This window comes from Oncorhynchus masou, chromosome 10 (genome assembly GCF_036934945.1).
Source record: "Oncorhynchus masou masou isolate Uvic2021 chromosome 10, UVic_Omas_1.1, whole genome shotgun sequence".
Classification (NCBI taxonomy): domain Eukaryota; kingdom Metazoa; phylum Chordata; class Actinopteri; order Salmoniformes; family Salmonidae; genus Oncorhynchus; species Oncorhynchus masou.
In genome coordinates, this window is record NC_088221.1 from 23,900,821 (window position 1) to 24,044,999 (window position 144,179).

At 44.2% G+C, this 144,179-nt stretch overlaps 3 protein-coding genes and 2 long non-coding RNA genes across 12 annotated transcripts in view; 3 read left to right on the forward strand and 2 right to left on the reverse strand.

The window, feature by feature from the left end:
• Window positions 1-2,291: 2,291 nt before the first annotated feature.
• Window positions 2,292-70,634, forward strand: LOC135547369 (uncharacterized). 5 transcript variants are annotated; one of them, XR_010456699.1, is made up of 8 exons: window positions 2,292-2,424; window positions 26,356-26,538; window positions 65,054-65,163; window positions 65,254-66,045; window positions 66,538-66,600; window positions 68,917-68,995; window positions 69,067-69,191; window positions 69,334-70,634. It is a non-coding gene; the product is annotated as an uncharacterized LOC135547369 (long non-coding RNA). The 5 variants fall into 5 exon arrangements; XR_010456696.1 differs by having other exon boundaries at window positions 69,093-69,191; XR_010456700.1 differs by having other exon boundaries at window positions 69,121-69,191.
• Window positions 13,504-63,279, reverse strand: LOC135547368 (filamin A-interacting protein 1-like). Of its 2 annotated transcripts, XM_064976345.1 has the most exons (5): window positions 62,990-63,279; window positions 41,321-41,530; window positions 40,658-40,843; window positions 40,274-40,452; window positions 13,504-16,664 (listed from the first exon to the last, which is right to left on the reverse strand). In XM_064976345.1, exons 2-5 carry the CDS (start codon window positions 41,489-41,491, stop codon window positions 13,859-13,861), a joined length of 3,342 nt encoding a protein of 1,113 aa, XP_064832417.1. In that variant the 5' UTR covers window positions 41,492-41,530; window positions 62,990-63,279; the 3' UTR covers window positions 13,504-13,858. The 2 variants fall into 2 exon arrangements, 1 of the variants encoding a protein (XP_064832417.1); XR_010456695.1 differs by lacking the exons at window positions 40,274-40,452; window positions 40,658-40,843; window positions 41,321-41,530; window positions 62,990-63,279 and adding an exon at window positions 18,969-19,445 and having other exon boundaries at window positions 16,576-16,664.
• Window positions 70,635-70,647: 13 nt separating the features above from the next.
• Window positions 70,648-75,183, forward strand: LOC135547370 (uncharacterized). 3 transcript variants are annotated; one of them, XR_010456704.1, is made up of 5 exons: window positions 70,648-72,304; window positions 72,638-72,845; window positions 73,160-73,604; window positions 73,789-73,943; window positions 74,095-75,183. It is a non-coding gene; the product is annotated as an uncharacterized LOC135547370 (long non-coding RNA). The 3 variants fall into 3 exon arrangements; XR_010456703.1 differs by having other exon boundaries at window positions 73,160-73,374; window positions 73,522-73,943; XR_010456702.1 differs by having other exon boundaries at window positions 73,160-73,943.
• Window positions 75,041-98,381, reverse strand: LOC135547367 (discoidin, CUB and LCCL domain-containing protein 2-like). Its single transcript, XM_064976344.1, has 13 exons — window positions 98,065-98,381; window positions 96,356-96,580; window positions 96,057-96,194; window positions 86,981-87,105; window positions 80,920-81,053; window positions 80,792-80,832; window positions 80,308-80,648; window positions 79,515-79,662; window positions 79,258-79,383; window positions 79,066-79,159; window positions 78,696-78,745; window positions 78,470-78,604; window positions 75,041-78,399 (listed from the first exon to the last, which is right to left on the reverse strand). The coding sequence occupies exons 1-13, from the start codon at window positions 98,165-98,167 to the stop codon at window positions 77,981-77,983; spliced, it is 2,079 nt and encodes a 692-aa protein (XP_064832416.1). The 5' UTR covers window positions 98,168-98,381; the 3' UTR covers window positions 75,041-77,980.
• Window positions 98,382-144,156: 45,775 nt separating this feature from the next.
• LOC135547381 (collagen alpha-1(VIII) chain-like) overlaps window positions 144,157-144,179 on the forward strand; it is a 37,788-nt gene continuing 37,765 nt past the window's right edge. Inside the window, exon 1 of the mRNA XM_064976365.1 lies at window positions 144,157-144,179. This exon is cut by the window's right edge and continues 65 nt beyond it. The gene's annotated coding sequence lies outside the window, so the exon portion shown is untranslated.

Consider the following 144,179-nt stretch of genomic DNA (forward strand, 5'->3'; position numbering starts at 1 on the left):
TCTTGCCTAGGCTACTGTTGACTATTTGAAATAAGGGGCTGCTATAGGCTACCTTCATCTATCTAAGCAAACCATGGCAAGGTTAATTTACCCAGATTCTTGTCTGTAGACTATGCCTATTGAAATGACAAGTCAGTCTCACAAATGGGCCATTTATACCTGTTTGTAGTCTTAATATCTGGCACACAGCCCTGAGTAGTGGGTTATTGGCCATATACAACAAACACCTGAGATGCCTTATTGCTATTATGAACTGGTTACCAACGTAATTAGAGCAGTACAAATACAACATTTTGTCATACTGGTGATATACCACGGCGGTCAGACAATCAGCATTCAGGGCTCGAACCACCCAGTTTATAAAACTAAACAATAAGGCACAAGGGGTTGTGGTATATGGCCAAGACACCATGGCTAAGGGCTGTTCTTAGGCAATGACGCATCGCCTGGACACAACCTTTAGCCGTGGTATATTATCCATGTACCATAAACCCACGAGGTGTCTTATTGTTATTATAAACTGGTTACCAACATAATTAGAGCAGTAAAAATACATGTTTTGTCATACCCGTGGCATATGGTCTGATACACCACAGCTGTCATCCAATCAGCATTCAGGGTTCGAACCGCCCAGTTTATAATTACAATTATAAACTGGGTTGGAGCCCTGAATCTTATACCATGGGTATGATCATTTAAAAAATACTGTTCTAATTACGTTGGTAACCTGTTTATAATAGTAAAAAGGCACCCCGGAGGTTTGTAGTATATGGCCAATATACTATGGCTGACGACTGTATCCAGGCACTCCATGTTGTGTCATGCATAAGAACAGCCCGTAGCTGTGGTATATTGGCCATATACCATACCCCCAAAATGTATAAAAGAAAACAGCTTGGATTGTTTTAAAAGCTAATGATGCTTATATTGTATTTTCAAAGAAATATTGCACGTGTTTTATAGGATATGGTACAACAGTTGATGAAACTAACACTGTTAAAGTGTGAAAAATGTGATCAATGTTATTTCCTGATAGTTGCTGGTTGAACATACAAATACATTCTAGCATTAGAATGTACAGTGTCTTCGGAAAGTACTCAGACCCCTTGACTTTTTCCACATTTTGTTACGTTACAGCCTTATTCTAAAATTGCTTAAATTGTTTTTTTCCCTCATCAATCTACACACAAAACCCCATAATGACAAAGCAAAAACTGGTTTGAAGAAATTCTTGCTAATTTAATAAGGATTTAAAAAAAACTGAAATATCATATTGACATAAGTATTCTGACCCTTTACTCAGCACTTGGTTGAAGCACCTTTGACAGCGATTACAGCCTCGAGTCTTCTTGGGTATGACGCTATGAGCTTGGCACACCTGTATTTGAGTAGTTTCTCCAATTCTTCTTTGCAGATCCTCTCAAGCTCTGTTCAGGTTGGATGGGGAGCATTGCTGCACAGCTATTTTCAGATCTCTCCAAAGATGTTCGATTGGGTTTAAGTCTGGGCTCTGGCTGGGCCACTCAAGGACATTCTGAGACTTGTCCCGAAGCCACTCCTGCGTTGTCTTGGCTCTATGCTTAGGGTCATTGTCCAGTTGAAAGGTGAACCTTCGCCCCAGTCTGAGGTCTTGAGTGCTCTGGAGCAGGTTTTCATCAAGGATCTCTCTGTACTTTGGTCCCTTCATCTTTGCCAAGATCCTGACTAGTCTCCAAGTCCCTGCCGCTGAAAAACATCCCCACAGCATGATGCTGCCACTATTATGCTTCACCATAGGGATGGTGCCAGGTTTCCTCCAGACGTGACGCTTGGCATTCAAGACAAAGAGATCAATCTCGGTTTCATCAGACCAGAGAATCTTGTTTCTCATGGTCTGAGAGTCTTTAGGTGCCTTTTGACAAAATCCAAGTGGGCTGTCAAAGGTTAAATATATATATATATATATTTAACCTTTATTTCATTAGGCAGAACAAATTCTTATCTACAATGACTGCCTAGGAACAGTGGGTCACCTCCCTGTCCAAGGCCCTTCTCCCCCAATTGCTCAGTTTGGACAGCTCTAGGAAGAGTCTTGGTGGTTCCAAACTTCTTCCATTTAAGAATGATGAAGGCCACTGTGTTCTTGGGGACCTTCAATGCTGAAGAAATGTTTTGGTACCATTCCCAGATCTGTTCCTCGACACATCCTGTCTCTGAGCTCTATGGACAATTCCTTCGACCTCATGGCTTGGTTTTTGCTCTGACATGCCCTGTCAACTGTGGGACCTTATATAGACAAGATGTGTGCCTTCCCAAACCATGTACAATCAATTGAATTTACCACAGGTGGAATCCAATCAAATTGTAGAAACATCTCAAGGATGACCAATGGAAACAGGATGCACCTGAACTCAATTTCGAGGGGCTGATACTTATGTGAATAAGGTATTTCTGTTTTTTTATTTTTTTTATACATTTGCAAAAATGTTGAAAAACTTGTTTTAGCTTTGTCGTTATGGGGTATTGTGTGCAGATTGCTGAGGAAAAACATTTATTTCATCCACTTTAGAAAGAGACTGTAACTTAACAAATAGTGGAAAAAGTCAAGGGGTCTGAATACTTTCTGAAGGCACTGTACTAGAGGCCACCAAAATAGAGCTTGTTCGGCATACATTTATTAATCCACGTTCGGGGGAGCCTGGCTGGCTACTTTCCTATTAGGCTGGCTACTCCATGTGCTTGTGGAAAATACTGTCTTTCCCTCACAATTTTTCCATTGCTTGCCTTTGATGGTCTGTTGTCAGTAGGGGTGCTGCTGAACTATTCTGGCTGCCATAGCTCTGACATCATACACTAAGTGCCACCATTGTAGGGCTTTGCATCATCACACACTGCCAGAGTAGAGTTCAGTTAGGCCTGGCACAATTACCGTATAATATCCGATTATGGATGAATACCATCATGAAAGAAAAAAACAACATATCTTTTACTAACAGCTGATTGAAGGCGGGACAGAAGGGCATTTGTGCAGTTCAAATCAAAATCAAATTTTATTTGTCACATGCTCTGAATGCAACGGCCGTAGACCTTACCGTTAAATGCTTACTTACAAGCCCTTAACCATGCACTTTTAAGAAAATGTTTACAAAATAAACTGAAGTAAAAACATTTTTTCAATTGTAATAAGTAACACAATAAAATGACAATGAGGTTATGTACAGGGGGTACCGTTTACTGGCGAACATGTTGCTTATTTTGCAGCATTTAGCTGCGTCTGTGGCAAGGGCCTTTCTCTGTTTTATTGTCTCCCTCTCTGCTCCACCTTTCTTTTCCTGATCGTCCATTTCGCCGTGCGACTTGTCAAAAATGTTATCGGTAGAGAAGCTGGTAGACGGTTGCTATGTGCGTTGCGGAGAGACCTGAAGTAATTTTTGGCACGGGGACACTGCAGCGAGAGAGTGAGAGTCGCGCCTGATGTGTGGATTCTCTGTTCATTCAATCCTGCTTGCTATATTATTGCTGGTCAAGTTGACTATTCACGGCAGGTCAAAACGACCCTCAGGCACCCGACGGCCAGTCCCCCTCCCCCTTTGTCTTTAAACTGCTGCTACTCGCTATTTATTATCTATGCATAGTCATTTTAAGCCCTACCTACATGTACAAATAACCTCAACTAACCTGTACCCCCGTACATTGACTCGGTAACGGTACCCAGGGACCAGGTCAGTCAAAAACACTAGCTAAAACACACACACTGACACACACACACGACACCCAGCATGGCTAGCTAAGTAGCCAAGCTAATAATAGTGACACAACGGCCGGTAGACTAAACAGTTTGCACGTCTTACATCTTCGTGGAGGAATTATATCATAGCAATGAGTGCAACATAGCGAACATAATATGACATTGAAGGCAATATGTTTCAACTAGTAAAACATAGTAAACCTAGACTAAACCTAGACTATGAACAAGTAATGCAAGTTTAAGTTTAGGTTATTTACAATGTTAATCTCATTATGCAGAGCAACTAGAAGTGCAGAGAGAGAGAGAGAGGTTCAGAGCCATGTACAGGGAAGATAGTAAGGGACAGTGAAAGCACTGAAAATACATTTGATACATTTGATTATTTGATTATTTTTCCTGTCCTCAGTCCAAAGATTTTAACTTGTTTTTTCAGTACCACCCAAAACAAAGCCCCTCAAAGAGTCATTCCCAATGTATTCCACTATAAAGATGGCACAAACAGAAAATGGCCGACATACAGTGAAGTAACTCACTCCTTATTCTGCTCAGTATGCCTTGCATTCGCAAAACCTTCAGCCAGTGATAGTGCATTTGTCAAAGGAGGCATGCAGGCCTGGAAACATGCCCATCAGAGTACAGGAACATGAGAGAAGCAAGACCCATAGAGAAAGTGCAGAAGCCTTTTTCTTCAGAGCCAGCAAAACAGACATCCGTATACTTCTGAGTGATAAGCAAATATCAGTTCAAAGAGACCAGGTCAGAAAGAAGAGGCAGGTCATGGAACGTGTGATTGATGTAGTTAAAGTTATTGGTAAATGTGGGCTTAGCTACAGAGGAAACAGACACGAAGCTGCATATAACTTGGAAAACATGTCCGTCAATCATGGCAAGTTTCTTGAGCTTATATTGTTGCTCAGCAAATATGATGTCTGCCTACAAGAGCATGTTAGTGGAGCATTGAGAAGATCAAAAAGCAGATGGGAAGTAAAGGAAGAGGGTCCTTGGTAACTATGATGCCCAAAACAACAGAAAATAAAGTAATTGAAGTCATCAGAATGTGGATTTAGCAGACAATTGCTGTTGAAGTGAGAAAGGCAGGGATGATCTCAATACAAATGGACACAACACAGGATTTAACATCAAAAGACCAGTGTGCAGTAGTTCTGCGATGTGTCATTGATGTTTTCCACGAGAGACTCATTGCAGTCATTGACTGTGAGTCATCGACTGGACAGTACTTTGTGGACCTTTTGAAACAGACCCTTGAGAGGGTGGACAGAGATGTCAAACAGTGTGTTGGTAATGCAACAGACGGAGCAGCTAACATGCAGGGACAATACAGGGTCTTCTCTGCATCGCTCACAGGAGAGTCTCCTAACCAGGTGCACATATGGTGTTACTCACATGTCCTCACCTTTGTGCTAACTGACACCACTGGGGTTGTTGTGGCAAATGAATCCCTTTTCTCACAACTGAATGACATTTCAGTGTTTGTTCGAGATTCCTGCAAGTGCATGAAGCTATGGGAGGAAACCAGTGAGGACGGAAGAAACAGACGGCTTGATGTAATTGGTGAAACACGCTGGTGGGCCAAAGACGAGGCCTTGAGGAAAATATTTGGAAGCTTTGCAAAGCCTGACTGTGCACTTTACATGGATGTGGTCATCACTATGGAAAGATTTGAGAAGGTTGTGACCATAAAACCTGCCATCCGAAGCAAGGCCCAAGGGTACTAGGATGCTCTCCTAAAACATGAAACCATACTTACAGCTGAGGTTTTTGTCTAGCCTTGTACATTTGTGTGTGCTATGATTGGTGTATTCCTAGTGAGTTTATGAGGGTGCAGCCATAGCCATAGCATACCTTGAAAACTCAGTGTTCAGATATGCTACTTGTTGGTCAGTCCCAAATGTTTGTATTTTGTAATGTTGGTAACTTTCTTCCCAGATGAACATAGTGGCCAAATGTATAACTCTTTTGGTACCCGTTACATCAGCAAATAGGGTTAGCCTACAACATTTGCAGTGTGGTGGTTTGTGTGAACAAGGTGGCCTGGGATGGATCAAGTTCCCAGCCTGAATTATTGTTTCAGTCTGACTCATTGTTCAGCAGAATTATGGCTTGGGAGTAGAAGCTGTTGAGGAGCCTTTTGAACCTAGACTTGGCGCTCCGGTACCGTTGAGTCCGTTTTTGTGGTAGCAGGACTCTTTACAACATGATGAAACATTGTTGCTCCTTGCTGTGTTGTAGCAAACAAGTATGTGGTTGCCTAGGCAACACTGACCTCTCTGCAGCAGCACATTAGTGATGCGCAGGTTGACTCATAACCCGCAGTCCCGCAGTTATATCCGTGGGGTTGGCAGGTTTAGTGTCATGAAATATTGTATATTGTGTGGATGAAGGGCGGCGGTATTCTCTGTTCTGATTGTATTATACTGTTCAATCGAACTTCAACCAAAACATTTTCATACATGTCTGGATTTACTTTAATCATTTGTTATCATTTCCACACTGTACCACATGTTTTGTCTTTATATGCCTCTATTTTGTGAAAAGTAACTTTTCCATTGTCAGAATAATGATTATTCTCTATGACCATGTATTTTCAATGGATACAATAGCCTGAGTCGACATTCACATAATAATAAGACATTTTCCTCGACCACGCCTACAGAGAGTGGAAAACCAAAATGTTTTCATATTGACCCCCATTGTAAAAGAGGCAACTTCGTTGTTTATTTTTTTGATATACAGAAATAACAAAACCTGCTGGAAAGCTGCTGTGTTGTTAGCCAGGTCAAAAATCCTGACCTACATTTCGCAATGCTCCCATGTAGGGAAATGATGCCTGCGAGAAGAGCCCTGTGGCTTCAGGCTATTCAGTGTGGTAGAGTGGGAAATGGGGGGGCAGTGTCCAAGTAGGCTACACGTAGCTATGTGTGGAAAACATTTCATCACATGTAAAACATTTAACTTGTTTAATACAGTCTGTTTGTGACTCCGCTCACTACTTGTTGCTGTTTAGTCCGTTTGTTTGTGTTGTTGGTCTTGGCTACCTTAATGTTCGGTAGCTAGCTAGCAATCACTCACTCAAGTGGCTGCTAGCATCATCATGAAAACGAGCATTCGGGAAGTCCTACAATATTACATTGTTTCTAAGTAGTGCGAACACCAGGGAGCAGGCAATGGTGAAAAGGAATCTTTAGATCTGTTGTACTTTTCTCAAATGTAGTTTTGTAATTGACTTAGACAAGCAGACAACAAGAAAATTGGGTTTGAAAAAGGTGATGTTATTGGTGTGAGCCAATGGTTATCAATGGTTGTTTTCCCCCCAGGCAGGCAGGGTCTAGAATAGACATTCTAGCTAATACCATCTGGGTCTATGGCAGTTCTTAATTAGTCACAGGGGGCATTGTGCCGATTTCTAGGTTGCTTTTGTCACCAGTACTGCCTCACAGGCAAGATTAAAAAGAAAGTAGGCTAAATGTGCGCATCCAAAGCTCTTGCTAGCAGTTGTTAATTGTTAGCAGTCTCTTACTGGTAGTGTTGAGCGATTTGTGCTTTTTGAGGTCATTTCGATGTCGGTTCGATTATTTAAAAAATAATCACTGTAACAGCACAGAATAAAACAATTTATAGTCCCATGATGGTGGTAACTACCTATTACTGCTTATCAAGCATAATTTATTCACATTACTTTACTTTAATCAAATATTTGTGTCTATTTGTTACATTTGTTTTATGTTATTACTTTATTATTTAATTCCAAGTCATCTCATCTCTATAGAACTACTGCCTATTCTTTCTGACAAAATCACAATTTTAGTAGTTCAAAGTAAAGGCATGCATTTGTGACTGAATGCCAACTATCAATCACTTAGATCATGCATTTTCAGGTAGAGGTATCTTGTGAAGGTCCCTCTCGATTACGCATTCTTCTCTCTTCTTGTCTCTGTGTCTGCCCCACACAGACCGTAAACGAGCAATGGATTATGATCATTGTAGTTAATTACCACCCTTTCTGCACTAAACTATGTAGAATATTGGCCTGTTGGAAACTACAACTCCCTACTAAATCGCAGTTCAGGCTTGATCTGATTTATCTGAACGACAACGGTCACTTAGTTATTTAAAAAATGAAAAATAAGCCACATTTCGGTTAATGCTCAACACTACTTATTGGCAATACGAAAAGACAATTGCCATAATTTTTTGATTTTCCTCACTCAGTTATTACAATTTAAATTACATTTAACAAACCAAACATTGAAATACTGTTATGTAAGGTAAAGTAAAAATCCAAACCAGTCCGTGTATATAGTAAAATACACAAACGATTAGACCTATAAGGGTGACCACGTCATTTGGCTGACCAATAATGTCATCCAAAATTCCATGACCATCACAGCCCTAAATTCAATCAGTGTTTGGTCTGATGTTTCAAAGAGATCAAACAACTGTCATTTCTTTCGCATCAAAATGACTGAGTACTTGAGGAAGATGCTCTTATGCTCTTACGTCCTCTTCTTTATCCTCCCCTGCATCTCCCTGTGTCTATCTCCCTCACTTTCACTTTAAAGCACCTGACCATTACTTCATCCACCGCTGTTGAGATTACTAAACTATTACACAGTGCACTCAAGAGTAGGGCCAGGAATGATTCCTGGTTAAGTCACATGATACTGTGCTACTCAGGGTGGCTGCTTAGGCCAACTGATCTCTGTATCATCATTTTATTTAATTGAACCTTTATTTAACGAGGTAAGTCAGTTAAGAACAAATTCTTATTTACAATGACGGCCTACCCTGGGGTAATCCGGACGACGATGGGTCTATTGTACGCCACCCTATGGGACTCCCAATCACGGCCGGATGTGATACAGCCTGGATACAGCATGATAGTGATGGCCTAGCACTGAACCAGTAACTTCTCTAAAGGGTTGGCAGTGAATAAGCTGATTGTACTGTGGAGAATGTGGTTTTATGAGACGATCTGTCTTAGCATATGTTAATGAGTTCCGTGTGTGTGCTGTGTGATTGTGTCATATTGAGGGAATGTCCCTATGACCACAAGAGTATCAGTCATCATCCTTCCTTTCATCCCTTATTTTAGTGGGAGGAGAAAGGGTGGGGGAGAAGGAGAGCGATGGCTTGGTGACGGACTAGTGAGAGAAAGGGGTTTGGGAGCGGAAGCACTGCATTGTCATTCCACCTCAAAAAGCACAAGAGGATTTTGACAACCAACATCTCTCATTGTGCTGTAATTTAGTAGTAAACTGATAAGATTAGCATTCCTTCATTATGTTGTTGAAATATAATGTAATATCTGAAGAAGTAAGCTGATTGATTGCACCCAAATTGGCCCTTTTCATTTATAGGATACGCATAATATTCAATAAATATGGTATCCAACATTCGATTTGGACCATAATACTTCCTACCAATGAGTAAGACATGAGGAACACATTAAAATGATCCAAAGCAACCCACACCAATCCTAACCCAACAACCGGTAGGCCTATACAGTGTCAGTTCGCCATGTCTGACAAGTAGTATGGAGCTGCTGCTTGTTTTTTCATCCTATGTAACGTATTCCCTGTGAATCTGATCATGGTTTTCTGTGTGTGTTTTCATTGGGATGTCTTTCTGCGGCGGTGGCAAAGTTGTGCCGTTGCTAAAGACATATAGGCAAAACATTGCTGTTCCGAGAAAATTAGCCATATTGCATTATTTACCATAAATAAGTGTAACAGTAGCAGGTTTTGCCCACTAGATGCCTTTGTTCCTACTACTGCCACACCCTTTTATCCATTTTACTGGTCTCTTGTGTTCCTTAAATGGATCAAAACATTTTCTTTGGAACTTTGGTTAGAAAACCAATAGCTTTTGCTCATGATGAAAATAAATTGTCTGGTCATCCTGACAATTCAAGCCAGTCCTCCATGAAAGCAATTATGTTTGTCCTTCTCTTAGGGTTAATCTGTGTCCAGGAAACGGTCTGTGTGTGGTTTATTCCTTTCAAAAAAGGCATGGATTAGTTAGACTATTCCTGGTGAACAAGCAAATCTTTTGGCTATAGCAGATCTAATGGTTTTAATGTGAAGGTCACTAATGGTCTTCAAATGTAAAAGTTCCAAACTCACACACTGTGGAGTAGTTTCCAATGATAATGGTGTTTATTTTGATGGTAAATGTCAATAATCACACTACGTACATGTAGAGATGTTTTCTAATAATGTTATTGAAAATTATAAGACTGCCATGCAATGGTTTGTATTATTTCTCCATCAAAGTTTTGGGCTTGTAGAAAAAGTCTTCATGTTAGATTTGCACCAAAGGGATAGCCCTAGAGAGCTGCCATTTGTTGGACTATTCAAGGAGAGTTGCTTTCATGGAGGACTGGCTTGACTTGTGAGGATGACCACTATTTATTTTCATCATGAGCAAAAGCTATTGTTTTCTACCCAAAGTTGCAAAGAAAATGTTGTGATCCATTTAAATGACCAGCAAATGGATAAAAGAGTGTGGTAGTTGCAGCAACAATGGCATCTAGTGGGCAAAACCTTGTACTTTCACACTAATTTATTGCAAATGACTTCAATGGCTAATTTCTCTGAACAGGTAAAAACAAAAACATCACCAGATTCACAGGGAATACATAACATAGGATAAAGATGCAATACACCAAGCAGTAGCTCCATACTACTTGTCAGAATAATTATTTTACTGTACACTGGTTGTTGAGATGGGATTGGCATAGGGTGTGGGGGTCCGTGCATTGCTTTTGACAATTTTATTGGATTCCCTGTCTTACTCAATGGTAGGAGGAAGTTTGGTCCAAATCTAATGTTCGGCACTATATTTAGTGAATATTATGTGAATCCTGAAAATGTAAAGGACAATTAGGGTGTAATTAATTAGCTTAATTTCAAAATACATTCGAACCCCCGAAAACTGCAGGAATTCTAATCGTATCTATTTGTAACTACAGAAACGATTTCAGAACAATCCGAGATGCTGGGTGTCATGGGTTTCTGAAATGACATGGAATGACTCTGCAGGGATAGAGAGAGGAGTGTGAGTGCATTGTGTGTGAGATTTCAAGGCCGTCACACTCCCATGAGGCCTCTGTCACGCAAAAAATCTGTCCAAACTGTTTTCAGACGGTTGCCTTGGCCACAGCCACGCCAAGAGATGTCATCAGCACAGAAAACGCTCCATGTTTGTCATGTATGGTCATGGTCTGTCTGCTCCTGGTGGCTTCCAGCCAACCTTCTTCCCTTACGTCTCTGGTGTGTAATCATGATGGGATTCAGCTTGTCATCATAGGCACAGGATACTGCATTGTGAGTCTGTTTCTCTGTTCGGATATGGCTGAACTACTGCAGTAAATTCTTTGAAGCTCAAAGAGGTCCTCCAGTGATTTTTCAACTTGTCCTGTTGAAAATTGATATCCCAAGTATTACTACGGTAAAGTACACACACTAAAGAGTATAAAAATATGTTTTGAGAAAAATAGTGTTTTTAGACACAACTGCAAACTTCAAGGAGTTGGTCTGATGGGAAGTCATGATGTCATCGGCCACCACCTTGCTTGAGGAACAATAGAGGAGCAATAGAGGACAAAAGACAAAAGGCCCAGCCCCCACTTGTGCCATGTCATTCATACCTGGACTACCTATTGAGACGTGCCTTTTGTTAAGTAAATCTGTGTTAAGTTGGGTGAAAAGGAGACTGGAGTGCCACTTTAAAGACCTACTACAGTTTCCTTTTCGCCTCATTTAACACCTGATTTACTTAAGAAACTGCACATCTCAATAGCTGGCCCAGGTATGAAATGACATGCACAAGTGGGGGCTGGGCCTTTTCTCTTTTGTCCTCTATTGCTCGTCTTTTGTTCTCACAAGCAAGGGTGAGATGATGACATCGCATCAGACCAACCCCTTCAATGGTTTACACTTTGAAGTTTGCAGCACTATTTTGCTGAAGACATATGTTTTACCTTTAAGTGTGTGTACATTGCTGTATTTATACTTGAGATTTTGTTTTCAACAGGAAAATACGAAACATGAAAGCTAAAAAAAAATAGCTGGAGTGCATCTTTAAAAGTACCACTCCTTCCTTCCTTTTGTAGAGTATGGTATGCTCTGTGTCTGTGTCAGTCGCAATTGTGTGTGTGTGTGTTGCGTGTGTGTTGTGTGTGTGCTTATAAAAAGAGAGGCTGGCAGTTTACCTGACCTACTGTATATTATCTTTGACTACCTCAGCCAAGGCTATATGTTTATTTGCACTTCTGTTTTGTGCTTGAATTGCTTGCCCAAATTAGGCCACTGACTCAGTTTATTTTCGCATTGGAACACTGATCCTTGAAATGGATCTCATTTGAGGAAATGTTCTCCCATCAAGAATAGACCGAACATCACTGAGTACACTCAGTTCCCCACAGTGCTTCCCCCCTTTCCTTTGCTCTGCTACTGTACATGGTGCTTTTGATCTGAGCTGAGTTTTCCAGCGTATCATTGGATAAGGCTGGAGCCGCTACACACACACACACACGCACGCACGCACACACACACACACACACACACACACACACACTCACACACACACACACACACACACGCACGCACGCACGCACGCACGCACGCACGCACACACACACACACACACACACACACACACACACACACACACACACACACACACACATGTTTTGTTCTTCTATCCTCATGGGGACCTAAATTAATGTCCATTGAAATTCCTATTTTCCCTAACCATTACCATAACCCTAATCTTAACCCTTACCTTAAACCGTAACCCAAATCCTAAACCTAAATCTAACTCCTAACCCTGAACTAAACCACTAACCACTTACCCTTAACCTAACCCTAATTGTAACCCTAACCCTCATTTTAACCCTAACCTCAACACTTAAAATAGCATTTTAAGAGTTGGGGTTAGGGTTGGAATTAGGGTTTTTTATTTTATTTTTATTTCACCTTTATTTAACCAGGTAGGCTAGTTGAGAACAAGTTCTCATTTACAACTGCGACCTGGCCAAGATAAAGCATAGCAGTGTGAACAGACAACAACACAGAGTTACACATGGAGTAAACAATAAACAAGTCAATAACACAGTATAAAAACAGAAAGAGTCTATATACATTGTGTGCAAAAGGCATGAGGAGGTAGGCGAATAATTACAATTTAGCAGATTAACACTGGAGTGATAAATGATTAGATGGTCATGTGCAGGTAGAGATACTGGTGTGCAAAAGAGCAGAAAAGTAAATAAATAAAAACAGTATGGGGATGAGGTAGGTAAATTGGGTGGCCTATTTACCGATGGACTATGTACAGCTGTGGGGACCCCCCGACACACACACACACACACACACAGGCCTACAGAGAGTACAGGCATATGCTTATGGTGTGGTAGAGATGGAATGGGGATATCAGCCTGTAAATATCCCTGATCCAAGTACACACACGTTGGAATATGCTGCTTCTTTTCTGTCCCATTCATCTCTATTATAAACCTCTAGGTCATGGTAAAATCCTCTGTGTTAAGGTCTCAGTAAGTATTAAAAATGAGTGCATAAAACAAAAATCCAACTTCCAGCTATTTTCAACCCTTTAAAAGTTAGATTGTTTTGTCTTTTACAGTGAATGAGATTAGACAATCAAAGAAAATATAGCCTGATCAAAAAACATGTAAGTAAGCTAGGTTAATATAAAACACATGCTATTTTAGAATGATAGTCAACATATTCATCAGGAATTTATACCCTTTATTGAATGGGCAACACGGGAACAACAAAATAAATCAAATTGTTTTCCATGTTTAAAAATGTAATGCACACATTATAGTAACGTATGAAAGGCTATATATGTAAGTAGTAGTCTTAAATGCATGAAGGTGACCATATACAGTGAGTGCAGACCAAGTCCAGATAGGATTAGATATGTGTTTGATAAGTGTTTTTTCATGCACACACTTGTTATTATTAGGATGATGTGGCCGTTCAGACATAGGCTGGTTTGAGCTGATTCTCTGTTGGTTTTGTGGTGAAAGGGACTCAGGATTGGGTAAACAATCTAAGTCACTAGGGGCCGGACGGGGGGGGCATTTCAATCATAAGGGCCACTTACTGTAATGTGTGAGGGTCGTGAGACAGGGGTGTTCGCAGGGGCTATGGTGATGCTACTGGTGATCTTGCTGTTGCCTTTGATGTGGCAGCCATTGGTCAGTACTGGTGTCCTTAGCTCCAGCCCGGGGGTGTGGTATGGGCCACCAGACTGGCTCTGGGTTATACCATTAAAAGACTGGATGTAGGGGCTCCCAAGGTGGATGTGGATCTTGTTGTCCTCTGTGGTGATGATGCTCGGACCAGTGCTGTCGGACCTCTGTAGCTGCCAACCATTCTGCCTCTCCGGGCTCACCCGGAATACGGCTTGACCTATGACCTTAGCGGATTCAAGTGATCCAGTGCTGACTGTTAGCATCTGGATGGGAGAGCCAGTGGGGTCAGGCGACACTGATCTGGAGGAAGCTGGGGACATGACTGAGACGGGTGTCTTGATGAGAGGGGAGAGGACTCTGTCTGGGCTGCCAAAACCTTCTGGTAGTGGGGTGTTCTTTGTTCTGGCCACTGGTGAGATGGCAGCATTTGGGATGATGGTGATTCTCTGTTTTGGTGGGGCTCCGCTGGTGGGGATGACGGCGGTGCTGGTATAGGATAAGGCATTGTCAGTGGTGGGGCTACTGATATCCAGCATGGCTGTGTTGAGGCCATGGTTTGGCGTTACCTTGATGTGTAAGGGCTTCCCTGGGTTGTGTGCAAGCATCACATCTCCTTTCTGGAAAAAGTTACTGTTCAACACTTTGCAGTTAATGGCATGGTGATTGTCCTTGCCGTTGGGTGAAGGAATGCTGAATCGCCTCACGTTATTGTTTGGGTGGTTTAAGCTTTCAATGTTGTTCAGCGGAGGTGAGTTGCACTTATTGATGACACAATCCTTCTTTTGTTTTGGGTCCTCTCCATTGATCTCCTCATACAGTTTACCGCTGAGAGTCAACAGAGTCAGGCTCCTGTAGTCAGGTGGCAGGGTGTCTGCGGGCTCCGTCTGCACCTCCTTGGTGCACAGATGCAGGTCTGAGAAGCATCGGCCAGTCATGCCTGGCCGGAGGCTCTTGCTGAATCGCCGGTACCTTTCCAGCTCATGGGTCAGTCCCTCCATCTCCCTGGCCAGCTCCCTGTTCCTGACCTCCTGCTGGGTCAGCCTCTTCTGCAGGGTGGAGCTGTCCATCTGCACTCGACAGATGGACTCCTCTGTTCCCATCAGCCTCTGGACCTTCTCCTTGAGTGCCTCCACCTCCCTTTTGAGGAGGACAGACTTGACCTGCTCTTCCTGAAGTCGCCTGAGGAGGAGGTGTTCCTGGTTGTTCTCCTTCTTCTCAGCCAGCTGGTACTTGGAGAGCTCCCTCCTGGACTCCTCCAGCTCCACTGCCAGAGCTCTGGCTCTCTCCTGCTCCTTGGAGCACCTCCTCTCCAAAGACTCAAAGTCCTCCTCTGCCTTCATCAGCTCTCCCTCTATCACTCCCTTCTGCATGAGTCTCCTCCTCAGTCTATCTACCTCCTGGGTGAGTTCTTTGAATTTGTTGTCTTCCTGTTGGTAGCCGTGGTTAGTGTTGTCCAGCAGGGGGCTCTTGACTTCTCGACATAACTCCTCCTTTTTGACCTCCAATATCAGAATCCTTTTTTTCATGGCGCTAACTTTGCTTTGCAGATCCCCACTCCTATCCTCCTCTGCCCTCAGCCTCACCCGCAGCACGTCCCGCTCTTTCGCCACACTCTGAATCCTGTCCTCGAGATCTGCTTTAGATCTCAGTGCCTTGCGGCTCTCCTCAATGAGTTTCTCTGTGGCTGTTGACACGCTGTCACTCTCAGCCTGGAGTTTCCCATCCTTCTTCTCCTGGAGTTTCTCCTCTGTCTGCCTGAGTCGCTCAGCCATGTTCTTCCTCTCTTCAACCACTACCACTGTGAGTGTTCTCAGCTTGGCAAAGTCCTGTCTCAACATCCCCTCAGATTTTTCCAGCTGGCCCTCGATGGCTTCCAGTTCCCTTACCCGCACCCTGAGGGTATCCAGCTCTCCAGACAGCTGCTTGGTGCTGGCCCTCTCCTTCTCCAGGCTGCCCTTCAGAGAGCTGCACTCCTGCCTGCTTTTCCCAAGAGCCTCCTCCAGTCTGTCCAGCTCACTGATTCGGCCGTTCAGCTTGTCCACCTCGGCCTTCAGGCTGCGACTCTGGCTGGACTCCCTCCCAAGGTTTCGGTCCAGGTCCCGGCATTGGTCCCCCATTCGGATCAGCTCCTCATCCTTTCCTTCCATCTCCACCACCCTCATCCTCAGCTGTTCCACCTCTGAGAGCAAACCAGGGGTTGTTGCGCACCCTTCTCTCCCATGGCCGAGCCTGTCCCTCAGCTCCTTCAGTTCCTCCTCGGCCCTCTGGAAGGCGCCCTTGGTCCCCTCCAGCTCATCCAGCTTTCGACTGAGGGCAGCCAACCGCTGACGCAGCTGCCGGTTCTGGGTGTCCTCATTGGACAGTTTGGCCATCATGGCTTCCTGTTTGAGGCGGAAGTAGGAAGCTTGTTTGTGTAGCTCCGCCTCCAGACGAAGTGATTTAAGCTCCTCCTCCTTTGCCCTGGAATGGGTGGAGTTTAGCTCCTGTTGGGCGTGGTCGGCGATTTCTGTCAGTTTCTGGACACGTTTGCTCTGCTGTGAAAGTTGATTCGTCAGGCGCTGCTGCTCGTCAACGACCAACAATGCAAAAGACTTGAGTTTAGTCAGCTCTTCCTTTAAAGCAGAGACCTCTCTCTTGCTCTCCTCCTCCTTTCTTTCCCAGTAGGCTTTCTCCTGGATGAGCAGTAATTTCAGCCTTTAGAAGAGGGAGACAAACAAAAGGATGTGATTCAAAGGGAAAGGTGTGGTTTAACTTAGTGATGTAACATATCTACAACAACTTGACTTCTGTGGAATGTTTACGAGCCTTTACTTTCAATCAAATCAAGACATGAAATAACTGCCTGTATTTGTCTTTCTTCTGAATGCAATGTTATCCAGTGTGTGGAAGTCCCCCCACACTCCCTTTCCTCTGTCTACTACAGTACACTTCTGAGCTGGTGAGCTAATGTTCAGACAGGAAATGTACCATGTCCATGACGGAGACATCATTTCCTCCCTGTTCCCTGGCCCTCGGTGCTCTCTCTAGGAACAATCTCTGTTCCTACACCTGACCCGTGTGTGTGTGTGTGTGTGTGTGTGTGTGTGTGTGTGTGTGTGTGTGTGTGTGTGTGTGTGTGTGTGTGTGTGTGTGTGTGTGTGTGTGTGTGTGTGTGTGTGTGTGTGTGTGTGTGTGTGTCTGTGTGTGTGTGCACATGTGTGTGTGTGTGTGTGTGTGTGCGTTGCCCTTCTCATTTCCCTCCAGTCTCTACATCCCTGTCCTCCTGGCGTTTGCGAGGATGTTTTGACTGGCATCACAGATTGTGCCTTGGCAAGGAGTAGTTGGTTAATTATTTTCACCATACTCACCAGCATAAACATGTGTTTGAATACACACACACTTTTTACATATACACATACATAAATACACACAAACCTTATACATATACACATACATAAATACACACACAAGAACAAACACGCATGTAGCCTATGTTTGTTCACAGTGTTTTGACATTTATTTGATATTCATTGTTTTGTGTTGTAAAACATGTTTCCCATTAAGGCAAGGACATATTTACAGACTCTCAGAGATATAGTGAAGGATGCCTGGGTTTGTATAGGGCAGGGCTAGTGTGCAGATTTACAGAAAACTTCAGAAACTCTCAATGATGTAAGCTCTTGCATGGAGCTGTATTACTTTTGATGAATTTGCAATGCAATTTAGTAGTTTATTTTCTCTGTAAATATTTATGGGGTTGTTTTTATGAGAATTTTCTTGGCATGCATTATGTTTTACTATAACACCGAAATGCTAATGAGCTGGATGACTATCAGTATGCAGTTGGGAGTTTCTCTCATGCACACACACACACACACACACACACACACACACACACACACACACACACACACACACACACACACACACACACACACACACACACACACACACACACACACACACACACACACACACACACACACACACACACACACACAGGCCCAAAATACAGCCTAACTCTACAGAAATTTACAGTAGCTAGACAAACTGATCACAAAGTTTAGCCTATATTGTACACATTTACAGTATTTCTTCATTGACAAACTGAGTTTTCTGTATTTTAATATTCCTGCTTCACCTGATACATTTTAAATCTTCTCACTGAAAATTCCCAACTGATTTATAACCCACATGGTTCGGAATGCTGGAAAATCAATGCCGGGAGCTCAGCTGGGAAATCTAAACTGAGTTTCTGATTAGCTCATCTCTCTACCCGTAAATGTGATTAGTGATAGTGACCATATTCAGCATTTTGTGTTTGTGTGTGAATATTTAGGCTAATGTAGCCTATAATTTAGAGCAAAAGCAATTAAGAGGAATATTTTATAATAGTTTAGCAGCCTTATTATTTGTCCCGTTATAGGCTATCTTCTCTTTAAACTGAGAATTGCTTTTAGATATTAGGCTAACTGTTGGGTGTAGTTCGTTTTTCTAGACTTGTCTGATAAGTTGTTGAGCTTAGTTATCCAAATAAATGTATGGGTGGAATGTTAATTTGAGTGTTTTTGTAGCAAAGTGAAATACTGTAAGCATAATTTAGCATGGTATCACTATTTTGTATCATATCCCCAGGTTATGTGTAGGCTAATAAGAATAAACCTAAATCCATCCCTGTAATATAGGGGAAGGCAACTAGATTCAACCACGGGCCGATTTTTCTTGGAATGGATGGTCGGGGGGCCGGAACATAATTATAATAATTAAGCCCAATAAGAGTATTTGAAAATATCAATAATTGTATACCTTGATTACATTGAGACATGATCCATATGTCCCTTTTTATTTGTGGGAATACTTGGGACCAGATTTCCTGATTTAAACCATTTTTTTGCTGAATTCCTAGTGATTTTATTCTTTTTTTAAAACCTAAAAACCCCCCAATCCCCACCCCCCAAAAAAATCACTCAAAGGGACTATACTGAAGCATGTTCTGAGTTCATCTGGGTTTGTTCCTACCTGATCTGTATGTCCGTAAAGTCTCAGATCAAATCCTATTCCCTCTCCGCTCTCCCACCACTCCTTCCCGTAGTTCCCAGCAATGTGGACATTCCAGGCAGAAAACTAACATTATGAGAAGTGTTCTCCACACACCCCCAGCCAGACAGCACAGCTCTAGAGCCCATTACATCATCAACAGGACCTTATAAGGGGCTCTGTGATGTACAGACTCTATTGTGTGTGTGTGTGTGTGTGTGTGTGTGTGTGTGTGTGTGTGTGTGTGTGTGTGTGTGTGTGTGTGTGTGTGTGTGTGTGTGTGTGTGTGTGTGTGTGTGTGTGTGTGTGTGTGTGTTTGTGTACGCATCATGAATCATTTGTTTGTCATGTTTGCTAATCTTAATGTGTGCATGCATGCATATGTGTGTGCCTGTGTATGTGTGTCTGTGTACTGGATATAAGCCTATTCCAGATGAGGTCATGTTGCAGCCATGCTGGAGAGGCTGATGGGAAGGACAGAGGAAGAGACTTTACTCAGGGAGAGAACGAAAGAGAGAAGAGGGACCTCACACTCAATCTCAGTTCTAACAAGTTACTTGGCAACACTCACATTAGTGTACAGTACAGAGACTGGTGTGTGTGTGTGTGTGTTGTGTGGAGCCACATGTTTGTGCTAGCCCCCGTGCCTGGGGCCTGATAACCTGACTGAGGGATGACATCATCATAGGTCTGCAATCACATCCACATGTGTAGCGGTATGCTCTATCACTCCTTTTTCCCTCTCTATTGCTGGTACATGGGACCGATACATTGAGGTGTAATCCATATAGGATGTTCTATAGGTGCACAGAAATGCTTTCCCCTCAGGAACAATGGCCGAGGCACACACACACACAAAAGCACACACACACACACACACACACACACACACACACACACACACACACACACACACACACACACACACACACACACACACACACACACACACACACATTCGTGTAGGCTCTCTCAAACACACATACATATGTTCACACACACATACGCTTACATAGCATTACAAGCATTTCGCTACACCCACAATAACATCTGCTAAATATGTGTATGTGACCCATGAAATTTGATTTGATATACAATGCCTTCAGAGAGTATTCATAGCCCTTGACTTATTCCACATTTTGTTGTGTTAAAGCTATAATTCTAAATGGATTAAATATATGATTTTCTCACCCATCTACCACAATACCCCATACTGATAAGGTTTACATGTTTTTAGACATTTTTGCACATCTATTGAAAAGTAATACCTAAGTATTTACACCCCTGAGTCAATACATGTTAGAATCACTTTTGGCAGTGAATTATTCAAGCTCTGTGAATTGGTTGTTGATCATTCCTTGACAACCATTTTCAAGTCTTGCCATAGATTATCAAGCACAGTAACTCAGCCACTCAGGAACATTCACTGTCTTCTTGGTAAGCAACTCAAGTGTTTATATGGCCTTGTGTTTTAGGTTATTGTCCTGCTGACAGGTGAATTCATCTTCCAGTGTCTGGTGGAAAGCAGACTGAACCAGGAGTATTTTTACCTACCTGTCAATTATGTTAGCATTGTGGAGTAATTACAATGTTGTTGATCCATCCTCAGTTTCTCATATCACAGCCATTAAACTCTGTAACTGTTTTGAGGTTTTAAAGGAAATAAACTTTAAACCTGCAAAAATGCGAATGGGAGGTGCAGGATGTTCCCAATGTAGGAAGGGGGACATGAGTGAAAAAGTTTAGGAACCCCTGCTTTTCACCACTGGTATAAAAACATCTCAATTTAAGTCCTTTTAAATTCAAGCTGCAACACAACAAATGTGGTGTCAAGCGGTGTGAATACTTTCTGAAGGCGCTGTGCTGAGACACACACCAGTGTTTCCGCTCCAGTCATTTATGTGTGGCGTTGCGTCACAGCAAAATCATTTCATTTGAAGATGCTAGAACAGTCCACATGTACTTTTCTTCTGCAAACAAAACGTGCCATGAATAGAAAAATCAGACAACCCCATAGTCGAATAGTTTATCTATGTACCTTGTTGGCTTTTTGTTGTGTGTTCTATGTGAGATAAATATTTATCTTGAGCCACATTCAGGTTACGAATGCCAGGAGGGAAACATGCATGTTGACAAGCAGTCAACGCACAACAATTATTGCAATTTTGGGGAAAACAGCCATTTTAATGGCCTTTGTTAAAAAGGGGGGATCCCAGCTTTCCATTCCTACTTTATTTATTTAGCAGCAGCATGGTTAGGCACGTGCATAAAGGTGGCGGCCCCACATGTACTAACTACAGTTCACCGTATTGTACAGTGCTCTCCATTACTCTTTTTTTGTATTGCATTAAGACAGTATACATGATCCCAAATCGATCTCCAAGAGGGCGCAATTAAAAAAAATAAAAAGTAGATTGAGCTGATTTATAGTTACATTGAACCATTTCCTGCACCGTAGTTTAAAAAGTCTGTGGATATTTCTCATACAAAGACGTCATATCTTAATTGCTCCATCTACTGTATATGCACCTTCACCATTTACTGTGAGTGCATAAGGGAGAGTGGGGCTAAATGTTGCACGGGTCAACTGTAGAGTAACTTGTGGTAAAACATCACCCTACTTAACATTTTTTGGGGGCAGTGACTTAAATTATGATGAGAAAGATGACATGTTTAGTTTAGCAAAAGTAGTGGTAATGAATGGACAAAGCCATCGATCACGTGACACCATTCAATCCCATGTGAAGACTCAATAGCGCATTTGAAGCCAAAGAAGTTGGTTAATCGGTTAAAAGAAATACTGGTGTAATCGAAGCAGTTATTGGTACCATGATTGTCTTAAACAAAAGTTTTAATTACACTAAGATTGAACACGAAGATTGCCATTCCCATTCACTATAACGAGTACCGCGGCCGGCCTTGAAATTTGTGGCTTCAATGAGAGGGGGCTGCCGTTCTTCCCTGATCTACACACACACACACACACACACACACACACACACACACACACACACACACACACACACACACACACACACACACACACACACACACACACACACACACACACACACACACACACACACACACACACACACACAGGAAGATGCTCTTGGAGCTGTCCCTCTTTCCCATGGGAACTGATTCTCTAGAGGAACAACATTGTGGCTAAACACTGGTCAATTCACTCTGAGGAGGAAATAGAAGTTTTTTGAATGGACAAAGCCATCGATCACGTGACACCATTCAATCCCATGTGAAGACTCAATAGCGCATTTGAAGCCAAAGAAGTTGGTTAATCGGTTAAAAGAAATACTGGTGTAATCGAAGCAGTTATTGGTACCATGATTGTCTTAAACAAAAGTTTTAATTACACTAAGATTGAACACGAAGATTGCCATTCCCATTCACTATAACGAGTACCGCGGCCGGCCTTGAAATTTGTGGCTTCAATGAGAGGGGGCTGCCGTTCTTCCCTGATCTACACACACACACACACACACACACACACACACACACACACACACACACACACACACACACACACACACACACACACACACACACACACACACACACACACACACACACACACACACACACACACACACACACACACACACACAGGAAGATGCTCTTGGAGCTGTCCCTCTTTCCCATGGGAACTGATTCTCTAGAGGAACAACATTGTGGCTAAACACTGGTCAATTCACTCTGAGGAGGAAATAGAAGTTTTTCCCTCCTTTTTGCTGGAGAAAAAGCCTCAAGTCCCCAATTAAGGGTGAAATATGTCCCCTGTGACATGTCGTCATCACACAAGCATTTACAAAACAGCGCAAAGACCCACAGTTCTCTGGAAACTTCTCTATTTATAGAAGGGACTGTTGGTGAGTATATGTGTGTGTATGCATGTATGTGAATTAGTCAGCATAGGACTAAAGCTCAAGACAAACACACACACACACACACACACACACACACACACACACACACACACACACACACACACACACACACACACACACACACACACACACACACACACACACACACACACACACACACACACACAGAGAGACAAAAGAGGGAGTAGCTCATGTGACATCCATTAAACCTGGACCAAGCTGATTAGCAGCATGTGGCTCCAATTCCAAATAACAGCAACAACACTGTAATAGCCCTGATGTTTTCAGGTAGTAGTTTACAATGAAGGCAGGAACTACTGTACGTTGTGCAATTCACAAGTGTGTGATCACTTTTCTTTACCATTGAACCTGTTGAGGAAAAGCTCGGTCTGGGGTTTTATCTGGTCAGTTCCCATGGTCAGACCCATGGTCAGAGAGTGCTCTTCATTCCAGCCCATTCCACTGTCCTGGAATACTTCAGGAATTTATTCTTCCCTCTTCCCTTGAAATAGCTTAGGCCTATGGGTTGGCAGATGGCCTAGCGGTTAGAGTGTTGGATCAGTGACTGAAAGGTTACTAGTTCAAATCCCTGAGCAGAAACATCTGCTGATGCGCCCTTGAGCAAGGCACTTAACCCTAATTGCACCATGGTCATTGTTGATAATGGCAGACCCTGGCTATGATCCCACCCTCCGATGGTGTCTCAGGGGGCATTGGAATATGCAAAGAATGCATTTCCAATTCACGTATTTATACATGTGTGAAATGGTGCATGTTGTGCACCAAAATACTTCACGCCCTGACATAACTGGATAGGTGAAAGCTATGTGATGGAGGGCTTGCAGATGCAGACACCTGTAGCCTAAATTGAGGAAGAAGGATGCATTTTGAAAGTATTCAGAAGGACCACTAACTTTAAACACAGGGTTCATGGGGTCCTGTTTCGCTTCAAGGAGGGGCTGGCTGCCTCATTGCCTTTCCACAATTACATGAATGATTGAATCTCTTAAAGGCATTTCCAGGAATGCCCTTAAAATGGCTGCCATGTAATAGGCCTGTTATATGAGGAGAGCTGATGTTTGTGACAATGCTGTTGCTGGTTGCAGTTATCTGCTTGAGTTCACAATTTATTAAATTGTGCACATCTCTTATGTCCCTGCCAGTGGTAGGCCCTAATCAGCAGTGTGTGTGAATGTGTGTCGGGGGTTTTACCAAATCATGGCCAGTGTTGAGTCAAGCAGGGCCTCTCTGCTGTCCTAAGTGCCTTTACTCTGCTCTTTTATGAAGAACTGACTCCATTTCATGTCATGCCAAACTACTCAGAGGAAGGAGTTCATTTGTGATTTATAACTGATCTGTCAGGGGATTTTTTGTTGCGTAAATTAAGGTTTGGCAGCCTCCAGAGCCTGTTCTCAACACAGTACTCTGTGCAAGGCAACTGTAATCCTTTGGGCTATTGTATCCCCTTATTTTCCCCTGACCCTTCTCAATGGCACTATGGTTCAGATCATTATTGAGCCCAGTAGTTCAGACAATGGATTCACTTAGACCTATTTGGAAATTATTGGCTGTATCAAATCAATAACCAATATTTTAGAGTTCTGAATGAACCCATCAGTTTATATCGTGACAAAAGAGTTGTGACTTCTGAATGAGTTTGCAGTGCCAGATCCTCCTGTTAATGGCCCTGACACATTACTGGCTGAGTGAACGGATGTGTGAGCGTGGAGGACAGATGAAACAGCTGGTTTCCACGACGACTCAGCCAAGTTTGCACTGTCCTGTCCTGTTCCTCAGGACGACTAATTAAAACATTTTATTGACACCCTTGATAAAGATGAGCAAAAATTACTGTATAAAATAAATTGTGCAAATACTGAGCTATATTGTGTGCTCCAAAAAATTGGGAAAATATATAATTTTATACTAGTACAAAGAATGAGATTTAGTTTAAAAATGAATAATTCGTTTAAAAAGCAATCATTCAAATACTGATTCTCATTTCGACACCAATAGCTCTCTTTTTTTGTCATCTGACCAAAACACCGGTTTCAATCCAAGTGCAAATGACGTTTAGCAAACTCCATTTGTTGGATTACATCAAAATAGAGCTGTTTGACCACGCAGAAAATATGGGGGCATTTTGCTTCCATTGGTCCTGGGGCCCTTGTCAACGGCATCATGAACTTTACTCAGTATTCTGTATGGAGGAATGGTCTAAGATCCATCCCAATGTGTTCTCCAACACGCTCAGTGTCGTTATCCTCTCAAGGTTGAGGTATTGAATGGTCTTGAAAACAGGGCGTCAAAAAGTTTTTGACTCCTACCTTAATTTTTTGTTAAATAAAACTTGTTAAATTAAATCTCTTCCTCTGAGCAATTGTATCAGTATCAAATAATATAATTTCCCCAAAAAATGTAGCATACAATATAGCTCATTATTGTAGGATCTGACCTTTTTTTCAATTTTCGCCTAAAATTACATACCCAAATCTAACTGCTTGTAGCTCAAGACCTGAAGCAAGGATATGCATATTCTTGATACCATTTGAAAAGAAACACTTTGAAGTTTGTGGAAATGTGAAATGAATGTAGGAGAATATAACACATTAGATCTGGTAAAAGGTAGTATATTTTTTTATACCATCATCTTTGAAATGCAAGAGAAAGGCCATAATGTATTATTCCAGTCCAGGCGCAATTTAGATTTTGGCCACTAGATGGAAGCAGTGTATGTGCAAAGTTTTAGACTGATCCAATGAAACATTGCATATCTGTTCAAAATGTTGTATCAAGACTTCCCAAATATGCCTAATTGGTTTATTAATACATGTTCAAGTTCATAATTGTGCACTCTCCTCAAACAGTAGCATGGTATTGTTTCACTGTAATAGCTGCTGTAAATTGGACAGTGCAATTAGATTAACAAGAATTTAAGCTTTCTGTCCATATCAGATATGTCTATGTCCTGGGAAATGTTCTTGTTACTTACAAACTCATGCTAATCACATTAGCCCACGTTAGCTCAACCATCCCACGGGGGGGACCGATTCCGTAGAGGTAAATTATTTATTTTATACAGTTATTTCTGCTCCTCTTTACAAGTGTGTCAATATTTTCAGACCCCAACTGTATAGATACACTGAGTGCACAACACATTATGAACACCTGCTCTTTCCATGAGATAGACTGACCAGGTCAATCCATGGGAAAACTATGATCCCTTATTGATGTCACTTGTTAAATCTACTTCAATCAGTGTATATGAAGGGAAGGAGACAGGTTAAAGAAGGATTTTTAAGCCTTGAGACAATTGAGACATGGATTGTGTATGTGTGCCATTCAGAGGGTAAATGGGAAAAACAAAATATTTAAGTGCCTTTGAACAGGGTATGGTAGTAGGTGCCAGGCAGACCATTTTGTGTCAAGAACCTTAACACTGCAGGGTTTTTCACGCTCAACAGTTTCCCGTGTGTATCAAGAACGATCCACCACCCAAAGGACATCCAGCCAACTTGACACAACTGTAGGAAGCATTGGAGTCAACATGAGCCAGCATCCCTGTGGAACGCTTTCAACACCTTGAGTTCATGACCCGACAAATTGAATCTGTTCTGAGGCAAAGGGGGGGTGCAACTCAGTATTAGGTAAGTGTTCTAAATGTTTTGTACAGTGTAATTGCGTGATATGTATCTCTGGCTTGGAGTGGCCATCTGTTATGTGCCACAAGTCTCTCTTACATTCAGATGGTTTTGATGCGATCATTCGAACAATCCCGTCAATTTTTGGGACGCATTTGAGAAAAAATGAACAAGTCTGAAGAAGGTTGCCGGTGTGGTGCGATATTTTAAGAAGTACGGGTGAGTAAAAGATAATGCACACAGACATGTGTTCGTGTGCGCACTGAACATGTGTGTGTCGTCAACAACATGTGGGAATGGTTAACACTTAAGACCTGTCAACCTAATGACGGGGCATAGAAAACAGAGGTTCAAAGCATGGTCTGATGTCTGGGGTTTGAACAGTCAGATCACTGCATTCTGATAGACGTGTAATCATGCTGTAACACGCAATGATGGCCTAATCATACTATAACACGCAATGATTACATCATCCTTCACACAATGAATAGCCTAAAGTCTACAGTTCACCATCACAGCAGAACATCTAGGCAAATCTCTGTATACACACTATCTTGTAATTCTTCCACACAAACAAGTTTCTTCCCGAATCTCTTTCATTTACCAGAGGATGGGGAAAGAGGGAGGGAAGGGGCGATCAGATATTAAGTGGATGGCTTTAAACCTTGAGTGGGTGGATTGAGTGAAGGAGGAAAGGATGGAGAGATTGAGAAATAGATATTAAGAGGAGCAGAGTGGGAGACATTCCTTACTGAGGCACTGTATATTAGTTATTTAGAGGAGAGGAGGATGGATGAGAAATGGATTGAGAGCTGATAAACTTTAGACTCAGTCACTTGTCTTATTTACAACCTTTTGTCTCCATCAGGCTCCAAAGAATGTATGTGTAGGAGTGTGTGTGTGTATTTTTAGAAAGGGAGAGAAGTAGAGAGGATAAATAATGTTGTAACAACCGTCTAATTGAACGAGTGTGTCCGACATCAAAGATAGACATGGCAAATGAAATGTAAGCCTTGTGAAGCTTAGAGTTGTATGTGTGTGTGTATGCACACTGATCTCTGTCTTCTAGAATGTTCTTAGTCCACCTGCACAATGTCATTTATTGTTGGGAAGAGGGTGAGGCAGGAGGGAGAGAGAGAGAGGATGAAGTGGGAGAAAAACATAGATCCTTCACACTCTTACCTGTTCTCATCTCACCTAGAATCTCTTCGCTGTGTGTATGTGTGCGCTCGCATGTCAGTGAGAGGACTTGGCCATGGTACGTATACTGGCTGTGTTGTCTGCACTGCCTGCCTGTCTCAGTGCTAAATTGAGGTTAGCCAGGAATGCATGAGTAAGTCTCACGCTAGGCTACAGATCGGGCTAGCATGACTGTGACAGTGACGGTGTCTACTGCTCATTACATTATATATTATATGATGTGATATATCATCCTAGATGTATCACAAAGGGTGGCATGTGTTGATTCCTAGGTCTAAATCACAAGCCGTATGAATGGGCGTGAGAGTGTATGTCTTCCTATAGACATTCCCTGTTAGAAGTCTAACCACGTCCAGAGCCCACACCGCATCTAATAACAATTTCATTTATTTGAACTCGTCTTTTGGACACAGCCGCTGTCACTACAGCATATCGTTTCGCTCAGAAACACGTCTTTAACCCAGTAACCCTCTCTGTGTAATCGCTACTGTCCCAACCTGAAAGCCCACACATCTAAAGCTTTGGCGGCATACAAATGTGTGTGTGCAGGACCCTAGACTAACATTTTTCACCTTTTCTGTTGATTTGCACCGATAATGACCTGACCTGTGTCTGATAATGTACCTACATTCCATATAGAACCAGGCTAATAATGGCCAGCCATCTTTTCAATTAGCATGCCCTTGTGTTCTTAAATTGATGTGGATAGTTTTAGAGTTCAACGCAGGGTTTCCGTTAGGAAAATGTGGCACTGGACATTTGACTGGCAGAATTTAGATTGACTAGACCCATTGACCAGACCCATTGACCAGACCCATTGACCAGACCCATATGCATTGGGTGTGTATCCTGATTAGGGAGTCGCACCCACTGGGGTCAGAATGACAGAAATCAGATTTGGATTATGGTAATTCATATTAACAGAACATGCAAGTCAAATTCTTACTAAATTCTGATGTGCACTTTGAAGATGTTAGAATAACTGTCCGCATTTGCTTTTCCTCATAGAAATGTTATCTTATTCTATTGGTTAGCTTGTCTAGAAAATAATAGCCTTTTCCAAACAGTCTCTGTGACAAACCAGTAGGCCTAGGCTAAATTAAAAATGTAAACATTAAAAAGCAATGAATCTGATGTATCGGATCAGAACGTTTAAAACGCTTAAAATGTTGAGAAACTTTGATTTGATAATGTGAAGAAATAATAATACAGTGAAATGCATACTTACAAGCCCTAACCAACAGTACAATTTAAGTAAAAAAAGATCAGTAAAGAAATAAAACTTTAAAAAACAGTAAAATGACAGTGAAAATTGATATATACAGGTTCAAAGCATGGTCTGATGTCTGGGGTTTGAACAGTAATATTCTGATTTAATCATTGTAACACAATGATGGCCTAATCATACTATAACACGCAATGATTACATCATCCTTCACACAATGAATAGCCTAAAGTCTACAGTTCACCATCACAGCAGAACATCTAAAATGTGGCACTGGACATTTGACTGGCAGAATTTAGAAGAAATAATAATACAGTGAAATGCTTACTTACAAGCCCTAACCAACAGTACAATTTAAGTAAAAAAAGATCAGTAAAGAAATAAAACTTTAAAAAACAGTAAAATGACAGTGAAAATAACAGTAGCGAGGCTATATACAGGTGGTTCCGGTACAGAGTCAATGTGTGGGGGCACCGGGCTAATTGAGGTAATATGTGCATGTACATGTAAGTATAGTTAAAGTGACTATGCATAGATGATAAACAGAGAGTAGCGGCAGCGTAAAAGTGGGGGATGGCGGGTGGGGGGTGGCAGGACACATTGCAAATAGTCAGAGTAGCCATTTGATTACCTGTTCAGGAGTCTTATGGCTTGGGGGTAAAAGCTGTTGAGATGCCTTTTGGTCCTAGACTTGGCACTCCGGTACCGCTTGCCATGCGGTAGCAGAGAGAACAGTCTATGACTGGAGTGGCTGGGGTTTTTGACCATTTTTAGGGCCTTCCTCTGTAGAGGTCCTGGATGGCAGGCAGCTTAGCCCCAGTGATGTACTGAGCCATATGCACTACCCTCTGTAGTGCCTTGCGGTCGGAGGCAGAGCAGTTGCCGTACCAGGCAGTGATGCAGCCAGTAAGGATGCTCTCGATGTGGCAGCTGTAGAACCTCTTGAGGATCTGAGGACCCATGGCAAATCTTTTTAGTCTCCTAAGGGGGAATAGGTTTTGTCGTGCCCTCTTCATGACTGTCTTGGTGTGTTTGGAACATTCTAGTTTGTTGTTGATGTGGACACCAAGGAACTTGAAGCTCTCAACCTGCTCCACTACAGCCCCGTCGATGAGAATAGGGGCGTGCTCGGTCCTCCTTTTCCACAATCATCTCCTTTGTCTTGATTACGTTGAGGGATAAGTTGTTATTGTTGTTGTCTGTGATCAGGCCTACACTGTTGTGTCGTCTGCAAACTTAATGATGGTGTTGGAGTCGTGCCTGGCCATGCACCACCTGGGGGCGGCCTGTCAGGAAGTCTAGGTTCCAGTTGCAGAGGGAGGTGTTTAGTCCCAGTATCCTTAGCTTAGTGATGAGCTTTGAGGGCAATATAGTGTTGAACGCTGAGCTGTAGTCAATGAATAGCATTCTCACGTAGGTGTTCCTTTTGTTTAGGTGGTAAAAGGCGGTGTGGAATGCAATAGAGGGTGCATCATCTGTGGATCTGTATGAGCGGTATGCAAATTGGAGTGGTTCTAGGGCTACTGGGATAATGGTGTTAATGTGGGCCATTACCTGCCTTTCAAAGCACTTCATGGTTACGGATGTGAGTGTTACGGGTCTGTAGTCATTTAGGCAGGTTACCTTAGTGCTCTTGGGCACAGGGACTATGGTGGTATGCTTGAAGCATGTTTGTATTACAGACTCAATCAGGGACATGTTGAAATTGTCAGTGAAGACACCTGCTAGTTGGTCGGCACATGCCCAGAATACACATCCTGGTGATCCGTCTGGCCCCGCAGCCTTGTGTATGTTGACCTGTTTAAAGGTCTTACTCAGATCGGCTATGGAGAGCATGATCACACAGTCATCCGGAACAGCTGAGGCTCTCATACATGTCTCAGTGTTGCTTGCCTCGAAGCGAGCATAGAATTGAATTAGCTCATCTGGTAGGCTCGTGTCACTGGGTTGCTCGCAGCTGGGCTTCCCTTTGTAGTCTGTTATATTTTGCAGGACCTGCCACATCTGACAAGCGTCAGAGCCGGTGTAGTACGATTCAATCTCAGGCCTGTATTGATGCTTTGCCTGTTTGATGGTTCGTCAGAGGGCATAGCGGGATTTCTCATACAGTCACTGTGGGGACGGCAGTGATGCACTTATTGATAAAGCCAGTGACTGATGTGATGTACTCCTCAATGCCATCAGAAGAATCCCGGAACATATTCCAGTCTGTGCTAGCAAAATAGTCCTGTAGTTTAGCATCTGCTTCATCTGACCACTTTTTATTGACAGAGTCACTGGTGCTTCCTGCTTTAATTTCAGCTTGTAAGCAGGAATCAAGAGGATAGAATTATGGTCAGATTTGCCAAATGGAGGGCGAGGGAGGGCTTTGCACGCGTCTCTGTGTGTGGAGTACAGGTGATCTAGAATTTTTTTCCCCTCTGGTTACAGATATAACATGCTGAAAGAATTGAGGTTAAACAGATTAAAGTTTCCCTTTATTAAAGTCCCCAGCCACTAAGAGAGCCACCTCTGGGTGAGCGGTTTCCTGTTTGCTTATTTCCTTGTACAGCTGACTCAGTGTGGTCTCAGTGCCAGCGTCTGTCTGTGGTGGTAAATAAACAGCCACAAAAATCATAGATGAAAACTCTTGGCAAATAGTGTCTACAGCTTATTATGAGGTACTCTGCTTCAGGCGAGCAAAATCTAGAGACTTCCTTAGATTTTGTGCACCAGCTGTTGTTTACTGGAGTGTGCTGTTCTATCTATCCCTATATCCAGATAGCTGAATGTTTTCAATGTCGTCATTCAGCTACTTTTCGGGTGAAACATAAGATATTACAGTTTTTGATGTCCTGCTGGTAGGATATTTGTGATCGTACCTCATCTAATTTATTATCCAATGATTGTACATTGGTAAGTAATATTGCTGGTAAGGGCAGATTTCCCACTCACCGTTGGTGGATCCTTATGAGGCACCCTGCCCTGTGTCCTCTATACTTGCGTCTCTTTCTCTTGTCAATGACAGAGATTTGCCCTTGTCGGGTGTCTGAAGTATATCCTGTGTATCCTGCTTGTTGAAGAACAATTCTTTATTTAATCCAAGGTTAGTGATCGCTGTCCTGATATGCAGAAGCTCTTTTATGCTGTAAGATACGGTGGCAGGAACATTATGTACAAAATAAGTTACAAAATACACCCAAAAAAACACATCATTGCACAATTGGTTAGATGCCCATAAAACATCTCCCATTTCTTCCAGCGCCATCTTTTTAGAAAGTGCACAAGGCAGCATGCTATGCTCAAATGTTCATTCCATAATGCAATTAGCTGAAAAACACTGTTGTCAAAAGGGCACAGCACATGCAAGTGTTTTCATGTGACAGAGATTAAAACATTTGTTAGAAATTTTGAAAGAGGGGAGATCTAATGTTTAACAACTAGCATGGGTTGCTAATATGACTAGGATTTTGCCTTTGGCTACTGGACAATGAAAAAAAATAGCCTCCACAGATATGATATGATTTTGGCTGGGCAACATTGAAGCAAGGGAAGACATGCCTCATAATATGTATTAAAACGTTCAGGTTTCAAACAATTAAGTATATGTTTTCAAAATGCATACTGCTCATTGCAACGCTGTGTGTGAGTCGCTGATGAAACTAATAAGACGATTGTGGGAGCTATACTGTTAGATTTCAGTGCAGCCTTTGATATTATTGACCATAACCTATTGTTGAAAAACCATGTGTTATGGCTTTTCAACCTCTGGTATATTGTGGATTCAGAGCTATCTATCTAATAGAACTCAAGGGGTTTACTTTAACTTCTTGGTGACAGGGGCAGTATTTTCACTTCCAGATGAAATGCATGCTCAAATTCAACTGCATGCTACTCATCCCCAGAAGATAAGATATGCATATTATTAGTAGATTTGGATAGAAAACACTCTGAAGTTTCTAAAACTGTTTGAATCATGTCTGTGAGTATACCAGAACTTATTAGGCATGCGAAACTCAGAGGACAAACCATTCAGATGTTTTTTTTAGGTTACTCTCTTTTCAATGGGTTTTCTAAGGGACCTTCTTGCAGTTCCTACCGCTTCCACTGGATGTCACCAGTCTTTAGAAATTGGTTGAGGTTTTTCCTTTGTGTAATGAAGAAGTACGCCCATCTTGAACGAGGGTCACTTGAAGTGTACTGTTTAGATAGAGGTGCGTGACCAGAAAGCTAGCTACAGTTTGTTTTCCTCCTGTATTGAACACAGATCATCCCGTCTTCAATTTTATCGATTATTTACGATAAACAATACCTAAAGTTGTATTACAAAAGTAGTTTGAAGTGTTTTGGCAAAGTTTACAGGTAACATTTGAGATATTTTGTAGTCACGTTGTGCAAGTTGGAACCAGTGATTTTCTGGATCAAACGCACTAAATAAATGGACATTTTGGATATATATCGACAGAATTAATCAAATAAAAGGACAATTTGTGATGTTTATGGGACATATTAGAGTGCCAACAAAAGAAGCTCGTCAAAGGTAAGGCATTTTTAATATTTTTATTTCTGCTTTTTGTGTCGCGCCTGCAGGGTTTGAAATATGCTTTCTCTCTTTGTTTACGGAGGTGCTATCCTCAGATAATAGCATCATTTGCTTTCGCCAAGAAGCCTTTTTGAAATCTGACATGTTGGCTGGATTCACAAGTGTAGTTTTAATTTAGTATCTTACATGTGTGATTTTACTTTTTTTTATTAAGTTTGATTTTTATGGTAATTTATTTGAATATGGCACTCTGCATTTTCACTGGCTTTTGGCCAGGTGGGATGCTAGCGTCCCACATATCCCAGAGAGGTTAATGGAAGCTTCTCTAATGTCAAACATGTAAAGTGTGGTGTACCGCAGGGCAGCTCTCTAGGCCCTCTACTGTTTTCTATTTTTACCAATGACCTGTTACTGGCATTAAACAAAGCATGTGTCCATGTATGCTGATGATTCAACCATATACGCATCAGCAACCACAGCTCATGAAGTCACTGAAACCCTTAACAATGAGTTTCAGTCTGTTTTGGAATGGGTGGCCAGTAATAAACTGGTCCTTAACATCTCTAAAACTAAGAGCATTGTATTTGGTACAAATCATTCTTTAAGTTCTAGACCTCAGCTGAATCTGGTAATGAAGGGTGTGGCTGTTGAACAAGTTGAGGAGACTAAATCACTTGCCGTTACCTCATGATCAAAACATATAGATTCAATGGTTGTAAAGCTGGGGAGAGGTCTGGTCGTAATAAAGAGATGGTTGTCTGAACCGGAGCTACCTGGGAGGCCTCAACTGGTTTGTCTGGTTCCCCTGCCTCAGCTGACGGGTTTCCATGCCTCAGCTGGCTTAACAGATTGCCATGCCTCAGTGGGCTCGATAGGCTCCCATGCCTCAGCTGGTGAAAAGGTTCCCGTGCCTCGAACGAGGCAACTGGAGAGGTCTCAGCCGGCTCATCAGGCTCTCACACCTCAGCCGGTTCGTCAGGTTCCTGTGCCTCACCGGAGGCGAATGGTCCGCTCCAGATCCCCGGGATCATCCCTTTGGTTAGCGTCCTGTGGCCTGAGCCGAACATGCCAGGGAGGGGGTACCATCACGTATGCACTCTTCGGTGCTCTAGGTCGCCATGCTCCCATGTCTTAACTGACACGTTTCCCGCACCTCAGCGGAAGTGACCGGTCCACTCCTGATCCCCGGGATCATCATTTTAGTCGGAGTCCTGCGGCTGGGGCCGCATGTCAGGGAGGGGGTACTGTCACGTGTGCTCCCTCTCCGGCCTCTACGTCACCAGGCTGCTCATTATGGCGCACACCTGCCACCATTGTTATGCAAACCTGCGCGTCATCAGACTAACCTGGACTCCATCCCATCCTTGATTACCTGCCATATACACAGTTGAAGTCGTAAGTTTACGTACACCTTAGCCAAATACATTTAAACTCAGTTTTTCACAATTCCTGATATTTAATCCAAGTAAAAAGTTAGGATCACCATTATATTTTAAGAATGTGAAATGTCAGAATAATAGAGAGAATGATTTATTTCAGCTTTTATTTATATAATTATATTCCCAGTAGGTCAGAAGTGTTAGTATTTGGTAGCATTGCCTTTAAATTGTTTAACTTGGGTCAAATGTTTCAGGTAGCCTTCCACAAGCTTCCCACAATAAGTTTGGTGAATTTTGGCCCATTCCTCCTGACAGAGCTGGTGTAACTGAGTCAGGTTTGTTGGCCTCCTTGCTCACACACACTTTTTAATTTCTTCCCACAATTTTTCTATAGGATTGAGGTCAGGGCGTTGTGATGGCCACTCCAATACCTTGACTTTGTTGTCCTTAAGACATTTTGCCACAACTTTGGAAGTATGCTTGGGGTCATTGTCCATTTGGAAGACCCATTTGCGACCAAGCTTTAACTTTCTGACTGATGTCTTGAGATGTTGCTTCAATATATCCACATAAATTTTCCTCCCGCATGATGCCATCTATTTTGTGAAGCGTAGTAAAGCACCCCCACAACATGATGCTGCCGCCCCCATGCTTCAGGGTTGGGATGGTGTCTTCGTCTAGCAAGCCTGACCCTTTTTCCTCCAAACATAACGATGGTCATTATGGCCAAACAGTTCTATTTTTGTTTCATCAGACCAGAGGACATTTCTACAAAAAGTACGATCTTTGTCCCCATTTGCAGTTGCAAACTGTAGTCTGGCTTTTTTAGGCGGTTTTGGAGCAGTGGCTTCTTCCTTGCTGAGCGGCCTGTCAGGTTATGTCGATATAGGACTCGTTTTACTGTGGATATTGATATTTTTGTACTGCAATGACAAGAAGCTCAGTCCGATGATGCTGTGACACACCACCCCAGACCATGACGGACCCTCCACTTTCAAATCTATCCCGCTCCAGAGTACAGGCCTCGGTGTAACGGTCATTCCTTTGATGATAAACTCAAATCTGACCATCACCCCTGGTGAGACAAATCCGCAACTCGTCAGTGAAGAGCAATTTTTGCCAGTCCTGTCTGGTCCAGCGACGGTGGGTTTGTGCCCATAGGCGATGTTGTTGCCAGTGATGTCTGGTGACGACCTGCCTTACAACAGGCCCACCACCCCTCAGTCCAGCCTCTCTCAGCCTATTGCAGACAGTTTGAGCATTGATGGAGGGATTGTGAGTTCCTGGTGTAACTCAGGCAGTTGTTGTTGCCATCCTGTACCTGTCCCGCAGGTATGATGTTCGGATGTACCGATCCTGTGCAGGTGTTGTTGCACATGGTCTGCCACGGCGAGGACGATCAGCTGTCCATCCTGTCTCCTTGTTGCGCTGTCTCACAGTACGGACATTGCAATTTATTGCCCTGGCCACATCTGCAGTCCTCATGCCTCCTTGCAGTATGCCTAAGGCACGTTCAAGCAGATGAGCAGGGATCCTGGGCATCTTTCTTTTGGTGTATTTCAGAGTCAGTAGAAAGGCCTCTTTAGTGTCCTAAGTTTTCATAACTGTGACCTTAATTGCCTATAGTCTGTAAGCTGTTAGTGTCTTAACAACCGTTCCACATGTGCATGTTCATTAATTGTTCATGGTTCATTTAACAAGCATGGGAAACAGTGATTAAACCCTTGACAAGGAAGATTTGGGAAGTTATTTGGATTTTTACAGTTTTTTTTGCTATGTTTAGTTTAGCCTACTGAAACACCCTGCTCAAACAGAGGGATGCTATGTTAGCTAGCTGGCTATGACTTTCTAACACAACACTGGAAGTCTTCCAAGTCAAGGTAAGCTTTTGATTTTACTAATTTATTGCTCACTGGGGCCCACTGGTGTAACTGCTTACTGACTGACTGACTAACATTACTGCATGAATGTAGCGAGTTTACTAACACATTAGCTATATTAGCTATGCTGACTAGGACGTTACTTTAGCTCAGTGGTGGAAAAAGTACCCAATTGTCGTATTTGAGTAAAAGTAAATATACCTTAATAGAAAATGACTGAAGTAAAAGTGAAAGTCACTTGGTAAAATACTACTTTAGTAAAAGTCTCAAAGTATTTGGTTTTAAATATACTTAAGTATCAAAAGTAAATGTAATTGCAAAAAGTAAAAGTATAAATCATTTAAAATTGCTTATATTAAGTAAACCTAAAGGCAAATTGTTTTATATATTTTTTTACAGATAGCCCAGGGCACACTCCAACCTCTCAGACATAATTTACAAACAAAGTATTCGTGTTTAGTGTGTCTGCCAGATCAGAGGCAGTAGGGATGTTCTCTTGATAAGTGCACAAATTGGAGCATTTTCCTGTCCTGCTAAGCATTCAAAATATAATGAGGGCCTTTGGGTGTCAGGATAAATGTATGGAGTAAAAAGTATATTGTTTTCTTTAGGAATGAAGTGAAAGTAAAAGTTGTAAAAATTGTAAATAATAAAGTAAATTACAGATACCCAAAACAATTACTAAGCAGTACTTCAATGTATTTTTACTTTAGTCCTTTACACCACTGCTTTAGCTAAGATGGTGACAACAATTTAGGCTGTGTGTACAGTAGCAGTTTGGCTTGGAAACATTTTTTTGCCTGGCCACATACAGCTGATGTGTTGTGCAGTGAAGTCCACAAGTGAAGGGAAGAGGTGAGAGGAGAGCGCATAGGACGTGGCTGCCATCAAAGTGAACTGTGTTTACTCGTGATCAGGGGTGTATTCATTCTGCCGATTCCGTTGAAAAATGTTTCTTAAACAGAAGCAAATGGAACAAATCGGGAATAAACATACCTGAATTTGTTAGTTTGCAACTCAAGTGTTTCTCTTGACCTGTGTGCACCTATGTTGTAAACATTAATTCATAGGCTAGATTGTAGCAACCTCATGATGGGTACATGGGAAAAAATTGTATCATGTAGTAGCCTAAAACTATCGCTGCTACATTGAACTTGGTGAATGGAATATGAGGGAGTCATCTGATATGCTGTAATAGAAATAAGGCCATGCTCATGAAAAGAAGATTGTCCTCCTTCATTTTAAACGGCACTGACCGCCACTGCTGCCCTTTATGAGAGTGGCAACTGGCACTGAAGGAGGTAGGGTTATGGTGGATTTGTAACCAAGTGGGAATTTACCACATACAACAAGGAAAAATCCACTTGAACGGCCCTCAAACTGGTAATTGCTATTTGGAAAATTGTATATCATTCTGAGCACTCACTTCTCAAACATGGTGACCTCTGACTTCACCTTCTAAGGAAATGGCCTCTGAAACAGAATTTTAGGCAGTAAAATGCAGCAACAAAACATTATTTATAAAAAGCTATCAATTAATATGGTTTTTGAACAATAGAATTTGTTTACAAACATGATAGCTGTACTTTCATGTTTATAATTGACAGCCTGTTGGCCATTAGCAAATCAGCATTTTTCAACGGGTTCAAATCACTTAAACGCATCCAACTGGTATTTAAGACTTCACAACTGTTAAATTCCCACCTCCCGCATGGTTACGAAAGCAGCATCAGAGTGGAAACTTGAGCGGCCTGACATAACAATCCGGTCACAACAGACAATGCCCGGAACATTGTGAATGCTGAACCTTGTGAATGGCATTTCATTTGCCCGCTGTACCTGAACCAAACCGTGACCCCAAAATTGCAATAGGTACGGAACTGTGGGTTTGGTGAACCGTTACACCCCTAACAAACACACACACTGAAGTCAGCTCAGACAGATCCAGCTCAGAGAGCTCCAGCAGCAGCAGATTTAAATGTAGAATGGAAAATAAATGTGATTATGCAACAATTGTTAGTGCATCCCATCGAACCGAATCGCATCGATTTGATCTCTAATCAAGCCGAATCGCACCGAATCGTTTCAAGCTAGAACGTATCTTTCCTGTATCGTATCGGAGCCTGTGTATCTAGATAAGTATCGAATCATCTTGAAAGGGAAAGATGCACATCCCTATTAGCTACTTCATCTACCACATCCAGGGAATGCATGATTGATATTTTGATGTCGAAATAGGATCCAGAATTATCAGATTTATTTTTGGACATCTTTGTGCATATTAGCTTAGGCTATATTATTCACTACCTGAGGAAGATTGCCAACTTTAAACATGACAATGTTTCTAGATAACCATGTAGGCTAATTGATTCATCTATCAGTAAATGTAATATCCTACAAAAACGTTCCATCACTAGGCCTATACAGGCTACTTGATGTCGGCCGATTCCCCACAAATGGCCCACTCCGCTACATGGGATGTATCAACACCATATACTATGTAGCACAGGTGGTAAGGGCTGGAGCCAGATAAATGGATGCCATTCAATTTGCTTCTTTCCAGCCATCCTTATGAGCCTCACCAGCCTCCTGTGCTATTTAGCCCACTCCAGTTGTAAAGCAGTGCTATGAGCTCAATATTAAGAGGTGATAAATAAATGATATAATATACTCACAGCAAGCCGTGACTATCCTCTCTGTAACTAGAACAACAGAAGTTGCTTTGAAAACTGTATTATTCCCGCAATTGCATTTTGAGCAATGGTCATATGGTTGTGCTTTTAAGAATGCTCCTCTCTCTCCTCCGTGCACGAGGGAGTGACTCGCTCACACAGCAGCCGATAGCAGAACAGGGACATTTCTGATCAAATGAACATTACTGTTTGAATAAATCATGATAATTAAAAAAAATATCAAATTGCGAACCAAACTGTCGTGACTAGCTACATTTGTTTCACTGGCACAATAGTGACCAATAAAAAAATAGTTTCACACTGCCAAGTCAAAGGGTTGCAAATGTGTGTGTGTGTGTGTGTGTGTGTGTGTGTGTGTGTGTGTGTGTGTGTGTGTGTGTGTGTGTGTGTGTGTGTGTGTGTGTGTGTGTGTGTGTGTGTGCGTGCTAACATGTGTGTTTCTAAGGGACTGAGAGTGCTTAAGGAGTGAGCAGGGGTAATGGTCCGTGAGTGAGGATAGTAGCTATAAGTACAGGCCTGAGGTTAGCAGCACTACACTGCTGCGTATATGAACACATTGTGGTCACAGTGGCCCTACACACTCACTCAGCCATGGAAATCACATTATAGACTACTCTCTTGGTTGCAACAGAGGAATCTGCAGCCCTTAAACTATGTTACATTACAGGGTTCAGATGGACTGGTTCCAATGTCCTTAGATAATCTCCTCTGCCCTCTGATCTCTTTCCATATGTGACCTCTGATCTGATAAAATAGATTACCCTAATATGGTAGAGCCCCTGCTCTTAGCCTAGGTAGCATTTCCAACACGGGTCCTGTTGCCGTTGGTGGGTGTCACTGACCTCTCGCGGTCCTGCTCCAGTAGACAGGTGAGGTCATCGCTGCGCTGCAGGAAGGCACGGTGCTGCTGGTCCTGCTCCTCCAGCCTGCAGAGGGCGCCACTGTGGGAGCACTCCACCTGCAGCAGCTGCTCCAGCATCCGCCTGTAGCTCTGCTTTCCAGTCTCCACCAGCCGGTCCAGCTAACACAGAAAGAGAGAGAAGGACTTGAAGACAGGGCTGAAGACACCGTGGCTCTCATTGCATTGTTGGAAACGGGCAAAGGGTAAATGGTTTATCATTAGCTTTCTACTTCAAAACCCATGCCTTAAAGCCTATACAAGCCTATGTGTGACTGGTGGTTTTAACAGTGGCTGTGTTTTCAATCTTAGTGTTATCTGCTGATACCTCAGCCATGGGTTTCTCGTAGACATCTTGCTGTGGGGCCACCTGGGCCTCAGAAGCCTGGGCCCGGAGTGAGTCTCTCTGCAAGGCCCGGAGCACTTCTACTGGGATGAGAAAGCCATACTGGGCCTCCAATAGAGCCAAATCCATCTTCTCTGCTTTCAGGAACGTGATCACCTCATCTCTGGCCTGGTGAGATGGACAGATGTAATAAAAAAGGAGGGATGCAGAATAATAGAGATGAAAAAGAGATTGCACTCCCAAGTCTTTCTTATGCAGCTGCGGTTTAGGCTGTGTGTGTGTTACGTTCTGTGAGGCATGTCTAGGAGTGTTTTACTCATGGTTTTAGTTAGTCACAATAGGCTCTTTTCTTAGAGTCTGATTCATTCTGTTTCCTCTACAGCTCATCTACAGCTGGTCTCAACTCAGTTCGGAGCAATTCTCCCATTGACGATGTCAATGTGTGATGTAACACTCACATTTATGCTTAAAAGGATTTGGCCCTATTGTGGTTTGGCCAAGTCTGAGCTATGGGTTACTAGCCCGCATACTACCATCCTGATCTTGTTAGCTTATAGAGCACAGCGGTCATGATTGTGGATGAAACATCTACTGTAAACCTAGATCCAGAAATACTAGAACACAACTGTTCTGTCCTGTTCTCACCTGCAGCTCTCCCTCCATTATACTGAGGAGGAACACAAGGTCATCCCTGGATAGGTCTTTCCCTCTCTCTCCCCCCTTTCCTCCCCCCATGCTGTCCCTCAGGACGGTGCCCTTGAGGGGGTCGAGGTGGGCCACGGAGTTCTGTGAACCATTGCTGTTCCAGGCAGCCATGTTGGGGCTGTTGCTACGGGAACGTATCTGTGGATCCACCTGGGAAGAAGAGTGAGGGAGAGATTTATGGACAGGTAGTACAAGAGTGGGGAAGGAGAATAGGCAGGCAGTAAAGGGAGGTTAGTGCAGTGACAATAGATGGTGATATAATTTGAAGCTGAGCACTCAAGTAAGCCTATTTCTTGTTTGAATCAATGAACGAGTGCTTTGTGTGTATCAGTTACATGTTTGATGACTCTATTACAACTAATGTAAAGTGTTAGGCACCTTGTCATAACCAGCCGCCCAGGGCTAAAAAAATAGCTTTAGCATGTTTACTTATGTTGCTTATGTCACCCTTATGTCATCTCATAGTTTCTCTGTTAGCACATAATTGACTGGGAGGTCTGGCTGACGGCTTGGCAGGCATAAGGAGCATGCCAGAGACTAAGGGCTTAATTACTGACCATATGAGGAGATGAACCGTGTGTGTGTGCGTCTATGTGTAGTGTGTATGTGTTCTCAACGCTGACTCCCAACAGGTTACAGCAACAGAAAACAATGCTGGTCCAACCGCAGATTATATTAAGTCGGATATCCAGGCCTAATAGTATCTCTGCAGATCCCAATCTATAAGAGAATAATTTGAATACCCAGCCAAAGCGTTAACCATATTCAGGATTTTAAAGGCTCACACACACACAGCTGTGTGTCCCAAACCTAGCCAGTTGGTGGGCGCATACACAGAAAGCACACGTATGCATTATGCACGCATGATAGGCCTGCTAACACACATGCATGTACACAAACACAAATTACACTAGAAACAGGACAAGTTTTTTCAAAGTTCTACAACAGTGAGAGATGAGTCAGATGTTCCAACACAAGAATGGGGGAGTGAGGATTTAGGCAACAGCTGGATGTTGTCATCAAAACAGCCCATCTTTCTAAACAAGAGAAACAAACAGAATGGCTTATAGGAAAGGTGGATTATAGGTTATAGGAAAGGTGATTGTGTGTGTGTGTGTGTGTGTGTGTGTGTGTGTGTGTGTGTGTGTGTGTGTGTGTGTGTGTGTGTGTGTGTGTGTGTGTGTGTGTGTGTGTGTGTGTGTGTGTGTGTGTGTGTGTGTGTGTGTGTGTGTGTGTGTGTGTGTGTGTGTGTGTGTGTGTGTGTGTGTGTGTGTGTGTGCGAGAGCTGTCTGCCTATCTGAGTTGTGATCCTCTCCGTATCAATTACTAAGACAGATGGTGCTATCTGGACAGAAAAGTCTAAATGGAATCTTTGGAACGTCCCAAGTCTGACATCACCCCATTGAAATTGAAATGTAAAAGGTTTAGGGTTAGATAAGGGTTATGGTTATGGTTAGGGTTATGGTTAAGGTTAGGTAAGGGTTATGGTTAAGGTTAGGGTTAGGTAAGGGTTATGCTTAAAGTTAGGGTATGGGTTAGTGTATATGGTAGGGACGTCCCAAGGATCTCGGATAGCAGAAGCTCAATCTGGACTCCCTTTCCTTTCTGGCATTCATCCCTCCACTCGTTTACTGGGATGGAAGGAATGATAAAGTAACACAGAGGCCTTTTATGAGGTCCCATGCTTACAGCAGGTACTTCCAACCTACGACTCACAGCCACACAGGTATCATCTTGGAGGACACACACAGCTGAGGTCCACACACACACACACACACACACACACACACACACACACACACACACACACACACACACACACACACACACACACACACACACACACACACACACACACACACACACACACACACACACACACACACACACAGGCCTACATTGTGAGCAGACATATTTTGAGGTTTTGAGCTGAACACTTTTACAGGGTATGATGATATTATATTATGTCTTTAGTTTGGCTGATATTTTCGTCTGACTTGATTTTTGTTTCCTTTGGACTAGATCATGCTCTCTTGCCCCGTCCATCCTGCTAGCTCACTACGTGCATTTCTCTGTTCCCTATGCCTATTGATGTCTGCATGCACACACAGCACTTAAGCTAGGCCTAAGTGCTTATGTGGACACACTCACAGATATGCACTCATGCTTATACACGTATGGACATAGGCTTAATCTCTGCAGACAAATGCAGACTAATTTGCGCATACACAACACACACCTAATTGTAAGTGCCCAGTTGAGGACTTTCCCCTTGCAGACAGACTGGCAACGCCCTTTGGCTCCTTGGTTTATTTTCTTAACCATGGAGATCTACCCGCGTCTCGCCTGTCTGCCCCGTCTCCACGGAAGGCCACCGGCTGCACCGGGATAAAAAATAATGAACACTTTGGAATGAAAACATGGTCACAAGTGTGTACACACACCCTTTCACCACCCACCCATTAAATAGCTCCTTTATTTTACATGGTGATACACTCACACACACTTTCACCGCTCGCTTGCCCTCTTATTAAATATCGGCTCAAACCCAGATGCCATTTTAAAGCTTGATTAATGTAAACATGACTTCAGTCTATGAAAGCACATTTATTCACTGACATTCTGAGTCATGTTATGTAACCATTAACGCTAATAAACCATAGAGAGGATTAGTACACCATTAATAAATGTCTGAGAAAGTGCCTGACTTGTCTAACCTGTGTCTACCCATTCACTCCCAATAGCCCGATAATATCCACCTGTTGTGGGAGGCATAGGTTCAGATTAAGGTTCCCTCCTACTCAGGTTAGGTGGCTAGGTGCCATGGTCATTAAGGTTATGTCCTATGTTGGTCACTTCTTAGGGAGGGTGACTGGGTAGTGGGTGGTTCTCAAGAAACTGGCACTAGACAAAAAAACTTTGTGAGAAAAAAAGCAACACATTTTTCACCATAATACCTCTTGAATCACTAAGATCTGTATTGATATCTTTCCTAATTATGTTTATTGATAAGGTATTATGCAATTTCCACAACTACCAATGCAAAAATTCTCATTACCCCAAAAGTTTTCAAAGTACCAAAAAGTTATAAACAAATCAATTTATAATATTTTAACATCGCTCATTTAATGAAAAGGCCTCCGTTCAAAATAACACTGAAAACAAATATATTTTAAAGTAAACTATTAAAATGTTTTTGTAATTTCTCATTACCGCAACACACAACCTTTTCTGAATCTTGTTTTTTGTCAATTACTTGTGTATACAAGTACAGTCGTGGCCAAAAGTTGAGAATCACACAAATATTCATTTTCACAAAGTCTGCTGCCTCAGTTTGAATGATGGCAATTTGCATATACTCCAGAATGTTATGAAGAGTTATCAGATTAATTGAAATTAATTGTAAAGTCCCTCTTTGCCATGCAAATGAACTGAATCCCCAAAAAAACAAAAAACAAAAAATTTCCACTGCATTTCAGCCCTGCCACAAAAGGACCAGCTGACATCATGTCAGTGATTCTCTTGTTAACACAGGTGTGAGTGTTGACGAGAACAAGGCTGGAGATCACTCTGTCATGCTGATTGAGTTTGAATAACAGACTGGAAGCTTCAAAAGGAGGGTGGTTCTTGGATCATTGTTCTTCCTCTGTCAATCATGGTTACCTGCAAGGAAACACGTGCCGTCATCATTGCTTTGCACAAAAAGGGCTTTACAGGCAAGGATATTGCTGCCAGTAAGATTGCACCTAAATCAACCATTTATCGGATCATCAAGAACTTCAAGGAGAGCGGTTCAATTGTTGTGAAGAAGGCTTCAGGGCGCCCAAGAAAGTCGAGCAAGCACCAGGACCGTCTCCTGGTGTTGATTCAGCTGCGTGATCGGGGCACCACCAGTACAGAGCTTGCTCGGAATGGCAGCAGGTAGGTATGAGTGCATCTGCAAACACAGTGAGGCAAAGACTTTTGGAGGATGGGCTGGTGTCAAGAAGGGCAGCAAAGAAGCCACTTCTCTCCAGGAAAAACATCAGGGACAGACTGATATTCTGCAAAAGGTACAGGGATTTGACTGCTGAGGACTGGGGTAAAGTCATTTTCTCTGATGAATCCCCTTTCCGATTGTTTGGGGCATCTGGAAAAAAGCTTGTCCGGAGAAGACAATGTGAGCGCTACCATCAGTCCTGTGTCATGCCAACAGTAAAGCATCCTGAGACCATTCATGTGTGGGGTTGCTTCTCAGCCAAGGGAGTGGGCTCACTCACAATTTTGCCTAACATACTGTAGCCATGAATAAAGAATGGTACCAACACATCCTCCGAGAGCAACTTCTCCCAACCATCCAGGAACAGTTTGGTGACAAAGTGGCTCGGGGAACAAAACATCAATATTTTGGTCCATGGCCAGGAAACTCCCCAGACCTTAATCCCATTGAGAACTTGTGGTCAATCCTCAAGAGGTGGGTGGACAAACAAAAACCCACCAATTCTGACAAACGCCAAGCATTGATTATGCAAGAATGGGCTGCCATCAGTCAAGATGTGGCCCAGAAGTTAATTGACAGCATGCCAGGGCAGATTGAAGACTTCATGTAATTGTCAATAAAAGCCTTTGACACTTGTGAAATGCTTGTAATTGTCACGTTCGTCATAACGAGGAGACCAAGGCACAGTGTGATATGAATACATTCTTCTTTATTTAAACGAACACTTAACAAAACGATCGTGGCACTATAACACGAGTGCTGACATGCAACTACACATAGACAATAACCCATAAAACCAAAATGGAAAATGGCAACCTAAATAGGATCCCCAATCAGAGACAACGACAAACAGCTGTCTCTGATTGGGAACCAATTCAGGCCACCATAGACCTACATATACCTAGACATACTAAAACCCCATAGATATACAAAAAACTCTAGACAGGACAACAACACCTCGACAATACAAAAACTAAACTAACCACCCTTGTCACACCCTAACCTAACCAAAATAATAAAGAAAACTAAGATAACTAAGGTCAGGGCATGACAGTAATTATACTTCAGTATTCCATAGTAACATCTGCCAAAATATCTAAAGACACTGAAGCAGCAAACCTTGTGGAAATTAATATTTGTGTCATTCTCAAAACTTTGGTCCACAACTGTAATATGTACGTATATTTGGATAAAGATTCAAAGGCACCCTATCAGGTTAATCTCAAATTATTACAGTGCCTTGCGAAAGTATTCGGCCCCCTTGAACTTTGCGAACTTTTGCCACATTTCAGGCTTCAAACATAAAGATATAAAACTGTATTTTTTTGTGAAGAATCAACAACAAGTGGGACACAAATCATGAAGTGGAACGACATTTATTGGATATTTCAAACTTTTTTAACAAATCAAAAACTGGAAAATTGGGCGTAGGGGGCGGTGTTGCAATCTACTGCAAAGATAGCCTGCAGAGTTCTGTCCTACTATCCAGGTCTGTACCCAAACAATTTGAACTTCTACTTTTAAAAATCCACCTCTCTAAAAACAAGTCTCTCACCGCTGCAGTCTGCTATAGACCACCCTCTGCCCCCAGTTGTGCTCTGGACACCATATGTGAACTGATTGCCCCCCATCTATCTTCAGAGCTCGTGCTGCTAGGCGACCTAAACTGGAACATGCTTAACACCCCAGCCATCCTACAATCTAAACTTGATGCCCTCAATCTCACACAAATTATCAATGAACCTACCAGGTACCTCCCCAAAGCCTTAAACACGGGCACCCTCATAGATATCATCCTAACCAACTTGCCCTCTAAATACACCTCTGCTGTCTTCAACCAAGATCTCAGCGATCACTGCCTCATTGCCTGCATCCGTAATGGGTCAGACCCCCACTCATCACTGTAAAACGCTCCCTGAAACACTTCAGCGAGCAGGCCTTTCTAATCGACCTGGCCGGGGTATCCTGGAAGGATATTGATCTCATCCCGACAGTAGAGGATGCCTGGATATTTTTTTTAAATGCCTTCCTAACCATCTTAAATAAACATGCCCCATTCAAGAAATTTAGAACCAGGAACAGATATAGCCCTTGGTTCTCCCCAGACCTGACTGCCCTTAACCAACACAAAAACATCCTATGGCGTTCTGCATTAGCATCGAACAGCCCCCGTGATATGCAGCTGTTCAGGGAAGCTAGAAACCATTATACACAGGCAGTTAGAAAAGCCAAGGCTAGCTTTTTCAAGCAGAAATTTGCTTCCTGCAACACTAACTCAAAAACGTTCTGGGACACTGTAAAGTCCATGGAGAATAAGAACACCTCCTCCCAGCTGCCCACTGCACTGAAGATAGGAAACACTGTCACCACTGATAAATCCACCATAATTGAGAATTTCAATAAGCATTTTTCTACGGCTGGCCATGCTTTCCACCTGGCTACTCCTACCCCAGTCAACAGCACTGCACCCCCCACAGCAACTCGCCCAAGCCTTCCCCATTTCTCCTTCTCCCAAATCCGTTCAGCTGATGTTCTGAAAGAGCTGCAAAATCTGGACCCCTACAAATCAGCCGGGCTAGACCATCTGGACCCTTTCTTTCTAAAATTATCTGCCGAAATTGTTGCCACCTCTATTACTAGCCTATTCAACCTCTCTTTCGTGTCGTCTGAGATCCCCAAAGATTGGAAAGCAGCTGCGGTCATCCCCCTCTTCAAAGGGGGGGACAATCTTGACCCAAACTGCTACAGACCTATATCTATCCTACCATGCCTTTCTAAGGTCTTCGAAAGCCAAGTCAACAAACAGATTACCGACCATTTCGAATCTCACCATACCTTCTCTGCTATGCAATCTGGTTTCAGAACTGGTCATGGGTGCACCTCAGCCACACTCAAGGTCCTAAACGATATCATAACCGCCATCGATAACAAACATTACTGTGCAGCCGTGTTCATTGATCTGGCCAAGGCTTTCGACTCTGTCAATCACCACATCCTCATCGGCAGACTCGACAGCCTTGGTTTCTCAAATGATTGCCTCGCCTGGTTCACCAACTACTTCTCTGATAGAGTTCAGTGTGTCAGATCGGAGGGTCTGCTGTCCGGACCTCTGGCAGTCTCTATGGGGGTGCCACAGGGTTCAATTCTTGGACTGACTCTCTTCTCTGTATACATCAATGAGGTCGCTCTTGCTGCTGGTGAGTCTCTGATCCACCTCTACGCAGACGACACCATTCTGTATACTTCTGGCCCTTCTTTGGACACTGCGTTAACAACCCTCCAGGCAAGCTTCAATGCCATACAACTCTCCTTCCGTGGCCTCCAATTGCTCTTAAATACAAGTAAAACTAAATGCATGCTCTTCAACCGATCGCTACCCGCACCTACCCGCCTGTCCAACATCACTACTCTGGACGGCTCTGATTTAGAATACGTGGACAACTACAAATACTTAGGTGTCTGGTTAGACTGTAAACTCTCCTTCCAGACCCATGTCAAATATCTCCAATCCAAAGTTAAATCTAGAATTGGCTTCCTATTTCGCAACAAAGCATCCTTCACTCATGCTGCCAAACATACCCTTGTAAAACTGACCATCCTACCAATCCTCGACTTTGGCGATGTCATTTACAAAATAGCCTCCAATACCCTACTCAACAAATTGGATGCAGTCTATCACAGTGCAATCCGTTTTGTCACCAAAGCCCCATATACTACCCACCATTGCGACCTGTACGCTCTCGTTGGCTGGCCCTCGCTTCATACTCGTCGCCAAACCCACTGGCTCCATGTCATCTACAATACCCTGCTAGGTAAAGTCCCCCCTTATCTCAGCTCGCTGGTCACCATAGCATCTCCCACCTGTAGCACACGCTCCAGCAGGTATATCTCTCTAGTGACCCCCAAAACCAATTCTTTCTTTGGCCGCCTCTCCTTCCAGTTCTCTGCTGCCAATGACTGGAACGAACTACAAAAAGCACTGAAACTGGAAACACTTATCTCCCTCACTAGCTTTAAGCACCAACTGTCAGAGCAGCTCACAGATTACTGCACCTGTACATAGCCCACCTATATTTTACCCCAAACAACTACCTCTTTCCCTACTGTATTTAATTTATTTATTTTGCTCCTTTGCACCCCATTATTTTTATTTCTACTTTGCACATTCTTCCATTGCAAATCTACCATTCCAGTGTTTTACTTGCTATATTGTATTTACTTTGCCACCATGGCCTTTTTTTGCCTTTACCTCCCTTATCTCACCTCATTTGCTCACATCGTATATAGACTTGTTTATACTGTATTATTGACTGTATGTTTGTTTTGCTCCATGTGTAACTCTGTGTCGTTGTATGTGTCGAACTGCTTTGCTTTATCTTGGCCAGGTCGCAATTGTAAATGAGAACTTGTTCTCAACTTGCCTACCTGGTTAAATAAAGGTGAAATAAATAAACAAATAAAATTGACTATACATTAGTATTATCTTAGTATTATTACGGAAATTAAGCTTCTCATTACCAAAACGGACTTAAAAATAATGAGAAATTGTAACGCTTGTAATCTGGGGAAGGAGAGGAGGACCAAGGTGCAGCGTTGTAAGTGTTCATATTTTACCAACGAACAGTCCTGTAAGATGCAACACAACACTAAACAGAAAATAACCACCCACAAAACACAATGGAAAACAGGCTACCTAAATATGGTTCTCAATCAGGGACAACGATTGACAGCTGCCTCTAATTGAGAACCATACCAGGCCCAAACACAGAAATAGAAAATCATAGACAAACTAACATAGATAACCCACCCAACTCACGCCCTGATCACACTAAATCATACTACCCTAGCCACGGGTCCCGAATGGACAGGAGATTCCGGCAGCACCGGATAGGCGTGAGACTCCGGCAGCGCCGGACAGGCGGGAGACTCCGGCAGCTCCGGAGTGAAGGGCGATTCCGGCATCGCCGGCATGACAGGCGGCTCTGGCAGCTCATGGCTGACTGACGGCTCTGGCAGCTCCTGGCTGACTGGCGGCTCTGGCAGCTCCTGGCTGACTGGCGGCTCTGGCAGCTCAGGACAGACTGGCGACTCTGGCAGCTCAGGACAGACTGGTGGCTCTGGCAGCTCAGGTCAGACTGGCGGCTCTGGCAGCTCAGGACAGACGGGAGACTCTGGCAGCTCAGGACAGACGGGAGACACTGGCAGCTCAGGACAGATGGGAGACTCTGGCAGCTCAGGACAGATGGGAGACTCTGGCAGCGCTGGGCAGGAGGACGGCTCTGGCAGCGCTGGACAGGCGGGAGCACCTGTAGGGAGAAGACGGAGAGACAGCCTGGCGTGGGGGGCTGCCACCAGAGGGCTGGTGCGTGGAGGTGGCACCGGATAGACGGGACCGTGAAGGCGCACTGGAGCTCTTGAGCACCGAGCCTGCCCAACCTTACCTGGTTGAATGCTCCCCGTAGCCAGGCCAGTGCGGCGAGGTGGAATAGCCCACACTGGGCTGTGCTGGCGAACCGGGGACACCATGCATAAGGCTGGTGCCATGTACACCGGCCCGAGGAGACGCACTGGAGACCAGATGCGCTGAGCAGGCTTCATGGCACCTGGCTCGATGCCCACTCTAGCCCGGCCGATACGAGGCGCTGCAATGTACCGCACCGGGCTATGCACACGCACTGGGGACACCGTGCGCCTCACCGGCATAACACGGTGCCTGCCCGGTCCCTCTCGCTCTCCGCTAAGCACGGGGAGATGGCTCAGGTCTCCTACCTGACTTAGCCACACTCCCCGTGTTCCCCCTCCCAATACATTTTTGGGGCTACCTCTCGGACTTCCAACCGCGCCGCTGTGCTGCCTCCTCATACCACCGACTCTCAGCTTTCGCTGCCTCCAGCTCAGCCTTGTGTCGGTGATATTCCCCAGGCCAAACACAGAAATAGAAAATCATAGACAACTAACATAGACAACCTACCCAACTCACACCCTGACCATACTAAACAAAAGACAAAACAAAGGAACTAAGGTCAGAACGTGACAGAAATGTGTGTTTCGTTAATGAGGCCTTAGCTCAATCTGCTAGTAATAGATGACAGCCATAATGTATCAGCCAGCAAATCATTAAAGCCCATTCATGCCTCAATGTTGGTAAAGTAAAGGTTCTCTAAGTTTTTCCCAATTTGAGCTTTTTCATCATTTTGGTAATGAGAAGGTCAAGTGTAGTAAAGAGGGTGTTTCAGAATAAATTCCTCATTCTGAAGACATATAAGTGAAGAAATTAAAGGAACTAAGGAATACTCTTCTTGATGATTGATCATGGTTGACTTGAAAACTTGAAAAAATTCAAGTAGTATACAATTTTTATTTTTTATAGACAAACTATAGCAAAATATAACGTGACTAGTGATCCATTTATTTAAGTGGAAGTGATTGGGTCTCAATGTAGGCAGCAGCCTCTCTCAGTTAGTGATTTCTGTTTAGCAGTCTGATGTCCTGATAGCCTGCTGAATATACATCATGGTTTTCTAATTCAATTTGCTATTGCCATGCTAAAACTGGTTTCATGAGAATCACCCAGGTTCCCTCTGGCAGTTTTCTGATCAACTCCTCGCGAAATGGAAAAAACTATCATCACCACCCATTCTCTTCACCTCTCTTCTGTTAGAAAATGGCTCAGTTACCTCTTTCTCAGCAGGAGAGTTCATTACTTTTTTTCTCTCTCTCTCTTTCTGCTTCTATGGAGAGCTAGTAAATGTGCCAGACATATTGGAACGGATGTCCAGTAGGGCAGGGGTTCCCAAATGTTTTAACTTGGGCTCCCCTTCCAGGATTGGAGAAGAGGAGAGTCTGAGTTACGTTTCAGACAGCGAACCATTACCACAGAGATCAAAGGCTCAAAGCAAATCCCAGCGCTGCTTTATACGCCGTGGCCTACTGAGTCAGCTCTGATGGGAAAACAAAGTAAAAGGAATTAGCTGAACCGTCGTGACCCTTATGAAGTCATATGTTGATATGTAGGGGAGCTGTTTATGCCTATTAATGTGGTTTAATATTCTGATCCCGGGTCGTCTCAGGTTGAATCTCGAATACTCTATGCACATTCACTCAAGTTAGCTGACATCAAGTTAGGATTCTGCGGCCCTCAGAGAAGCAGGGTTTTATGGAATCTTGGGGGTGAGGCAGTTTTCACAGATATGACGTTTCATTGTATCCTGTTCATGGTATGGCACCAGAGGAAAAAGTCATGCGCAATGAAGTGAAAAAAAACATGTCCACAATCCAGGAAATGTCTATGGTGAACAGTGTGAACCTTCTCCTACCTTTGAAACTGTACGAGAGAAAATCACACTTCATAGGACTTAACAAGCTGGCTGCCATTGTGATGAGTCACCTTGCACAAGAGGTTTGCTTTGTAGGTTTTACTAGTCTAATACTGTAATATTGGTAATTTGATACAATGATTAGAGATTCTAAAGGCTTTTCACCACTTATGAATCAGTTAAATGTGTAGTTTGTCTCTCTCTGTTTCTTGTCTTTGGAGAGTTCCCACTTCTGGCCTCTGGAGTTTCACACATGCATGGTGCTTCGTTCTCCCACACTAATACAACTGATGCATATGAAATGTCCCTTATTTATTGTTATTATTTTGGCTAAACTGCCCTGTCAGAGGGTAATATATCTCTATACGATTCCCAATAATTTCACTGGTTATTTTCTTGGCTGGATGCAGTCTCTTGGCTTTAAACATACTTAAAATCACTCTTTCCGACTGTAGACCTCTCTTTTTCCAAGTAGAGTATGCCTGTCAATCACAACAGCGTAACATGGACTCAAGTGTGGAAAGCAAAGCAGAGTCCATTTGGATGTCAGTCTGATGTAATGAAATGTGGAGTGAGGATATAAGATAGTGTGTGAGTCCTCTCCTGCAAAATTAAGATTGTACTAAAATCTCTTGACGGAAGGTCAATCTCTGGATAGGGGGAAGCATTTGAAATTACACTGGTGTGTCTTTTTGCCTGTGTGTTTGCACGCTCACATGTGAGACTAATGTGTATTTCTGTGTATTTCTGTGGGATGGATACAGTATGCTTGCAAGGTAGAGAGAAGTTTGCAGTTTACGCATATCACATTCACGTACGCACACACACACCTGTGTTTGCCATCCATCCACAGCCATCAGATCCTACATTCTTCTGGCATTGCTTCAGAGTACTACAGAGATGATTGATAGAGAGAGGATGGAGTGATCCTAAACATCAGACACACACTACCTGTCAGAGGGAGAGAGGGAAAGTTTAAAGATGCGCTTTGGCCCTCAAAGACACATGGATCTCACATGCAACCGTTCTGACATCACAGGTCAATGGTTTTATGCCTCTGTACCCGTGCATTGTGAAAAACCCAAGGCTTCTTATTCGGGATGTTACCACAAGAGAGTGGAAGAGAACCAGCTGGGAAATGACAGTCCACACACACACACACACACACATACACACACACACACACATTATTTTTTATTTAAGTAAGACATATTGGCAGTTACACAACACACACACTCACATGCACAGGAAGGGGTGAGGAGAGAATGTGATGTTCTTGTCCCAGTGGATGTTAACCTCTGTCTTTGTTTAGAGAACATTGTGTCAAGTACAGTACAGTCACCCAGGGTTGATGGATATAAAGCCTTTAATGGGACGTCAGCTTCATGCCTTTTATCTTCGGCCCTTTAACAAAAAAAAATGTAATTATTGATAATGATAGTTGTAATTGTCAAATAGCTGGAGTATTTTATCTGTAAGTTCTGTTTTAATTTCTCCATCACTGCCTGGGCTATGAGGTTATGTACATGAGGAACTAGACTGGCCAGTAAGTTTTTGCTGTGTTTATATGCAGACTGTTTCTCTCCGATCCTAATGGAAAACTTTCTATACTATAATACTGTAAACCCCCAGAGTGCACTGTGGTCTTGTGTGACATGCTTGTGGCTTTGGATCAGGAAATGTAGACATTAGCGAATCGCTCCCCAGGGCAAGCACACACACACTACCACACTGGAGAGAAAGGGTCAAATTTAACAGCACTTTAGAATTATATGTGCTGGCTTAGTGGCCCTGAATTGTGCTCACTCTGCTGCCAAAATAAATGTCAATACTCTAAACTCACAAGAGTCTTATTCAGTATAATACATTGAAGTGTTTTGACACTTGCTTGAATAAAAAGGCTTGGTTATTCATTACCACCTCTCTGCTTAGCATGTGAAAGCTGAAATGTGTTGGTCAATCCAATAGGGGGCAGTATTTAGCCACATATTCTGCCGTGGTGACACCAGTGACTAGATAGGCTAGTGGTTGATCCATGTCAGAGTCTGCAACCTGCACTCCCTGCCCTTTCCTGAAACTGCTTCATTTCCTAACCCTCCATAAAAGGTTTTACTGCCTTTAAACCAAAGGAAAACAATCAAAAAAAGTGTTACCCGTTTCTACGGAAAGGAGGACGGAAATGTTACTTGACCTCAATCTATGAGCAGAACATCTCCCCAGACATGTTTCATCAATCTGACTTCTCCCACCGACTCAGACACTAAAGTGGTCGTTGACTTTGTGCTTGTAGGAGGCTAAATTTACTATTGATTTAACAATAACACATCTTCAATAGTGGCTTTAGGAGGAAGAAACTGCAGGCCTCAACATCACCAATATATCCTTGGACTGCAAAATAGACGGTTGCTACTTGACCTGGGATGAAGTATAGATTTTTGTACCACTTCAAGTTGATTAAAAAGTCGGCTAGAATTTGTGAAACACAGAAACATGTTATTTTGCTGACCCAAAAGGTCAAAATGAACATCAACCATAATGAAAGAAAAGATGAGAAACACAGTCTGGTCAAAATGGGCCTGAGGGGATATCATATTGGTCAGTTTTAGCCTCAATAACTATCCCTGTACTAAGCTACTGACACACTAGTATCCAGGGGCGCAACTTTAGTTTTAGAATAAATTTTTGTTTTTTAATCCAGTTTGATAAACACTCCAAACAGCCTACACGGCCGCTTGGAGGCGTTCGAATGGTCCTAAAGCACACTGTTGCCTCGTTTTGTATCACATTCCAATGATAAAACTGGGGGAGACAGAAATGCTATTTCAGAACGTGTGTTGGGGGGGCATGTCCCCCCTGTCCCCAGTGAAAGTTGCGCCCCTGCTAGTATCCAAGTTAGCCAGGAGAGTGGAAGACGGAATTGTGTTGATGATATGGATATTGGATACTGAATATTGGATATTGCTGTCAGACTCTTTTTTGAATGGAGACCTCGGAAGTGTACTGTAACATCATAGCATTTTGTATCTCCCTATGTTACGATGTGAAAACAGTTTTCATGGGCACACATATCCAAAATAATGTATGGATTGCAAAATCGTATGCTACTAACTGAAAGAGTAACTTTAACAAGATGATTCAAGCAAAATGTATACTGTAATTAACAGAGTTCTTGAATAATGATGCATTATAGTTGTGTGATACGCATTTGATGTTTAACTGTTTAGTTAAGTGGGGAAATTATCACACAACATCAGCTGATTCAGGAAATAACTTTTTTGAATGACAGTCAATAGATGAAAAGCTGGTGTGATACTGCACGTGACAGAACGACAGCCAAAGTATGGGAATTAATGTTGATCTGGACAATTGACAAAACATTTTGGTGTCTATGTTGTCACAGCAGTCAAGATAATTAGCCTATGTTGTGGACAACATTATGTCAAGATTCCTGAGGTAATATTACAGTCTGTGGATGTTTTCACTGTTTGTTTTCAGAGTTCAAATGGACCAACCAGGAACCTGAAAATGGCTTGTTCGTTTTTAAATAGAAATAGAAAAATAAAGAGTGGGTTGGTTTTCATTTTTGCATATAAAACCAAAAACAACTCCTTAATATTTAGATTTTCACATGGGGTGGGGTTAAATTTGGAATGCCTGTCATTGGTTAAGTGCACAGCCTACACTTCCTATCCGTTCAAAGTAGGAGTTCACCCTTCTAACGCCATTCCATGAATCTATGAATCTATTATCAATTCATTAATCTTTTAATAGCTGCCCATATTGTGCCACACTGCCAAGATAAAGTAAGATATCATGTGAATTGACTTAGTAATGAACTGTGGTTACTGTAAATGGTTAGCTGACTGATATATCCTAGCTACCTAACTAACCATGGGTAATCTTATTCAATGATGCCATACAGCCAAAACAACAGTTTTTATTGCTAGACTAGAGATATGCTGCTAGCTATAGTTAGTCAGTGGTTGCACATCTAACTAGCTGGAATAAAGCAAGGGTGTGAATAGTAGATGTGTAAATATATCCTTTCATTGTTTACAGAAGGTCTTCAACTACTCAGAACTGTCTGATCAGCCTGATAGGGTGCTGTGGGTGTGTCCAGTTTACACCTGTGCAAATCCATGTGTGTATAGAAATGGAATGAAACATCCAACCAACGCCTTGAGGGTTGTGGGGTCCTGTCCAGAAGCAACCCCTAGCTCCTGCCCCTAGACACTTGTGGAGGTCTGAGAGGATTGGACAGGAGTAAACAATACCACCAAATTTCCACCAAGCCTTTTCGGTGGGAAAGGTGGAGCTCTCACCATGTCACCACCCATCAATCCCTCGCAGATCTCCACAAGTGTCTAGACTCTGGGCAGTAGGGGCTAGGGGTTGTTTCTGGACAGCCATGGGTATTATGGTAGCACAGTCAATTAGTCAGTCTGGCACTGTCTAAAAATGTTAAATGGTCAGTGCAGATAAAAACTTGATTTCCCGTTTTTTTTATATATATTTCCACACACACACTATGAGATAGGGCCGGGACGATATCAGTGTTTTTTCCATGGCAAAAATGTAAACACAAAGCAGACCAAACTCTTTGGTCCTTTAAAAACCTGCTGTATGTAAAATATTGTGTGCTATATCTAAATGTGACTCTGGATGACAACATAATGATGTTTGTTTCCTGTTTTCCTAAAGAAGTTAAATCTGCTAAGTGTTTTGTTTCAGCCTGTTCAGATGTGATGGAACTTTTGGTCCACATCATGACGTCAGACAATGTGACCTGATTATAATAGACCAATAACTGTTCTTCTGGGTAAGGGGGTGAGCTCCAGACAAATACTTGCTTCTTCTGTCCTTGAGAGAATCTCAATTGCATTTCCTTGATTTGTCGCATCCTCTCTTCTCGTCTCCTTCAACTCTCACCTTCTTATCCAATGGGTTTTAAGGAGGCGAGGGGGAGGACGTGAGGAATCAAGGAAATGCAATTGAGATTATCCCCTTGTTTCCCACATTCCTCACCTCTCTCTCAACGCACATTGGGGGAGAGGAGTAAAGCCAAGTCACATAATTAGTTAAATAAAGTCCACCTGTGTGCAATCTAAGTGTCACATGATCTGTCACATGATTGCAGTATATATACATCTGTTCTGAAAGGCCCCAGAGTCTGCAACGCCACTAAGCAAGGGGCACCACCAAGCAAGTGGCACCATGAAGTCCAAGGAGCTCTCCAAACAGGTCAGGGACAAAGTTGTGGAGAAGTACAGATCAGGGTTGGGTTATGAAAAAATATCCAAAACTTTGAACATCCCACTGTCACGAAGTACTACAGTGAGTGGAATCAGGCGCAGAGAGCAGGTACAGTAATAGACAGTTTATTCTCCGATGTACAAACGACGGTCAACCCAACACACCGCGTGAATGATCCAACACAGGAACATAAAATGACCAGAGAATAAAAACCACTAGTACTCCACAAACAAGACATGAAGACAAAACAATCCCGCACAAAACAAGGGCGGGACAACCTACTACATATACAGACACTAATTAACTAAACTACACACAAGTGACACCAATCAGACAAAACCAACAGACAAACGAAAAGGGATCGGTAGTGGCTAGTAGGACGGTGATGATGACCGCCGAGCACCGCCCGAAAAGGCAGGAGAGCCAACCTCGGCGGAAGTCGTGACACCCACGGAGCAAATTCATTATTTAAACATTTAAAGAATATGGCACCACAACAAACTTGCCAATTGAGAGCCGCCCACCAAAACTCACAAACCAGGCGAGGAGGGCATTAATGAGAGAGGCAACAAAGATACCAAGATAACCCTGAAGGAGCTGCAAAGCTCCACAGCAGATATTGGAGTATATGTTCATAGGACCACTTTAACGGGTTTAACGGAAAAGTGGCCAGAAAAAAGCCATTGCTTAAAGAAAAAAATAAGCAAACACGTTTAGTGTTCGCCAAAAGGCATGTGGGAGACTCCCCAAACATATGGAAGAAGGTACTTTGGTCAGATGAGACTAAAAATGAGCTTTTTGGCCATCAAGGAAAACGCTGTCTGGCACAATCCCAACACCTCTCATCATCCCGAGAAAACCATCCCCACAGTGAAGCATGGTGGTGGCATCATCATGCTGTGGGGATGTTTTTCATCTGCACTGACTGGGAAACTGGTCAGAATTGAAGGAATGATGGATGGTGCTAAATACAGGGACATTCTTGAGGGAAAACTGTTTCAGTTTCAGTCCAGAGATTTGAGATTGGGACGGAGGTTCACCTTCCAGCAGGACAATGAGTCTAAGCATACTGATAAAGCAACACTTGAGTGGTTTAATGGGAAACATTTAAATGTCTTGGAATGGCCTAGTCAAAGCCCAGACCTCAATCCGTTTGGGGGGGTGAATAGTCATGCACACTCAAGTTTTCATTATTTCTTGTTTGTTTCACCCCCAAAAAATTGCATCTTCAAACTTGTAGGCATGTTGTGAAAATCAAATGAAACAACCCCCCCAAAAAATCTATTTTAATTCCAGGTTGTAAGGCAACAAAATAGTAGGGGGATGAATACTTTCGCAAACCATTGTATCTCAAGGCCTGATAAACAGCCATCACTAACACAGAGGCTGCTGCCTACATACAGACTTCAAGCCATTGGCCACTTTAATAAATTGATCAATAGTCACTTTAATAATGCCACTTTAATAATGTTTACATATCTTGCATTACTCATCTCATATGTATATAGTGTGTTTTATACCGTCTATGCCGCTCTGTTAGATATTACTGCACTTTCGGAACGAGAAGTACAAGCATTTCGCTACACTCACAATAACATCTGCTAACCATGTGTATGTGAACAATAAAATGTGATTTGATTTGATCTTGAATCGTATTGCAATGTCTGCATATGATTCCAAATCTGCCAGCTGAGAAACGCATTTTCTCATTCCGCTAAGGAATCATTTCTTAATTTGATCCTTGTTGGCTTTTGTAGGTATGGGTGTCATGGCAACTAGCTCAACAAATGCTAGCCTCAATGACCTAAATGGAGAGAGATTTTCCAGGTGACAAGTGAAGAGCTGGCAGGAGACAGTCGTCACAAGTTAATCATTTAAGAGCGTAAACTGTACATTATGTCACATGTACAGTTGAGGCCATATTTTTATCACTAAATTGATCTGTGAAATGTAGTTTTTGTACTCTTGAATATGTTACATTATATGAGATCTACTTTTTTTTTGCCTGGCCGGTTTAAACCGTTACGGGAAAAGTGGCGGAAATATGTCCAGGTTGGCATGTCCAGGTTGGCATGTCCAAGCATTGAAGATGACACGACAACTTGCGCGAGTCCACTCCCTCTGTATCAGACACCCCGGTCCCTGCTCCTCTCGTGTCCCTCCTCCACCTGCCTGTGCTGAACAACAAGTAGAGCGCCTCTCCTGAGTCACACGAGCAAGTCCCCATTGAAGTAAAAAAAATATCAAGTGTATTTCGACTATCCGCATATCCCCAAAAATGCATGATATTATTTGAATAGTGAAGTCATTTCAAATGCCCATTCCTAATTAGGAGTAACTTACCTCATCCATTACCAATGGATGTTGAACTTATGCATACACTATATATCTCAAGTAAGGATTCATTAAGTGAGGATACGGTCTTGAGTGATTAAAAGTGAGATTAATCGTGTTGAAGCAGCACACAAGCACAAACAAACACACACACACACACACACACACACGTTGATGCTATCCTGCAGGGCTGAGTGGTATCTTTAATCAGACTAATAGAGTTAGCCCTGTTAGTGATAAAGAGCTTTTCTCAGGGCACTTAGAGCTATCTGCTCCGCAGTGATAATCACCAAGAGTGTGTGTGTGTGTGTGTGTGTATTTTGAAAAGAGTCTACCTGGTTTTTACACGGTACTCAAAACCATTCCATGATTTTATCGTAAATTTACAACAGCAACAGGGTATGTTGTACCACAGAGACAATTTCAGTGGGTGTGTGTAAGTGACAACATGGTGCCTGTCTGTGGCAGCATCAGCTCTATCCGGAAACCAGTCAATTGATCTCCAAAACCAATCACCTCTAGATTCCCATTAAAACCAGTCATCTCCATTGATCTCAATTAAAACCAGTCAGTCACCTCAATTTATTTTTGTATTGGCCCACTCTAAGGCCATTCACTTCCATTGATCCCTGTGTCTCTCTCCTGTGAACTCATTCACCCATAAGCCTTATCTGTGTCCAGAGCAGTTTCTAACCATCTGGACTGGATGAGGGGTCAGGGGTTAGGGGGCAGAAAAATAATGCATCTTGTGGCAAAATTTCACCCCCCTCTGACCTTTCACCTTTTCAGGCTGTGGGCCTGCTCAGATGGAGCAAGACCAGGAGTGTGTGTGTGCGTGCTTGGTAGGACTGGCTGGCCCAGATGTGGTGTGTGTGTGGCGTACTCGTGGTGTGAGTACAGCAGGACTGGCCCAGATGTAGTGTGCGTGCGGTATATACGGTGTGTGTGTAGCCGAACGGACCCACCTCTGTGTGATGCGTCATGGGGGGTATTTTTACTTTTCACACGTCACCCATGTATAAATCAGGGATTCATGTGCAAGTATTTTGACAAGAACAGGTCAGGTCAGTACATAACGATACAGTACATAATACAGCCTAGCCAAGCAGTGTTCCGACACATAAACTAGCACATTTTCAAACACCAAAACACGGTTGCTTTTTTTGTGCTGTTATGTAGACCTACATGTGAATGTGTTTAGCATCTTTCCTTACTTTCTCGGCTTTAGTAGTTGTGTGTCACGCCCTGACCATAGAGAGCTTTTTATTCTCTATGTTGGTTAGGTCGGGGTGTGACTAGAGTGGGTCAGCTAGGTGATTTATATTTCTATGTTGGCCTGGTATGGTTCCCAGTCAGAGGCAGCTGATTATCATTGTCTCGGATTGGGGATCATATTTAGGCAGCCATTTCCCCATTGTGCTTTGTGGGATGTTGGATAGTTGCCTGTTAGCACTATTGTTAGCGGCACGGTTCGTTTTTGAGATTTATTGTTTTTGTTTTGCTGAGAGTTTCACTTAGAAATAAAAAGATGTGGAACCCTGATCACGCTGCGCTTTGGTCCAGTTATTATAACGATTGTGACATTGTGTAGGGTACTGCATGTATTTGATCATTGATAGCATTCTTGCTAGTGGCTTAAATGTGATTAGCATTAGCCTTTCCTCCCAGCGGTCCAGCTGCTCTGAGGGGGTTTCATGCTAGTATTAGCATAGTGTGTTCTTGTTTTAGCATTAGAACATTATATTAATAGAGCTCTTTTCCTAGAGTCACCTCCAGGGAAATGTGATCCATCTGCTGTTCCATGGGGGGAAACCATATCCCTTGTACCCGATGCCCTCAGTAGCCCTGTGCCCACACTACACACGCACGCCTGGCACGCACCATATACACACACATACTTATACTTGTATTAGAGACCCCCACCTGACTGTTATAGTTGTTGTTCACTCAATGTAAACCCGGCCTCTGCATAATCCTAAAATCAGTCAGACACTTGCTGAATCAACTCCACACACACACACACACAGCTTGACAGTGGTATTTCTTCATTTGATTTAACTAGGCAAGTCAGTTAAGAACAAATTCTTATTTACAATGACGGTCTACCCCAGCCAAACCCTAACCCGGACAATGCTGGGCCTATTGTGCGCCGCCCTATGGGACTCCCAATCATTGCCAGCTGTGATACAGCCTGGAATCGAACCAGTGTCTGTAGTGATGCCTCTACCACTGAGATGCACTGCCTTAGACCGCTGTGCCACTCAGGAGCAAAATACTCTGGAGTATTTGTGGTCATTCATTGCTCAGCATTAGTCATACAGTGCTTGGCACATCATTATACTACATATTACTGAGCGATTGATGTAGTCAACCAGGAACTGGTGTTTGGTGATCAGGTCACTGTTTCCCAGCACCAGACTGTACAGAAGAGAGGGCGTACCAGACTGTACAGAAGAGTGGGCGTTGTTTCAGTCACACACTCAGATCCTCACGCATCTACAGTGTAGATGGAGTATGAAGTGAGTCAAACGTAAGAAGCAGAGAAACTCAATCTTAGAATTTAGAATAGAAAAGCAGCTAAAACTGCCTCATCAAAACCAGTCCAAAGCAACCACAGAACTAGAATTAGTTGTTATTTCTTTGAGAGCAACTCTCAGTTTACAAAGCCAATGTTTACGCAGCCAGACAGGTTAACAGACAGACAGACAGGAAGGCAGGCAAATGTACCTGCAGGACTGATGGAGCAGACAAGTGATTCTGTCCGGCTGTGCTGCTCCGTCTGAGTCTGGTACTCCTTCCCCTGTCATCCAATAAAGTGCTCCCCTACTCTTTTTTTCTTCCTCTTATGCTCTCCTCTTGTCCCCTGTTCGTCTATTCCTTGATACGCTTTTCTCTCTCTTCCCTATTTCCCCCACTTTTGTGTCCTTACATTTTCTCCAAGTGGTCCAGATAGAAGGAAAGAGAAGGAGATGTGTGTGTGCGAGAGAGTGTGTGGTTTGATCGTTAAGGAAGGGATGGAGTGGGGCTTAGAGTGGAGGATGGATGGATGGAGAGAGGGAGCGATTGCCCTGACAGATGACTGTAAAGTATAGAGTGAAGGGGTGGGGCCAGGGAGTAGTGGTTGCATCAGACCTACCATGCAGAAATGAGTCGGTGCTAATTAAATGTAACATGCACCCTCTCTCACACTAGACACACACACACACACACACTTTCCTGCTACAACCCCCTGTGCCTAAACACACTAACCTCCTAACCTCTTTCCCCTGAACAGATGGTCATGACTGAAAAGTGTCAGAGCAGGAAAAAGAGAGGGACAGATCAAGATAGAAAAGGGATAGATGGAGAGAGATCGGTGAGATGGGAACAGAGAGTGTGACCAAGATGGAGAACAACGGGAAAGGAGATGGCTGATGACCCGCACACATGCGTGCACAGACACACTCTGGTTGGTTGGCGTTGTGTTGAGTGCAGTTTGTCATTGAGGTATATTGAGCGGCTAATGTACGTCATTGTCAGCTATGCCGGACACTCAGAGAATGACCCAACCATCCTGCAAAGTATCCTGTGAGTGTACTAAGCCTAAAAAGATCAGTGGACACCCTTGTGTTACTCCAAATATACTCCTTTATTACTCTAAATATACTCTGTAGCCACATTGATGTTACTCCACAAGTGCTTGGCAACCATAGTGATATCTACATCTCCAAGTGATTTCCAGCAACTCTTAAAGTCACAGTCTGTAAGATTTTCTCAATTAATTTCAGTTGTGCCAATTGATTAATGCATTGCGAATATAGTCTAGTGTGAATGAATGCCTACGCATACATACACTAATGTGTAAGCTCTGTCACTGTCTGGGCAGACAGACACTCGTCTGTATTTTAGAGGGAGTTATTATCACTCCTTTACCTCATAGGCCTTTGGATCCATGGGAATTGGGAATGACCTATTGCTGTTCCTATTGGTGGTATTTATGAGGGTCACATGAAGAGGGAATCAGGCAATGGTGTCTTACAAACATATTATAAATATATGAACTCCTCAGGCTACACATTCAGTCAAACACCACAGCTCGGGTTGATCTCGTAAAACCCAGCCGTGCCACATGCCACCAGGTCCCCAATAAGCCCTGGTCACATTGCGATCATTATACACCTGGGACCGACAGACAGACAAGCAATGGAACATACATGGGCTTTAATAAGGACGTGCCACAACGCAGCCTCAGGGGTAGATAATGTTCTCTGGGACAAGTGAGGTTCAACCACAGATATGGAATAGATAGAATGAACACTATCATTAAAAGGCAGACTTGTACTGTATGACAGACAGGATGTCAATATGTCAACGTAGCCGTTCAATTCTATCACCATGTGGGTGGGTCCATGACATGATAACCTGTGGAATAGAAACCTGTGTCAGTCTGGTCTTTACAGTCTATATCTATGGTTACTGTGGCATTAGCCTGTTTAAATTAAACCAGAGGTATTTCTGAGCAGCATTCTCCTCTGTCCTCTGTTCCCATGGGACCTGAACATGATTTCACAGCATGTGGATAAGAGGTGAGAGAGATGAGGGGGGGGGAAGTGGTATAGAGGGGAGAGAGGGTTGTTAAAGATAGAGCCAAACCAAATGCCTGGCTATGTTACAACATTGATATCCATGGTGACTATAATGTAGTGTTCTTGTTGACAATGCACCTTGTTGTTATGGTAACTATGCCTGTCCAGTGAGCAGAGGTTGAGGTTGCGCAAAGTCAAAATATAACTTTTTTTCCTGCTTTTTCAGATGCGAGGAGGAGAGAGAACCGGAGAAAGAGGAGGAGAAACAGCCCACAGGAGAAGAAAGGAAAGAAGAGGAAACAGGAACCCGTTCTGGCTAAGAAGAAGACTGCACTGGTATGTAAAAGTTTGTTTTAAACTTCATTGCGTTTCGTTTGGTGTGCGACTGTACTACTACTTTCTCAATTATTTTATTTGTCTACACAGAAATCCCAGGAGTGTTTCATGGCTCAGGAGAAGAAGGTTGATGAGGGCGAGAAAAAGACCAAGAACAATAGATAGTCTTACCTAAGGATGGAGGGGATTGAAGAGACACCTGCTGTCCTAAAAAGGAACTGCAGTTAAAAGGTGCCTTAATTCAACCACATTGGTGTTAGAAGTGGGAATTAAATCTCTGTTTGTATTCAGAAGAAGACGATCACAGACGTCCTGGCCATGACGGAACCCAAACCGGTCTCTCTAGGCGACCTGCAGAACCTGGTTCTAAAGCATGGGGTGGCCAGGTAGCCTAGTGGTTAGAGCTTTGGACTAGTAACCAGAAAGTTGCAAGTTCAAATCCCTGAGCTGACAAAGTACAAATCTGTCATTCTACCCCTGAACAGGCAGTTCACCCACTGTTCCTAGGCTGTCATTGAAAATAAGAATTTGTTCTTTGTTCTTAACTGACTTGCCTAGTTAAATAAAGGTAAAGAAAAGGATGAGCTGGAGTAGTTTAAACTGCAGGGTGAGTCACCTGACCTCTGTATTCTTTTACCAGCATGTCTAAGGGCTGTCAGCCTTTCTGTCAGTCTCTCTATTTCTTTCTCTCTCTCTCTCTTCTATCTCTCCCTCTGTACCCCTTCTCTCCCTCTCACTCCCCCTCTCTCTCTTTCTCTCTCTCTCCCGCTCTTACTCACTCACTTTCCCTGAATAGCGTAATGTGACTTTTTTCTTTGGTTCCTGCTTCCTGACGAGTAATGACCTCTGTTGGGGAATAATCAGAATTGGTTGGTAACATAGGTAAGATGTTTTAGTGTTCATCATATGTTTGTAAGTTACTTCTCATCAGAATGTTATTTTTGTATAATACTGTGGCGGGGTTGCAGTATCTGTTCTTAAGACTAAGTTACTTGGGCCGGAGAGAGGGGAGAGGTCAAGCGTGTATCTCTTGGCTCCACAATGTCTGTGTGCCAGTCAGTGTCTCTGTGATCTTGTCAAGATAGGATGGATTTGATATATGCCTGTTGCTATGGAGGATTGGTTTATGGTTCTGAGTTTGAGAAAATAACATAGTTTAGGAGACAAAGCTGAACGATAAATTATGTCTATGCTGTCTAGCTATGTGTTTTTTTGCTATTAAAGGCTCTCAGTTGCAATGTGGAAGGGACTCTCAGAGAATTCATTGATAGACACTGAATTGATCTGAGAGTCACAGGGTTGTGATAGAGCTCATATAATTAAAGATGGACTTTGATAACTAACTCTGACTTGTGTGTGGTTTGCTCTCATGAGTTGGTAAATAGAGGAAATTTCCACGACACCTCACACACAGCCTCTCCTCCTACTTGAAAGAAAGTGAGTATCAACAACCAAACCATCACTCCTTACATACAGTGTGGCAAAAAAGTATTTAGTCAGCCACCAATTGTGCAAGATGAGAGAGGCCTCATCATAGGTACACTTCAACTATGACAGACAAAATGAGAAAATAAATCCAGAAAATCACATTTTAGGATTTTTAATGAATTTATTTGGTGGAAAATTAGTATTTGGTCAATTTCGGTCAATAACAAAAGTTTATCTCAATACTTTGTTATATACCCTTTGTTGGCAATGACAGAGGTCAAATGTTTTCTGTAAGTCTTCACAAGGTTTTCACACACTGTTGCTGGTATTTTGGCCCATTCCTCCATGCAGATCTCCTCTAGTGCAGTGATGTTTTGGGGCTGTTGCTGGGCAACACGGACTTTCAACTCCCTCCAAAGATTTTCTATGGGGTTGAGATCTGGAGACTAGCTAGGCCACTCCAGGACCTTGAAATGCTTCTTACGAAGCAACTCCTTTGTTGCCCGGGCGGTGTGTTTGGGATCATTGTCATGCTGAAAGACCCAGCCATGTTTCATCTTCAATGCCTTTGCTGATGGAAGGAAGTTTTCACTCAAAATCTCACGATACATGGCCCCATTCATTCTTTCCTTTACACGGATCAGTCATCCTGGTCCCTTTGCAGAAAAACAGCCCCAAAGCATGATGTTTCCAACCCCATGCTTCACAGTAGGTATGATGTTCTTTGGATGCAACTCGGCATTCTTCGTCCTCCAAACACGATGAGTTGAGTTTTTACCAAAAAGTTATATTTTGGTTTCATCTGACCATATGACATTCTCCCAATCTTCTTCTGGATCATCCAAATGCTCACTAGCAAACTTCAGACGGGACTGGACATGTACTGGCTTAAGCAGGGGGACACGTCTGGCACTGCAGGATTTGAGTCCCTGTCGGCGTAGTGTGTTACTGATGGTAGGTTTTGTTACTTTGGTCCCAGCTCTCTGCAGGTCATTCATTAGGTCCCACTGTGTGGTTCTGGGATTTTTGCTCACCGTTCTTGTGATCATTTTGACCCCACGGGGTGAGATCTTGCGTGGAGTTCCAGATCGAGGGAGATTATCAGTGGTCTTGTACGTCTTCCATTTCCTAAAAATTGCTCCAACAGTTGATTTCTTCAAACCAAGCTGCTAACCTATTGCAGATTCAGTCTTCCCAGCCTGGTGCAGGTCTACAATTTTGTTTCTGGTGTCCTTTGACAGCTCTTTGGTCTTGACCATAGTGGAGTTTGGAGTGTGACTGTTTGAGGTTGTGGACAGGTGTCTTTTATACTGATAACAAGTTCAAACAGGTGCCATTAATACAGGTAATGAGTGAAGGACAGAGGAGCCTCTTAAAGAAGAAGTTACAGGTCTGTGAGAACCAGAAATCTTCCTTGTTTGTAGGTGATCAAATACTTATTTTCCACCATAATTTGCAAATAAATTCATTAAAAATCCTACAATGTGATTTTCTGGATTTTTTTTCTCGTTTTGTCTGTCATAGTTGAAGTGTACCTATGATGAAAATTACAGGCCTCTCTCATCTTTTTAAGTGGGAGAACTTGCACAATTGGTGGCTGACTAAATACTTTTTTGCCCCACTGTACCTACATACCTCACCTAACCATCCCTCCTTACTTACCTAAATACCTCATCAATCCATTACTCATTTTTAACCTCAATGTTAAACTAATAGAACTTCTGTCCCATTTGTGCTTTAAGTCTTCTGCCATGTTCCTAGATGTGTACTTGGGTATAACTTAATAGTCTGGTGTTGGCTTCCCCTCCTCATCTCCTCTTCTTCATCTGACTGATCTGTGGAGGAAGTTAAAAGAGGAAGCCACTTTAGATTATTGACATCCGTCCCTTGTATCACAGTATATGTTTTCCCTTTCTCTTTTCGCTCAGTTTGTCCCAAATGGGCTGAGGTCCAGACGCAGCACACAGAGAATAGTTCTGTCATTTTGTTCATTGTCTGTAACTCCACCCTCAGACTCATCAAGCGCAACAACTCACATCTCCTTCTTTTAAAGTTATTAAACTGATTTGTATTTCCTTTCATTTTGTGTACTTTATGGTACTTCTCAGCTCAGTATAATGCTCCCTTTTTTATGTCTCCACCAGACAGTTGACAACATTTAAGCGAGAGGCTAAAGTGCTGAAGCCGTTTGCAAACACATTAATGTAACATACTTTATTGTAGAATAGATTCCTATGAATGTTTGTGTATACAGATGAGCTGTTCTGTGAGTGAGTAAAGACAAGTGTGACCGTCCTCTGTATGTCTGTCTGTCTCTGTCCCCAGGTAGAGGAGGAGCTGAAGCTTGAGGTGACATACATTGGGGAGGGAACACCAGAGAGACTGAAAGCCCTCCTAGGGAAAGGTAAGGGCTTGTCCTTAGTGTGGCTTAATTTACATGATACTTTGTTCTGATCGTCTACGCTTCACCCTGAGGTGGGCACTCATTTACTCCCCCTCAGGGTTTTAACCCCAGTTTGGCCTTGCCAGCGCTGCGCTTCCTGCTTCTGGACTGGATTTGGAGGGACCAGAAGCTTCGCATGATGGTGGACATCCCTGATGTGAGACTATAATTCCCCCTGCTGGGCAAAGAACACAGTCACACTTTACACAGCACTGAAAATATTATCTGGTAGTACATGGGCTTTCTGTCACAGACAATATGGAGTTTCTTAATAATATAGCCCTCTTTTTCACTTCCAGGTCCAAACTGATTTGCTGAAGCTGCTGAATATGGGCATGTTGAAAGGCTGTAGAGAAGGAAAAGTCCAATTGGGACCATTCTGACACACAAACACACACCCAACCATTTCGAACTGGACCTCTTCTGCTCTCACACAAACACACACACCACAGTTATTGTAGTAAACAAAAACTGAAACAAAAATTGGGAAAACAAACTGCAAAACAAACTAAAATAAACTAAAATAAATAACAATTATTTATGTTTTGTTTAAGTTTTTTATTCTGAAGTTTGAGCAAAAATCGAATGTTTTTGTTGTTGTTGACATTTAGTTTTGATTTACATTTGGTTGAGACTAAAGTGATTTCAACGTGAAATCAATAACAAATGTCACCATGTCATTGGAGTTCAGTAAAAGTTGGTGAAAAAAGATGAAATGCACTTACGCTAATTCCATTTTGCAAATCCAATCAGTTTTCACCTTGATTCAACGTCATCATATTGATTTTTTGGGTTGAAATGACGTGGAAACAATGCTGATTCAACCAGTTTTTGCCTAGTGGGTAGCATGTGCATCACTATCACTAGCTAATGTAGCACTAGCTAACAGGGAAGAAATCAGAGGGCGAGCGAGGAGCGTGACTGGGGCAAGCTAGAACGTCTTGTGAAGTTGCTGGAGCCATTCGCAATCCACACAACCAACTTGCTGATCAGTGACTGGGCCAAGCTAGAGCAACTTCAAACTGTCTGATTTGGTGCCGTGTCTTCTCAACCTTGAGGCACATTTGCAGTCATCTACTGTGTCAAAACAGTTGGCACGGGTCCTCCTGAAGTCACTGTTTGAGCTCTTCGCATGCATACTGAATCCTCTGGCAGGCAACTTCCATCCATCCCCTGCATTAGCTTGCCTGATAGACCCATGTATATCTCTGGCACTTCGCTCTACACAGATGGAGCCACTGATGAGGGAAGCTGAGTCATTTGTACTTCAACAAATCAGAGAGTACAGCTGTGGAGCAGCAGGACCCCAAGGAAAAGGGAAAGGGGGATACCTAGTCAGTCAACTAAATGTATTCAACTGAAATGTGTCTTCTGCATTTAACCCAACCCCTCTGAATCAGAGATGTGCGTGGGGCTGCCTTACTTGACATCCATGTCATCAAAGATGCCAGCACGACGAATCCAGTAAACATCTCGACCACAGTTCTTCAGAAATATAGCCTTGCATCAAAGATTGTGTCTGAGATCACTGTCCAGCTGGAGGGTCAATCTGGCAGGGCATTAAGTGCCTGGTGTCAGCTGCGGAAATACCTGAAGGAGATAAGGGGGGGGGGGGGCATGTTTACAGAGTCACCTCTCCAGTTCTGGCTATCTATTTATCTATCTAAGGATGACTCTTTATCCAAAGCTGTGCCCTGTGGAGCTGGATCTGGTTTCTGCCCTTGCATCCCAAGTGTTCGTGGAGAGAATATTCTCTGTCTGTGGACAACTGTCATCCGGCTTGAGAACCAGCTCTCTGGAACACAGTCTTATTGAAGATAAACCATCACATCTTGTTTGGTTGAACAGAAACAATCACACACATACAAGCTAGTTGACTGGCTGGCTGTGAACTGATAGATCTGTGAATAAGTGTTGTATTGCTTTACGTTTCTTCTGTTGTTGCATCTGTGTTTATTAACCTTATTTGAAGTCAGTGATACTTGTTTAATATTACAGAAACTTAACAGGTCAAATATTCCATGACTTCATTTGTCATTTTTTCTTCTCTCTTTCTGTCAGATAAAGGGAAAGGTATTTGCTTCTTCTTACATCTAAATGAAAGGATTGGATTGGTTTAAACATGAGTATTTCTCCTGAGTGGCGCAGCGGTCTCCTGCATCTCAATGCAAGATGTGTCACTACAGTCCCTAGTTCTAATCCAGGCGGTATCACTTCCTGGCCGTGATTGGGAGTCCCATAGGGTGGTGCACAGTTGTCTGGGTTTGGCCGGGGTAGACCGTCATTGTAAATAAGAGTTTGTTTGTAGCTCACTTGCCTAGATAAATAAAGGTTACACATCCTTCCACCATATTTCTTGCACCAGTCTAGGTGCTTATCCTTCAAATTCAAGTCACATTAGGATTGTTATATAATTAAACCTAACCAAACCTTTATCCTGGCTACGGAGTTGTATGGATTCCTCTAGTGTCTATCCAGTTATATGGTCCTGCCCAGAACTGTAGGTATTACTGCCCCCTAGTGGCAAGAAGTGACTTCCCAAAAACAAAAAAAACTATAGGCACATAATGGCTCCTAGCCTCCTACGCATATTGTCCCCAACACTAGAACTGAAGCTAAATAATATAAAAACAGAATAGAAATGTTTTTATCAAACTGAAACTAAATAAAAAATGAGCAAATCAAGTCTGAACTAACTGAAACTAAACTGTATTTCAAAATAAAAATGTAAAAACGAATAGAAAAAAATATTAAATCACAAATCTATTATAACCTTGACACACACACACACACACACACACACACACACACACACACACACACACACACACACACACACACACACACACACACACACACACACACACACACACACACACACACACACCAAACTTAAGTGGGGCTTCTCAATCCAATCTCCAGAGACTGCTGGACTCTTCAACCCTCTTCCCTATCCTTCTCTGTGTGACACTTTTGATGTTATTGTTATATTTTAAGTGACCATGTAACATGTCTGATATTGTTTATACAGTGTTGTAGTTCAACACCTCCACCCCTCCTGTGGGATGGTCCGAATAAAGACATTCTGAATGGAACCAGATTCTCTTTGTTTGGTCACCCACACCACCAGGAAGCCCATCCCACTGAGTCTGAGGTCATGAGATGTTTCACCCAGTAGGAAGTCTGATTTATCATAACATCCTGTTTGTGAAGTTGTTCTACAACGAGGCAGGCACAGACACAGTCAACTGCTTTGAAGGGGAACTGATTGTAAGTTACCGTCTAAAATAAACCTGTAGTATTTAGCTCGATGATCTGTTAGACTGTAAAACATCTGTATGTATGTAGGACTGAAGCGCTAAGGAATAACTGAGAGAAGAACAGTAGAACAAGAATGAGAAAGAAGAGTTGGAAAGAGGAAGAAGAGACAATGATTCTGGTAATACCAGAATTCTGGTATTTCTTCCAGTAGCGAGAACAAGGGAGAGAAACAAAGAAATAAGAGCGTGTAAAAAAGACCGGAAGAGAAGAGAGACAAGACTCACATTTCTTGCTTTGTTCTCTGGTTGTCTGACCCTATCTGTGCTCCTCTCCCTGTCACAGCCAGAGCTCTCTGTCATGGGAAAGGCGAAGGCCAATGCTGGACTCCTGGCCCAGAGGCCTGACAACTCGGCTTTCAAACATCAGAGACTGCCTGTCCCCAATGCTCACTGCTCACACCATCCTGCCTTCCTTTTATTGTATGGCCACTATACGTGTGAAACTGGGAGTGTGCCTACCTGCCAACGTGCAGAATACACATGAACTGAAGGTGCGTAATCAATCCCTTCAAATGAATCAAATCTTTTTGCCTTTTTTTCTCTACTTCCACCATTTACACACACATAATCACTTGAAATGGAGCAGGTAACACCCTCCACAATGCATATCTTATCTAACCGTGAACAGAGAGATAGAGATAGACAATGAGAAGAGTTTAAAGGTATTCTGAGAATGAGTGTACAGTATAACAGGAGGAGTGGCGGTGGAGAACGAACATGTATCTAAAGTTCCAATGTGTTTTAATGTTTGCTATCTATTTCTGTCACTCCCTCTCTCACCATCTCTTCTCCTCTCTCTCCACAGGTGGACTACACACACGCAGGGTCATGTGATAAGTGTTTTGAGACCACAAGCTGTTGAACCAAATCCAAGTCCTTTGAGAAGCACAGTGATTATGTTTCCTATTTCCTGTCCCAGAGAGATGTGTTATTCTACTATGAGCTGATCAACTTCCACCAGAACATACATGGACTCCAGGGATGATGGACAGATGGTCGGGAGAAAATAAAAACCTGCAGGTAGCTACTGTTTCTGTCTACTTCTATCTACCTATCTATCCATCCCCGTCTGTCTGCCTCTATCCAACTTTATGCTGGTTCATTCTGAGCTTTTGCGACTTCTTCTCTGTCAAACTCTTCCTGTCTGTCGGTTCTACATAATCCCAGCACCTACTGTGAGCCCTTCATAAAGGAAAAGAATGGACTCCCTATCGCCCCCTGCTGGGCCATGGCCAACAGCATGTTCAACGGTATTACACCATTACCCACACTATGTTCTGAGTCTCTGCTAATGATGTGACAGCATTATAGGATTTTGGGGGGAAACACCTTTTAATATCCAGTGATATGATCAAATCAATCTGACATGAGACCTGGTTTTGATTAATTTATTGACTGACTGATTTCTTGATGTGTTTTGTTTGTTTGTCCCAGACTCCTTCACTCTGACGTACTACTCAGGAGAGGGGGGGTCCAGTGTTCCATGTTCATCTGTTCAGGAAGGGCATCCCCTGGTACACCGACAAGAACGTCAAGTTCCGCAACCCACCAGATGAGAACAAGACACTAACGTTAGCACGTGATTAAAGGTGTGTCTCACAACACCCACACAGTGTGTTCATGGCCATCTCGATTATGAACAGTCATGGTGTCATGTCACATACTTATTTAATGTTAATAGACATATGTATCGCTGCTCCCTCTGACTTAACTTTCCAAATGTTGTCTATGTGTTGTCAGGCACGGCCCGGCCTCTGTACTGGTAGAAGCCCGTGTTTGACCTGGACCCCTGGGACCACAGCAACGGCTTCATCAACGAGGACTTGATAGTGTGGATGAGGGAGGCTGCCTTCCCCAACTTCAAGGAGCTCTACGGGGTCCCGAGCAAGAGAACCCTTCACTGAAGGGCTGCCGACTGGGAACTACTGCATCCATACGTACTACAGTAGCCATTATTATTTATCTGCCTATTAATGCTTTATTCTACCCGATTGATCATTTTGAGCTTTAAATCAATTTAATTAAAACGCTTTCCAATTGGCAGATTACTATTTCCAACCCTGAGGCAGATTGGGTTTAGCTAGTTTCTCATTGGGTTGAAGTGAAACAGTCGGTTGTGGCTTGAAATGTTGGATTTGTTTATTTGGTCAGTTATAAAAAACAATGTGGGCCACAGCACATGAAGCCCCCTGTTAGACTGCAGTGGATTCCTTCTACTGCAGAAAGGAAGTGGTACTGTCCACAGTCAGCTGGTTCGGGAGTCAGAACAACTTCCTGCCCGTAGCCTACCTGATCACTGGCTGTCTCATCCTGCTCCTCGCTGTTATCCTCACCGCCATTTGGTGGAAGTTTGGTAAGAACAGACGGAATATGGAGGAGTGATGTAAAAGGACCAATGTGAAAATGGGTGAGGAAGAAAATAATATTGAGTGAATCATGAGAAAAAGAGTCTGATATTTCATTGTAAATACTGTGAATGTGACCAATTGATTTACTGAAATGGTCAACGATCCAAATGCACGTAGTTCACATTTGAGATGTGGTTTGTGTTAGCGTTGGATCATCATGAATGCTTGTGCTTGGTTTCATTTCCCTACATCGCCATGTGGTGGCAGAAGTGATGTTAAAATTAAATGAGGTGGGATACATTCGAAAATTGTTTTCAGATATTACAGTGCAGTCGGGAAATATTCAGACATTTTAATACTTTCCAGTTGTATTCTAAAATTAATTAAATGTTTTTCCCCTCATCTACACACAATAACCCATAATGACAAAGCGAAAACTGTTTTGAAATGTATTACAAATAAAAAAAACATACCTTATTTACATGAGCATTTAGACCCTTTGATATGAGACTCGAAATTGAGTTCAGCTGCATCCTGTTTCCATTGATCATCCTTGAGATGTTTCTACAGTTTGTTTGGAGTCCACCGGTGGTAAATTCAATAGTTTGGACATGATTTGGAAAGGCTCACACCTGTCTATATAAGGTCCCACAGTCATCAATGCATGTCAGAGTAAAAACCAAGCCATGAGGTCGAAGAAATTGTCCGTAGAGCTCAGAGGCAGGATTGTGTCGAGGCACAGATCTGAGAAATGGTACCAAAACATTTCTGCAGCATTGAAGATCCCCAAGAACACAGTGGCCTCTGTCATTCTTAAATGGAGGAAGTTTTAAACCACCAACTCTTCCTAGAGCTGGTCGCCCGGCCAAATTGAACAATCTGGGGAAAAGGGCCTTGGTCAGGGAGGTGACCAAGAACCCGATGGTCACTCTGATTGGGCTCCAGAGTTTATTTAACTAGGCAAGTCAGTTAAGAACAAACTCTTACTTACAATGACGGCCTACTCTAGCCAAATCCGGACAACGCTGGAGTTCCTCTGTAGACATTGGAGAACCTTCCAGGACAACAATCATGCCCAAGAACTCAAGGTTGTAATCGCTACCATAGGTGCTTCAACAAAGTAGTAAAGGGTCTGAATACTTATGTAAATGTAATGTGTTTTTGCACAAATGTAAAAAAAAAAATATACTGTTTTTGCTTTAGAATAAGGCTGTAATGTAACAAATTTTGGAAAAAGTCAAGGAATCTGAATACTTTGAATGCACTGTATAATTTATACCAGTGCTTGAATATCTATTAAGAAATGATCTTCAAGATATTGATATGAATTCATGTGAAATATAAAGGAATCATTTAAGATGACATTTTTTACCGTCGACAATATGAATGTTTTGTGCATTAACGTTTTTGTAAAAAACATTACTTATTTTCAATGTCTTTATTTCTCTTTGTACAATCTGTGAACTCACAGAAACACGCACACTGACCTCGGGCCAGCCTTCCTTACTGATGTCCTAGCCATTAACGACACACAAGTTAAACTGGTCCAGGATCAGATTTGGTGTTGAGGACGGAGTGAGCTGACAAATGATCTCCTCACATCCATAGATATGACTAATCAAACACAGATACAGTACACTCACAGGGACAGACATAGCTAGCTTCACACAGATGCTCTCTTTAGGACTGCCATACAAAGACACACACACACCGATACAAAGGTTCAGACACAGCTACTCGCACAAAGACAATAAGGAAAGTCATCACGTACACACACACGAAACACAGCAATCACAGTAGAGACAAAATGTCCAAGAAATACACACAGGAGAGTAATTCAGACACAGATGCACATTCACACGCATACTGTATATTGGAATTTGAAGTGTTTCTGTACATATTGATACATATTCAGTATGCTGACCGGTCACTAGTGTTGTTTCCTCTCCAGACCATCTTTGACAGGATCCATGACCTACACACAGCTCTTTAAGGCTGACAAGGTAACCTAGACCAGGGTTTCCCCAAACGTGGTCCCAAAGATTATTTGAACCCGCTGTGTGGTGCTAGAAAAAAAAAAAAAAAAAAAAACTTGCACCCAGGGTGGGCCCCGGGATAGTTTGGCTGGAGGGGACTCAGCTTCTTCGAACTAGCACACACAGACATCCTACAACCTCTGGATTCTGTGTGAACTTACAGACAGTGGCCATATTTGCATGCATGGCTATATGATGCATAATAGTAAAACACAAGGAAACATTTAGTCTCACTGACATACTGTAGAGAACTCAGCTCTTCAGTTGGGCAGCTCCTCTCTTGGCTCACCATGACAGCGGATTCTGCCTCAAGTCACTGGTCCTAATCTGGCAGTGTGTGAATCCAATCAGGCGAACACAAATGGCACCTAAACTTTGTGTATGGGGTCTTTTTTTGACCTGTCACCAACCAGTGTCACGTGAGGCAAGGTGTCCATGACAACAGTGTAACCATAAAAACAGTGCAACCATCATTATTTGATGCCTTCCTCGTGGAAGCGGATTCGTCACCGCTGTCCATAATGGTTGGGAACATTCAAGTGAGAGTATGTCCTTTTCAGCAGGAATTATGAAAGAAAAATAAATAAAATAAAATCATTTTGAGTAACTTGAGCACATGTTTTTGGTGTGGATTTCACTCTAGATTTATGTACAAAGGTGATTGGTTAAATTCAAAAGTTAAGAGATCTGATTTTGAGAACTAACAGATCGAAAAGCTTCCAATCAAAGCGTACCGTAGTAAAAATGACATAGTGTTTGCATAAAGGCCAAAGGTCTCCTATTAGAACACATTAGTGGTAGAAACATTGCCTTTCTATCAAAGGCAACCATTTCAGAGAATATATCTTCGGAGAATCTAACTTTTAAAATGACACATGAAAGGAATATAAACTCACAGTTTGACTAAACATAAAATGAAGACACACTGACAGAGTGGATTAAGCCTGGCTGAAACAGTAGTGAGCTCTCCATCTCTCCACTTTCATGCAGACATTCATCTTTGTGGTTTCAGTGATAAGACTGGTATGGCACTATGCTAGCACTCTCCGGCCACGCATGTATATGTAAACACACACATACTGTACATACAGAATCCTGTGTAGACACACTCACATACCAAGTGAACTAACTTGAAGGCAGTGTGTTTTTTACAGACTCAGACCCAGGTTTTACATCCCCTTTCTCTGTCCATGGGGGATGTGGTTTATGGTAACAGCCAATCACAGTCCTCACTCCACCCCTTCAGCTCTGCCCCGCTGGCTTCTGAGAGCTGCTCTGAGGCACCTGATAGGCTAGATCCTCAGTGGGCGTGGCCTGTCCTGTACTCTTGGGCGTGTCGTACATTGACCTACCCGATTGCCCACTGTCTGTCCGCGTGAGTAGGGAGGCAGGACCACGGCCCATGAAGCTGGAGACTGTGGGTGGCTGGCTCAGCAAGGAGCTCCCTGATAGGTGGCTTGCAATGTCAATCACGATGGGTGTGGCATACTCAGCACCGGAGGCGGGCAGGGGTTCAGCATAGGCGTGGTAGATGTCTGTTGCCATAGGAGCACCGTAGAGGTCAGGGTCAGTGTAGCAGTGGTCAGAACCTTCCTCTGGCTTGAAGGTTGATCTCTGACCTAGTGATGTCACCACACCGCTCACCAGGGGCTGGGCATATTCTAATGGAGGAGATGAAGAGGGTGTTACACATATAAACACTCAGTTCGGTGTGTGTGTGTGTGTGTATACCTGCGGGTTTGGCCTGTAGTCTGGGGGCGATCCCTCTTCCTCTGAGCCGGCCCACTTCACTGCTGCAGTAGCGGACTGACTGCTCCCCTTCCGCCATCTTGGACGGCAGGAACTGCTTCATACTCTTCCACCAGTCTGGACAGACACACACACACACATTAAACACACACACACACACACACACACACACACACACACACACACACACTGAGAGTGTTGTGTTTACCTGTACGGTCCCAATGAGGTAAATCATAAGCCCCCTCTGAACTCTTCTTCCTGAGGAGAGAGAGAACAGAGGAAATCAAAGAGTGTGATACTCTGCCTGATGCTGGGACAGCAGAGTCCCTGCCCATTTTCTGAAAACATCAAAACGTCTTCAAAGACTATCTTAAATAAGACAACCGTCACACCCACCCTGGAAAAATATACTTCCTACAGCTGTGATATGTAGTTGTCTCACCAAGCTATCTGAAGATGAATGCACTAACTGTACGTAGCTCTAGATAAGGGTGTCTGCGAAATGACTCAAATGTAAATGTGCTTTGTTCGGAGCTACTGAGTGCAAGGGTATTCAGTTGTTACTAGTTAATCATCACCTGTTTCTCCAGTGCCAGGCACAGACCATGGTCAAGACGAGGGCAGTCAGAACCATGACCAACACTGGCACCAACACTGCTGCCAATGCCACATCTATGACCACAACACAACCAGTGTGAACCAATCACGATCATCAACACAACGAGATACTGTAACAAATTTTCCCTCTATCTGTTCCCTTCCTCCCTCACCGTTACTGGTGCGTGGGGGCATGGTGGTGTTTCTGATTTCAGGGGTGTAGGTGGTCAAGCCGTACAGTGAGGGGGTGTCTGTGGCCACTGGGGGAGGACGAGGGGGGTGGTTTATCCGTGGCCTAGCTGTCCAATGGGAGAATTGGCAGAACAGTTATAATCACTCTATGCCAAAAGAAAACCTTTGATTGCCCACAAGAAAATCTAATTTACTAATGGGCAAAAAATCGAAACACCTGAGTTGCTGGTTTGGTTACCTTGATGGAACTGGCATCCGAGCAGCTCAAACTTAAGGGCAATTCGCTGGTGCCACTGGGTGGGGCTCATCCTCACATATCGCGCCTCGATTGGTGGGATGAAGTTATTGCGCACTTCCTGGAGATAGTTGGTGTTTCCTTGAAAACTCTGTTAGGAAAGAGAAACAGTCTTCAGTACACACGGACATTGAAGCTACAGTATGTTTCCAAATGATATCATGTTGTTATCTTGCCTTTGCCTACTGTATTGTTAATATTATATATGGTTTGTAACAAATGTTTGATTGCTTCCTTCTTGGGGCAGGTTTCTCTCGTACAATAGATTTTTAACCTTAGTGAGATCATCTCCTGTATAAATATAGGATGAAAAGCAGATCCTGACTAACACAGCCACTCAATCAATCTCCATCCATCTTTAATGAGATGCTGTCCTGCGTGACCACAGGACTTAACAACCACAGTCAGCTCTCATGTTTCCTGCTATAAACAACCGCAATCAATCACTGTTGCCATAGAAACTCACAACCCCCCCCCTACCCTTGTCTATAGTGGCTTCCTCTCTCCTTAAAGGGAAAATTCACTCAAAACTATCTTTTGGTATTTCTTCCATTAGTCCACTGTTGATACAGTCCCAAAATGTTTGGCATGTCAGCAGTCAAGTGTTCAAGATATTGGACTTTCAAGAAGCGAAGTGTCACCTGCCACATCATCTTGATGATGCAAAATGCCAAAAATATCATTTTTGAGTGGAGTTTCCCTTGAATGTTATTGATGAGAGCAGTGTTTAGTTCACCTTGTCCTGGGTAGCATCTGCCTCCCGATAGGTGCTCCAGTACTGTCCATCGTTGCTATAGAGGACCCGATAGGCTGACACGTAGAACTGATACTCCAGGAGGGTGGAACCTGTAGTGGTGATGCCTGTAATCCTCTTCTCCTTCTTCAGGTCCACCTGTAGCCACTGCTGCTGGTCGCTGTGAGCCGACGCCCAGGGAAGCCCCACCCTTTTAAGGCGGGCCCCAGAAGGGGCCCACTCGCTGGGCTGGCCAATCACGTCACTCCATTCCCACACAGAGGAAGCAGAAAGCTGGGAGTCCCTAACAACGCCCGACTCTAGACCCAGTGTCCCATAGCAACCTGAGAGAGCGAGAGAAACTGAGTATTTTAAGTGGGAGGACACATGGCTGTCTTGGTGATTGTGGTGGCAAGTATAGTTGAAAAGGTTACAGAAGCATGTGTGGCTGTGGTATCATGGTCTGTTGTATTGTAGCTTAACTCACCACTGGTCTTGAAAGTGAAGAGGCTGTTGGACAAGGGACCACTGGAGAAAGATAGACATAATGATGGAGAGAGATGGAAAGGGAAGAGAATGCAGATGTATTCTCCCAGACAGACAGGAGGTACTTACACAGTGGAGGAGACGTTGTTAGCCAGCGAGCCATCATAGTGAGGGATGCCCTTACTGCTGACCACACTGATCTGACCGCCCACAGAGTTAGACACTACACCTGCATGGATGGCTGCTAGACACACTGGAGATGACTAGAGGAGGGAGAATGAGATATTCATTATGATCTATCCAAGTGTTTAGAAATGTGAATTTTTATGTATGAACATCTTCATCAAATGCCTTCTATGTCAATTGAATCCTCACTGCTGTAAGAAAACACTGGAGGGAGAAAGATGATAAGAGGGGGAGATGAGAGCGTGACATCGAGAGAGGAGAGAGACATATGGAGAGAGAGAGAGGGAGCGGTCAGTCGGTGGTTAGGAATGTTCCACTGTTAACTGAGAGGCCATATATTCCAGTGAGTGACAGTAATGGCTTGTATAAGATTTTACAGTGAGATAGATCACAAAGAACAGCTCTCAATTCCCAGACCTCAGTTCCACGGATAACAGGAGATGAGTCGACACGATGATGTCACTTCCCGGCAGGGGGAACCCTGAGTGGCATGAAATAAATAAATAAAAAAACTCTGATCCAAGGCCTGTTTTAATAGCTATCTATCTATGAGGTGAAGGTGGTAAATTACCTTTTAATGGCATCAAAGGCTCTGCATCTGTCCTCATGCTCCTAGACCTTAGTGCTGCTTCTGACACCACATTCTTTTGGAGAGATTGGAAACCGTAATTGGTCGACACTAGAGGTCGACCGATTATGATTTTTCAACCGATTACCGATCATTGGAAGACCAAAAAAGCCAATACCGATTAAAAATAAGTCGATTTTAAGAAATATATTTGTAATAATGACAATACTGAATGAACAATGAACACTTTTATTGTTAATATAATACATAAATAGAATCTATTTAGTCTCAAATAAATAATGAAACATGTTCAATTTGGTTTAAATAATGCAAACACACAGTTGTTGGAGAAGAAAGTGAAAGTGCAATATGTGCCATGTAAGAAAGCTAATGTTTAAGTTCCTTGCTAAGAACATATAAAAGCTGGTGGTTCAATATTCCCAGGTCTTTAATATTCCCAGTTAAGAAGTTATAAGTTGTAGTTGTTAAAGGAATTATGACACAACGACTATTTCTCTCTATACCATTTGTATTTCATATACCTTTGACTATTGGAAGTTCTTATAGGCACTTTAGTATTGCCAGCCTAATCTCGGGAGTTGATAGGGTTGAAGTCATAAACAGCGATGTGCATTCAAGCATTGCTAATTGCTGCTGGCAAACGGAGTAAAGTGCTGTTAGAATTAATGCTTATGAGCCTGCTGCTGCCTACCACCGCTCAGCCAGACTGCTCTATCAAATATCAAGTCATAGACTTAATTATAATAAAACACAGAAATATGAGCCTTTGGTCATTAACATGGTCAAATACAGAAACTATCATTTCGAAAACAAAATGTTTATCAGTGAAATACGTAACCGTTACGTATTTTATCAAAACGGGTGGCAACCCTAAGTCTAAATATTTCTGTTACGTCGCACATCCTTCAATATGTCATAATTATGTAAAATTCTGGCAAATTAGTTCACAGTTCGCAACAAGCCGGACGGCCCAACCTGTTGCATATACACAGGACTCTGCTTGCACTGAACGCAAGAGAGGTGACAATTTCCCTAGTTAATATTGCCTGCTAACATTACATTTATTTTAACTAAATATGCAGGTTTAAAAAGATATACTTCTATGTACTGATTTTAAGAAAGGCATTGATGTTTATGGTTAGGTAAATATGTACAACGATTGTGCTTTTTTCGCAAATGCGCTTTTGCTAAATCATTACCCGTTTGGCGAAGTTGAAGTAGACTGTGATTCATTGATAAATTAACAGGCACCGCATTGATTATATGCAACAAAGGACATGCTAGTTAACCTAGTAATATCATCAACCATGTGTAGTTAACTAGTGATTGTGAAGATTGATTGATTGTTTTTTAGAAGATAAGTTTAATGCTAGCTAGCAACTTCCCTTGGCTCATTGCAGCCCCAAGGTCCTTTTGACGCTGCACTCGCGTAACAGGTGGTCAGCCTGCCACGCAGTTTCCTCGGACGATTACATTGCAATCTACCATAATCGGCATCCAAAAAGGCCAATTACCAATGGTTATGAAAACTTCCAAATCGGCCCTAACTAAATCGACCACGCCGATTAATCGGTCGACCTCTAGTCTACACGGACAACTTCTTGCCAAGTTTAGATCTTATCTGTCACAAAGATATTAGTTTGTCTCTGTGAATGGTTTATCCTCTGACAAATGTTCCTCAAGGTTCCGTTTTAGGACCACCATTGTTTTCACTGTATATTCTACCTCTTGGTGATGTCATTCGGAAACACAATGTCAACTTTCACTGCTATGCGGACGATACACAGCTGTACATTTCGATGAAACATGGTGAAGCTCCAAAATTGCCTACCCTGGAAGCCTGTGTTTCAGACATAAGGAAGAGGATGGTGGCAATTTTTTTAACTATTAAACTGAGAAAAAACAGAGACGCTAGTTCTATGTCCCAAGAAACAAAGAGATCTGCTGTTGGATATGACCATCTTGATGGTTGTATAGTCATCTCAAATAAAACTGTGTAGGACCTCTGCGTTACTCTGTACCCTGAAATATCAATACTATTTCAAGGACAGCTTTTTTCCATCTTCGTAATGCAAAAATCCTAAACTTTTTAAAATTATGCAGCTTTCAAGGTTTTACTGCTAACCTACAAAGCATTACATGGGCTAGCTCCTACCTAGGTCTCCGATTTGGTCATGCCGTACATACCTACACAAGACACAGGCCTCCTTATTGTCCCTAGAATTTTTAAGCAAACAGCTGGAGGCAGGGATTTCTCCTATAGAGCTAAATTTTATGGAATGGTCTGTTGATCTATGTGAGAGACGCAGACTCGGTCTAGACCTTTAAGTCTTTACTGAAGACTCATATCTTCAGTAGGTCCTATGATTGAGTGTAGTCTGGCCCAGGGGTGCGAAGCTGAAAGGTAAGGCACTGGGGAGAAGAAGCGCTCTTGCTGTATCTGCCTGGCCGGCTCCTCTCTCCACTGGGATTCTCTGCCTCTGAGCCTATTACGGGGGCTGAGTCACTAGCTTACTAGTGCTCTTCCATGCCGTCCCTAGGAGGGATGCGTCACTTGAGTGGGTTGAGTCACTGACGTGATCTTCCTGTCCGGTTTTGCGCCCCCTTGGGTTTGTGTGGTGGAGGAGATATTTGTGGGCTATACTCAGCTTTGCCTCAGGGTAGTAAGTTGGTGGTCTGTTGATATCCTTCTAGTGGTGTGAAAGCTGTGCTTTGGCAAACTCTCTCTACCACACCTGCCGTCTTGTCCTCTGAATGCTCAGCTATGATTTACTTCTGAGTTACTGACCTGTTGCACTCGCCACAACCACTCTGGTCATCTATGAACATTTGAACATCTTGAAGAACAATCTGGCCTTACTTACTTTACGCTTATAATCTCCACCCGGCACATTCAGAAGAGGACTGGCCACCCCTCAGAGTCTGGTTCCTCTCTAGGTTTCTTCCTTTCTAGGGAGTTTTTCCTAGCCTCTGTACTTCTACACCTGCACTGCTTGCTGTTTGGGGTTTGAGGCTGGGTTTCTGTACAGCACTTTGTGACATCAGCTGATCTAAAAAGGGCTTCATAAAAATGTTTTATTTGACTTTGATATACATCCTTCCTTAACTCCTTCCCTCCTTCCGTGAGTTAATACCATATTAAGATAAAAAGATGGGATTGTTTAAACATTTCCCTCTCTTCTTCAAGCATTCCCTTCGCTTTCAAGTAACTAACGCAGTCATTTGCTGATGTCATAAAATTGATCTATTCATTCATATATTGACAAAACACGTACACACACTACTGAACACACATTTAGTGAGACCACAGTTCCCAGCAGTGGGCAGCTGCGTGAGTGAAGTGGGATGGTTTTCCTGGTAAGGCCCCACATGGGGTTTCACAGCTGACAGGACAGTGGGTAATACCAAAGGCACTGTGTTGTGACACACACACTCACACTATGCAATCATAGACACGTTTTACACATTCACACACGCATAGACTAACCACATAGTAGAGGTACCCACAGGCACTGAACACTTGTCCTCACAGCTCTACAACATCCCAGTAACACACCACATCCGAAGCAGCACCCCACCAAACCACTAACACAAACACACTGCACTGCTCCAAACCACCACACCCAGCAACTCAGCGCACTGACCGCTTTCACACACACACACACACACACACACACACTCACATAATGCAGGCACACATACACAAACCTTCTCACTCGTTACAACACCTCAAACACCAATCCAAAGGTATGGGAGAAGGTACCAGAACTGTTAGAGCAAGAGAGAGAAACAAATTCCTACTGAAAAGTTGACAGTGTGAGAGAGTAAAGTAGAGGTTCAGAGATGGGTGGGGTGCACTGACCCCCATGTGACTTTTGGTGTGGTCCAATGAGCAGCAGATGGCAGCGCGCCATAGAAACCAAAGTCAGACTGACTCGGGTTGTAACCCCGTACAGCTCTGTTTGGCTGAACATGGAGAACCAGGAATCCTGTTCTGCTAAGCAATCTGCAACACCGCTTACACAAGCTCAGAAACATACACACATATCACACCACCAGGTACAAACGTACGCCTGCACGCATGTACACACCACATGTACACGCACACACTGCGCACACCAGTTCGCTCAGCACTCTCCTCCAGATGGACTGGATTAGAAGCTGTTCCTTCGGCCAAACAATTAGCTCACCACCCCAAACCCCTGTCTCCTCCCCTATGACTCAGAGACACCCCCTGACACACATACACACTCTTGCCCTCCACTGTGCCTCGGAGCGCCAAGTCTAGGACCAAAAGGCTCCTTAACAGCTTCTATCCCCAAACCATAAGACTGAACAATTAATAATTAATCAAATGGCCACCGGACAATTTACATTTGCCCCCCCATTTGTTTTTACACTGCTGCCGCTCACTGTTTATTATCTATGCATGGTCACTTTATCCCTACCTACATGTGCAAATTACCTTGACTAACCTGTACCCCAGCACATTGTATATAGCCTCGTTATTGTGTTACTTTTTTTACTTTTGTTTATTTGGTCAATATTTGTATATAGCTGTATATAGCCTCGTTATTGTGTTACTTTTGTTTATTTGGTCAATTTTTTCTTAACTATTTTTTGAACTGCATTGTTGGTTAGGGTTTGTAAGGAAGCATTTCACGGTAAGGTCTGCACCTATATTCTGCGCATGTGACAAATAAAGTTGGATTTGATTTGAGCCACCCCTGGGCCCCCATCTTCGATAACACCCACAACCCCAAATCTAGCCCTCCCGCCCCCCTGACCCGCCCAGGCATGAGGTCATCATCCGCAGACTCACTCAGCCCACATGACCTCAGACACAGCCGGGGTATTGTGAGGTCATCAGCCTGGGATGTGCATACGCTGAGAGAGGCTCTGTTTACAAAGAACTTTGTGGGGGGAGGGGGTTAGGACAGACAAGGTCCAGCAGGGGAAAGAGAGAGTGAATGAGATAGGAAGAAGAGAGATTGGAAGAGAGAGTAAAATAGATATAGAATGAGAGAGAGAGAGAGAGAGAGAGAGAGAGAGAGAGAGAGAGAGAGAGAGAGAGGGGAACATAGCCATGAAGTGAGTCATGACTGTGTGTGTGGCCAGTTAGTTCCTGTGGGGTAGTGGCAGTGGCAGTGGGTACTACTGAGTGGTGGAGGGGGGTATAAGGCAATGTGAATCACCTGGGAACTTTGTGCCCACCACAATGACTAACATTGACACACAAATACCACACAAATGCACATGTTTACACACACACAAAGATGCACACACCCACACACGTGCACAGTTCCCACCCAGTCTGTCTCTATTTTATTGACTTGCTCATCACTCATTACCCAGAACCACTCATGCACATCCACAAAACACACACCATTCCCTGAGTACTCCGCATATACTCACGTCTCTGTAGCCGTGGGGAACGGTCCCAGCAATCTCCCCAACAGAGGTCATACATCCTGCAGGACAGTATCTTGTGAACTCTGCCTCAGTGAAGTGGATTCCTTTGTCGAGACAGGTGATCAGATCTACAAACAGGGATGCAAACTGGTGAAGTTCCAAAACATGCAAAGAAATCTGTAAGAAAGTGTGCCTATTTTCAGAGAACGTGATACCAGGCCAAGTATCACAATACCAAGCAGTATTACGACACTACACGGTTTGCCCCAAAAAGTTAGCCACCAAACTGAATTTAAGGAACGCCAGAAAATTACATAGATTTTTTAAAATTTATATTTAGTTCAGAATTACATTGATTAGGTATACGCATCCTACCATTGAAGAATATTTTTCAACAGGCTATCTTAGTGGTTCCCAACCTTTTTAAAATATATTTTTTATTTTACCCCCTTTTCTCCCCAATTTCGTGGTATCCAATTGTTAGTAGTTACAATCTTGTTACATCACTACAACTCCCGTATGGACTCGGGAGAGACGAAGGTCAAAAGCCATGCGTCCTCCGAAACACAACCCAACCAAGCCGCACTGCTCCTTAACACAGCGCGCATCCAACCCGGAAGCCAGCCGCACCAATGTGTCAGAGGAAACACCGTGCACCCAGCGACCTGGTTAGCACACACTGTGCGATGAGACAAGGATATCCCTACCGGCCAAACCCTCCCTAACCCGGAAGATGCTAGGCCAATTGTGCGTCGCCCCAGGGACCTCCCAGTTGCGGCCGGCTGCGACAGAGCCTGGGCACGGATCTAGAGTCTCTGGTGGCACAGCTAGCACTGCGATGCAGTGCCCTAGACCACTGCGCCACACGGGAGGCCCCGGTTCCCAACCTTTTTTGAAGGGTCGCACACCTTGATGGGATAACAAATTCTGTGGCACACCAAAAATGTCCCTCTTAATATATTCAGTGGTGACCTCCATCTCATCTCAATGACCTCCATCTCATCCACACTGTAAATCATCAATTTTCTGTGACAAAGACATATATAGATTTAGGGGTGTTTTCTTACATCCCCATATTACCTGGATCCTGGAGTGTTTGACACCCTGATCCTCCCTATAAAGCATTTGTGAAACGCAAACAAACCCTGGCTGAAACTAATCCTGGACCTGAGTTGGTAGCTTTCCAAGATCCTGGACAAGAGTAAAACAAATTGTATTGGTCACATAAACATGGTTAACAGATGTTAATGCGAGTGTCGCAAAATGCTTGCGCTTCTTGTTTCAACAGTGCAGTAATATCTAACAAGTAATCTGACAATTCCACAACAACTGCCTGACACACAAATGTAATGGGATGGAATAAGAATATGTATATACATGGATGAGCGATATTGGCAAGGTGCAATAGATGGTATAAAATACAGTATATATATATATATATACTGTATTTTATACCATCTATTGCACCTTGCCAATGCCGCTCGGCCATTGCTCACCTACCCCCCCCCCACACACACACACACACACACACACACACACACACACACACACATACATTACTCATCTCATGTATGTATGTAAGATATATAAACACAATCCAAGATGGCGTAGCAGTCAGCCGTCTTTGTCTCGCCTCGTCCCATGTATTTATCTTTTTGTATCTTATTCTTCACATTCTTTTTAATCTTTTTCCTAAATCTCAACTTCAAAATACTCTCCTGCCTCACCCAATGTGGTGTGGACCTGTTTTTTTTTTTAAGTATTTCTATTTACCTCCGAACTGGAATACCTCAACTGAAGCTAGCTAGCTTGTTTGTAGGTGATCAAATACTTATTTTCCACTATAATTTGCAAATAAATTCATAAAAAAATCCTACAATGTGATTTTCTGGATTTTTTTCTCTCTCATTTTGTCTGTCATAGTTGAAGTGTACCTATGATTAAAATTACAGGCCTCATCTTTTTAAGTCGGAGAACTTGCATAATTGGTGGCTGACTAAATACTTTTTTGCCCCACTGTATCTAGCTATCAGTCAGTAGTCAGCTAACCACTGCTAGCGGTCATCAGCTAACCTTTTGCTCGGAATGCTCTCGCCAGTTCGTACAACGCGTTTCAAACCAGAGCATACCGGACCTATTTTTCTCTCTCCATATCCCTGGATTCCTACCGCAAACTCTGAACCTTTTCATCTGGATCATCACAGGTAGCTAACCGCAACCCGGGTTTGACTACTCTTGGCTAACGTTTCCATCCCGGAGCTAGCACCAACTAGCCTGGAGCTAGCCCATGCCAGACCCATCTCCCAGCTAGGGCTCCTGGGCTACTCCTGAAGCCCACTCCTCGGCTACAATATCCGGGCCCCTTCTACTGCCGGTATGGGGCATGGAACCCCGCCGATACTTCACGACTGGAATACCGACATAATCTGCCTGAGGATACCAACTGGCCCCTCAGGCGCGACGTCCCCTGAAGGCCCATTCTGCTAACAGCGGCTATCTAGAGCATATTGGACTGTTAGCTGATCCATCGGCCAGTTTCTTGGACCACTATACCCATTTTGCCAATTGGACTTGGACCCCTCTGATACTTGGAACCCTACTAATTCCACGACGTCACCGCACGAGGAGGCAAAAACAGACTTTCCCCCGTTGCAACGTCCATCTAAGGCCCTTATGGTAGCTTGCTAGCTCCGGCCTGCTAACTGACTGAATCGCCGTGTCCCCAGTCAGCCCAACCACCCACTGGACCCACATGATCATTTGGCTACGCATGCCTCTCCCTAATATCAATATGCCTTGTCCATTACTGTCTTAGTTAGTAATTACTGCCTTATTTCACTGTAGAGCCTCTAGCACTGCTCAATATGCCTTAACCAACCATGTTGTTTCATCTCCCACATATGCAATGACATCACCTAGTTTAAATGTCTCTAGAGAGTATATGTCTCTCATCATTACTCAATGCCTAGGTTTACCTCCAATGTACTCACATCCTACCTTACTTTTGTCTGTACACTATGCCTTGAATCTATGCTATCGTGCCCAGAAACCTGCTCCCTTTACTCTCTGTTACGAAGGTGCTAGACGGCCAGTTCTTATAGCCGTACCCTTATCCTACTTCTCCTCTGATGTAGAGGTTAATCCTGGACCTGCAGTGCCTACCTCCACTCCTACTCCCCAGGTGCTGTCATTTGTTGACTTCTGTAACTGTAAAAGCCTTGGTTTCATGCAAGTTAACATTAGAAGCCTACTCCCTAAGTTTACTTTATTCATTGATTTAACACATTCTGCCAGCCCAAATGTCTTAGCCGTGTTGAATCCTGGCTTAGGAAAACCACCAAAAACTCAAGATAGAACTGCCAAAAGGGGCGGTGTTGCAATCTACTACAGAGATAGTAAGACCTATCTCGGTCTGTCCCAAAACAATTTGAGCTTCTACTTCTAAAAATTCACCTTTCCAGAAACAAGTCTTTCACCGTTGCAGCTTGCAACTGACAAATTGAGAATTTCAATAAGCATTTTACTATGGCTGGCCATGCTTTCCACCTGGCTACCCCTACCCCGGTCAACAGCCCTCCGCTCCCTACAGCAACTCGCCCAAACCTCCCCCACTTGTCATTCACCCAAATAGCTGATGTTCTGAAAGAGCTGTAAAATCTGGACCCCTATAAATCAGCCGGGCTAGACGATCTGGACCCTCTCTTCCTAAAATTATCTGCAGAAATTGTTGCAACCCCTATTACTAGCCTGTTCAACCTCTCATATCGTATGAGATTCCTAGATTGGAAAGCTGCTGTGGTCATGCCCCTCTTCCAAGGGGGAGACACTCTAGACCTCAACTGCTACAGACCTATATCTATTCTACCCTGCCTTTCTAAGGTCTTTGAAAGCCAAGTTAAACAGATTACTGACCATTTTGAATCTCACCATACCTTCTCCGCTATGCAATCTGGTTTTAGAGCTGGTCATGGGTGCCGCTCAGGCATGCTCAAGGTCCTAAACGATATCATAACCGCCATCGATAAGAGACAACACTATTTAGCTGTATTCATCGACCTGGCCAAGGCTTTCGACTCTGTCAATCACAACATTCTTATTGGCAGACTCAACAGCCTTGGTTTCTCAAATGATTGCCTCGCTTGGTTCACCAATTACTTCTCCGATAGAGTTCAGTATGTCAAATCGGAGGGCCTGTTGTCCGGACCTCTGGCAGTCTCTATGGGGGTACCACAGGGTTTAATTCTCGGGACGACTCTCTTCTCTGTATACACTAATGGTGTCACTCTCACTGCTGGTGATTCCCTGATCCACCTCTACGCAGACAACACCATTCTGTATACCTCTGGCCCTTCGTTGGACTCTGTGTTAACTAACCTCCAGATGAACTTCAATGCCATACAACTGTCCTTCAGGTGGCCTCCAACTGCTCTTAAATGCAAGTAAAACTAAATGCATGCTCTTCAACCGATCACTGCCCACAACACCAGCATCACTACTCTGGACGGTTCTGACTTAGAATATGTGGACAACTACCTAGGTGTCTGGTTAGACTAAACTCTCCTTCCAGACTCACATTAAACATCTCCAATCCAAAATTAAATCTAGAATCAGCTTCCTATTTCACAACAAAGCATCCTTCACTCATGCTGCCAAACATACCCTCGTAAAACTGACCATCCTACCGATCCTCGATTTCGGTGATGTCATGAACAAAATAGCCTCCAGCACTCTACTCAACAATGCAGTCTATCACAGTGCCATCCGTTTTGTCACCAAAGCCCCATATACTACCCACTACTGCGGCCTGTATGCTCTCGTTGGCTGGCCCTCGCTTCATACTCGTCGCCAAACCCACTGGCTCCAGGTCATATATAAGTCTTTACTAGGTAAAGCCCCGCCTTATCTCAGCTCACTGGTCACCATAGCAGCACCCACCCGTAGCACGCGCTCCAGCAGGTATATCTTACTTGTCACCCCCAAGGCCAATTCTTCCTTTGGCCGCCTCTCCTTCCAGTTCTCTGCTGCCAATGACTGGAACGAACTGCAAAAATCTCTGAAGCTGGAGACTTACCTCCATCACTAGCTTTAAGCACCAGCTGTCAGAGCATCTCACAGATCACTGGACCTGTACATAGCTCATCTGTAATAGCCCATCCAATCTACCTCATCCCCATATGGTATTTATTTGTCTTATTCAGTATCTCAACTTGCACATTCATCCACTGCACATCCTACCATTCCAGTGTTGAATTGCTATATTGTAATTATTTTGCCACTATGGCCTATGTATTGCCTTACCTCTGTTATCCTACCTCATTTGCACATGCTGTGTATAGATTTTCCTACTGTATTATTGATTGTGTGTTTGTTTATTCCATGTGTAACTGTGTTGCTGTATGTGTCGAACTGCTTTGCTTTATCTTGGCCAGGTCGCAGTTGCAAATGAGAACTTGTTTTTAACTAGCCTACCTGGTTAAATATAGGTTACATTTTTTAATTTAAGTGTCATTATTTAAAGTGACTAGAGATCCAATTATTAAAGTGGCCAATGATTTGAGACTGTATGTAGACAGCAGCCTCTCTGTGTTAGTGATGGCAGTCTGATGGCCTTGAGATAGAAGCTGTTTTCTGTCTCTCGGTCCCAGCTTTGTTGCACCTGTACTGACCTCGACTTCTGGATGGAGTGGGGTGAACAGGTAGTGGCTTGGTTGGTTGTTGTCCTTGATTATTTTTTTGGCCTTACTGTGACATCAGGTGCTGTAGGTGTCCTGGAGGGCAGGTAGTTTGTCCCCGGTGATGCGTTGTGTAGACAACACCACCCTCTGGAGAGCCTTGCGCTTGAAGGCGGTGCAGTTGCCGTACCAGGCAGTGAAACAGCCCGACAGGATGCTCTCAATTGTGCATCTGTAAGAGTTTGAGGGTTTTAGGTGACAAATTTCATCAGCCTCCTGAGGTTGAAGAGGCGCTGTTGAGCCTTCTTCACCACACTGTCTGTGTGGGTGGACTATTGTCCGTCCGTGATGTGTACATCGAGGAACTTAACTTTCCACCGTCTCCACTACTGTCCCGTTGATGTGGATAGGGGGTTGCTCCCTCTGCTGTTTCCTGAAGCCCATGATCATCTCCTTTGTTTTGTTGACGTTGAGTGAGAGGTTGTTTTCCTGACACCACACGCAGAGTGCCCTCACCTCCTTCCTGTAGGCCGTCTCGTCGTTGTAGGTAATCAAACCCACTACTGCTGTGTTGTCTGCAAATGTGATGATTGAGTTAGAGGCGTGCATGGCCACGCAGTCATTGGTGAACAGGGAGTACAGGAGGGTCTGAGCACACACCTTTGTGGGGCCCCAGTGTTGAGGATCAGCGAAGATGTTGTTTCCTACCTTCACACCTGGGAGCAGCCCGTCAGAAAGTCCAGGACCCAATTGCACAGGGTGGGGTTGAGAACCAGGGCAAGCTTAATGATGATCTTGGAGGGTACTATGGTGTTGAATGCTGAGCTGTAGTCAATGAACTGCATTCTTACATATGTATTCGTCTTGTCCAAATTCTCACAAAACGCTATTTAAATAATTAAAAAATAAAATAAAAAGTGACTCATTTGCATCCCTGTACAAAGGCAAACACAGACCGATCACATTAACTCAGCTCTCTCTGTCTGGTTTCCACCCTGTCTAGGTACACATGGACACAAGCAGAACAGACACGCACAGACGGACCGACACACACACACACACACAGTGTGAAAAAACACTGAGGGGATGCCCACAAGGTTAGAAATCCCCATCCAGTCACTGAGGATGATAATGCTCTCCAACATATGAATGTGTAATAACATATCCGTCTTTCACCCCATCTCTTCCTCTCTCCTCAGTAATTTGATTTCCTTCTTTCAGAGGATGTGGATAAAAGCTTTGTTGTATCTCCCTCATCATCTCTCTCTCCACCCCCCCCATCCCCCTTTAGTTTCCTCCATCTTCCTTTCCCATCTATCTCTCCTTCTCCTCCATCTCTTCCCTCCCCACAGTACTCCAGGGAGACTGCCGATGTAAACAGACTCCTGACACAACAGCAGTGTGACCACACACTGGATCTGCAGTGGACAGCGCTAATGGCTCTCAGCGCGCGCACACACACACACACACAGTCTGTGCCACTCTAGTCTGCAGTTGTACAGCTCATTGGAGTGCTATGTGACGAAGCCCAGCCACACTGGGACAGGTTGGGCTTCATCTAAGGGTTCTGGATACGTACATACTGTTCCCGACACTCTCACTGCAACAGCACACCTCATAATTAAGGCCGGGATTCAATCCAATCACGCTTAGTGACAATGCAGATTTTAAAAGGCGCTTAGAGACGGGCTGCAGTAATCGACAATTTAACCGTGAGAAACCCCACCTACCTCGCCAGAACAGCAACCCCAGTTGTTGTCGGCAAGTAGTCTAGTGGTTAGAGCATTGGATCAGTAACCTGAAGGTTGCTGGATCGAATCCCAAAGCTGACAAGGTAAAAATCTGTTGTTCTGTCGGAGCAAGGCAGTTAACCCACTGTGCCCCAGGCGCTGAAGATGTGGATGTTGATTAAGGCAGCCCCCCGCACATCTCTAATTCAGAGGGGTTGGGTTAAATGCAGAAGACACATTTCAGTTGAATACATTCAGTTGGCCAACTTTCCCTTGTCAACTCCAATGTTGTCATTAAAACATGGTTTGATTGGTTGACAAGGTAAACTACGCTCATTTGTCAACCATGCGCAGCAGGCGCTCAAGACTTCAGCTAATTTAATTTTTTGGCGCCTCAAGCGCTGAGCCATCAGCACCGTCCACGGGACCGAACAGCTTACAAAACTGAGCCATCAGCACCGTCCACGGGACCGAACAGCTTACAAAACTGAGCCATCAGCACCGTCCACGGGACCGAACAGTTAACAAAACTGAGCCATCAGCACCGTCCACGGGACCGAACAGCTTACAAAACTGAGCCATCAGCACCGTCCACGGGACCGAACAGCTTACAAAACTGAGCCATCAGCACCGTCCACGGGACCGAACAGTTAACAAAACTGAGCCATCAGCACCGTCCACGGGACCGAGCATCTTACATAACTGCAGACATTTTGTCGCTCACCGCCCTACTCCCATTGAAGTCTATGCGACCTGCGCCACTTCTTGCGGCCCCGTCTGTAAACGCCTCAAAGCCAATGTTACCCCGTTCGCAGGAGACCGCATTCAAGATAAACTATGCAGATGTCGCCTCAATTGGAAATTACCTTTAAATGTGAAGCGCACTATATACAGTTGTTTCAGATTGAATCTTGACCTAAACCTCCCTGTCCTTCCATGTGCCCTCGACCTAAATGCTCCTTTAACTTCCTTCCCTACTCACATCCCATCTCACCTTTTCTTATACCCTCTCTCTATTTCTCTCTCACACACATTCACATAAAGACACACAAAACACATCCACACATGCAAGCTCACATGTACACATGCATGATGAACACACACAGAGCTGCAGTATGTCTAGATATAGAACTCCAGTATTAAAACACACACATACGGTTATGTGGAGATAAATGCCAGCTGTAATACTCCCCAGGCATTCTCCATGTCTGTCATGTTACAGCAGATCACATCTCCCTGTAACGGAATTCACTCCATACATCTCACACACACTGACAGAGAGAGCAGCATGAGATACCACTTACAGACAACACAGTCAGTCTCATACATTTAAAATAGTTATTTATCCAGTAAGGAAAAGGAGCTAAAGGGAGAGAGTAGACGAGGAGGAATGGGGGGGAAAAAAAAGAGGGAGCAGAGAAGCATTTATAATAGGACTCACATGAGACCCTGCGACTCCCAATCATGCAAACACACACTGCTTACCTAGGCAACTCCCTCGGCCATGGGGGCACAATGTTACTGTGAAACAATCTATTGTAATCTCAACTAAGAGTTAACACAGCAGTCTATAATGGGGGACATTGTCATATCTGAGGATTGGGACACCAGCAGCAGCTTGAACGATCACCTCACAGCTAGGATGCAGTTCAGACCCCAACCCCTGACCCATTGTACCTGTGTGTTCTATGGTGGAGTAGGACAGGGAGAAGCCCCGCCCACTGCGGTGAGTTCCACTCATGAACTGGATGGTGACCCGGTTCCCATCGGACTGGATGAGCTCAGGAACCTTCAGACCCAGACCACAGAACTTCACTGGGGGTCGGGAGGAGAGGAGTAAGTTACTTAGTCTTATACTCTGATGTGGTGGTTATGATCTACATTCAGATAGTGGTACAGACAGTTATATTGATTGATGATGTACATTTCAGCCATTCCCCATCCCCTCCACCTTCCCATCTCGATCCCTCTCTCACCTATCTGGGTCCTCTGGGGTCCTACACCATCGTAGATTCTGAGGTAGTTGACCTGACAGTTGTTGTCCTCTATGTCCAGGTCAGCGAAGCGGAAGTGTAGCCTCCGGCCCTGCGGCACACTGATCTCCCACTCACAAACCGTGTGGTTGGGGTAAGTCCCGGGGTAACCCAGAGAGGACAAGGTCCCACTGCTAGGGCCCAACACACTGGGGCCACAGCCATCACCTGTACACACACACACCAAGTGACTTAGGAGAGACATACATGTACTGTTCCTACCCACACATAATGGGTGGATGTATATGCACATATGGGTTGTGTTACACAACTACACATTATGGATAAATCTAGAGTTAGAAATATCAGTGGGATAGACACGTTCAGACTTTGACACACCAGTAGTTTGGACAGGAGAGGGTGAGTTTAAGGATTTTACCATCACTGTTTAGTTTAGACGATTCCAAAGAAGTTCTAGTGAACAAATCCATTGCAGCCGATTTAAGTCAATCCTGACCGTGGTTTTTGGCTTGGCCTATACTGTACTAGGCCCAGTCAGAGGCCTCATTCGACCAAGTAGTCCGTCCTTTAATCCATTTAAAGTCAAGCTAGGTGGAGTCCACCTCATATTGGTACACTTTACAGATGTGTGAAAACTGAGAGGTAAAGACTAGAGCTATAGTTGAATAGGCTAGGGCTAGTTTTCGGGAAAAGAGATATCAGTGGACAGTTGTGCGTCATGGGCTGAGTGGATCCGCGGCTGGGCTGGTGTCATGTAACATAACTGACATATTATTCAGATGAACTTGACAACAACTGGACTCCCTTCGATACATGTGTTTTTACGTAGCAGCTTAGGATAATACTTTCGCTAACCCTAAACCTTTTTTCCTAACCTCGAGCTAAATGATCCTACCTGCTATGTTAATTATCATAACCTTCTGCGTAAATTCCCATAACCTGCTACCCCCCCCCCTCCCCAAAAAATCGTAGTTGTATGGAAGTGGCGTGTTTTCTGTGGATCTAAACACAGCGACCTCCCCACCCCTCCTGACCTAGAGAAGCTTTCTGATTAGTTTACACCAACCAAATGCCGTACTCTGCCACCAATGTTTCCCAAAAAAATTGTTTTTAAATGTCCAAGTGAAATTTTTATTAGAGATACAAGTTTCTGAACCAAGGTTGTGGGGTTAGATAGACTGTTGTTATTTAACTCGTTACTAGCCTACCCATACCGCCAAGAGACGCTGAGGCTGTTTACCTCTCGACCACTTCAACCCCTCCCCCTCCGTTAGAATTTGACCAAATGGTCTATTCTCTTTTATCAGCTGAAATCCTGCCCACAAATTACTATTGTTTATTTTGCACTGTCTGTCCTTTATATCTAGGCTAAACATTTAACCAATTCTAATGACTACCAAACTACTCGGAGAAGAGAGCAACTTTTGCAGTCTGTGATTCTGGCTACATATTTGGGATAGGGGAGAGAAGGAAGCAGTCGAGCCATGTAAGGTAGGCTATCTAGCGATCGGCTCTTTTCAACCTTGCTGAGGCGCAGCAGCATAATCTCTGCCGCTGGCTATCCAGAATGCAACAAAGCAGACCCACTTCATACTAACACTGCGTCAAAGCGAATGTGGTACTGTCTATATGTATCTAGTGTACACTTGTATTACACATGGTTACATTAAGTGGCACCGACTGACACCAACCTTTCTGCGCTCGACTGCTTCTGGCGGTGAGGAGGATGAGAGTCGACAGGAAGAAAAGCCCGGCCTCTGTCGGTCCCCTGCCCACCATTACCGCTCTGCCCATAGCAGCCTGCAGTCCGAATGCATACTGCTCGCTTTCACACCGGTGAACTCAGAGTTTAGTCTTTATAGGCTGTTTAAAATGCTGCTCCGCAAAACCTCCGTCCTCAGTCAAACCCGCTACTTCTTCTTTCTGCGCTCGGAAACGTCCGACGCTCTCTCTCTGAAAACACAGCGCGGGTCGCGGTCAGATTCGTTTTCACAGCTGAATCTGAAGGAACATTACCCAAACTGCTGTAGAGCGACTTCCTCCACTTCAGCTCCTCCCACACTGCAATATGATTCAATAGGAATCCGAAATCCACCAAGTGCTATGACGGAAGAAATTAAGAAATATTAAGCATCCAGCAACGACTGTTCCCCGTTGAACTTGATATGGATGAACCAGATAATCAGCATTCACTGGAGGACAAAGTGTTATAGGTCTACAACCTATTGCCCATACAGCCATATACTGTACCTACCCAATGCCATGGCCAATGACCCAACCAGTGTCAGTGTCAGTGTCAGTACTTAGTTGTTGTGTACAGATAGAAGGGTTACTTTTTCTCTCCAATAACACTGAGTGGCCTAGTTATTGACTGTCTGTTGTAATTAGTAGATTGTATGCCAGTAAACATCTATAATTAATGAACACATTTTGGCCAGTGTCCAGATGTTCCTGAGTCCCAGTGGTGCATTAGTTTCTTTCTACATTTATATCCCACACACATCATGCGGTTATTATGTCTCAGGCACACTTGGCAGAGAGGGAAGAACAAGATAGCTTGCTTTGGATTTTGAGGCAACTTAACTGAGTATCCATTAGTAACCCGTAGCAACAAACAGTGTTTTCGCCAGTGAGGAGCCGAGTGTAGGTGTGTGTGTGTAGGTCTACAGTTGAGGAATCTGAATGCATACAGATGTTTTCTACAGGGACATGATTTCTGCTGTGTAGAGGAGTGGCCGGAAATTGTCTCGTTATTGAATATTATGTCCTCTCTCTCTATCTCTCTAGTGTGTAAAGTTTGTCGGAATTCCAGTAATGTGTGTTATTGGAGTGTTCTTATCAGTAGATGCCCTGGGAAAAGGCTGGGCTACACCGGTTACGCAGCAGACAGCAAAACAGTTCTCCTGCAGAAATTTCTAGGCAGTGGATAGTGGCTGGAATCCTCCTCTCTTACCAGCTAACTTCTCACATTGACCCAAATGTGTTGTCTAAAAGTAATACAACATGTGATTCAAATGATCTAAATAGCAGAAATATGTTTCTGATTAGGAGGTTGACCTCTGCCCCTGGATAGAAATAAAGGGTGGCATTGAGGAGTACACCACATCAGTCACTGGCTTCATCAATAAGTGCATCGATGACGTCGTCCCCACTGTGACTGTACGTACATACCTCAACCAGAAGCCATGGATTACAGGCAACATCCGCACTGAGTTAAAGGGTAGAGTTCCCTCTTTCAAGGAGTGGGACTTTAACCCGGAATCTTAAAAGAAATCACGCTATGCCCTCCGACAAACCATCAAACAGGCAAAGCATCAATACAGGACTAAGATCGAATCGTACTAAATCGGCTCCAATGCTTTTCGGATGTGGCAGGGCTTGCAAATTATTACAGACTATAAAGGGAAGCAGAGCCGAGAGCTGCCCAGTGACACGAGCCTACCAGACGAGCTAAATTACTTCTATGCTCGCTTCGAGGCAAGTAATACTGAAACATGCATGAGAACTTCACTGGAACTAAGGGGCCTCGCCCGAACCATGAAAAACAGACACAAACCTTTATTTTTCCTCCATCAAACTTTACAGGCACTACGCATTGGGGCCAGTAGCATTCTAGTGGTATCTGCCAAACCCAGATTCGTCCGTCGGACTATCAGATGGTGAAGCGTGATTCATCACTCCAGAGAACGCATTTCGACTGCTTCAGAGTCCGATGACGGAGAGCTTTCACCACTCCAGCCGACACTTGGCATTGGGAATCTTAGGCTGTTCGGCCATGGAAACCACTTTCATGAAGCTCCCGACGAACAGTTCTTGTGCTGATGTTGCTTCCAGAAGCAGTTTGGAACTTGGCAGTGAGTGTTGCAACCGAGGACAGAAGATTTGTATGCGCTATGTGCTTCAGCACTCTGCGCTCCCATTCTGTGAACTTGTGTGGCCTAGCACTTCACGGCTGAACCGTTGTTGCTCCTAGACTTGTCCACTTCACACTAACAGCACCTACAGTTGACCAGGGAAGCTCTAGCAGCACAGAAATTTGACGAACTGATTTGTTCGAAAGGTGGCATCCTATGACAGTGCCACACTGAAAGTCACTGAGCTCTTCAGTAAGACCATTCTACTGCTAATGTTTGTCTATGGAGATTGCATGGCTGTGTGCTCGATTTTGTACACCTGTCAGCAACGGTGTTGCAGAAATAGCCAAATACACTAATTTGAAGGGATGTCCACATACCTTTGTATATACAGTATAATGTACCTCCATAGTATTACACTCATCCTGTTTTTTTTTATAAAAACAAATATTTAACCTTTATTTAACTTGGCAAGTCAGTTAAGAACAAATTATTATTTACAATGACGGCCAAACCCAGACAACGCTGGGCCAATTTACCCCCCCCCGCCCCCCACCCCTCTCTCTCTCTCTCTCTCTCTCTCTCTCTTTTAGTCAGTCTAGACAGGAACCAACGCGACACAACTGCACCCTTTCTCTGCCGCACACTTCAAAAGATAACCATAATAACCCCAGAGTTTACACCTCAATCCCCTACTCCTCCTTGGTTAAGATTCTGAGGGAAAGGAGGAAGATGGAATGGAATCTGTCAACACACGCTTTGAGCTCATGTTTGATTGGCAGTGTCCCTGTTTGATGACGTCACTGTTAAGATGACTTTTTGGTATGAAGGAGAAGTCCCATCTGGACAACAGGCCAGGCTCATTACTGGGAGATGGAGACAGACACCCAGCAGCAGTAGCCAGAGCTCAGAGAGATGTAAACATAGGCCATGTAACTGCACACATATGCATTAGACATGTTACATGGGAGTGAGCGCAGGGGTGCACCGATCAATTTGTTGAGAGCCGCATCACATTTAATTAATCAGTTTAGTGTCAGGGAGGAACGAAACCCAGCAGGACTGTGGCTGTAGCAGATGACTGAAGCTAGGAAAAATACATTAGTGCTCTTATGGTAGGCCATAGGCTACTCATGTAAGTTGAATAATATGAGAATTGGGTAATAAAGTACTTAAACATCTCTGACCAATTAGATTAATGTCCCAGAATCTTCCGACATTAGAATGTTCTGAGCAGAATGTTCCAGAGAAGTCAGTGGACTTGACAATTGTGGAATGTTGGTGTCTTCCACATACATTCTAACACACTGACCTGTAGAGAGAGAATGTCCCTTCTGGAAGGTCCTGACAGTGACCAGGCCAGGGGTCAAGGAGTTGCAGGTTCAGAGCTACAGGCTCTGACGACCTGGAAAATGTGTCTCCAATCCACTATTTGTGCTCAAAAGACCCAAGGCAATCACAAATACCATTCCATTGGATATAAATCTATTTTTGGTTTATTAAATATGTGGTGAAATATGGTATTGAATAGATATCATATTGGTGTTACAGTAAAAGTAGGCTTATACCTAGTCACTGTCTTTGGAATTCAAAGTTCAGCCTGTTGTACTGTTTACACCCACCTGGTGTCAGTATAGAGCTCTTTATATGGTCAGTCACTAGACCAGTGTTGAGAGAGACAGGGTGAGGGTCAGAGTGTTGCCTCATTAGCATATGGCAGAGGCCACAGGTTCTGTCTGGTGATATCATTCTGTTTGATTTGGAGGGACAGCAGACCAGCAGACTCAGGTTACTGTAGATTGACATATAGATCATACGGGGAGAGAAAATGTACAGTGGATTCAGAAAGTATTCAGACCCTTTGACTTTTTTCACATTTTGTTACGTTACAACCTTATTCTGAAATTGATTAAATAAAACATTTTCCTCATCAATCTACACACAATACCCTATAATGACAAAGCTAAAAACAGGATTTTAGAAATTTTGCAAATGTGTATACATGCAAAAAAATAATAATACCATAAGTATTCCGACCCTTTGCTATGACACTTTGAAATGGAACTCAGTTGCATCCTGTTTACATTAATCATCATTGAGATGTTTATACAACTTGATTGGAGTCCACCTGTGGTAAATTCAATTGATTGGACATGATTTGGAAAGGCACACATCTGTCTATATAAGGTCCCACAGTTCACAATGCATTTCAGAGCAAAACCCAAGCCATGGCGTCAAAAGAATTGTCCGTAGAGCTTCAAGCCAGGATTGTGTCGAGGCACAGATCTGGGGAAGGGTACCACAAAATGTCTGCAGCATTGAAGGTTCAAGAACACAGTGGCCTCCATCATTCTTAAATGGAAGAAGTTTGGAACCACCGAGACTCTTCCTATAGCTGTCTTCCCAGCCAAACTGATCAACCAGGGGAGAATGGCAGGAAGGTGACCAAGAACCCGATTATAGAGTTCCTCTGTGGAGATGGGAGAACCTTCCGGAAGGACAAACATCTATGCAGCACTCCACCAATCAGTCCTTTATGGTAGAGTGGCCAGACGGAAGCCACTCCTCAGTAAAAGGCACATAACAGCCCGCTTAAAGTTTGCCAAAAAGGCACATTAAAGCAAGATTTGTTGGTCTGATGAAACCAAGATTAAATCTTTGCCCTGAATGCCAAGCATCACATCTGGAGGAAACCTGGCACCATCCCTACAGTGAAGCATGGTGGTGGCAGCATCATGCTGTGGGGATGTTTTTCAGCAACAGGAACTGAGAGACTAGTCAGGATCCAGGTAAAGATGAACGGAACAAAGTACACAGAGATTCTTGACGAAAACCTGCTCCAGAGCGCTCAGGACGTCAGACTGTGGTGAAGGTTCACCTTCCAACAGGACAACTACCCTAAGCAGATAGCCAAGACAACACAGTAGTGGCTTTGGGACAAGTCTCTGAATGTCCTTGAGTGGCCAAGCCAGAGCCTGAAAATAGCTGTGCAGCGAATTTCCCCATCCAACCTGACAGAGCTTGACAGGATCTGCAATGGGAGAAACTCCCCAAATACATATGTGCCAAGCTTGCGGCATCATGCCCAAGAAGACTCAAGCCTGTAATCGCTGCCAAAGGTGCTTCAACAAAGTACTGATTAAAGGATCTGAATTCTTATGCAAATATGATGTTTCATTTTTTAATACTGTTGCAAACATTTCTAAAATCTGTGTTTGCTTTGTCATTATGGGGTATTGTGTGTAGATTGATGTGGAAAACACTATTTAGAATAAGGCTGTAACGTAACAAAAAATGAAAAAAATCAAGGGGTCTGAATACTTTCCAGAATGCACTGTATAAAGCTACAGATGTCTGTCTATCTGTCTGTCTGTCTGTCTGTCTGTCTGTCTGTCTGTCTGTCTGTCTGTCTGTCTGTCTGTCTGTCTGTCTAAGGAAAGGCCAATGGTCCAATTCTAACAGGGTTTGGTTTAAAGAGAGAGCTTGAAAAAATCATAGAAGGAAAAAGCACAGTGGAGACAGGAACAGTAGGGGCATTACTTTGATAGGTTTGCAGGTGAATGGTGAAGCTTTTATCATAGGTCCATAGAAGGGTGTGCGTGCTCACGCAAGCCTTCCAGACCATCGTCACAGTGACTCATTGGGGTTATAGAGGTTATGGTGGTGGTTTTGGGGGTGGGGTTACAGCTACCTCCAGCTACATGTATGTAACATTTTTTTCCATAAATAAACGTCTGCTCCATGCTGAGTCAGTCTTAGTGAAGCCACCCAGCTTCTAATAGTGGACCGTGGCCGGTGGTCTGATGCTCTTCGCCCGTTAACCACCTCGTCCATAACGTACCGTGCTCTGCTGGGATGTTTGGGGCTCAAACACACACACGCACCCACACACACACACACACACACGCACGCACGCACGCACGCACGCACGCACGCACGCACGCACGCACGCACGCACGCACCCGCACGCACGCACGCACGCACACACACACACACACACACACACACACACACACACACACACACACACACACACACACACACACACACACACACACACACACACACACACACACACACACACACACACACACACACACTGCATATGGCCACATGGGGAACCTTAAAACACAGACACACACATTGCACATGAAAGACACTCAAAATACACTCAAACTGCACAAGAAGGAGACACACACAAATAAACACTGCACACGGAGGACACACATACACACACACTGACAAATGTTTGTCTGTTTCTTTGGAGCCCCCATATGGCCCGGAACCTTAGGAGATGCAGCCTTTTTTTCCTGGGGACTGAAAAACAAGCAGCAGATCTCCAAATTTGGGACTTTAAATGAGGGGTACCATTCTACCTCAGCTGGCCTCCCACCTGCACAGGGGAACACACACAGCTAAACAACAGGACAAAGGGACCATTCACTCACACATATACACACACACACACTATACATAGACACAGAGGGGGAACACTGCACACACACAAACATTAATGAATGGGCAGACACGCATAACACATTCACACATGGACTTTGTGTAGACACACATGTTGAGACAGAAACACTAACATTAGACAGACATGGTTTTTCTGTACAGTACGTACATGGTCATGGAAGGAACTCTAGGAATATTTGTTCCATCTGTGTGTGAAGTGTATGAAGCTACGGGTCCCGTGTCCTGCGGTCTACTGCACCGTCTGTCCGTTGTGGTAAACCGTGGGGTGTTGGGTTGAGCGTGCAGAGATTAACACAGAGACAGTGAAGTTCTAGTCAGAAAACAAGGCTTCCTTTCCTTACAGAATTGCTGTAAGGACAGGAACCAGCGGGTGACGCGGCGAGACACTCCTTCTTGACAATCCAGTACTTCTTATCCCTCCGGAGGAGCTTCCTGCTGACATACATGATGGTGTGCTCCTCGCCTTCCTGCTCTTGGGACAAGACGGCCCCTACCCCTGTGTCAAACGCTAATGGAGAAGGCAGTCTTCTCCTGGGAGGCCGCTGCCAGCTGCACCTGACAATACCCCTTCGTCAGGTTCAGGGTGCTGATGTATCTTGCCTTCCCCAAGCGGTCGATCAGTTAGTCCACATGTGGTGGGCATCGAATTTACTGACCTCGTTCAAGCCCAGGAGGTCATTGCAGAAGTGGACAGCTTCGTCCGATTTCGGTACCAGCACTATAGGGCTAGACCACTCACTGTGGGACTCCTCCAGTACCCCAATCACTAGCATTGTCGTCACTACCTGCTGGACCGCCGCCCTCCCGGCTTCTGGTATCCGGTATGGTCGTTTACACACTTTTTCTCCCAGACGAGTGTGGATATGATGTTCCACGAGATGTTCTCGTGCATGCCACTTCTTCAGTAAGTTCACATGGCAAAGCTGGAGGGGTTTTCTCCGCCACGGTTGGCGGACCTTATAATTGACGTTGCCTAAGGGTCTTATTGAAGCATTTGACTAGCCCGTCCGTTTGTGGATGGTACACACTGGTCCTCACTTGTTTCATTCGTAACAGATTGCAGACATCTTTCATTACACAAGACATGAATGCAGTGCCATGGTCCATCAGGATTTCCCCTGGAATACCCACCCGGCTGAATAAATGGAAGAGCTCCCATGCGATACCTTTCACCTGTCACTGTGCATAACAGGATCGCCTCAGGATACCGGGTGACGTAATCCACAATGACCAGGATGTATTGGTGTCCCCTCATGGTCTTCACCAACGGACCCACCAGATCCATTGCAACTCGCTCAAACGTCACCCCTATAATGGGCAAGGGAACCAAAGGGTTTATATAATGTGCCCTCGGAGCTGTAATCTGGCACTCCGGGCAGGTACGGCAGTAGTCCTCCACGGTGCGCTTGACTCCGTGCCAGTGGAACCGATTCCCGATCCGCTCCTTGGTTATCTTCATCCCCGGGTGTGCCCCAAGCAGGTGGGTGTCAGCGAGCTGCAAGACAGTCCTAACATTCTGGGTGGATATGATTAACAAGTCTTTTGTCTCACCATTGTATTTTACTATCTGATACCATAAATTATGCTTGATGGCGAAGGGGAGGTAGCTCCACTCACTTATCCCAGGTAATAGCAAGCCATCCAGCGCGTTCACCTGGCCCCTTGCATTGTGGTGGTTGGTGTCTTCTAACTGGACCGTCCCGAACTGGCCCATGAGTATTCCCGTGTCGGTAAGTCCGTCTGGTTCCTCCTTCTCCATAAAGGGGAGCCTGAGGTCCACCTCGGACAATGGCTCGCTCCACGGCGCAGGGTCGTCTCCCTCCTCCTGGTTAAACTCGGGCCTAGTAGACACCTCTTGCCACAGGGCATGGGTTGTACAGGCGACTGTCCTTTTTCCTCTCCTTCCTACCTCGCATGCGCTCCTCCCCAGGTCCTTCCACAGTGCCTGGAAGAGAGTGCAATCTCTACCGAGGAGAATGAGCACGGGCAGGTTATGAACAGCCCCCACACGCATCTGGCACTCCCCTCTTGAGGTGGTTATCCACACCGGCACGGCTGGGTACCTCATTGTGTCCCCGTGTACACCGGGCACTGTCACCTCCTCGTCCCCCGGTTCGTCTTTTCCCTCTCATGTGAGCCACTGTGGTTGGGCCAGTGTCACCATGCTGCCAGAGTCCAGCAGAGCACTGGTGTTGACGCCATCGAATCCTACAGGAATCACTGGAGGGGCCATCTCAGTGTGCGCCCAACAGAAGGTGACATAACTCACCATACAATTTACCCCAGAGCTGGGGGATGCAGAGGGTATGGACTCCTCCCGGCCGGGGCAGCTCCATGCAATGTGTCCCGGCTAGCCGCACTCATAGCAGCGCCTCTGATCTAGGTCCAGTAGCGGACGTCGTCATTTGTTTGGGTAATTCCTTCCTCCTTCAGGACCTCGGCTGGTTCCGTCCGGGTCCCCTTCAGCCCCTCGGCTCTTTCTGTTCTTTTCTTCCCCCTCCCCATGTCCACTCCCTCTGCCCGGGCCCCTTTCAGCAGGTCATGGGTGTTCTGGTGGATTTCCACCATGGTCAGAAATTCCTCCAGGCTCTGGGGGCTCGACCCCACGGCACCCAAAGCTACTGAGATGCCCACATTCTCCACCATATGTGGTATCCGTGGGGTGTTGGCTTGAGTGTGCAGATATTAACACAGAGACAGGGAGGTTCTAGTCCGAAAACACAACTTTACTAGGCTATAAAATAAACACAACAACAAAATAACGTAGGTTTGGTTCGGCCCTTCTTCTCAGGTTCTGCTCTGTATCTGTCTCACTGGTCCCCCTCGTGGTGTGCCACTGTGCTCCCTTTATGTGACCTGCACAGCTGGCTGGCACTCTCCCCTAATTACCTCTACTTGGAGTCATCAGCGTCGGAGGTCACAGCCAGTGTATTCCCAGCAGGGAGCCAACGTTGCGGCACGTACCTCCCATCTATCACCAACGCTGGGGTAGACCTCCTGGGATACCACACCACCTAAACATGTGTATCTGTCCTTATATGTGTTCCATTAAATTACACTGCTTTTTGTAGCAACTTCAGCCTAAATGAACACATCGGGGGGCTGGTATAAAGGTGACGGGCAGGATGGGATGGGAGGGGTCCAAATTGAGGTGAAGTGGTGGACAGTAGTGTGAATCACCTCAAATCAAATCAAATGTATTGGTCACATACATGTGTTTAGCAGATGTTATCGCAGGTATAGCGAAATGCTTGTGTTTCTAGCTCCAACAGTGCAGTAATGTCTAACTATACACAATCTAAAGTAAAGGAATGGAATTAAGAATATATAAATATTTGGACGTGCAATGTCAAAGCGGCATAGACTAAGATACAGTAGAGTAGGATATAATACAGTATACAGTATACACTACCGTTCTAGAGTTTGGGGTCACATAGAAATGTCCTTGTTTTTGAAAGAAAAGCACATTTTCTGTCCATTAAAATTGCATGAAATTTATCAGAAATACAGTGTAGACATTGTTAATGTTGTACATGACTATTGTAGCTGGAAATGGCTGATTGTTATGGAATATCTACATAGGCGTACAGAGGCCCATTATCAGCAACCATCACTCCTGTGTTTCAATGGCACATTGTGTTAGCTAATCCAATTTTATAATTTTAAAAGGCTAATTGATCATTAGATAACCCCTTTGCAATTATGTTAGCACAGCTGAAAACTGTTTATCTGATTAAAGAAGCAATAAAACTGGCCTTCTCTAGACTAGTTGAGTATCTGGAGTATCAGCATTTTTGGGTTCGATTACAGGCTCAAAAATGTCTTTTCTTTCAAAAACAAGGACATTTCTAAGTGAGCCCAAACTTTTGAACAGTAGTGTACATCTGAGATGGGTAATGCAAAATATGTAGCATTAATAAAGTGACTTGTGTTCCAATTATTGAAGTGGCCAGTGATTTCAATTCTATGTATATAGGGCAGCAGCTAATGTGCTAATAATGGCTATTTAACAGTCTGATGGCCTTGACATAGAAGCTGTTTTTCAGTCTCTCTTTGATACACCTGTACTGACCTCGACCTCTGGATGAAAGCAGTGTGAACAGGCAGTGGCTCGGGTTGTTGTTCTCCTTGATGTTATTTTTGGCCTTCCTGTGACATCGTGTGCTGTAGGTGTCCTGGAGGGCAGGTAGTTTGCCCCCAGTGATGTGTTGGGCAGACCACACCACCCTCTGGAGAGCCCTGTGGTTGCGGGCAGTGCAGTTGCCACACCAGGCGGTGATACAGCCCGACAAGATGCTCTCAATTGTGCATCTGTAAAGGTTTGTGAGGGTTTTAGGTGACAAGCCAAATTTCATCAGCCTCATAGGCTTAAATAGGCGCTGTTGCACCTTCTTCACCCCAATGTCTGTGTGGGTGGACCATTTCTGTTTGTTTGTGATGTTTACACCGGGGAACTTGAAGCTTTCCACCTTCTCCACTCCGGACTCGTCGATGTGGATAGGGGTGTGCTCCCTCTGCTGTTTCGAAGATCGGCTCCTTTGTTTTGTTGACGTTGGGTGAGAGGTTATTGTCCTGGCATAACACTCCCAGGGCCCTCACCTCCTCCCTGTATGCGGTCTCATCATTGTTGGCATCATGGGTGAACAGGGAGTACAGTAGTAGGCTGAGCACGCATCCTGATGGGGCCTCCGTGTTGAGGTTCAGCAAAGTGGAGGTGTTGGTTCCTACCTTCACCACTTGGGGGTGGCCTGTCAGGAAGTCCAGGACCCAGTTGCACAGGGCGTGGTTCAGACCGAGGCCTCGAGCTTAATCATGAGCTTGGAGGGTACTATGGTGCTGAATGCTGAGCTTTAGTCATAGAACAGCATTCTTACATGTGTATTTCTCTTGTCCAGATGGGATAGGGCAATGAGATGGCGATTGCATCGTCTGTGGATCAATTGGGGCGGTACACAAATTGAAGTGGGTCTAGGGTGTCAGGTAAGATAGAGGTGATATGATCCTTGACTCGTCTCTCAAAGCACTTCATGATGGCAGAAGTGAGTCCTAGTCATTTAGTTCAGTTACCTTTACTTTCTTGGGTACAGGAACAATGGCGGACATCTTGAAGCATGTCGAGACTTAAATGTCTTACTCACGTCAGCCACCGAGAAGGAGAGCTCACAGTCCTTGGTAGCGGGCCGCATCGGTGGCACTGTGTTAACCTCAAAGCGGGCGAAGAAGGTGTTTAGCTTGTCCGGAAGCAAGACGTCCGTGTCCCTGACGTGGCTGGTTTTCTCTTTGTAGTCCGTGATTGTCTGTAGAGCCTGCCACATACGTCTCATGTGTGAGCTGTTGAATTGCGACCTCACTTTGTCTCTATACTGATGTTTTGCCTGTTTGATTGCTAAATGCAGGAAATAACTACACTGTTTGTATTTGGACATATTTCCTGTCACCTTGCCTTGGTGAATTACGATGGTTCGCGCTTTCAGTTTTATGTGAATGTTGCCATCTATCCACAGATTATGTTTAGGGTAGGTTTTAATAGTCACAGTGGGTACAACATCGCCTATACACTTCCTGATAAACTCACCATATCAGTGTATTTGTCCATGTTGTTCTTAGAGGCTACCTGGAACATATCCCAGTCCACTTGATCAAAATATTATTGAAGTGTGAATTCTGATTGGTCAGACCAGCGTTGAATAGTCCTTAGGACGGGTACTCCCTGTTTTAGTATCTGCCTATAGGAAAGTAGGAGCAAAATGGAGTCGTGATCAGATTTGCCAAAGGGAAGGTGGGGGAGGGCCTTGTAGATATCCTGGAAATTGGAGGTTGAGTGTTTTAGCAGCACGAGTACTGCAGTCATTGTGTTGATAGAACTTCGGTAACGTTATCCTCAAATTTGCTTTGTTAAAATCCCCAGCTACAATAAATGCGGCCTCAGGATATGTGGTTTCCAGTTTGCATAAAGTCCAGTGAAGTTCTTTGAGGGCCGTCGTGGTGTCGGCTTGAGGGGGAATATACACGTCTGTGACTATAACCGAAGAGAATTCTCTTGGGAGGTAATACAGTCGGCATTTGATTGTGAGGTATTCTAGGTCGGGTGAACAAAAGGACTTGAGTTCTTGTATGATCACAATCACACCATGAGTAGTTAATCATGAAACATACACCTGCACTTCTTCTTCCCATAGAGATATTTATTCCTGTATGCGCGATAAACTGAGAACCCAACTGGCTGAACGGACCCAGACAGTATATCCCGAGAGGGCCATGTTTCCGTGAAACAGAGTACGTTACAATCCCTGATGTCTCTCTGGAAGGAAATCCTTGCCTTGAGATCGTCAACTTTATTATCCAGAGACTGAACATTAGCGAGTAATATACTCGGAAGTGGTGGGTGGTGTGCGTGCCTCCTAAGTCGGACCAAAAGTCCACTCCGAGTACCTCTTTTCCGCCGGCGGAGCTTTGGAACAGCCTCTGGGATCAGTTCAATTGCCCTGGAGTTACGAACAGAATATCTTGTTCGGGAAAGTCGTATTCCTGGTCGTAATGCTGATAATGCTAGTGAGTTACCACTGCTCTGTTATCCAAAAGTTATCCCTGTATGTAATCACACCCAAACAAATCTTGGGCTAATAATGTAAGAAATAACACAGAAAAAAATACTGCAAAGTTTCCTAAGAGCTTGAAGCACGGCAGCCAAATCCCTCGGCACCATTTTTGTTAGTTAGGTAGAGATGGACTCAATTCCACCTCAATTGATATGTGATTTCGAATTGTTAGGGAGACTGTTGTGGTAAAGTAGTGAGGAGGCAGAAAAGATAATCCCAGCGCAATGCCCAGAATGGTGTACTACCGATCTACATAGAGGAGTTAGACAGCTAACTTCGGTCAACCCGGAGTTCACCTCGGGATAACCGGTAACACGAAAGTGGTTCACGTTTTAGCCAGGTCAATTTCTATGGCAACAAATCCTTCAGAACTAAACTGCTCCGGGGCCGGCTAACTCACGGCAAACTCCACTTATAATGAATTAAGTGTTGGAGCTGTGAATTGGGGACTAATCAAATTAGATTCTCTCCCTCTCACAAAGAGCGTGTCATAAAAATAAATGCCCTAGTTATAACTCATGGTCTGGTCCGAGTCACATGATCAGAAAAACTGCTGTCCATAGCCATGAAATTAGCCCACAATATTCATTTTCTCTTTTGGTCAGACCTGTTCAGGAGGAAGCTTTATTTTCTCACCAGGTCTGTATAAAATCTGATCTCTACTCAAATAGCATATTTTGACATTTGCGTAATATGAAGTACACACCCACGTATGCACACACAGGCTCCAGTGTAACATTTTACGCCGTGGTTAAGAAATACATATGTTTGTGTATGTATGTTTATATGTGCTTTGGCTAATATATATGAATAGTTTAGCGGTTTATTTTGGAGGAAAGAGTGTATACTTGTTACCTAGAAGGTTTTATAAATACCTTAGTGAGACACCAACAAATAGAGGAGAGGTGGTAAGGAAAGGTGACAACAGATGAGACCATCTTCCCAAACTTGTCTAGGCCACACGCGCAGACAAATGCGCGCACACACACACACACACACACACACACACACACACGTTATGGCAAATTATTTTTAGTATCACAAATGCTTTTAATTTTATGGAAGCTCCTATTATGGTGGAGTTTGTTGTTGATGAACTTTCCCTCTAAAAGATCAAAGACAGAATGACATCATAGGTGACAGTATGGATGGACAGATGTTACTGTCAGATGTCTGTGTTTGCTGATTCTCTCTCTCTCTCTCTCTGATTTGTGGTTATATTTATTCTCTGGTGAGTGGATGCTGTGGTGTTTCTGTCTCTCCAGACACGGTGTTTGATCTCAGCAGTCTTACACACACATTGTGACTTACACACACACATTGGTCCTTGTCAGTAGTGGTGAGCTTCAGACATTGTGTGTGTAATCCAACAGTAGTAATACAGTATAACCCAGACATTTGGTGTGTAATCTAACAGTCTGTGCGTGTACCCCAGACCTTCTGTGTGTAATAAAGCAGTATTAGGGATGTTGGACATACTGAGTCCCTGAGATACTTTGACATGCCATTGGTTTGTAACAGTAGGAAGAGCAAAGATCCATCTACAATATCAAAGATGGATCCCCCCAACACTCTCTCTTTCCCCCTTTCTCTCACCTTCTCTGTCTCTAATTACAGTATGAAGCGTTTGTCTCTTAAATGTAAGCCGACCGCAAGGCTCTGGTCGGGTACTTCTTGTGTGACCTCTGACCCCTCCCCTGGGTGGCATGTTTGCCCCGGGCTGGTTGAGGAGGAATGTAACTCTGTTCTGTTTGCTCCATCTGTGTCAGCGCTGACACATGTCCCTTTCACATATCCACTGTATGTGTGCCCACCTGCCAATCATTTTTGTATATGTCACTCAACTTATAAAGTGTATGTGTGCCTGCTTGTCAGTTATGTGTGTACCCTCTGAACTCTGGGGCTGAGTCTCTGTATCAGTTGTTATGTAGTTATGTAGCTGTGTAGTTTTGATGTATGTGTAACTGTTTAGCTTCTGAACCCTGGGGCTGGTTGCATATCTGGTGGTGCACTTGTAATTGTGATGAAGTTGTGTAGTTGTGTATTGGTATAGTGATGGTGTAATTGTATAGTGAGTAATATGTAATTGTGTAACTGTGTACTCTGAACTGTAGAGCTTGATGCGTGTATGTATCAGTTGTGGTGTAGATGTGTAGTTATGAGGAAGTTGTGTGGTTGTGATGCAGTTATTTAGTTGTAATGAAGTTGTGTAGTATGTAGTTGTATAACTGTGTACCCTCTGAACCCTGATGCTGGGTGTGTAACTGTCTGTCTAGGATCCTCTCTCACATTCCTGCTCCAGGTGCTGTGTATTTTCCTTTCCATCCTGCATGAATCCCCATGTAAACCCCACAAGCTGAATGCATACATTACCTAAATACTTCGTAAAATATTTCATTTCTACCATCAACAGCAGAAGCATTTAAAGCAGGGGTGGGCAAATCCAGTCCTCGAGGGCCTGATTGCTGTCACAGTTTTTCCCCAGACCAATAATGACCTAATCATGATCTTCAGTTTAGAATGACATTTGATTAATCAGCTGTGTTTGCTAGGGATGGAGAAGAAGTGTGACACCAATTAGGCCCTCGAGGACTGGAGTTGCCCATCCCTGATTTAAAGTGTAAAATTGAGATTTGGGATTTTGTCACAGAAGGACAGGGTATAAAACGTGGGAGTATTTTACCTATTCTGTCTCTTGTTGAAAAATAAGTTGTCTAAATTGTATGCCTACCACAGACAGAAAATGTGCAGAATAAGATGGAGTCAACAGAATTTCTTCTAGAGACCACTTGCGAGCCAGGACTCTCTTAATGGACTGAGCCAGGTACTCCCGAACTGGGGTACACAGTACGACACCGGCCAGAGGGAAGGTCCCGAGGACAAGGAGCGGGCTGATCCGGGTGGTGCAGATGGAAATCACAGATGATGTTGGGATCCAGAATGTCCTGCACTGGAACCCAACGCCACTCCTCTGGGCTGTACCCCTCCCAGTCCACCAGGTACTGGAGCCAACCCCCACGACGTCGGGAGTCGAGTAGGGATTTGACGGCATAGGCGGGACCTCCCTCGATGTCCTGGGGGACGGCTTCAGCCTGGGGACTAGGAAACACCGGCCTGAGCAGGGAGAAATAAAAAGGAGATACAGTAGTCACTGGGAAGCTGTAACCTATACGTCACCTCGGTGACCCTCTGGAGAACCTTGAATGGCCCCACTAACCGGGTGCTCAGCGGGAGATTCCTGGTAGGGAGCCAGACACAATCCCCAGGATGGAACACAGGAGCCTCAATGCAGTGGTGGTCCGCCTGCTCCTTCTGAGAGTGGACGGCTGGAAAGGAGTCAGCCCGGTGGAGGAGTGATGTAACAAATTCTGTGCGTACTCCGTCCATGGAAGGAATCGGGCCCACTCTCCCTGACGGTCCTGGCAGTGACTCCTCAGTAACCGCCCCTGCTCCTGTTAAATCCTCTCCACCAAGGTAGGCTACCAATACTCCTCGGAGACAGATTGCGTAGTACGAGAAATACCTTGATGTCCAGCAATGACAGCTGTGTGTGCCCAGGTCAGCAGCCGATCCCTTATCCCCGTTGGAACGTTGATGCGCTCAGGAAGACAGGTAGTGGGTGCGGGCTCCCTCTCCAGAGCCTGGCGAATGACCACATCTACCTCCCAGACCACAGGGTCTACGACTCGAGGGGAAGGGATTATGGGTGCATTCAGAAATCTGGGAGACAGGACAGGGCATCGGCTTTGGTGTTCTTTGAAACTTGGCGATAGGTCAGTGTGAAGTCAAATCTCATCAAGAAAAGGGCCCACCTTGCTTGGCCCGGATTCAGCCTCCTCGCTGTCCATATGTTCCGATGGTCAGTGAGGATGACGAATGCGTCCTGGCGCCCTCCAGCCAGTGTCTCCACTTGGAGTCCTCCAGCCAGTGTCTCCACAGTTTCTTAGAGTAATACGCACACAGATTTTTTTTGTGGATTACCTTGTCGTTGAGACATAACTGCCCCCCACGCCCACCTCTGAAGCGTCCACCTCCACCACAAAGGGTGTCGTAGGATCTGGTTTTCAGCAATGGGGATGAGGTGAAACGTCCCTTCAGTAGGCAAAAGGACTCATCAGCTGATGGACTCCACACCAACCTACAGCGACCACGCTTGAGGAGAGAGGTGAGAGGATCGGCGAAGGAGCTAAAGTTCCTGATGAAACGGCGATAGAAGTTGGAAAACCCCCAAAAACATTGTAACCCCTTTATGGTGGTTGGGACTGGCCATGACCTGACCGCATCTACCTTCTTGATGTCCATCTTCATCTTCCTTGCGGGCTGATTTGGTAGCCTAAAATTGAGACAGCCTCCTGATGAAACTGCCACTTCTCAGCATTGGCAAACAGTTGGTTAGCCAGCAGGCATTCCAGGACTACTCGGACGTGAGCGATGTGATCCTCCAAGGTAGCCGAGTAGACCAGGATGTCATCGATATACACTACCACCTGGCGTCCGAGTATGTCTCAGAATACCTCGATGACGAATGCCTGGAACACTGACGGACCATTGGCTAAGACAAAAGGAATCACCAAGTACTGGGCCCCGCAGAGGTGTTTGATGACTGCCGGCACCAACGGGAGAGGGTAACGGTATTTGGTGGTGATATCATTGAGTCCTCAGGAATCCATACACGGGCGTAACCCTCCATCCTTGGCCACGAAGAAGAAGCCTGCAGACGCAGGAGAAGTGGACGTGTGGATGAAACCTTGTTGGAGCGCCTCATGCATATACTCCTCCATGGCCTTGGTTTCAGCCACCGTCAGAGAGTAGATGCGGGCGGGCAGAGCCTGCAAGCAAGTCCATGGCACAGTCCCAGGTGAGGAGGGAAACAGGTGGCGCGGGTTTTGGAAAATACTGTACCTCCCGCAGGTCCTGGTATACCCCGGGATGTTGGACTGAAGGGCAACCACAGGACTCACAATTGACATGGAACCACAGGGGAAGGGAAAGCAGGTCATCCGACATTCAGGTGCCCAGTCCATGATTTTCATCCTCAATGAAGTGATGTTAAGAGAGGAGGCAAGGTTCTGGTCAATAAAGTTCTCTGCGGCACCGGAATCCAGTAACCCCGTCTAACAGTACAAGAGGGACAGTAAACTAGTGTGATCATCACCAAAAAGGGTTTGGCTGGAAGTGATGAAGAGGGGATACTCACACCTGCCCCAGGAGGTGGAAGATCATGCGACCGTCCATCTGCTCTCGTGGATACCGAGTTGGGACATACCGGACACTGCTGGAGCTGGTGCCCTCCTTGACCACAATAGAGACAGAGCCCCAGATGTCGTCATCTGAGTCGCTCCACCGCTGGGAATCGTGTGACCCCTACCTCCATGGGTTCAGGCTCCGATCCAAAATGTTCACTGAGGGAGGGAGAGTAGCGATGAAGTAGGTCATCCAGACGGATGGCCATCACGATGAGTGCGCCCAAGGAGAGGTTGTCGTTTCGTCAGGCCAGTTCAGTCTGGACCTCCTTGCGCAGTCCTCTTCTGAATAGCGTACGAAGCAACGGCTTATTCCATCCGCTGGATGCTGCTACTGTCCGGAAGGTGAGCGCGTACTCGGAAGCAGTCTGGTCCTCCTGCCATAGTTGGAGTAGGTGCTCACCCTCCTCTCTGCCATCCGGTGGTTGATCGAAGATACCTCTGAACAGAGCCATGAACCCCTCATACGAATCCAGCTCCTCCTCTCCTCTCTCCCAGATGGCTAGTGCCCATTCCAATGCCCGTCCAGTCAGCAGAGAAATAACCGTGGCAACCATGGACCTCTCACTGGTGTGCAAAGTAGAGGGAGCACTGTAATAGGAAGCCAAGGCATTTAGGTGGAGTGCCGTCATATTTATCCATGGGCATCGCTGACTTGCGCGTGTTGTTGAATGGACTGGTGTGCTGGCTCGCTGGGTCGACTGGTAGTATCCCCCGCTAGTTGAAGTCAACGCCTCTCGTGTATGTTCGAGATGTTGAACTCTGCGAAGAACCTCTTCCATAGCCGTCCCCAGTTGCGCCAGCTAGTCGTGGTGTTGACGAAGTAGGTATCCCTGTTTGTCAACGCTGGGAGTCGAGAAGCAGGTGGTAAGTTTAATAGAACAAAGAACATGGAACACTACAACATAGGAGTAGCTTTGTGACATGAACCACAGAAACAATACGGCCTGGGGAATGAACCGAAGGGAGTGCCAGATAAAGGGGAGGTAATGACTGAGGTAATGGAGCCCAGGTGTGGCTCATGATGAAGCACAGGTGCACGTAATGATTGATTCCAGGTACGCGTGATGATGGTTGCCAGGACCGGTGGTTAGTAAACCGTTGATGTCGAATGCCGGAGGGTAGGGGCAGGAGTAGATGTGGCATAGAGAAAGCATTATCCTACGGTATAAACTGGCAAACCCACAAATATGCTGTCAAACTCAAAATCTCGCCATAGTTTAACTCATAGAGAGACATTAGAGACTGCATAAATCATACCATACTAAACTACTGCAATGTCAGGCTTTTTCACTCAGAAGCAAAGTTTTGCTTTAATTCATTGAAACTGGTGCTCTGGCAGTTTATGGTATAGCTGAGATGTAAGAGTTTGTTACCGTAGTAGTATTTAACGGTGGAAAGAGAAGACCATTCTAGGGACGATTGAACTCAAAGGAAGAACAAATAAGCACTAACTGTACTGGAGTCAGAGATCAACTTCTACGGGATCGTTACAGGCAGAAGATGCCTTCATGGGGGCCTAGTGAATGTACGGTGTGTGAGTGTGGGTGTGTGTGGTTTTATTACTAGGTCTCCCACGAAGTACACAAAGGGTGTAAAACCGTCTCATTTCATGCTGTGTGCTCACATACACACTAGACACATACTGTAAAGCACCCACAATACATCTTCACACAAAGATTACGGTGTTCTAACACTGTTAAAAGGTGGAAGCAGTGGGCATTGGAGGAATTTCACCGTTTTGTATCACAAAGACAATATTTAGCACTCAGTGCTCTCAGTGCACTCTCACACACACACACACACACACACAGAGTTGTCATTTGTGGCACAGGTCAGTATTTCACATTTTCCTAGGCAACATAACAAACATATATCTTCAAAATATCATCCTTGCTACAAAGTTACAACAGTATGAATTTACGTTTAGGATACAGTGTCTATCAAGCGAACTCTTCCCCCCCCCCCCCAGTCTTAACACTCACGTATGAAAGCTGTCACACCTGTTAGCCAGAGGTTTCTTTCAGTGAATTCAGCAGCAGAAAAAAGTATTTCCTTTCAAATAAATCTATATGGAGACAGGAGAATGAGAAACTAGAGTGGAAATGTCTGTGCCATGTTTAGAATGTAGTGAAATTAGCTGTTTAAAAATGTGTTTTTAGCGATCAGAGTTTTTTTTTTACATCTTAAATATAATAGGTATCACCACTAAAAGTTGTTACCTTTCGATCAAAATTAGTTCAATATCAGTTTGACCTAAAAACAACAACACATTACGTATCCCTCTCATAAACTGGGTGACCAGTTTGGATTGAAGAAGGCTCTTTCTCTGCCTTCAGTATAGGGAACCTCCTTCTACTAGTCTGCCATGCATTGGCTTATTCTCAAATGTGCATCTATGCCTTCCACTTCCCCAGAGGAAACTAAGTAGAACCAACTAATTCAGCCAAGAAGCAAAACAAGAAACAAACAGTTCCTATAGCTAAAACTCCACCCCTCATCCATACAAACAGGTGCAGGTGGCGGAAAAACGGAAGGCTGCGGTCCGTTGAGGATGTGTATTAGTCCCACCCAGTTCTAGTGGAGTCATGGATGTGACAAGCCACAGGCACCTCTCTGAGACCTGAGGTTTACAGACATGCTCCATAGCAACTATAGTTTCACACACAGCCATTTACCTTGGCTAGCTAGGCCATTCTTTGAGTTAGGATTATGGTTCCTCTTACAGTGCTACTGTGTGGACTTGAAAAACCCTCTGATGCGGTATGCTTAGTGTTATGGCTGGAGCACTCCCGGTAGCCGTCCCATACGCCACAGACAGGCACGGCAGCAGATACACAAAGTGTCCCAGTGTCACTCGGATGCAGGCTAGACTGTTTGCCCATGATGACTCCACTCCTGTGAGGCTGTCCTCTTTGGGAGTTTTCCTAAATTGATTCATTTGCTGACAGACATACCCTTTACACCAGATATAACTCACCTGCTGACGGTAGGTAGAGAAGTCTGTTGTCTTGGAGATTTCAAACAGGTTTAGGTCAACACAGAGAGTCCGGCTATGACTTACAGGCAGGCCGACAGACATGCAGGCAGGCCACCACTCACACTGTTTACTGTAGATCAGAACCAGAGAGCATTTTTGGCACCAACGATGGCTTTGGTCAGTTTGCTGTGAGTCCATCATCTCAGAAATGTTTTTTTTTTATATAATGTGTTTAACATTGACATTTTCCACCACCTGCCTGAGAGAGAGAGTGGGGGGGGATTCTAGCAGAAAACCTAAGAATGAAACCTATCCAACCAAAAACACAGAGACCCATACAACGAGAACCTGTGCCTTCACTATGGGAAAACACTAAAATCGGATGTGCGTATGACCATAAACTTTTCTAAACACTAAAACAGTACAGAAATAAACTAAGAAAAAAGAAGGAACAGCATGTCATAAAACATCTCAATGTGATTAAAGAATCCACATAATCAAATCCCTGCTGGGAAAATTGGAACCCACTAAACAAACAACGCAAAGAGCTATCTAACCAAAATGGAGATGTATGGACAAACTAATTATCCAACATTTTTGGCCATATTACAATGAACCAAGAGCAAATACATTATAATTTGCAAAATATAGAATCAGCTATTAAAGACTACCAGAACCCACTGGATTATCTGATTACATTGGATGAGCTACAGGGTGAAATACAGTACAAACACTCCTACCCAAAAAGGCCTATGGTGTTGATCGTATACAAAACAAAATAATAAAATATACAGACCAGAAATTCCAATTGGCTAATCTTAAACTCTTCAACTTTAACCTCAGCTCTGGCATCTCTCCAATATTTGGAACCAAGGTCTGATCATCCAAATCCACAGAAGTGGAGACAAATTTGACCTCAATAATTACTGTGTTATCTGTGTCAAAGGTAACCTCTGAAAACTCTTATGCAGTATCATCAACAGCAGACTCCAACATTTTCTCAGTGAAAATAAAGTCAAATTGGCTTACTAAAATATCAGAAAACAAACCACATACAGTGAGGGAAAAAAGTATTTGATCCCCTGCTGATTTTGCCCACTAACAAAGAAATGATCAGTCTATAATATTAATGGTGGGTTTATTTGAACAGTGAGAGAAAGAATAACAACAACAAAATTCTGAAAAATGCATGTCAAAAATGTTATAAATTGATTTGCATTTTAATGAAATCAGCAGGGGATCAAATACGTTTTCCCCTCACTGTATACACCCTGCAAACCAAAACAAAAGCAAAGTCTTCTCATGCTTTGTAGATTTCCCAAAAACTTTTAACTCAATTTGGCATGAGGGACTGCTATTCAAATTGTTGGGGAGGAAATATATGATATTATAAAATGAATGTATACAAGCAACAGGTTTTCAGTTGAAATTAGCAATAAACACATGTTTCTTTCCTCGGAGCCGTGGGGTGAGTCAGGGATGCAACATGAGCCTCAAACTCTTCAACATATATACACACACATACATACATAACATATATATATATATATATACATATATATATATATATATATATATACATATATATATATATATATATACCAAACAAAAATATAAACACAACATGTAAAGTATTGGTCCCATGTTTCATGAGCTGAAATAAAATATCCCAGAAATGTTCCATATGCTCAAAAAGCTTATTTATCTCATATTTTGTGCACACATTTGTTTACATCCCTGTGAGCATTTCTCCTTTGCCAAGATAATCTTTCCACCTGACAGTTGTGGCATATCAAGAAGCTGATTAAACAGCATGATCATTACACAGGTGCGCCTTGTGCTTGGGACACTAAAAGTCCACTCTAAAATGTGCAGTTTTGTCACACAACACAATGCCGTAAATGTCTCAAGTTTTGAGGGAGTGTGCAATTGGCATGCTGACTGCAGGAATGTCCACCAGAGCTGCTGTCAGAGAATTAAATGTTTATTTTTCTACCTAAGCCGCCTCCAACGTCGTTTTAGAGAATTTGGCAGTACGTCCTTCCGGCTGCACAACCGCAGACCACGTGTAACCACGCCATCCCAGGACATCCACATCCAGCTTCTTCACCTGCGGGATCATCTGAGACCAGCCACCCTGATAGCTGATGAAACTGTGGGTTTGCACAACCAAATAATTTCTGCACAAACTGTCAAAAACCGTCTCAGGGAAGCTCATCTGCATGATCGTCGTTCTCACCAGGGTCTTGACTTGGCTGCAATTCGTCATCGTAACTGATTTCAGTGGGCAAATGCTCACCTTCGATGGCCACGGGCACTCTGGAGAAATGTGCTCTTTACGGATGAATCCAGGTTTCAACTGTACCAGGCAGAAGGCAGACAGCTTGTATGGCGTTGTATGGGTGAGCGGTTTGCTGATGTCAAAATTGTGAACAGAGTGCCCCACGGTGGCGGTGGAGTTATGGTATGGGCAGGCATAAGCTACGAATAACAAACATAATTGCATTTTATCGATGGCAATATGAATGCCCAGAGATACCGTAACGAGATCCTGGGGCCCATTGTTGTGCCAGTCATCCGCCACTATCTCCTCATGTTTCAACATGATAATGCACGGCCCCATGTCACAAGGATCTGTACACAATTCCTGGAAGCTGAACATGTCCCAATTATTCCATGGCCTGCATACTCACCAGACATGGAACTGTGTCTCAGTAAGACACAAATAAGGTTGTTGTAATGGTTCTCTTGTGGTGAAGGAGAGGCGGACCAAAACGCAGCGTGGTGGTTATTCATGGTTCTTTAATATAGACACTATACATGAATAAACTAACAAAACAAGAAATGTGAAACAACCAAAACAGCCCTATTTTTTTATAAAAAATAATTTATTACCTTCAATACCATTCATTCTTTTACAACTCATAATTTTCATACATACTCCAATAATGGTAGTTTAATTTAACTAAACAAAAACCCCAAACAAAACCTCAGGGGAGCATCTTCCCTCCCCGTCACCCTACAAACTACCTTTCCCTATCTCCCCGTCCCTAATCTATCCCCTTACAAATCTAAATGACACCCAGCCCTAAACCCCCCTTCCACCTCTCCCGAGCAGCATGCTGCCCCCACTTCCTCTCCTCCCTCTTCATCCTCCCCCTCAAATCTCCTGCCACCCTCCTCACTATCCCTTCCACCCCCCAATCTCTCCCTGTCTTCACCATGTTCTGCCTGGCTTCCCACAGCCCCCGTTTAAAGAGACTCATGAGAAGCCAGAGCAGAAACCTGTCCCTATCCGTCCCTCTCGCTCTCCCTACACCTCTCTCTAACCTGGCCCACGTCAATACAAAATCCCCCCTTACCAAACCTAACAACACCCATGCCCTAGCCCATACTACTCCGGCAAAGGCACAGTCCCAAAAGACATGGCGCACAGTCTCCTCCCTGCCACAAGAGGATCTTGGACAGGTGGGGGATTGCACCAAACTATACCGGTACATGATGGAATGTACCTGCAAGCACTTATGGAGGCTCAACCAATTCAGGTCCTTGAGCCTGTTGTCCAGACCCCGCACCTGCACTCCCTCCCAGACCACTTCCGAGATGCCCACTACAGGCGCCGGACTCCTTGCCTTTCTGACCTCCTCGTACAAGTGCCTGTGATCTAAACCTACTCGGGCAACTTCAACCTCAGGGTGCGCACGCAGCCACTTGGCCGCATGACCAAAGTGCCACGGCAGCTGTTCCGCCCGAGGACCCGTGTTAGACCACACCATTACGCTTCTCGCCTGATACGAGAAGAACACCCGCAGGAGGTAACCGGACGGGTGTATCACTGGATGAGCAAGCTCCGTTAACAAGAAAGAAACAAAAATTGCGTCCAGCTTGAGGGGGAAATGTGGTACCCCCCTACCTCCCTCCCCGATGGGACAGAGCATGCGTGCCCTGGCGACCCACTCGCACCTGCCACTCCACATGAACTGAAACACAAGCCTCACTAGAGGCCTCCTTAGACAAGCCGGCAATGGGTAGATGTACGCCAAATACAAAAGAGATGGCAACACATCCACCTTTAGGACCAGGACTTTGCCCAAAGAAGACAAATACCTAGCCTTCCACATTGCTAGCTTCCTCCGTACCACTGCGATACGCATGTTCCAGTTTAGCGTCGCTGAGCCGGAGGTCTCAAAATGGACTCCGAGAATCCTCAGGGCCCCCTCACAGAGAGATAACCCCCCGGGCACATCCGTTCTACCGCGCCATCTTCCGAAAAACTTGACGGAAGACTTTGCATGGTTCAGAACCGCTCCCGACGCTCGGGTGAAATCCCTAAAGATGTCAAGGGACCTTGTCAGGCACGAGTCCTTGCACAGCAGCAAGGAAGTGTCGTCGGCGTACTGCGTCATCTTAACACGCAGCCCACCACTTCCAGGGATCAACAAGCCTTCCACCCCTGTGTCTGCCCTAATGGCAGCCCCCAGAGTCTCCATGTACAGAACGAAGAGGAGAGCCGAGAGTGGGCACCCCTGCCTGACCCCAGACGAGAGGTCAAAAACATCACCCAAGAGACTATTTACACTAACTCTGCACCCCGCTCCGACATATAATGTAAGAATCCATCCTATGAACTTCTCCCCAAATCCTAATCGACCTAACACTGAATAAAAAGGATCTATTCACACGATCAAAGGCTTGAGCCTAATCTAGCGCTGCTACCATTAAAGGCAGTCCTCTATCTTCAACCCAAGCGATGGAGTACCTGATTTAACTGTAGGTTCCATCTAATAGAGCGGCCCTCTACCCCGCATGTCTGATCCTCATGGATGACGTAGGGAAGGGCTGTGCGCAACCGGTCTGCTAAAACCTTTGCAAGTACAGTGCCTTGCGAAAGTATTCGGCCCCCTTGAACTTTGCGACCTTTTGCCACATTTCAGGCTTCAAACATAAAGATATAAAACTGTATTTTTTTGTGTAGAATCAACAACAAGTGGGACACAATCATGAAGTGGAACAACATTTATTGGATATTTCAAACTTTTTTAATAAATCAAAAACTGAAAAATTGGGCTTGCAAAATTATTCAGCCCCCTTAAGTTAATACTTTGTAGCGCCACCTTTTGCTGCGATTACAGCTGTAAGTCGCTTGGGGTATGTCTCTATCAGTTTTGCACATCGAGAGACTGAAATGTATTTCCCAACACATTTCCCTGCTCTACATCTATTTCCCTTTCCTTAAATAAACCTTGGAAATTATCAGTTGTCACCCTAACCATATCCTCTGGTTCTCTAACTATACTACCATTTTCTTCGCTAACACCATGCATTACCTTCCTACTCTGTCTGGCCCTAACCGACTTAAAGAACATAGCAGAACAAGTCTCATTGTGTTCTAGAAAGCCACTATGCGCACGCTCCAGGAAAGCTCGAGCCTTCTGCTCCTGCAACTCCCTGAGCTGCGCCTTTAGGGTTGCGGATCCCTCCCAGTCAAACGACCCGCCGAGGTTGCCTGCCTCGTACTCGAGTTCAATTAACCTTTGGATACGATCCACCTCCCTCCTCTCCTCCCTTTTTTTCCTCTTGCAATACCCTATTATAAAAGCCCTAATCCTCACCTTAACTAATTCCCACCACTCTAACACCCCCTCACACATGGACCGGAGTCCTTCATGCCTCCAAAAGAAACCAAAAAACCCGGCAACAAAAGCCTGCTCCTCCAGCACATCCCGATCTAACTTCCAGTACCCCCTACCAAAGAGGCAGACTGGCAACACCACCTGCAGGAGCACCCCGTCGTGATCCGAAAAGAAAACAGGCAACAGCCGCCCAGACAACTTACCCAAAGACCTGGGTACAAAAATATAGTCGAGCCTCCGCGCAACCCCCCTGGAGTTGCGCCATGTTGGACTGGCCATTTTCGGAGTAGTGTGCAGGCCACCATCAACCAGACCATGGCAAGCCATTAGCCAGGTGATGGCGCCTGCACTGCTATCCCCCCTATTCCTAAATCTGTATTAAAATCTCCCCCTATCACTAATTTCCTATTTGTGACACAAAGGGGCGCCAGACAGTCCACCATCTCCCTCCTGTCTGCCAGCACCTGTGGCCCATACACCACCACTAATCTAAATTTACAATCCCTTATCATGACATCCACCCCTATAACCCTCCCCTGCATCACCACAAAAGAACCCTCCACTTTTACCTCCCTGTGCCCACACAAAATCCCTACCCCGATGAGTGCACCCCCCCAATACCCCAAACCGACTTTCCCTTGTCCCACTCCCTCTTAAACCTACTAACATCCCCTCCATCCCTCAGGTGAACCTCCTGTAAAAAACAAAAATCAAACCCCACACCCTCCAAATAACTAAAAACCGCCCTCCTCTTAACAAAATCCCTTAAACCCCTTACATTTAAACTAACAAAAGTAAAATTAGACCCCATGAAATAATAAAATAAAAACATGTAATACACTCAAATACTAAACCCAGACAGTAAAAAAAACAAAAACAGGAGACTCACCTGATGCTCCCCTGCTCCATATCTACCGGTGATAACACCATCCGTACTCCCGACGTCTCTTCCTCTGCACCCTGGGTCTACTCCCACACCCCTCCCCCTCCCCAGCGCTGCAGCTCGTTTGGAAAAAAATAGAGGAGGTTGAGTCCCCAAACAAAAAACTCCCTACCTCCTCCTGTACCCAGTCCTGGGTCTTGTTAGGTGTGTCCCCACCCAACAGAAGTTGAGGGCCTGGGGAAACCAGCAGCAACCCAGAGGTTTCTCACACCCCCATCGCTCTCTTGGCCATCCCCTCTCTCTCACTGTCGGCCAATCGTACCCTCCTCTTCACCCTCTTCTTTGGTGATGGCGGCAGTGGAGAGATACCACCCTCCCCCCGCCAGCTCCTCCACCATACCCTTCATCTCTTCCACCAGGGCACTTTCCCCCCACTCCACTTGCTCTTCCACCGTCTCCTTCTCCACCACCCCTCCCTCGCTTTCTTCTCTCTCATGCTCCTCCACTCGGTTGCCTTCTTCCGCCGCTTTTCCTGGTTCTCCTACTCCCGTGCCTTCAGTTTCCTTCTCTCTTCCATCCTCCGCTTCTTGCTCCTCCTCCTTCCTTGCCGCCTTCCCCTCTGGACCTGTACTCTGGTCATGAGGTATGCTTCCTTCCCCTCCTCTTCTTCCCCCATCCCCCGCTCCTGCTCCCCCCCCAGCTGCAGACGCGTATGACCTCTGACGAGCCGGGCACCCCCGCCACAGGTGTGCTGACTAGCCACACCTGTGGAGTCTTTGAGGTGCCTTGCTGAGGAGATGTTATCCATGTATCTCCCCAGAAAGGCCCTCACCTCCTCGTCCTTAACCTATGGGTTGTACATGTTGACAGTTACAACCCTAAAGTTGTTCCTCGCCAGGCATGTTATTTCATAGTGGCTCATCGGCCTCTCACCTCCCACTGCTCTTGCTCTTCTCAGGATATCATCATGTTTCTCCTCTGTATTTAGTGCCACGTTGTATGCTCCCTCCAACGAGTTGCCTTGGAAGCAAAACACGTCCTTCACCGTCAGCTTTAGAATCCCCATCAAGATTGTCCTTCCAAAAGTTTCCCGTCCTAAAGGCTCCAACTCCTTTTCCTTCCAAGCAAACCGAATCGTGTTGGCCAGCCCAATCCCAGGGACCGACCGTGTTGATGGATTTTGCACCATCTCCGCAAGGAGAATGGCGCACCCAGCTCACGTTCTCTTCTCTTCCAAAACAAGGAAAAAAGAAAAACCAAAGTGACTGAGCCTATCTGGTGCAACAAACACAGAGACAGGAACAATCACCCACAAACACACAGTGAAACCCAGGCTACCCAAGTATGATTCTCAATCAGAGACAACTAATGACACCTGCCTCTGATTGAGAACCATACTCGGCCGAAACATAGAAATACCCAAATCATAGAAAAACAAACATAGACTGCCCACCCCAACTCACGCCCTGACCATACTAAATAATGACAAAACAAAGGAAATAAAGGTCAGAACGTGACAGTTGTTCTTTAAAAGGTCCAGTTGCCATGGCAACAAATTATATACAGACAGCGCTACCCTACAGAACACAAAGAATTATGACTACCTCTGCCTAAAAATCAACATCACTTCCACAAGGCTGTTAACGATCTAAGAGACAAGGCAAGAAGGGATTTCTATGCAATTCACAAAATGGAACAAACACCCATTTCAGACTGCATGCAGAATTCTGCAAAAAATAACCTTAATGTACAACAGACAACCCCAAACAAGGCATGCAGAGCAGAATTAGGACGATACCCGCTAATTATCAAAATCCACAAAGAGCTGTTAAATTCTACAACCACCTAAAAAGAAGCGATGCACACTCATTCTACCACAAAGCCTTCACCTACGGAGAGATTGACCTAGAGAAGAGTCCCCTCAACCAGCTGGTTCTGGGGCTCTGTTTACTAATACAAACAGACCCCACAGAGCCCCAGGACAGCAACACAATTAGACTCAACCAAATTATGAGAAAATAAAAAACGAACAATTTGACACACTGAAAAGAATCAACCAAAAACACAGCAAACTGGAATGCTCTCTGGCCCTAAACAGAGAATATGCAGTAGCAGAATACATGACCACTGTGACAGACCCAAAATTAAGGATATCCTTGACTATGTACAGACTCAGTGAGCATAGCCTTGTTATTGAGAGAGGCCGCCATAGGCAGACCTGGCTCTCAAGAGAAGACTGGCTATGTGCCCACAAAATGAGATGCAAACTGAGCTGCGCTTTCTTACCTCCTGCAAACATATGACCGTATTAGTCACACATATTTCCCGCAGATCATACAGACCCACAAAGAATTTGAAGACAAATCAAACATTGATAAACTCCCATATCTGCTAGGTGAAATACTGCAATGTGACCTGTTGCCAGTGGAGCACAAACAACACTGTAAATACAACCAATATCTGTTTACTTATCTTCCCCTACTATTCGTAATACAACTATTTGCACATTGATAAATACAATGTGCATAGCTGATAATATAACATTTGAAACATCTTTATACTTTTGAAACCTTTTTGAGTGCATTTTTTGTTTTGTTTCTTATCTCTTTTGCATGTGAGAGGAGATAGAGAGCTAGAGAGATGTTCATTTATTATTATTTATTTCACTTTTGTTTATTATCTATTTCACTTGCTTTGGCAATGTAAACATATGTTTCCCATGCCAATAAAGCGGCTTATTCCAAGATGGCGCAGCAGTCACACGTGTGTTTTGTCTTGTCTTGTCCTGTGTAAAAAGTAGTCTTCCTCGTTTTCCCGTATATATTTCATATATATTTCAGTCACTCTTTCCATCTACGGACTGAATATACTTTCCTGCAATCCGCCTCACCCAATGTGGTATGGATCTGCTATTTTTATACTTTAGAACCGGGATCCCCATCAGAAGCTAGCCAGCTAACTAGATACTAGCTAGTAGGTAGTTAGCCACTGCTAGCGGTCTTCACCATGAACACGGACACCAGCCAGCTTCTGCTCGGTCAATACCTGCCAGTCTGCACTGGTGTGATATCAACCCAGAGCATATCGGACTGCTTTTTCTCTACCACATCACCGGATTTCTACTGCAAGCTCTGGACCAGTACACCGGATCATCACAGCTAACTAGCTGCAACCTGAGTGGCTACTGCTGGCTAATGCCTCTGTCCTGAAGCAAGCACCAATTAGCCTTGAGCTAGCCTCATCGTCACTCAATGCCTAGGTTTACCTCCACTATACTCGCATCCTCTATTCCACCACGCCCAGAAAACACTCCTTTTATTCTCTGTTCCCAACGCACTAGACAACCAGTTCTTATAGACTTTAGCCGTACCCTTATCCTACTCCGCCTCTGTTCCTCTGGTGATGTAGAGGTTAATCCAGGCCCTGTAGCCACAAGCACCACAACTATTCCCAAGCCCCAGGCACTCTCAATTGTTGTCTTCTGTAACCGTAAATGCCTTGGTTTCATGCATGTTAACATCAGAAGCCTCCTCCCTAAGTTTGCTTTATTCACTGCTTTAGCACACTCCGCCAACCCTGAAAAATTCAAGCTTCTACTTTTAAAAATCCACCTTTCCAGAAATAAGTCTCTCACCATTGCCACTTGTTATAGACCCCCCTCAGCCCCCAGCTGTGTCCTGGACAACATATGTGAATTGATTGCCCCCCACCTATCTTCAGAGTTCGTACTGTTAGGTGACCTAAACTGGGATATGCTTAACGCCCTGGCCATCCTACAATCTAAGCTAGATGCCCTCAATCTCACACAAATTATCAAGGAACCTACCAGGTACAACCCTAAATCCGTAACCATGAGCACCCTCATAGATATCATCCTGACCAACTTGCACTCTAAACACATCTCTGCTGTCTTCAACCAGGATCTCAGCGATCACTGCCTCATTGCCTGCGTCCGTAATGGGTCCGCGGTCAAACAACCACCTCTCGTCACTGTCAAATGCTGCCGAAAACACTTCAGCGAGCAGGCCTTTCTAATCGACCTGGCCCGGGTATCCTGGAAGGATATTGACCTCCTCCCATCAGTAGAGGATGACTGATTGCTCTTTAAAAGTGCTTTCCTCACCATCTTACATAACCGTGCCCCATTCAAAAAAAATTGAACTAAGAACAGATATAGCTCGTGGTACACCCCAGACTTGACTGTCCTTGACCAGCACAAAAACATCCTGTGGCGTACTGCATTAATCAGAAATCAATATACATTTAGGAAAACTATGGCAAGCTTTTTCAAACAGAAATTAGCATCCTGTAGCACTATTTCCAAAAGGTTTTGGGACACTGTAAAGTCCATGGAGAATAAGAGCACCTCCTCCCAACTGCCCACTGCACTGAGGCTAGGGAACACTGCCACCACCGATAAATCTACGATAATCGTTAACTTCAATATTCAAACATTTTTCTACGGCTGGCTATGCTTTCCATCTGGCTACCCCCACCGAAACTTGCCCAAGTCCCCCCGCTTCTCCTTCACCCAAATCCAGACAGCATGTTCTGAAAGAGCTGCAAAATCTGGATCCCTACAAAGTGGCTGGGCTAGACAATCTGGATCCTGTCTTATCATCAGCCTAAATTGTTGCAACCCCTATTTACTAGCCTATTCAACCTCTCTTTCGTATCGTCTGAGATCCCCAAAGATTGGAAAGCTGGCACGGTCATCCCCTTCTTCAAAGGGGGAAACACTCTAGACCCAAACTGTTATAGACCTATATACATCCAGCCCTGCCTTTCTAAAAAAAAATTGAAAGCCAAGTTAACCAACAGACCATTTCGAATCCCACCGTACCTTCTCCACTATGCAATCTGGTTTCCGAGCTGGTCATGGGTGCACCTTTGTCACGTTCAAGGTCCTAAATGACATCATAACCGCCATAAAAGACAGTACTGTGTAGCCGTCTTCATCGACCTGGCCAAGGCTTTTGACTCTGTCAATCACCACATTCTTATCAACAGACTCAATAGCAATGGCTTCTCAAATTACTGCCTCGCCTGGTTCACCAACTGCTTCTCAGATAGAGTTCAGTGTGTCAAATCAGAGGGCCTGTTGTCAGGACCTCTAGCAGTCTCTATGGTAGTGCCACAGGGTTCAATTCTCGGGCCGACTCTTTTCTCTGTATATATCAATGATGTCGCTCTTGCTGCTGGTGATTCTCTGGTCCACCTCTACGCAGACGACACCATTCTGTATACATCTGGCCCTTCTTTGGACACTGTGTTAACAAACCTCCAAATGAGCTTCAATGCCATACAACACTCCTTCCGTGGCCTCCAACTGCTTTTAAATGCTAATAAAACTAAATACATGCTCTTCAACCGATTGTTGCCTGCACCCTCCCGCCCGACCAGCATCCCTACTCTGGACACTTCTGACTAAGAATATGTGGACAACTACAAATACCTAGGTGTCTGGCTAGACTGTAAACTCTCCTTCCAGACTCACATCAAGCATCTCCAATTCAAAATTAAATCTAGAATTGGCTTCCTATTTCGTAACAAAGCCTCCTTCGCTCATGATGCCAAACATACCCTCGTAAAACTGACTACCCTACCGATACTTGACTTCGGCGATGTCATTTACAAAATAGCCTCCAACACTTTACTCAGCAAATTGGATGTAGTCTATCACAGTGCCATCCGTTTTGTCACCAAAACCCCATTTACTACCCACCACTGCGATCTGTATGCTCTCGTTGGCTGGCCCTCGCTACATATTCATCGCCTAACCCACTGGCTCCAGGTCATCTACAAGTCTCTGCTAGGTAAAGCCCTGCCTTATCTCAGCTCACTGGTCACCATAGCAACACCCACCCGTAGCAAGCGCTCCAGCAGGTATATTTCACTGGTCATCCCCTTTTGCCGCCTTTCCTTCCAGTTCTCTGCTGCAAATGACTGGAACAAATTGCAAAAATCACTGAAGCTGGAGACTCTCCCTCTCTAACTTTAAGCATCAGCTGTCAGAGCAGCTTACCGATCACTATACCTGTGCACAGCCCATTTGTAAATAGCAGTAAAGTTTAAAAAAATAATTTTAAAAAGCCAATTGAATTGAATAGAGAGAGAGAGAGAGAGAAAGAGAGAGAGAGAGAGAGATGGGGGGAGTGAGAGAGAGATGTTCATTTGATTTTCACATGTGAAGGGTATTTTACAGATTTCACATGTTTTTTTGTAAGGGAAGTGATGAAATGTTATTGGGGTTTTAAGGAAAGTGGTGCGATGTTCAGCTAAAATGTCTATAAAAAAAGCTGTACTAATCTTTCATCAATGACAATATGATTACATTTGACATGATCTCTGAGTACTGAATTTTCAATATGACCCTGCCTGGGATTTGATCTCACAGCCTCTGGATTTGGATTGCTCTGGTCTTTCTGCTGCACCACTAAGTCTGTTGTTTTCTCAGAAGTCCCTTACACATTGATTACCTATAATACATCTCTGCATTTAGCAAAACAGTGCCATGTGCACTGCTATTTTAGTTAATCTGACTATTCTCTCATCATTGATTTAATTCATCTCAGCAAGTTGATTGTCTTCTGTAAAGTTATCGGTGGGCATAAATATATTTTTTTAATGTTACTCCTGAATCACTATGATGAATATAAACGCATTTCTGTGCATTATACAAAGCTGAGATTTACTTTGAAGTGTAGGAATACAGGTGAAATCAGTCATTGACACGGACATGGTGGAAGGAAGACTGAAACAGGTTGTGAGTTCAAAAGTCGAGGTGAGCACATGTTGAATAATAATGAACGTATAAATAAACATACACCATGTAATCATGTGTGTCAAATATGTACGTGGAAACCATTGCAGCTATTTCGTGACAACCTAGCGGCTTCTCGTTTGAATGGCATCATCTGAACATTTTAGTCAACGTGAAATATCATCCCATGTGAAGTGTTCCAAAACCACATGGTGTCACATAAAAAATCATCCATCAGGGGGTACATAGTTTTACTGTAAATAATGAAGTTATTTGGGTGTAATAACCTTCCATGAATTTACATGAATCACTGTCAGAAAGGTGAAGTTGGATTGACTATTGTTTGCATGCATAATTAAGCACAACTCTGTTTAAGGGAAGTCTGGCTCCACATGTCAATCAGGTGGATTGTTTGTGGCGTACTTGCCTGCCATGTTGCCTGCCTTATTGTGATATCTAGCGATGGTGACAGTTTGAGTAGGGTGGAACGCTACTGGAGTAGAAGAGTGGCTTGGCAAATGACTGTATGCTATACACCACTGTTTTCTGTCTGTCTTGAGTTTGACATGGGTTGGGGACACAGCCAATATTTACAGTCATTATATCCATTATTTCAATATGTCCTCAACCACTAGCCAGACACATGAAGTAGTACCTGTGTGTAAGTCTAGCTCGGGTTGCTATAAGACATTTACTGAGGGGGTCGGAGGGAGGGGATATGAAAGGCATAGATGTAAATGAATACCTGCTAGACACAGACGTCAATTCAACTACTATTCCACATTGGTTCAACGTTATATCATTGAAATTGATTCAATGTCATTTATTTGAAACGACGTGGAAACAACGTTGATTCAACCAGTGTGTGCCCAGTGGGTAGGGATGTGAATGAAGCTAATTAATGTGTAGTTGTGTTTAATGACAACCATGTGGTTCACTTCTTCGTTCCCACTTCGTGCTCCTTTTCTGTGTTATGAGTATAACAGGCTCCTTGAAACACTATGTTTTGTCGATGGGACTTTGGTTGGTGTTTACAGCCATAAATCAAAAGGCTTCAGATAATCCAGTGATTCTTGTGTAAATATTTTGATGAGCACAAGGACGGAATGTATTTCCATCATTCATTACTTGTTGTTGGTAAGATGGATGCATTCCCAGCTACCACACACATTTGTTTTTTTGTTTTTTTGGGGGGGGGGGGTGAAAGGGCTGGAGATGGCAGGTAGGTGCCACACATATTTATTATATCCTTGGCAAAATTTAGTTTTCAGAAACATTTCTGCATTTTACAATTTCAGAACATCACCATAAATGTAGCCACTCAGCCCCCTGACAAATAGGATTAAGCCACTGCCTTTCTAGATTACAAAAGAAAACACAAAGAGTGTTGAAGTGCAACTATTGGACTTCCCCATCTTTCATAGAGGGATCCCAGCATGCTCTCTGTTTGTCTCAGGTCAACACTGAGCACCGTGCACATTCCTCACATAGCTGCACATCACTGCAGAATCCTCTACCCACAATCCCATTCAGCTAACAGCAGCCATATTTATGGCCCACGATCTTCTCCTTTAGCCTCGTTACTCTGAGTATGTGCGTGTGTATGTGTGTTTGCATGTGTGTGCGTGTGTGTGTGTGTGTACATACTGTATGTAAATCAAATTCTCCCTATACGTAGAGATGGGACTCCATACGTAGCCCAGCCTGGCATCTCAGTTAACCCCTGACCTCCCAGGTACCAGCTGCAGTGATGCGTGCTAGGTCATGTCCTGTGGTCATGGTCTGGTCATATCCTGTCTTACTTCTTCTTAGAATCATCACCCTATTCTTCATTCAACAGTCTGAGCATCCCTTACTCTAACCCATACTCTACCCTCCCATCCATCATCTTCTCCATTGTTCATATACCCCTCCTTACCATACCTTAACCTTCCCTAATCTCAACCCAACATTGTCTCTAACCCTGAGCCTATTTAATAATGGTGTTTTGTCTGTCTGTCTGATGTGTCTTAGCTAATCACAGTGAATTGTGCAGGATCCTAATTGATATCTCTTGTGATGAAGCTGTCCCTGTCTACAGCAGTCCTAACCTTACATCCATCCAGGCCAAGAGTAACAAGGGACAGAAAGCTGGGAGAAATATGAAACACATTAAAAGCCCTGTAAAAGTCTCCTCACTCTGACACAGGAAAATAAATGTACTTATTCAAACATTTCACTACCATGACATAATTATGTGTGGTCGTTCGCCAGACAAAGACAAGATAGTTCATTGAGAGAGGTGAAATCGATTCTCACATAGCGTCAAAACACAAGAACTGGCATGAGGCTATGAAAGCTGTGAATCACCTGGACAGCACAAACATGAGGTCTGTGTGTGCGTGTGCGCGCGCGTGAGTGTGTTGGACAGAACCAAAACAGATTTTAAAGAGCTGAGGAGGGGAGAGAAAAGCAGTTGAAGAGGATTGATAAGATAAGGCTGCAGGATTCAAGGGATGGGTACAGAACATGAAAAACCAAACAGCAACAAAGCCATATTTGACTAAAACCTGGGGGAGGATGAGATTTAGAGGCGTGCAAAAGATGCCACAACATGTACTGCTGGCTGCTGCTACTGTCCTGTGAGCTTCATCTATGTCAGGCAAAAAGCAACAAGACAGTATGGAAACACAAGATCTCAGTCCAAGAACATGTGCATGTATGAATCATGTCTACTGACCAAAGACTTCAAGTACAGCATGTGGGTCCAGACCTGTCAGCTGCTGGCGATGCTCTGGCAGCTGGTATTGTTACTTCTGTTCCAGGAAAGAAAGAAAAGCATCAGTACAGTGGTCCTGAAGGTAGGGATGGGCGACATGGCCTAAAAATACTATCTCAATACCCTGCATTTCAAACAGTCAGCAATAATCAAATGAATAGAAGGCCAGCATCCCGGAGTCGCCTCTTCACTGTTGACATTGAGACTGGTGTTTTACGGGTACTATTTAATGAAGCTGCCAGTTGAGGACTTGTGAGGCGTCTGTTTCTCAAACTAGACACTCGAATGTCCCTGTCCCCTTGCTCAGTTGTGCACAGGGGCCTCCCACTCCTCTTTCTATTCTGGTTTGAGACAGTTTCTGTTCTGTAAAGGGAGTAGGACACAGCATTGTACGAGATCTTCATTTCTCAGAACAAGAATAGGCTGACGAGTTTCAGAAGAAAGTTCTTTGTTTCTGGACATGTTGAACCTGTAATTGAACCCATAAATGCTGATTCTCCAGATACTTAACTAGTCTAAAGAAGGCCAGTTTTATTGCTTCTTTAATCAGTTCAACAGTTTTCAGCTGTGCTAACATAATTGCAAAAGGTTTATCTAATGATCAATTAGCCTTTTAAAATGATAAACTTGGATTAGCTAACACAACGTGTCATTGGAACACAGGAGTGATGGTTGCTGATAATGGACCTCTGTACTCCTATGTAGATATTCCATTAAAAAATCTGCCATTTCCAGCTACAATAGTGATTTCTAACATGAACAATGTCTGAACTATATTTCTGATCCATTTGATGTTATTTTAATGGACAGTTTTTCTTTCAAAAACAAGGACATTTCTAAGTGACCCCAAACTTTTGAACGGTAGTGTTAGCCCATGTCAGCCCCTTTTGTTTTAGATTGGTAAATGAGTCTAGCGGCCAGCTATCTAAACTTTTAGTAAGCATGGTCGAATTAACGACTGGGGTGAAGACCGTTGATCATCAGTTATTATATTAAATACTGCCAACCTTTTCCTCCATCCCATGGCAAATTGCACAGAATTGCAGGATATGAACTTTAAAAAAAAAAAAAAATCTCTTCGCTGTCACAAGGGGGGGTGGGGGTGCTAAAAATGTTTTGCTTTGGGGTGAGAAGTGGGTACTCTGGGGTGGGAAGTGGGTACAGAGACCCGTGCGCCTCTGCTGATGAGTTCCGTTTTATTGTGGCCTCCACTCCCTATCAAAGTTGCCCTGATCTATATGATGTTTTGACCGTCAGAAGGCTGGTGGGTTGAGGAAAGGTTTCTCAACAAAGAAGGTGAGATGGGGGATGTTGGGTCACTCATAGACATACATACATTGTCAGAGTCATGGTACCACAAGATGGTTTACCTTCTAATGTAGTTTTGTGTTCTGACTGGAGCTGGTCATAGGGGTCGCCAATTTCAACACACACACATACATTCCTTCACAAGAATGTCGCTCAAGTCGTTCACAAAGTTGCTTTTATTCTGTTCATGTTCAATGTCCTTTAAAACCTGCCAGTGGGATAAACTGCTTGTTTATGTCCGCCCATGGACTGGGGGTCACCCTACCAAGCCCCCTAACCTCTAGGCCTAGACCTTGTAAACCCCCCCCCAGCGAGAGGCAGACATGTTACATTCTGGGGGATTATGGGTCGGGTCTTGTCAAGTGGCTTGCATAGTGTGTGTGTATGAGTTTGCATGTATGAGGGGGGACTTTACTGCAACACTGCGGTGTGAAGCCTGGTCTTTGTGTACGGGCCAGGTGTGTGTGTGTGTGTGTGTGTGTGTGTGTGTGTGTGTGTGTGTGTGTGTGTGTGTGTGTGTGTGTGTGTGTGTGTGTGTGTGTGTGTGTGTGTGTGTGTGTGTGTGTGTGTGTGTGTGTGTGCAGGACAATGACCCTAAGCATACTGCTAAAGCAACAATCGAGTGGTTTAAGGGGAAACATTTAAATGTCTTGGAATGGCCTAGTCAAAGCCCAGACCTCAATCCAATTGAGAATCTGTGGTATGACTTAAAGATTCCTCTACACCAGCGGAACCCATCCAACTTGAAGGAGCTGGAGCAGTTTTGGTTTGAAGAATGGAATTCTAGATGTGCCAAGCTTATAGAGACATACCCCCAAGAGACTTGCAGCTGCCATTGCGGCAAAAGTTTGCTCTACAAAGTATTGACTTTGGGGGGGTGAATAGTTATAGTTATTATTTCTTGTTTGTTTCACAATAAAAAATATGTTGCATGTCCAAAGTGTGTTCATGTTGTGTAAATCAAATTAACCCCCCCCCAAAAAAAAAAAATTATAATAATAACAATTCCATGTTGTAAAGCAACAAAATAGGAAAAATGCCAAGGGGGGTGAATACTTTCATCAGTCACTGTATATGTTTGTATGTTTGCCATCCCCATGGGCACACTGTACCACCCTCTTATAGGCTATTGATGAAGTATGCAATCACATTACTCCACACCTACAGTTCCAGTCAGAAGTTTGGACACACCGACTCATTCCAGGGTTTTTCTTCATTTTTACTATGTTCTACATTGTAGATTAATAGTGAAGGTATCAAAACTATGAAATAACACATATGGATTCACCCAACAACAACAAGAAAGCACCATTCTGCACTAACTGTCATTTTTATTCAGACATTTGGAACAACACAAATAAATAATCATAACATTTAAAACTATATAGAAGTAAAATTATATAAAAAAAATAAGATTCATAAATATCAAAAAGAAGTAACAAAGACAAATAGAAACAAATTTGTGTTTATTTGGCACTCGAGAATCAATACATTACCCATCCCCCAACACTGTCAACCAAGAGTCAAGACCTAACCAATTCACCTTGGTGGTGTGCAGACTGGTTTTATATTATTCTTGAGGATTCTGCACAAACCAGAAAGAAATGCAATGCTATGTCTGTGAAACGACATATTCACAGTATCATGAATGAATTGTGGTTTATTTGGTAGCATTTCGTAGCGTGACGGATTTTCCTAATTAGATTAGTACTATAAAAAGTTAGAGGCGCGCTATTTGATAGATTCCTCCGCTCTCCCTACCTCGGGCTTTCAGTTTGAGGTAGTGTGACTGATTTTACTAATTGCATTAGTACTGTGCAAAGTTAGAGGTGCGCTATATGATAGATTCCCTCACTCCCCCTACCTCTAGCTTCCAGTGGGGAGACAAAATTCAGAGCTAAAATATAGTTTTCAGCCACTTTGTTTAGGCAAGCCTAAATTAGTTCAGGAGTAACATCTGGCTTAACAAATCACATAATAAGTTACATGGACTCTAGGGTTTGAAATGATTTTTGAATGACTACCCCTTCCTCTGTCCCTCCATACATACAACATCTGTAAGGCCCCTCAGTCAGGTATTGAATTTAAAGCACATATTCAACTACAAAGACCAGGGAGTTTTTGGAAAGCCTCATAAAGAAGTGTAGTGATTGATAGATGGGTAACAATAACAAATCAGACATTGAACATGTCTTTAAGCACGGTCAAGTTCATAATTATGCTGTGGATAATGAATTAAACGACCCAAACACATCAAAGATACAGTCGTTCTTCTGAAATGAAACTGCTCAGGGATGTTACCATGAAGCCATTGGTGATTTTAAAACAGATACAGAGTTCAATGGGAGAAAACTGAGGATGGATCAACAACATTGTAGTGACTCCACAATAATGACCTAAATGACAGAGTGGAAAGAAGAACACAAATATACAGAATAAAATATTCCAAAACATGCATCTTATATGCAGCAACTAAAGTAATACTGAAGAAAAAAGCACAGCAAAGGAATCTACTTTTTGGCCTAAATGCAAAGCCTTATATTTTACAACACATCACTGAGGAACTGCCTCCTTATTTTCCAGCATAGTGGTGGCTGAATCCTGGTATGGGTATGCTTGATATCGTCAAATACTGGAGAGATAAAATCCTAGAGGAAAACTTGCTTCAGTCCCCTTTACACCAGAGACTGGGAGAGGAATTCACCTTTCAGCGGGACAATAACCTACAACACAAGGCCAAATATACACTGGAGTTGCTACCAAGAAGACAGTGAATGTTCCTGAATGGCCAAGTTACAGTTTGGACTGAAAATCTATGCCAAGACTGGCCATGATCCCCAACATTTTGACAGAGCTTGAAGAATTTTGAAATGAAAATTGGGCATGTTTTTTCACAATCCAGGTGTGCAAAGATCTTAAAGACTTTCCCAAGAAGACTCACTGCTGTAATCAATGCCTATGGTGTTTCTAATATGCATTGACTCAAGGAGCTGAATTTTTGTTACACTTTGACATTACCGACTATTTTGTGTAGATTGTTGACAAAAAAGTACAGTTAAATCCATTTTCTTTCCACTTTGTAACACAATACTTTAGCAAGGCACTGTATGTCAACAATCCTTCCTCCAAATGACCCTTCTATGGATTAAATGTTGTACGCGTCCGAGAAATCATGGTTTGTTCTAGTTTTGTGAAGAATCACCCTAATGTCCTACCGCACCTCAAGCCGTGTGTGTGTGTGTGTTCTGGGAGGGGGGAATGTATAAGTCATGGGAGCCCCCATTGAGTGAGTGACTGGCTTGTTTTTACAAAAACATTCAAACAAACGTTGGGCCATGCTGGTGGTGAGAGTGGCACTTTTAACATGGCACTGGGGACTCTTAAATGTCTACACGGACTGATTTATTTGCAGTCGCAGAGTAGGGGCTTGGGGGATAGGGTAGTGGTTCCTACCCGCCCTGGGTGTAACAGGTGTGGGATGTGAAGTGTGACGACGTGCCCCAAAGAACCAGGGGAGAGCCAGGGGAGGGACAGGGGAGAACCAGGGGAGGGACAGGGGAGAAGCAGGGGAGGAGGTACAGGGGAGAACCAGGGGAGAACCAGGGGAGGGATAGGGGAGGGACAGGGGAGAACCAGGGGAGAACCAGGGGAGGGACAGGGGAGAACCAGGGGAGGGACAGGGGAGAACCAGGGGAGGGAGAGGGGAGAACCAGGGGAGGGAGAGGGGAGAACCAGGGGAGGGACAGGGGAGAACCAGGGGAGGGACAGGGGAGAACCGGGGGAGAACCACGGGAGAACCAAGGGAGGAACAGGGGAGAACCAAGGGAGGGACAGAGGAGAACCAGGGGAGGGACAGGGGAGAACCAGGGGAGGGACAGGGGAGAACCAGGGGAGGGACAGGGGAGAACCAGGGGAGGGACAGGGGAGAACCAGGGGAGGGACAGGGGAGGACCAGGGGAGGGACAGGGGAGAACCAGGGGAGGGACAGGGCGGAGAGTTCTCATCAAGCCCAAGATGGGACAAGCTCATTGGTAGGGTCAGTTGAACTTTGTGAATCCACGGTTTTCCCGAACAACTTGTCCCACTCCTGGTTTTGGAGGGTAATATGGTGTACAACCTTTTTTTGCAGGCAAGCGCAAACAGCGAACACGAGTTTCAAGTAGTAACAAACACTTTTCCCCCCTAAATTTCTCATCAAGACCCTGAGATGCTGAATCAGATGTATTTGTGCTGAGCTGGAGGAAAAGCCTGCATACCATGTGGCTCTCCAGGACCAGGGTTGGTGACCACTGTTAAAGTTCTCCAGACTCCATGGATGCCTTTGTTTTAAGCCCTGTGTGAGGCTGTGGTGGACTCTGAGTTGACAGTGATTAATACTTGTCATTGTGTAGGGGACTGTTCTGAAGGAGTCCTCTCTTTGAAGTCAGACCCATGTATTCCATGGGTTCCATTTGGGGACGATGTCCAGGGCTATAGGTTCAGAGTTGTGACATATTGGGGACAGACAGGAACCGCACACAGAAAGGGGGGAAGGGGGATTCCTAGCCCCATTGGGTGCTTCTGTCCCCCTGGGATGGTGTGACAATAGTGGTGGGATGTTGACTCCTCTGCTTGCCCATGGAATTCCAGCGTTGCCACACAGAGAACGGGAAAGGAAGGAAGAATGTGGCAAAGTGGGAGTTTCGCAAAGTTAGGCTTTGCCAACCAATCAGAGCTAGAGCCCATGACAGCTGTGGAACTGTAAAGGAGAGATGGTTGACCCATCATTACCATGGTGACAGGTTCAGCCTCCTCTCCTCCTCTCACCTCACCTCACCTCCTTTCCTCTCCTCTCCTCTCCCCCCTCTACTCTCCCCCCTCTCCTCCTTTCCCCTCTACTCTCCCCCTGTCCTCTCCTCTCTCCCCTCTCCCCTCTCCTCCTTACCCCTCTACTCTCCTGCTCATATGCAAACAGTAGACCAGATGTCATAGATGGATACAGGGGGTGGATGATGTTTGAAGGCCAAACACAGAGAGCTAATTGAATACTGTGTCTCAGTGCCATTGCATAGCTAGGATTCCCCTTGACTGTGTATCTGCTCTATGACACACACACACACACACACGTGCACACACACACAAAGTAAGTCATTGGAGCGAGAGCAGTAGAGAGAGACACTGACAGATTGACTGGGCAGAGATTGCTCTGTATAAGTTAAAATTAAAAACAGTTTACCAAGCAAAGCACAAGCACTTTCACACATTCACACACACTGTATATTCTGTAGACTTGCCATTGTGCCTGGGATCCTTTCACTCCAATAGTTATTACTGAGTTATTTCAATGGGATATTTCTGGTTGGCCTCTAAGCATGTTTTCGTTGAGCCTCTAAATAGCATTCCAGTGGTACTGGACAATGACACCATAATATGCGTCATAAACTTTCTCTGGCCTGCTGGCTAGATGGTGTGTGTGTTTGTATGTGTGTGTGTGTGAGATGGGGGTGGGGGTATGGGTCTGTGTCCCACTCATTACATTACTTTACATTTGACAGACGCACAGGTTAGGAACCCATTGACATTCTCTTCACACAGTGTGTGTGACTGTGATTAAAGCAAGACTGTTTCTCACTCAGTCTAGAGTACAGTTTTCTGGTTTTATTTAGTCAAACATGCTTCTAATCCTCTGTCTGTCTTTCTGTCTGTAGTCATATGGGAGAAACACAGCACCGTAATGTGATGATAAGGTGCTGGAAGCTCCTGTAATGTCCTTCATATCAATCTACTCACACCCACTGTACAGCATGCTTTCAGTTGACTGGTTTTACTCTCACTCTCTGCTCTCTCTCTCTGCTCTCTCTCTCTGCTCTCTCTGCTCTCTATCTCTTCTCTCTCCCTGTTCACTCTCTCTACTCTCTCTCTTTCTGCTCTCTCTCTTTCTGCTCTCTCTCTGCTTTAGTCTAGGTGCTGATGAGATGTGTCTGTGAGCCAACAGGAACTGGTCATGATGAGTGTGGACTGAGATTCAGATTTCTATAGATACAGATATTTTACTGGCAGAGAATTGAGAAAAGATGGTGTTTGCACTATTTAGAGTAGGGACTGAAGACAGACAAACACAGAGACACACACACACACACACACACACACACACACACACACACACACACACACACACACACACACACACACACACACACACACACACACACACACACACACACACACACACACACATACACACACACACACATACACACACAGTGGGAGGTGACTGAGACTTATTGAGGCTTCATTAAAGGAACAGGAAGAGAATTTAACCCTAGGGACAAACACACTGTCCCATTACTGCCTAACTAACGTGTACCTTTCACACCGTGGCTCAAAGTGTGTGTGTGCAGTAGAGCTCCATCAGGCTGAATGCCCACATCGCAATTTCAGAGAATGAAAGGGGATCCTTGCAAACAGTTCAACTCTACTTACTGGCATGAATTAAAGCACACTAGAACATTGTTGAAGTGGTTGACTCCAACAGGAATGCAGATATTTTAATCCAATGTGTTAATGCAAGGCTAGGACAAAAAAGTGCAATGCTTTGGACAGCAGTTGAGAAACACAACATGAGTCTATTCAGTTCTATTCATTTTCTTGGCTTACTCATACGTCATTAGTCGTTAATCATCAGTAGTGACAGGCTGGACATGGCTGGCAGAGCTGACGCTTGCCTGTGGAAGACAGGATGGGACAGCCACCCTTTCACACCCCTCTGTCAGTGTGGTCCCCCCACACACACACTTACTGCATTCCGTCACCCACGTTGGCGACACACTGCTACTCGCTGTCCATTCTCTAAGACCCTGAGGGCTACGAGCTCTGTCAGTGGAGGGGTGGACACATGGCGGTGTGCACGTACACAGCCACACACACACTCTGGAGACCACAAAGTGAGCGAGTCAGGTGGGTTGGGGGGTTGAGGACAGGTGTCAGAACTGCATTAGGAGAACAGTGTCATGTTCTTGCTCTTAGGACTCCTGACTTGAGTGTATGTAAGGGGTGATGGCGTCCAGTGTTGGCCTATTGTGGAAGCCCCTGACTCAGCAGCTGACCCACAGTGTGTGTCGGACCAGGTGGCTTGGAGTAGCTAACACACACACACACAACCCTCCACACTCACAAACACACACATATTTTTACTCCCTACTACTGTTAAGCAGGTCTTCACCCCCCCCACCCCCTCCCTCTGACTCCTCCCAGTAGAGTATATAAATCAGGCCCATGCTGTGTGGTGCTGTTCGGAGCTCCTTTCCCAGGGCTTTCTCTGTCCGTCTGT

Bases quoted from the DNA above. Each gene is read 5' to 3' on its own strand.
- LOC135547368 (XM_064976345.1), bottom strand. From the start codon at position 41,491: ATGGCTGCCTGGAACAGCAATGGTTCACAGAACTCCGTGGCCCACCTC. The intron at 40,453-40,657 runs GTATCAGCAGAT...TTTCTGTGTTAG, and splicing joins ACGAGAAACCCATGGCTGAG to CTGGACCGGCTGGTGGAGAC. The intron at 16,665-40,273 runs GTCAGTGACACC...CCTCTTCTAAAG, and splicing joins CTGGAGCAGGACCGCGAGAG to GCTGAAATTACTGCTCATCC.
- LOC135547367 (XM_064976344.1), bottom strand. From the start codon at position 98,167: ATGGGCAGAGCGGTAATGGTGGGCAGGGGACCGACAGAGGCCGGGCTT. The intron at 80,833-80,919 runs GTAAGTACCTCC...ATCTTTCTCCAG, and splicing joins AACAACGTCTCCTCCACTGT to TGGTCCCTTGTCCAACAGCC. The intron at 79,160-79,257 runs GTGAGGGAGGAA...TTGTGGTCATAG, and splicing joins GCCCCCACGCACCAGTAACG to ATGTGGCATTGGCAGCAGTG.